The sequence below is a fragment of the Schistocerca cancellata genome, chromosome 10, assembly GCF_023864275.1.
Source record: "Schistocerca cancellata isolate TAMUIC-IGC-003103 chromosome 10, iqSchCanc2.1, whole genome shotgun sequence".
In the NCBI taxonomy this organism is placed as follows: domain Eukaryota; kingdom Metazoa; phylum Arthropoda; class Insecta; order Orthoptera; family Acrididae; genus Schistocerca; species Schistocerca cancellata.
The window spans coordinates 118,460,310-118,604,488 of record NC_064635.1 but is presented as its reverse complement, the minus strand read 5'-3'; positions in this window follow the sequence as shown (position 1 = coordinate 118,604,488).

Here is a 144,179-nt window from a genome sequence, read left to right as displayed (position 1 = left end):
TCCTCTGAGGCAGCACAGCACGTCTGCAGAGACTGAACACCGGCAAGACTGCAGCAAGGAAACCAAGTGTAACGAAACTCGCGTACTGGCCGGGCCCCCGGCTTTGACGGAACGCGAGATCAAGGAAGCCATCCAAATACTAAAACGCCCTACAGACATGAACAGAGCGAGATCAAAGAAGCCATCGAAACACTAAAACGCCCTAACGACATGAACACTTGGTTGGATAGAAGTGTGCATCACCCCTCAGAGCCCAACACGCCGACCAACAACAGGTGAGGCGAGCGCTACCAGCGACTGACCGCACGGCCTTTGTCCAGCAGGAGGGAAACACGAGCCCACGCCTCGTCCGCCAATAACCACCAATCATAGTAAACAGCTGACACCCACTTCCTTCAGCCCAGCAACCTATTACGAGGTGCATTCAAGTTCTAAGGCCTCCGATTTTTTTTCTCCGGGCTGGAAAGAGATAGAAACATGCGCATTGTTTTAAAATGAGGCCGCGTTCATTGTCAATACGTCCCAGAGATGGCAGGACCGAACGGCAGATGGAATTTTACCGCCAGCGGCGAGAATGAGAACTGTTTTAAATACTTAAAATGGCGACGTTTTCCTTACTTGAACAGCGTGCAATCATTCGTTTGCTGAATTTGCGTGGTGTGAAACCAATTGAAATTCATCGACAGTGGAAGGAGACATGTGGTGTTGGAGTTACGGATGTGTCGAAAGTGCGTTCGTGGGTGCGACAGTTTAATGAAGGCAGAACATCGTGTGACAACAAACCGAAACAACCTCAGGCTCGCACAAGCCGGTCTGACGACATGATCGAGAAAGTGGAGAGAATTGTTTTGGGGGATCGCCGAATGACTGTTGAACAGATCGCCTCCAGAGTTGGCATTTCTGTGGGTTCTGTGCACACAATCTTGCATGACGACCTGAAAATGCGAAAAGTGTCATCCAGGTGGGTGCCACGAATGCTGACGGACGACCACATGGCTGCCCGTGTGTCATGTTGCCGAGCAATGTTGACGCGCAACGACAGCATGAATGGGACTTTCTTTTCGTCGGTTGTGACAATGGATGAGACGTGGATGCCATTTTTCAATCCAGAAACAAAGCGCCAGTCAGCTCAATGGAAGCACACAGATTCACTGCCACCAAAAAAATTTCGGGTAACCGCCAGTGCTGAAAAAATGGTGGTGTCCATGTTTTGGGATAGCGAGGGCGTAATCCTTACCCATTGCGTTCCAAAGGGCACTACGGTAACAGGTGCATCCTACGAAAATGTTTTTAAGAACAAATTCCTTCCTGCGCTGCAACAAAAACGTCCGGGAAGGGCTGCGCGTGTGCTGTTTCACCGAGACAACGCACCCGCACATCGGGCTAACGTTACGCAACAGTTTCTTCGTAATAACAACTTTGAAGTGATTCCTCATGCTCCCTACTCACCTGACCTGGCTCCTAGTGACTTTTCGCTTTTTCCAACAATGAAAGACACTCTCCGTGGCCGCACATTCACCAGCCGTGCTGCTATTGCCTCAGCGATTTTCCAGAGGTCAAAACAGACTCCTAAAGAAGCCTTCGCCGCTGCCATGGAATCATGGCGTCAGCGTTGTGAAAAATGTGTACGTCTGCAGGGCGATTACGTCGAGAAGTAACGCCAGTTTCATCGATTTCGGGTGAGTAGTTAATTAGAAAAAAAATCGAAGGCCTTAGAACTTGAATGCACTTCGTACAATAAAGTTCCTGCTCTTCCCGCCTCACCTCCCCATTCATAACAACTAAAACAGGGACGTATCGTCATGCTCAATGAGCGGCAATGACAATACGTAAGCGACTCCACACAGCCACACATTCGACGGTTGGAATCCCTCTTCCTCTCTGGAATAAGAACTGCCTGGCGTGCTTTCAGGGTGTAATTCCGACAGGGAGTAGCTTCCCATCGTCGTTGCCATCTCCGCCAGCGCTCGCTACCAGAGGTCGCTTTCGCTGTCGGTCATCATCGACAGCTCGCCCTCGCCACTGATCTTCGTCAGCCCGCAACTTCACTGCCAGCCTTCGCCTCCATCAACGCCACCGCCGTTTCATCGCCTGTTTGCCATCGCCGCTGGCTCCATCTGTTGATCGGCGCCACCGCATTACGCCTGATAGCTTCACCCGGCGCCCACCACAGTTCATCACTCTCTGCCATCATGGACCACCCTACTACGTCCATCATCTACACTTCTACATCTCCTGCTCCCACTTTCTTCGCATGGAGAACGTCCTCCCCCTCCCCCACCTGCCGTATCCTGTCCTACTGCAGCATTTACACACGCACCTATTTCTGTCCCCAGCTCTCCATACCTTTTCTCTTGTAGCCACGACTTTGCAGCTACCTCCGCCACTGCCGCACGTGTCACTGCCCGCCGAGCAGAACTCCAATTCAGTGCGTGTGTGGGGCCACTAAAGCACACCAACGGACCCAGAACAGGGCCACTGTAACAGTGTGCGAAACATTCGTTTCTCTAGCACAGTTTTTTTTTTTTTTTTTTTTTTTTTTTTTTTTTTTTTTTTTTTTTTTTCATTATGATGCGGCAAGATACACGATGCTCAGGAAACACAAAATTGTTGAGGCTTTCGTGGCCACTTGTTGACAAACTGCCTGTTGGCTTCTGTCTCGGGTTCTTCGGCCGACGTTCATCTAATGATTTTTCTGACGTTTAGCCAGCACGAGTGGCTGGCATTGTCAAAGCTTCACTCTCCATTGCCGGTGGTGAACTGGAGCCGAGCTCGCGGGCGCAGGCTATATGTACCTGGCGCGCGAACGTCCGAGGGCTTCTCCGCGGTCATTTCCGGTGCGGTTCTCCTCTTGCTACCTGCGACGGTCGTTCGCTGGAGTACGGGAAGCCAGGATCCGTTTACCTTAAGGCTTTCCTCTTTCTTGTTCAAACTGTTAGCGTGTTTTTGTATTTCTACAGCTTCTCTGAACAAGCGCGTGTGATAGTCGTTCTCTACAGCCAGAACTTCCGTGTCGGCGAATCTAGTTACGTGGTCGGTCTCATTCAGTGCGTGCTCTGCCACGGCCGATTTCTCCACCTGCCCCAACCTGCAATGTCGCTTATGCTCTTTGATCCTGGTGTTAATGGATCGTCCAGTCATTCCGACATGCACATGCGGAAAAGTTTATGTCGGAATGACTGGACGATCCATTAACACCAGGATCAAAGAGCATAAGCGACACTGCAGGTTGGGGCAGGTGGAGAAATCGGCCGTGGCAGAGCACGCACTGAATGAGACCGACCACGTAATAAGATTCGCCGACACGGAAGTTCAGGCTGTAGAGAAGCACTATCACACGCGCCTGTTCAGAGAAGCTGTAGAAATACAAAAACACGCTAACAGTTTGAACAAGAAAGAGGAAAGCCTTGAGGTAAACGGATCCTGGCTTCCCGTACTGCAGCGAACGACCGTCGCAGGTAGCAAGAGGAGAACCGCACCGGAAATGACCGCGGAGTAGCCCTCGGACGTTGGGGCGCCAGGTACATATAGTCTGCGCCCGCGAGCTCGGCTCCAGTTCACCACCGGCAATGGAGGGTGAAGCTTTGACAATGCCAGCCACTCGTGCTGGCGAAACGTCAGAAAAATCATTAGATGAACGTCGGCCGAAGAACCCGAGACAGAAGCCAATAGCCAATTTGTCACTCAGGAAACATTTACGTCATCTGACCCTCGTCGCGGAAGCCTACGCAATTACACACACAGAAGCATTAAATGAGCCTTTTAGGAAATTACAAAATCAATCAGGGAACAAAATGCTAATAGTTCTGCTGACTGTTATCGTGTTTCCTGAAGAGTGTTGCTATCTTGGTAGGACTAACCTTCGTATTTGTGACAAGTCAGGCACAGCGAATACGAGAGTTATCGGAATCACCACGAGAGGTCAACACTAGCGCAACGAGTTGTTCGCGTGATATTCATTGGACTGTTGCCTTGTTGCCTGTAAACAAGTGCCACGTCGGTGCTCTTGGAAGAGAGCTGTGGCGGTGACGTGGTGTAGTGTTACCTTTGTCTTGGGAAGTTACGGATAAGGCGGACTTCGTATTATTGATTGAGATCGTGCTGTAATTTGACCGTGCATGGCAGACCGGGTCGGCAACACTACAAAAAGCGACTGTACGGAAATAGCATCAGAAAACTAATTGAAATTTACCTTATAATCTTGTTAGATACGCAGTATTAATTACAATATAGTCTTCATGGCTGTCCTAATTTCTCTTGTAGGACGACCCGTCTTTCACTTTTCTCCGTCTGTTGAAAGCTTCTTCAAGTTGTCACTGTCATGATCAATTTAAAATTTGGCGATAACCACCTCGAATCACTATTGAAACAACCTCGCTTTGTAATGTAATTTTAATTTCCACCCAAAAGCACATTCAACACATCGCCGAAAAATACACGTCTTTCGTATGAAGACAAGAGGGAGAGAGTGACATCAATTAGTTGTTAAAAACAAAAAACCTACGCAAAAGTAAAAAGACGAACAAAATTATTTATAAAAATCGGTCGCTGGCGCAGCGCTCTTCTGCGTGCGCGATCGTAAATTATATCTTTGTATTGGCGGAGGCGCGGAAGTCAAAGTACCATTACAGTGGCTCTGTTGTTCCCTCGTAGTGATTTGCGAAGATGGAAAAAATCGAGATTCGTAAGGAAAGGTATGAAAGCAAAGGACATTCATGCCAATTTCCTGAATACACTGGAGGACTGTGCTCCTTCATATTCAACTGTTGCCAAGTGGACGAATGAATCGAAATTTGGTCGGGAGAGCTTAGATGATGACCCGCGCACTGGTCGGCCAAGATCTGTTACTACTCCAGCAATCACTGCAAAAGTGTACAAAATGATCATGGAGGATCACCGGTTGAAAGTGCATGAATAGCTCACGGTTGCCAGATGTCATCTGAAAGGGTGATCACATTTTAACTGAAGAATTAGAAATGAAAAAATTATCTGAAAGATGGGTGCAGCGACTCTTGAAGCGCGCTCGTACATATGTGCCGTCATCATGGCAAATGACTCTGAGCACTATGGAACTTAACTGCTGAGGTCATCAGTCCTCTAGAACTTAGAACTACGTAAACCTAACTAACCTAAGGACATCACACACATCCATGCCCGACGCAGGATTCGAACCTGCGACCGAGCCGTCGCGCGGTTCCAGACTGCAGCGCCTAAAACCGCTCGGCCACCCCGGCTGGCACCATGGTAAAATTACACAAACTAAGGTATGAATTGTTGCCACACCCGCCTTATTGACCTGATGTGGCTCCGTCAGACTTCCATCTCTTCCCAAAACTGAAAATTTTCTTGGTGGACGAAGATTCACTTCAAACGAAGAATTGATAACCGGAGTTGACAACTATTTTGCAGGCTTCGAGAAAACTCATTTTCGAGATGGTATCAAGCCACTGGAACATCGTTGGACCACTTGCATTTAACTACAAGAAGACTACACTGAACAATAAAAAAGTTTCAGTGATTTAAGTACTTTTTTTCATTCAGTCCCGAGAACTTTTCAAACCACCCTCGTATTTCGTCAAAGTCTTAAATATGCTTCAGTGGCATCCGCATATAAAACTGAACATACCATCTCTCATTGCTGACCAATTTCAGACCTTCCAGTCGTTTCGAAAGCTTTTAAGAAACTTGGCTGTGATAGTACACGGACTCATTTTTCTGGAAACGAACCAGTGAAGTGTAATTCGGTTTAGCTTTCCTAAAGTATTTTGCACAGAGAGAGCCATATAATACCTCAGAAATGATGTCCTGCCAAAGCTAAAGAAAACAATTATCCCGTTGGCGTTTTCAGACACTTGTTAACAGGCGAAGGAATGGGAACAGATGGATCTTCGTTCCACCTAGCGGCAGCTGGAGAAGCTCGTAGGCGGTGGTGGGGGAAACGACTTCGTACAAGAAAGTTAATGGCCATTTAAGTTTCGTAACTTTCGCCTAAACTGGCATGACTGTGTGCAAGTAGGGTGTTTCCACATGAAAGCTGTCTTACGCGACTGGTAGTGGGGGCAAGGACGTGTATGTAATTCACGCCTGTGGAATCCCGGCTTAACGCTAGCCGGTGTTTCTCGTGAGTCACGACCGACTCGAGCCATCCGCGTCCGCGACTCTACAGTGAGTCGATACTCGGCGCCCCCATTCCTCGGTCTCATACAGCAGCTGCATAGTTTTACGTCAGCGCGCAATAGATTACCGAAAGATACATCCACAACTTGCCTTCCCAAATTACCTGCTCCTCGTCGGACTTGTTCGTGCATTAGACCAGTCACTCACCTTCCGTTCTACAGAATGAGTACACTACGCAACACAATTGAAGGCTATTATTTTATTTTATTCTTAAGGCTACCAGTTTCGCCATTTCATTATGCCATCTTCAGGAACCAAACGCTTCTATCCAAAAAACGAACCTCTGATATTACCTTTCTTTTTATACAAATAATACATACTGTGGTGTGCGTACTGTAAGACCTTCGGTACCCACACTATCAGATTATTTGACTTGTCGCGCTAACGAAGTAAGCGAGTGTCAGCGATATGTCTCGTGGTCTTTTCGTGGCGTGTTTATCTTCTGCCGTTAGGTCAGACGATAGAAATGCCACATGCACACTTAGAGTAGCAGATTGACGGTGCCCAACTTTAAACAGAACTTGATTAATTTTCACACACATTTATTAAAATAATAAAAATCATAAACCTTACTTAACTTGATTCTGGATGCTATTTACAATTGACAGTCTGAAGTTCCTTTGGTCTTGGTACATTGACAAAGTGTCTATACATTTCTCTTCATGGCTATGTACAGGAATATGATAATCTTATTATGCACAGTCTGAAACTTGACTATAGACTAATGCAGACTAATGCAGACTGATGCAGACTAATGCAGACTGACTAATCGGAGGTCTGTACACTCGTTATAATACCTCGCGCGTTCATGTATCACTGCGCGAGTGTGATCCGCGAGGAGAAAAGGTTCTACGTTAGCAGCAATCTCATTGTCTCCGTTACATATTAATACGCGGATCGGCGGAAGCAGAATTTAGTCCGTCTTTATGGCAGCGCCATCTCGTAAAGCGGAGACGGACGACCGCTGCGCCTGCGCTGTTGTGCTTAGCGGGGCTCGCTCTATTGGGAAAGTTGTGTACGCGCTGACTACGCGGAACACTGACATACTTAAAATTTATATTATTAATTTCACAATCTAACGCTAATTATTAAATTTATTTCTGGATTCATTTATAAAATCATATTACACTATGTGATCAAAAGTATCCGGACACCTCGAAAATCATACGCCGGCCGCGGTGGTCTAGTGGTTCAAGGCGCGCAGTCCGGAACCGCGGGACTGCTACGGTCGCAGGTTCGAATCCTGCCTCGGGCATGGATGTGTCTGATGTCCTTAGGTTTAAGTAGTTCTAAGTTATAGGGGACTGATGACCACAGAAGTTAAGTCCCATAGTGCTCAGAGCCATTTGAACCATTTTTGAAAATCATACTGTTTCATATTAGGTGCACTGTGCTGCCACCTAAAGCCAGGTACTCCATATCAACGACCTCAGTACTCGTTAGACATCGTGAGAGAGCAGAATGGGCCGCTCCGCGGAACTCACAGGCCTCGAACGTGGTCAGATGATTGGGTGTCACTTGTGTCATACGTCTGTACGCGAGATTTACACACTACTAAACATCCCTAGGTCCACTGTTTCCTATGTGCTAGTATAGTGGAAACGTGAAGGGACACGTACACACAAAAGCAGACAGGCAAACTTCGTCTGTTGACTGACAGAGACCGCCAACAGCTGACGAGGTACGTAATATGAATAGGCAGACATCTATCCAGACCATCACACAGGAACTCCAAGTAAGCAACTACAAGTACTATGACAGTTAGGCGGCAGCTGAGAAAACTTGGATTTCATGGTCGAGCAGCTGCTCATAAGCCACACATCACGCCGGTAAATGCCAAACGACGCCTCTCTTGGTGTAAGGAGCGTTAAACAGTGAACGATTGAACAGTGGAAAAACGTTGTGTGGAGTGACGAATCACGGTACACAATGTGGCTATCCGACGGCAGTGTGTGGGTATGGCGAACGCCCGGTGAACGTCATCTGCCAGCGTGTGTAGTGCCCTTGTTTTGCGTGGCACACAGGCCTACATTGATGTTTTAAGCACCTTCTTGCTTCCCACTGTTGAAGAGTAATTCGGGGATGGCGATTGCATCTTTCAACACGATCGAGCACCTGTTCATAATGCATGGCACGTGGCGGAGAGGTTACACGACAATAACATCCCTGTAGTGGACTGGGCTGCACAGAGTCCTGACCTGAATCCTGTAGAACACCTCTGGGATGTTTTGGAGCGCCGACTTCGTGCCAGGCCTCACCGATCGACATTGATACCTCTCCTCAGTGCAGCACTCGATGAAGAATGGGCTGCCATTCCCCAAGAAACCTTCCAGCACCTGATTGAACGTATGCCTGCGAGAGTGGGCTAAGGATGGGCCAACACCATAATGAATCCAGCATTACTGATGGAGACGGTCTTAGAGGGACCCCATTGCCGCTTTATTCACGTGTGTCTCAAGGTCGCACGTCACAGGAAGGTGCGAAAAGACATAAGCACCCTTCGCTGCTTCGGATCACATTCAAATATTGTCGAATAGTTTTGAAAGGTCCCCAGGAGTTCCACCGTCTGCACCAGAGGAAAAATTGCAGTCGCACTGCATTCCAAATGGGTGCGATCACGTTGAATGGGGATGCTGGCTTCCAATGTCTTTAGAGAAGGGCTGAATCGTCTGGAGGTTATCAGGAGTGCTGAAAGTTGTCAGAACGCCGTTCTGCTCCTCACTGCACTGCGAACTGTATCTTTCGACCGTGAAGTGTCAATCAATGCCCCGAGGGAAGGCGTTCTTTCGCTCTACCGTTCAAGGCGGTTTCGTATCGAGACTGAACGGCGGCGTGTTTGAAATATTTTCTGTGGCACCCACACGAGCGTGATGTCAACACAGGGCGTCGCGGGCTCTGACCTTCATCGAAGAAGCGTCAATAGAAGGGGCGAAAAATGGCTAAGAAGGGCTTACCAACTTACTCATCGTGTAACACGTCCACGGTGGTGCTGGGCGTAACTATGGTGAAATTTGGTGCCAGTGTGACAATATTAACCTACCTTACACCTAACATTAACTTCTGAGCTGTGACCATTCTTCGCATGTGTCGACGCCTTGCTTTTTGGAGCGTCGTCGAGCCCAAGCGTGACTCACTGATTGATTGAGGAGAGTTATGGGGCTAAACGGCGAAGTCATCAGTCCAGCGATTCAAAAATAACTTGCGTAAAACAGAGGCTAAAAGTGGGAGGATTCAGGCAGAGGGGTCAAACTACAAAGCGAGAAAGCTAAAAGCACACACAGTAGAAGGTATAAAAGTGTAGGCCAAATCTGAAAACTGGAAAAACGGGTAAGAGAGAGCCAGAGGGTAACGTCACCTTCAAGCCAAACTTCCAAGTCACAACGGGAAATTATTACGGGGTTACGAAAATGTGATACTTTAATTTAGTTGCGCAATTCATAACGAAACGCGCAGCTCCTGCTTGGATCTTCATTACTTCCGCCGTGAATTCTGCCCGGTACGGATTCCGTACAAACGAGTATCGGTCGAACAGGATTTTGTTGGCTGCCTCTACACTACATGGTTACTCTGCAATTCACGCTTAAGTGCCTGGCAGAGGGTTCATCGAACCATTTTCATACTACTTCCTACCATTCCACTCTCGAATGACACGAGGAGAAAAGGAACACCTAAATCTTTCCTTCGAGTTCTGATTTCTCGTGTTTTATTATGATGATCATTTCTCCCTGCGAAGCTAGGTGTCAACAAAATATTTTCGCATTCGGAAGAGAAAGTTGGTGATTGAAATTTCGTAAATAGATCTCGCCGCAAAGAAAACCGTCTTTGTTTCAGTGACTGCCACTCCAACGCTCGTATCATATCAGTGACACTCTCACCCCTATTGCGCGATGACAGGAAGCGAGCTGCCCTTCTTTGCAAATTTTCGATGTCCTCCGTCAATCCTACCTGGTAAGGATCCCACACCGCGCAGCAATATTCCAGCTGAGGACGGACAAGTGAGTTTGTAGCATGATCTAAATGTTCTGCCAAAAAAGCACAGTCTCTGTTTCGCCTTCCCCACAACATTATCTATGTGGTCTTTCCAATTTGAGTTGCTCGTAACTGTAATTCGTAAGTATTTAGTCGAATTGACAGCTCTTAGATTTATGCGATTTATCGTATACTCAAAATTTATCGGATTTCTTTTAATACCCATGTGGATGACCTCGGACATTTCTTTGTTTAGTGCCAATTGCCACATTTCGCACCATACAGAAATTCTCTCTAGATGATTTTGTAATTGGAATTGATCTTCTGACGATTTTACTAGACGGTAAATTACAGCGTCATCTGCAAACAATCTAAGGGGGCTGCTCAGATTATCACCTAGATCATTTATGTAAATCAGGAACAGCAGAGGGCCTATGACGCTACCTTGCGGAACGCCATCACTTCTGTTCTGCCCGATGATTTACCGTCTATCACTACGAACTGTGACTCTCTGAGAGGAAATCACGAATCCAGTCACACAACTGAGAGGATACTCCATATGCACGCAATTTGATTAATAGTCGCTTGTGAGGCACGGTATCAAAAGCCTTCAGAAAATCTAGAAATATGGAATCGATCTGAGATCCGTTATCGAAAGCATTCATTACTTCATGGGAATAAAGAGCACAAGAACGATATTTTCTTAATCCGTGTCGGTTTTGTATCAATAAGTCATTTTCTTCAAGGTGAGTCATAATGCTGGAGTACAGTATATGCTCCAAAATCGTACTGCCTCTTACCTGGATAAACCATAGTTAATTATGTTTCTTTCAATGAGCCTCAATCTTGCGTCTGGCTTTCCTACGATTACTTTTATATGGTCCTCCACTTTAAGTCGGTCCGTACGCATACTCCTAGATATGTGACTGCTTCCAGTGGCTGTTCAAGACTCGTTTAATTCTACAGTGACGGGTGTTAACGTCAGTTCATCCGCAATACACTGAGATGACAAAAGCCATGGGATAGCGATGTGCCCATATACAGATGGCGGTGGTACCGCTTACACAAGGTATAAAAAGGCACTGCATTGCTGGTGCTGTTGGATTGGGTTGGGTTGTTTGGGGGAAGAGACCAAACAGCGAGGTCATCGGTCTCATCGGATAAGGGAAGGATGGGGAAGGAAGTCGGCCGTGCCCTTTCAAAGGAACCATCCCAGCATTTGCCTGGAGCGATTTAGGGAAATCATGGAAAACCTAAATCACGATGGCCGGACGCGGGATTGAACCGTCGTCCTCCCGAATGCGAGTCCAGTGTGCTACCACTGCGCCACCTCGCTCGGTGCTGGTGCTGTCATTTGTACTCAGGTGAAATGGAAATGCCGTGTGGCTAGGGCCTCCCGTCGGGTGGACCGGTCGCCTGGTGCAGGTCTTTCGAGTTGACGCCACTGCGGCTACTTTCGTGTCGATGGGGATGAAATGATGATGGTAAGGACGACACAACACCCAGTCCCTGAGCGGAGAAAATTCTCCGACCCAGCCGGGAATCGAACCCGGGCCGTTAGGTATGACATTCCGTCGCGCTGACCACTCAGCTGCCAGGAGCGGACTGTACTCAGGTGATTGATGTGAAAGGTTCCGTCATGATTATGGCCACACAACGGGAGTTAACAGACTTTGAACGCGGAAGGGTAGTCGCAGCTAGGCGCATGGGTCACTTAGTTCCGAAAATTGTTAGGAAGTTCAGTATCCCGAGATCCATAGTGTCAACAATGGGCCGAGAACACAAAATTTCAAGCACTGCCTCTGACCACGGACACGCAGTTGCCGACGGCCTTCACTTAATGACCGAGAGCAGCGGCGTTTGCGTACAGTTGACAGTGCCAACAGGCAAGTAATTCTGCGTGAAACAACCGCAGAAACCAATGAGCGACATACGACGAACATATCCGTTAGGACTGTGCGGCAAAATTTGGCGTTAATGGGCTATGGCAGCAGACGACCGACGCGAGTGCCTTTGCTAACAGCAAAGAGATCGCCTGCACGGTCTCTTCTGGGGGTCGTCACCATACCGGTTGGACCATAGACGACTCGAAAACCGTGGCCTGGTTATATTGAAAGGTGGCTACACTGAGTCACAGCGCCAGAGATTGCGCCAAAGAGTATTATTCAGCCGCCTCCACTGGGCAGTTCTTGTTCAGAAGTAGTGGAGAGTTCTTGTCATCAAGTCGTGGTAGAGTTCTTGTCGAGAAGCGGTGGTAGAGAGTGCTTGTGGAGATGTTGCAGTAGCGTGTCGTTGTTGGGAAGTTCCCATGGAGAGTGCTTGTTCAGATGTTGTCATATTGTTTTGATGGGCTAGACACCAGATATTGTTGGATAGTGGATGGTGTAATTATCAGAGTGTACCTTTCGTCAATATATATGAAGGTAAAAAATTCCTTTTTTTCATTATTTCAATGTCTTAAACAATAATGCCTCTTGGTCACAGGTTCAGTCAACAAAGCATCTGGCTCGTGTTTTTGTATTAGACTGTATTTCTGGTTTCTATGTGCAATTGTAGTATTTCTGGTTTCTTTTAATTACTTCAGTATAAATGGTGTTTAAAATACCTTGTCTTATTGAGGAAGAACCGTGCCAGATGTGTACGTTGAATCACACTTCCACACACAGAACAGCTACACTTATGTTGTTTCGTAGGTTTTATAGTTGCTGGGACTTAATTAATTAATTGTGTTAACGAAAGTTTTGTTTCATTCTTTGTTGTTATTCAATGCAGTCAGATTGCGTACTAATACTGCTCAGGGCCAACCGGTTACGAGACAGCGTAACCGGACAGACAGTAAAATTATTTGCCTTTTATTTATTTAATTAAGCCCCCATGCAATATGAGTACCGATTTTAGCTTGTAACAGCTGATGGCGCAGGCCACAGGAAGCCATGGATCCAAGTTGTCAACAAGGCACTGTGCAAGCTGGTGGTAACTCCATAATACAGTGCGCTGTGTTTATATGGAATGGACTGGGTCCTCTAGTACAACTCCGCCGTTCACTGACGGAAACCGTTGTGTTCGCGTCAACATGGAGACCATTTGTTTGAACTTTCTACATATACATCTACATATATAGTCCGCTAGCCACCAAGTGGTGTGTGGCGGAGGGCACAATTCGCGCCAAAGTCATTCCCCCCCCCCCCTCCCCCCTCTGTTCCTCCAGCGGATCGCGCGAGGGAAAAGCGACAGTCTGAACGCCTCAGTACGATCTCTTATTTCCCTTATCTTTCAATGATGATCATAACGCGATCTGAAAGTTGGTGGTAATAATATATGCTCTACATCCTCGGTGAAGATCGGGTTTCGGAATTTAGTGAGCAATCCCTTCCGTTTAGCGCGCCGTCTATTTGCAAGTGTGTCCCACTTCAAACTTTCTGTGTGATTTGTAACGCTCTCGCGATGGCTGAATGTACCAGTCACGAATCTTTCCACTCTTCTTTGGACCTTCTGAATCTCTTGAATCAGACCCAAACGGTAAGGGTCCCATACAGAGGAACAATACGCTAGGACTGGTCGAACCAGCGTATTGTAAGCTATTTCCATTGTTGAAGGACTGCATCGCTTCAGGATTCTACCAATAAACCGCAGTCTAGAGTTAGCCTTATCGTTACTTGTGTAATGTGATCATTTCATTGATATCATTTCGAATAGTCACACACTGAGGTACTTGCCAGATGTTACCGCTTCCAAAGACTAGGCATTTATTTTGTACTCGTACATTAATGGGGATTTTCGCCTTGTTATACGCAGTAGGTTAAGCTTACTAATATTGAGAGATAACTGCCAGTCATTACACCACGCATTTATTTTCTGAAAATCCTCATTGATATGTTCACAACTTTCATGTGATACTACTTTCCTGTTGACTATAGCATATCGCTGTCAATGTCATCAAGCAGATCGTTTATTACCCGTACTGTCATTACCTAAACAATGATGCCGCTTGTCACCGGACCACAACTGGTGACTGGTTTCAAGAACATTCTGAACAATTCGAGCGAATGATCTGATGACACAAATCGCCAGATATGAATGCCATCGATGATTTATGGGCCATAATCGAGAAGGCAGTTCGTGCACAAAACCCTTCACCTGCAACAACTTCGGAATTAAGGACAGCTATAGAGATAGCATGGCCAAGTATTTCCGCAGGGGCTTCCAACGAGTTGTTAAGTCCATGCCACGTCGGGTTGTTGCAGTGCGCCGGGCAAAAAGAATTCCGACAAGATATTAGAATGTATCCTATGAGTTCTGTTACTTAATTGTAGAGCTCTGTATGTTATTTTTCTAGATTGTCAGTCCCTGCACCAAGAGCTGACCCGCTGCAGGCCTTCCTGCGCTTCGCTACAGCTTTCCGGCGTCGTGACCCCTACATGCAACACCATCGCGCCATCTGTGAACACTAGTGAAACTGACACCTGCACACGACTGCTCCAGCGTGTAGTGAGTGCCACACAACGTGGCACTACACAAAATTGGCGCTAATAGCTTAGACACATAGGGAACACACACGACACAGATCTGTAAGTCCACGGTATTGGTGATAAGTTGAGAAAACCGTCCTGAAACACATGTGCTACAAAACGCCACTGTTTCTTGCGCATGTACCCCGGCATCAATATGGGATATGATCACCATGCACACGTGCACAGGCCTCACAACGGGTTGGCATACTCCGGATCAGGTGGTAGAGCAGCTGCTGGGGTACAGCCTCCCATTCTTGCACCAGTGCCTGTCAGGGCTCCTGAAGTATCTTAGGGGTTTGAAGACGTGCAGCGATATGTAGAGCATCCCAGACTGCTCGATGGGGTTTACGTCTGGAGAACAGGCAGGTCACTCCATTCGCCTGATATCTTCTGTTTCAAGGTACTCCTTCACTATGGCAGCTCGGTGGGGCCGTGCGCTATCATGAGGAAGGTGGGGCCCATTGCGTCCCTGAAAAGGCGGACATACTGGTGCAAAATGACGTCCCGACACACCTGACGTGTCACAGTTCCACTGTCAAAGACATGCAGGGCTGTACGTGCACCAATCATAATCCCACACCACACCTTCAAACCACGATCTCCGTACAGGACCCTTTCAAGGACATTAAGGGGTTGGTATCTGGTTCCTGGTTCACGCCAGATGAAAACCCGGCGAAAATCACTGTACACACTATACCTGGACTCGTCCGTGAACATAACCTGGCACCATGTACTGTGTTCTTGACACCAGGCTTTATGGGCTCTCCTGTGACCAGGGTCAGTGGAAGGCACCTTGCAGCTCTCCGGGCGAATAAACTATGTCTGTTCAGTCGTCTGTAGACTGTGTGTCTGGAGACAACTGTTCCAGTGGCCGCGGTAAGGTCCCGAACAAGGCTACCTCCAGTACTCCGTGGCCGTCTGCGGTCACTGATGGTGAGATATCGGTCTTCTTGTGGTGTTGTACACTGTGGACGTCCCGTACTGTAGCCCCTGGACACGTTTCCTGTCTGCTGGAATCGTTGGCATAATCTTGAGATCACACTTTGTGGCACACGGAGGGCCCGTGCTACGACCTGCTGTGTTTGACCAGCCTCCAATCGCCCTAGTATTCTATCCCTCATAACGTCATCAATGTGTGTTCTTTGAGCCATTTTCAACAGTCACAATTAGCAGGTCTGAAAACGTCTGCACACTTACTCGCTGCATGGTACCCTGACATGCACCTATGCCTATGTGGACTGCTGCCAGCGCCACCGTGCGACGACCGCAGGTCAGATGCACCGCATGGTCATAGCCCGAGGAGGCAAACCGCCGACCAGAGCGTTGTTTCACCATGTATCAGCATTATCATTAATTTATGAGAATGAGTGTAGAAAGCGTCGGACGCTCTTTAAGATACTCGCAGATGACGCAATAGTGTATAAGCAAGTACCAACGCCAGAATGGAAGATCGATTTGCAAAATGACCCACAGAAGATTTATGAATCGTGCAGGCTTGGAAGTTCACCCTGAACGTAAATAAACATACTGTGCATACATAGGAAAACAGATGCAGTATTCCTTATTATGACAAATTTCTGTGAGCAGTATCTATCGCAAAATATCTAGGAGTAACTATCCACAGCGACCTTAAGGGGAAGGACCACATAAAACAAATACTAGGAAAAATGGATGCCAGGGTTAGATTCATAGGAAGAACCTTAAGAAAACGTAACTCACCCACGAAGGAGGTGGCATGCATCGCGCTTGTTCGACCGGCATTCAATATGGGACCCTTACCAGGTAGGACTGACAGAAGAGATAGGGAGGGAGGGAGGGAGGGTGGGAGAGAGAGAGAACTTCCAACGAAGAGCGTTGCCTTTCGTCACGGGATGGGTTAGTTGACGCGAGAGCTTTATCTGGGCGCTCAACAAACTCCATCAACGACTGACGTTACGAAAGCGGCTTTGTGCATCACTGTGAGGATTACTATTGAAGTTCCATGAGAGCACTTTTCGGGAATATTCGCACTTCCTCCCACATACATCTCGCGTAATGCCCAAGACGAGAAAAATCGAGAAATTAGAGTCAATACCGACAACCATTCTCCGCGCGCGCCATTCGCGACTGGTACAGACTACGTGCAGTCAGTTAGTGGTATCAGATGTGATGCAACCTGCTTCAAGTCATATTATATGACATTTTTAAGGAACAACTTCATCTGCGCAGTTAAACCTGGCAGGTTTCATATCCACGCAACCATAATGGGACCTCCACGACTGCCCTAACACAATCAGTTTGTTTCCGTTACTTTGCATGCAACATGCAGCATTTCATCGCTCCGAAAGCGAGATCGCAATCAGTGCAGGAGTCTGATAGCCCTAAACACTATGCTATATTTACGCAACACACGAGTCACGTGAGAGGCAAAGCGCGCCCTCATTCTAATCTCACTTCCCACATTACCTGAGTTTTCAGCGCCTCGGTCCCCTCTGTTATGGAAAACTGGCTGCGACAGTGAATACTCCCACTGTTCTCTTCACTCACCTGGAACGAACAGAAAGAGAAAACATTAGAAACAATGCAATATGAGTTTTTAGTAGGTATACGATGCTCACTTCCTATCCATAACATTACGACCATCCGTCTGCTTATGGTATGAAGAGGCGTGCTGAAGACGGTCTGACAGACCTTGTGAGGTTTATGGGAGTATGAGTATCGGTCTCTTTATTAGTTACCGCGTCACTACATGGATATAAATTAATTTTTTTCCTTTTCGTGTCGTGGGTCCAGTTTATTTTATTCTTAAAGTCTTGTTAACTGATTCATCCGTCGTTTCTTGATAGAACAACTAATAGTTATGAATGAAAAATACAAAATTGTGAATGTCCTGCAGTATTACTGTACGCTTATAACACCCACTGTTCTTTGCTTTTAATTATAACTCCTTTTGAAATAATGGTTGTACGAGTGATGCTTCTCTCTGTGTTCTCGTTACAAACAAACCAGGCGCAAGAAATGTATACTCAGAAACTTACCGATTTTAAAAGGAAAAGAAGCTTGAAGTATTTTGTTTTAACGAGAACGAATCATTTCGTTTAGAATACAAATTTCTGCTTGTGAAGACGTCGGCGGCAAAAACATACGCGACTTAAGTGACGTGGATATACAGGACAAAGTGTGTTCGGTATGGGAAGGGATCGAAGAGGGGAACCTGTCATCACCCATACAGAGCCACTGAAGCGCGTTGATGTTCCATTATGTATGCAAGATGAAATTCGTTCGAATAAACCGATGTTCTATGTAAAATGAGACTCGTCGTCAGGAAAAGTGCGAGTGTGAAACAGGAACACACAAAGCTGGAGGATTATTTGCCGAAAGCGTGTGATGCGAAGTGTAGTGCCTTTAAACCGTAAATTCCATTCTTCAGGAATTAAACAAAGTTATGGAAGAACGGAATTTTAAAAAATCTTAGAAGCTGCACCTAGGAAGGAACAAATATATTAACATTGTACTGTGTGCGGACGACCAAGTTCTCCTAGCACAAAGTGCTTAACAACAAAATGTGTTTATAAAATCATTAAATCGTTATATCTGTAGACAAAACGACAATGGTGGCATTGGAAGGGACATACATAAGAAGAGCAAAAGTAATGATAAAGAACAAATTGATACTACTGCTAAATTTTTTTGACATCTCGGGACAGAGATATCAATGAACAAAAGTTATCACATTTGGTTCAAAATATGCAGAAATATAATTCTATAAATGATTGTGTAAGGACATATGTTGGTGCACAATTCGAAATACTAAACTACACAATGCGGTGGCTAAGCTTGATCATATTTGTGCTAGTGGTAACTGGACTGGAAGAAAAGTTGGCGAAGAAGAGTCGAAGAATCTGAGGTTACTTCTTGGAGTAAACCTGTGAGAGTGTGCAATGAGGATCTAAGACAGCCGGCCGTTACGCCCGAGCGGTTCTAGGCGCTTCAATGCGGAACCGCGCTGCTGCTACGGTCGCAGGTTCGAATCCTGCCTCGGGCATGGATGTGTGTGATGTCCTTAGGTTAGTTAGGTTTAAGTAGTTCTAAGTCTAGGGGACTGATGACCTCAGATGTTAAATCCCATAGAGTCCCATAGTGCTTAGAGCCTTTTGAACCATTATTGATCTAAGACAACAACTACATATTAAAACAACGACGACGTATGAGATTACACACTGTCAAAAAAAAAAAAAAAAAAAAAATGTGGCACGCATCAAAAGGACGCCATCGAACGGCCCGCCGTGGCAAGCATTACATTTCAACCACACTGGAAGACGGGAATATGGGACAGCCTACAGCCTATGAGGAGATGAAGACAACAGTTTTGTTAAACTTCTGTGGTTTCGGAACGGGCCAACACCTACTCCTTGAAATGGAAGAAAAGGGAGACAGCAATATAAACGTAACTGTGTCAAAATAGTAAATACAAATCGGATGCAAGCAGTCGGTGCGATTCTGGCATTTAACGAGAGATTAAATGTCAAGGAGTGTAGAGCTCGAAAATCCGATACAGACGGGCGTACAGTTTCTAGCATTTCACAACTTTCATCTGCTGGACATAATGAAATGTCTCCATTATAATCCAGCAACACTCGGATACAGATTCCTCATTTCCTCTTCACTTTTTCACGTAAATGATGAAATACTGCTAGCTTGTTTCGCCTTGCTAAGTACGTTAACGCCTCGGAACTCTTTTGGCTATCGCTGCAATCTCCGCCCGTTACGTTACGGATTTTCGAGGTAAGCGCAGCTCACCGTCCAATGGCGGATCTGCCACTCCGCTTGCGTGACAGCTGATTGGCAGCTGGCCGTGCGTCGTGTGTTATCGGCTGCAGCAGGCGAGATTCGCCGATCAGCCGTACGTAAGCTACCAATTATTCGGAAAATGAGTTTCCACTGGACGCCCAACCTACGTCCCGTCCAGGGTACGCAACCCCGTGTATAAGGTACGCAGCACAGGAAAAAAACAACCCGATAATCAGGTCAGATCAGAGCACCGCACGTCGAATCGAGCAAAATTTTGCACACAAGCACAGGTCCCAAATGCGACGTTTGGAGCACAAGCTGCAAAACGACATCCAATCAGCGGCGGACGTGTGCAAGTCCGTGATTTGCATGAGTGTAAAAAGTTCACACAATCCCAGTTGGCTGTCTAACGTCTTCCAGGGGCAACGAAAGTCTGATTTCCAGTATTTCACAAAATTACCGACCGAATTTAAGATTTTACATTACTAGTCATTGAAATGCCTGGTCTAACAGGACAGAGCGGATTAGGTTGTGAAAAAGGGCGAAAATGAGTTCCCATCAGTTGAACATAACATGCAAACTTTATTTATCAACACACAATATTACAACTGTAAGTAGGCTGTTTAGGTTTTTTTATTGGTAACGCCACATAGCGCTCTGTATGAAAATCACTGTCTGTGCTGTGTGCAGTCTGTGGCTGGTTTGCATTGTTGTTGGCTATTGTAATGTTGGGCAGCTGGATGTTAACAGCGCGTAGCGTTGCGCAGTTGGAGGTGAGCCGCCAGCAGTGGTGGATGTGGGAAAGTGAGATGGCGGATTTTTGAGAATGGATAATCTGGAGGTGTGTCCATCAGAAACAGTACATTTGTAAGAATGGATGCCATGAACTGCTATATATATTATGCCTATTAAGGTAAATACATTGTTTGTTCTCTATAAAAATCTTTCATTTGCTAACTATGCCTATCTGTAGTTAGTGCCTTCTGTAGTGGCGCTCGCTGTATTGCAGTAGCTTGAGTAACGAAGATTTTTGTGAGGTAAGTGATTTGTGAAAGGTACAGGTTAATGTTAGTCAAGGCCATTCCTTTGTAGGGATTTCTGAAAGTCAGATTGCGTTGCGCTAAAAATATTGTGTGTCACTTTAGTGAATGTTTGAGTACGTTCAGTTTTGCTCAGCTGTTTGAAAAGCAAATAGTGTAAGAGGTTTATCAACACAGTAATTCAGAAATTGTTCTAAGGGGACGTTTCACAACAAGGACGTTTGATTAACTTTAGATCGCCTGAAGGCCACATCCAAAATCCAAGACAGAAGGATTAAGCAAAATTGAAATACAAAGTTCTTCTGGGGGTTTCACCCAAGAATATTTTCTGAATGTTCAATGTAATCGGCTGAAGGCCTTAGTAATTTAAATTTAATGGAACTAGGCTGCAGGTTGCATATTAAGTACTAAGAGGATTTTAAATCAAAAGGCAGAAGGCCGTATCTTAAAACATTTCATGCAATTTGGCTCAAGGCCCCATTCAAAAGCATAACAATCTTATGCCTTAACGGGACCACACTCTGCCTATCTAACCTATGTTAATTTAGGCAAGTATTTGACCCATTTCTGAAAAAAACTATTTGATGCAGGACCTTAATATTTTACTGTATGTTACGTGATGCTAATAGAGTCAACTGTACTAAAATCTACTTTATCCATTTTATAGTGATTAAGAAATACTTTTCTAAATTTATTAACAAAAAATATTAAGTTTTTTTGCAGAAAATATTTTTTGTGAACTTCCTAATGGGGGAATATTAATGAATGTAGTACCAGAGAATGCTTTTTATGTTATGCGGAGTCTGAAAATTTCATTCATTTATCTATGATAGTTTCTGATATAATGTGGCATATGTGCTGAAAATTTTACTTTGTGGGAAATTGACTTTAAACAAAAAACTTTTGAAATTTATTACTTGCAGTTAATTAAAAGTGTCCTGCTGCATATGATGGCCCTTCTTTGGTCTCTAGCAGGTCTTCCAGCTTCTTTTTCACCTTCCTGCATGTTTGTCTTGCTTTCTTGGTCATAGTAGATGCAGACCTGTCTGCATCGGCTATCCTCATTTTATCGCAATGTTGCAGCCCAGTGATCATATTTTCACCAGGATTAATTCCCAGCTTTTTCAGTACCCAAAGCCGGCCTTTGTGGCCGAGCGGTTCTCGGCGCTACAGTCTGGAACCGCGCGACCGCTACGGTCGTAGGTTCGAATCCTGCCTCGGGCATGGATGTGTGTGATGTCCTTAGGATAGTTAGGTTTTAAGTAGTTCTAAGTTCTAGGGTACTGATGACCACAGCAGTTAAGTCCCACAGTGCTCAGAGCCATTTGAACCATTCAGTACCCAACACTTTTCAATATTACCACAGTTGAATGTAATAACAGCATCATGAACTCCTAGTTTCATTGTATGCATGCCTACAAATACAGTTTTAAGAAGGCGGTTCCAAATTATGCTGTTGAAACATTCATTTGGATTCTGTATCTGCCCATGCAGACATTTCCTTAGAAGGTCAGGATGAGCCGAGTCTCTGGAAATAGGTTTAATTGCTGTAATAACAGCAGCAGGAAGAGAATGCTGGTGAGAATAAGATTCTCCAGTTGCCCAATTCTATTTGCACCACGAATTTTCTCCTGATGGCTTGTCATCAGTAGAGGACTTATGGAAGAATATGCCCCAAACATCGCTCTTAAGTGCCTCCAGATTTTCTTTTTTTCTCCTAATTGCCTGCCCATAGTATACCTGCAAGTTTTCTATTTCAGTTTTAGTTAACCGACTCTGTCTGGTCAACAATTTTCCATTCTCTAATTTTTTTCCTCTCATATCAACATTTAGTTTTCTCAGCCTTGTTCCCAAACGTTTTTAAACATGACCTACACATTCTATTTTTCTAATAATGGCATCTCCATATGGCTTAGAGTTCGCCACATTGTTGTATGCCTTACTGTCACCATCGCCCAAATATTTGGTGTACCGTACACCCCTTGTTTCTACGGAGCGATGAAATATTTGTTGTACTCTATGAACTTCCATACCACCACTTGTTCCTCTAAAATTAGCCACAAAGTTGTGTTCTTTATGTTCATTTACTTTGCAACATTTGCAATATTTAAACATTATCTAACACTTTACCCGTGTCTACACTCGTGGCAGTCACTACTCCATTGAGAGAAGTATGTCCTCTTTTTTGCCAACTTCCATCAAGTGCATCTGCAATATCCGAACATCCATCATTTTCTTCCACTGCTTCCCTAGCAGCCAGTTTCATGCTTTCCTCACTGAGCCCACATACAGCTTTCTCTAATATTGCAGTCTGTTTTTCAAATTTATTTGGTGGTTGATGTAAGTTCATCACTGAACAAAATGTTCTCCCTGCAGCCATGCCCTTGCCAATGGATCGTAACGCATAAACTGATCTAGTATTGATTTCATAAGGGCCACTTTCATCTGGTTTTGAAGAACTCATAAATGAAATCCCAGCTGAGCATTTAGTGCAAATTAAATCCAAATCAATTGCTAGGCCTTTTCTCCCACTGGCACTCTCACAAATTTTCACACTTTGTGACTCACCACACTGTCTACATAGTACAAATTTAGAAATTACGTCTGATAATATTGTCAGATTTATAATAGCGTTACTGCACCCCTTGTCACTTACAGTAAATTCGTTGTAACTCTCTTGAAATGGTGAGAGCTTCTTTGATGATGCACTTGTTGAAGAATTACAACTAGAGACATCGTTGCCAGGCGACATAACCTCTTGTACAGAAAGCTTTCTAAACTTGTTTCCTGTAAATCGTCGTTTCTCGAAAATACCTTTACGTTTCGTCATCTTCAATAAATACAACAAAATACATGTAAACAAGCACTGCAAACGTAAGTATAACAACTACTCGCAATCACACTTGAATAAAGCTAACCACGTGTTTGAAAGCGGGTTGTTTACAAACAGCAGAAACAAAAGAATACCGACCGTTGCATTCCAAGGGTAGCCAACACACTCGAGAGTAAAAAAAAATCCCTAACGTGTAATGTAGGGGATATAAAGATCTAAAATATATGCAGAAAAGTGGGCGTGGCACATAAACACATACGGTAGGAAAATCCTCTCTAAACGCTGGAAAAAATTTTTTTCAGCAAAATCCTTTTCAGAGTACTTAAATAAAACCTTAATCTATCGAAATATGATGAAAACCGAAACTCGATTTTTTTCGACCTGAACGACGGTCTGGTCCCCTTAAGGGCAAGAGAAGAAGATTAATTTAAGAGATATTAAATCTCGGCTGAAGGCCGCTCACCAACAAATAATTTAACGGCTTAAGCCCTAGAAGAAGAGTTTCAGTTTTAAAGGGCAGAAGGCCATATCTTAAAACATTTCATATAAAATAAAGAATAACAATCGCATGCCTTAAGGGCAAGACAAGAACATTAATTTAAGAGATAGTGATACTCATCTGAAAGCCACACATCAACCAAATAACTAAAATCCAAACAGGAAAATTACTACATAACTCACAAGGAATGGCGCTCAGAAGTTTCCAAGGGTTGGCCTGGGATTGTAATACTAACGCCCGTTTACGTGAGACTGGCAGCTTGTCCAATAACTTCTTAATCTGGAGGCAACCCAACCGACAGGCAGCCGACCGACCAATCAACCAAATCCGTTCCGCTCCACACAACCAGCAAAACGACCACAAGATTTCAATACATAACACACAGAATATTGCCGCCCACACCGACCAACAACACCTCAGCTGTCGAACTACTCGCCGTGCTGGACAGCAACAATACGACGATGAAAATACACTGCCTAGAATTACGTCAACGACCAGGGCAGGTAACCGGAACGTCAACAGACACAAGGCTGAAGATACCGCTGGTGAACTTCCATAATAGGGAATAAATTAAGTTTAATTTCACAGGAAGATGGCTTGAATCTTAGCCGATTTAAATACACACACGTAGTTACTGGCGGGAATGTCCCAAAAGCGACAACCAGGATCAAACGAAAAAATGTAAACAGTTGAGGCTCGATAGTAAGTTAAGTGAGAACTCAACTTTCATGTTGAAGATCGGTGGGCGACAAACTTCGTAGGACTACGCAAGCAGCACCTCACACTCCTGCCGCCCGTGCACGCCACCAGCGGCTCCAGCCCGACTCCGCGCGACGGGGCCTTGCTTGCTGCTCCACACCAACCGACCGACTGGACTGTTGGTTCCTTCGCGACTGCTGGTGTCACTCCCACTCACTGACTGCCCGACGCACGACGACCCGGAAATACTATCGGTTGCTCCATTGATGGTACGACAGTGCATTTATCGATACACGCTGCTGCTGCCACTCACGGGCAAGTAAGGCAGGACGTTAGTGACGTCAGTAAATGGAATATAAAAAAAAAAAAACGAGGCGGCACTACAGTAATAGAAGATGAAAAACAATAAATGGGATTAACATGAGCCGTGCACAGCTCAGTCATAATCTTCTCATTAAAAGGTATAATGCTGCACAAGACAAGTATTAGTAAAGTTAGAATCCATGTATATGTTTTGTGGCAGTGCGATTAACCAGATAATATTCATCTACTAGTTGAGAATGAGGACACTTAGTGATTTCCGACAGACTTTACACATACATGAGTGCACTGACACGTAGCGCTTCCGAGTTTTTTTATGCATAATATCTTAAACGTTTTCAAATAAGACAGTCTACATATTTATGTTTCGTGTATACATATTTATTCTTTAACAGTCACTCCGGCGACGATCACATTTGCCGGCCAATGTGGCCGAGCGGTTCGAGGCGCTTCAGTCTGGAATCGCGCGACCGCTACGGTCGCAGGTTCGAATCCTGCCTCGGGCATGGATGTGTGTGATGTCCTTAGGTTCCAAGTTCTAGGGGACTGATGACCTCAGATGTTAAGTCCCATAGTGCTCAGAGCCATTTGAACCATTTTTGACGATCACATTTCTCCCGACGAGAGATCAGTTTGTTGATAGCGTGAACGTAGACTGTTTGACTTCGTTGACGGAGCCACGACCTCACCTCTGCTGGCACCGCTTCTTCACTACCAGCGTGAAGTGCTGGTGGATGAATGATGGCAATGAGCCTCAGGCTACGCATTGTTGCACATGTCGCAGCGCTCGTGTGTTGTCTGGTATTGTGTTGCTAAAGGAGAGGGTGGTCCATGTGTGGATGAACTCTTCGAATACGAAACTCGATTATAGCATGTTTCTCATAATGCGACATAGCTACGTTACGCACCGCCATGTTACACGCTACAATTCAGAGCCCTCCAGCGGCAGAGCGCTGCAATTACGTAGATATCAAGAATAAAGATGTAGAATGTTGTGACTTGGCAAGACAGCCAAGCCACTATGATTGGTAGCCGAAAGGCACGCGTTAAGCTCACGCAGGCTGGCGTGAGGTCTGGAACACTTAAGGAAGTTAGACTTTAGCAAAAAAGGTCGTAGCTGTTGGAATACTTAACTTTAATCCATAAATGGTGAACATCGGTCTGACGGTACATGCATCACAAGATAAATAGCAAATGATAATGGCGCCTTGCTAGGTCGTAGCAAATGACGTAGCTGAAGGCTATGCTAACTATCGTCTCGGCAAATGAGAGCGTAATTTGTCAGTGAACCATCTCTAGCAAAGTCGGCTGTACAACTGGGGTGAGTGCTAGGACGCCTCTCTAGACCTGCCGTGTGGCGCCGCTCGGTCTGCAATCACTGACAGTGGCGACACGCGGGTCCGACGTATACTAGCGGACCGCGGCCGATTTAAAACTTTTGTTTTATTTAAAAAGGTTTAAGCATTTTCACGTAAAAATTTCGGAGGCATAACTTTTCAGCGGGTCTTTGAAATTTAAAACGTTTTCGAGAAACTTTTTCTCGTTGACACCGCCCCCCCTCCCACAACACACACACACACAAGATAATGAAACGAAAAAAGTCTATCGATTACTACATTTTGCAGACAGTATCCACACACGCCACTGAATGTACCTGCGAAGCTATTTCACTGTACGAACATAGTTCAGCAGGTATGACATCTAAATGTTGAGATGTGTGAAAAACGAGTTTTTAATTAAAATGGAGCACAAATACTCATTCAGTATTCGATAATAATTGGAACACTTAGCGACTTCCAGAAATCTTTACACACAGTTTCAAGCCGTATGTAAAGTCTTTTTCGTTTTAAAGATTTTACGCGCTAAGCGTCAAATACTGGACGCATTAACCAGTGTGTAAGGTAATCAAATGTTTCAAGCTATTTTATTCGTGGCATTTCGATCCTTTAAAGAATCTGACTTGAAGCAGTAGGGTTACTGGTTTCAGTTAACTTCCCCTGCTGACACCTCTTATGCTAAAGTGAGCAGTCCTCAATTATGTGAGCTGAACATGTTGTTTTCAGCTATACAACCAGACATGAGCAAATTCCTATCCATGGCTAGTTACCCCAAAAGCGAATTTTCTGTGACATTTACTGGGTAAAGTTTGATTGTTAGATCAACTACGGCAAAAGTAAGGCAAAGACGTAAATTCGTACCGTAGTGCAGTAACAGTACGGCACTAATGCCCTCCTCAGCTGGTGCTATTACGAGGTGTAATGGTACTAATAGTGAAATCTAAATTCCACACGACCATGAACTAACTTTCAGCCAACAAGTACAGTAGATCAGTGATCGTGAACTAAGACAATAGTGAAAAAAAAGATTAATTTTTTACCCACACTTTCTTTTCTCAAATCGAGTTTTTTGCAACTGCTCGAAAGAACTGCCTCCAACATCTCTTGAAAATTGACATTGTTGAATATACCACCGACGCATTCTTTCAGACAAAACCACACGGCTGGTCACGTCCAAACACGTTCGCACCGAACTGGAGAGGAAAGAAATTTCTGACACAACTTGACTAAAGGGAAGAATAATCCGTATCTAGGACACATCCCGAAATCCCGAATCATCAAGGAATCGTCCATTTGGTAATGGAAGTATGTCCGTGTGTGTATGGGGGGGGGGGGGGAGGTTGAGGTTGACAATTGTAGGGGGGAGACCAAACCTTGATCTACAGTAAGCATATGCACATTAGGGATGATGGTTACCGCTGCAACAACCAGCTTTTTATGTCTCCAGATTAACTTGACAAAAACGCTCAAAATAGCCGGTTTCTGAAAAAATAGGCGTTCGGTTTTTTATTGCTATTATTTCCGGTAACACACGTAGACTTTCAACAAAGAATGAAAAATCCTGATGAAAGTGAACGAGTAGGAGATCTCGACCGATACGGGGTTGAGTCTGCCCAGAAATCGGTCTTATTGTGCCAAAGATGTCGACCGAGGAGGAGATGGCAGAGACAACGGCCAAATGTCACAAGTTGATGACTTCCCTGCATCGTCACTTTTTCATGGCATCAATTTTCCACTCTGAATCAACCACAAAATTAAGGCTTCAATTATTATCCAGAGTTGATAGGATGTCAGTATAGTTATAGATATATCAGTCAAATTTATCTTCTCTTTCAGGTAACGTTGTGGATGTTTTCTCTTTATATAATGTCGCAAGTTCATTGTGCATCCTCCCAGGGGAGGGAGTGGAAACTGAGCATCGTACGAGGTGCATTCAAGTTCTAAGGCCTCCGATTTTTTTTCTCCGAACTGGAAAGAGATAGAAACATGTGCATTGTTTTAAAATGAGGCTGCATTCATTGTCAATACGTCCCAGACATGGCAGCACTGTACGGCAGATGGAATTTTACCGCCAGCGGCGAGAATGAGAAATGTTTTAAATACTTAATATGGCGACGTTTTCCTTACTTGAACAGCGTGCAATCTTTCGTTTTCTGAATTTGCGTGGTGTGAAACCAATTGAAATTCATCGACAGTTGAAGGAGATATGGGGTGATGGAGTTATGGATGTGTCGAAAGTGCGTTCGTGGGTGCGACAGTTTAATGAAGGCAGAACATCGTGTGACAACAAACCGAAATAACCTCAGGCTCGCACAAGCCGGTCTGACGATATGATCGAGAAAGTGGAGAGAATGGTTTTGGGGGATCGCCGAATGACTATTGGACAGATCGCCTCCAGAGTTGGCATTTCTGTGGGTTCTGTGCACACAATCCTGCATGACGACCTGAAAATGCGAAAAGTGTCATCCAGGTGGGTGCCACGAATACTGACGGACGACCATATGGCTGCCCGTGTGGCATGTTGCCGAGCAATGTTGACGCGCGACGACAGCTTGAATGGGACTTTCTTTCCGTCGGTTGTGACAATGGATGTGACGTGGATGCCATTTTTCAATCCAGAAACAAAGCGCCAGTCAGCTCAATGGAAGCACACCAAAAAAATTTCGGGTAACCGCCAGTGCTGAAAAAATGATGGTGTCCATGTTCTGGGACAGCGAGGGCGTAATCCTTACCCATTGCGTTCCAAAGGGCACTACGGTAACAGGTGCATCCTACGAAAATGTTTTTGAAGAACAAATTCCTTCCTGCACTGAAACAAAAACGTCCGGGAAGGGCTGCGCGTGTGCTGTTTCACCAAGACAACGCACCCGCACGTCGAGCTAACGTTCCGCAACAGTTTCTTCGTGATAACAACTTTGACGTGATTCCTCATGCTCCCTACTCACCTGACCTGGCTCCTAGTGACTTTTGGCTTTTTCCAACAATGAAAGACACTCTCCGTGGCCGCACATTCACCAGCCGCGCTGCTATTGCCTCAGCGATTTTCCAGTGGTCAAAACAGACTCCTAAAGAAGCCTTCGCCGCTGCCATGGAATCATGGCGTCAGCGTTGTGAAAAATGTGTACGTCTGCATGGCGATTACGTCGAGAAGTAACGCCAGTTTCATCGATTTCGGGTGAGTAGTTAATTAGAAAAAAAAATCGGAGGCCTTAGAACTTGAATGCACCTCGTACTTCACTGCTATCGCACGCGCTATCGGGCTATAGGGACAGCGCCACTCTACCGAACGGATATCCGACGACGAAAGCGACGGTTTCTAATTGTCGGCGTTGTTATTAAAATGAGGATGACTGCTTTTCACTATAATAACCCGGTATTTCAAAGGAATGGAAATTTACCGAATAAGCATTACACGTATTTAACAAAAGTTTATTTAAAAACCTAGAAAACTGGCACTGCTGTTGTAGCAGATTGATGTACCGTTTTTACCCAGTTATTAGTAAAAAGTGAAAAAAAACCTGTTATAACTGAGCCCGAGCAAATACCGAAACATACATGTTACTCAGAACTACACTGAAGCTCCAACGAAACTGCTATAGGCGTGTGTATTCAAATACAGAGATATGTAAACAGGCAGAATACGGCGCTGCGGTTGGCAACACGTATACAAACAAGTTGGTTGGTTTGTGGGGGTTGAAAGGATCGGTTACTGCTGCTACAATGGCAGGTTATCAAGATTTAAGTGAGTTTGAATGTGGTGTTATAGTCGGCGCACGGGCAATGGGACACAGCATCTCCGAGGTAGCGATGAAGTGGGGACTTTTCCCTTTCGACCATTTCACGAGTGTACCGTCAATATCAGAAATGCGGTAAAACATCAGATCTCCGTCATCGCTGCGACCAGGACCAAGGACTACTGGAGAGAATGGTTCATCGTGATAGAAGTCCAACCCTTCCGCAAACTGCTGCAGATTTCAATGCTGTGTCATCAAAAAGTGTCAACGTGCGAACCATTCAACGAAACAACATCGACATGGGCCCACTCGTGTACCATGCCATGACTACACGACTCATAGTTTTACACCTCGTCTGGGCCCGTCAACAACGACATTGGACTGTTGATGACTGAAAACATGTTGCCTGTTTGGACGAGTCTTGTTTCAAATTGTATCGAGCTGATGGACGTGTACGGGTAAGGAGACAACCTCATGAATCCATGGACCCTGCATGTCAGCAGCGGCCTGTTCAAGCTGGTGGAGGCTCTGTAATGGTGTGGGGCGCGTGCAGTTGGAGTGATATGGGACACCTAATACGTCTAGACACGACTCTCACAGGTGACATGTACGTAAGCATCCTGTCTGATCACCTACATCCATTCATATCCATTGTGCATTCCGAGTGATTTCGGTAATTCCAGCACGACAATACAACACCCCACATATCCAGAATTGCTACAGAGTGGCTCCAGGTGCGCTCTTCTGAGTTTAAACACCCGCTGGCCTCCAAACTCCCCAGACATGAACGTTGTTAAGCATATCTCGTACGCCTTGTAACGTGCTGTTCAGAAGAGATCTTCACCCACTCGTTCCCTTACGCATTTATGGACAGCCCTGCAGGATTGATGGTGCCATTTCCCTCCAGTATTACTTCAGACATTAGTCGAGTCCATGACGCGTCGTGTTGCGGCAGTTCTGCGTGTTCGCCGAGGGGCCTACATAATATTAGGCTGCTGTTTCTTTGGCTTCTCAGTGTAAAATACCGGTATCGTTTTTAACTGCTCGGTTTTTCCCCTCACTAGGTCAAATGGACGCATGTTGCCGCAATTATGCAGAGACGAAGAGGCTTCCACAGGACAGAGTAGCATGGAGAGCTGCGAGAAACTATTCTTTGCTCTCAAGGCCACAACAAGAAGTATTCCATACCATTAATAATGCTATTTGTTGAAAATGAACTTGTTGGGGCACTGTCTCAGAAACTATCGGTTGTCGGCTAGAAATTAAGACTCTACACGTGCTACCGTATCTAAGGCGTCAGCAATATCACACCCAGTTACCGCTCAACACTTGGCTAATATTACGAGTGTTCCGTTACGGTACTGCTAAAGCCAAACTGTACGCTACGGACGGCGTAACCGACGAGGAGTATTTGTGCAATTGAGAAGCAACGGCGCGCATGCAGCACACATTAGCGGAACTGCCACTACAGGAATGCTTGCACAGCCATCGTTATCTCGCGTGTTGGCTCGAATACCAACGCTGAGGGAACGTAATTGCGTGGGATATGACCACGGAATATTCTGCCCGTACATCGTTAATTACGCGTGTTAGCTTTAATATTCTCGTTGGCGAAGCATGAGCACTGAATTCGTCCCTTTTACCGCAGCGTGTCCGATATGGCACAACTCATTGTACGGCAGCTTAGTACCACGCGAGTATATTCCGCCGGCACCGTGATAAACACCCGGCACACTGTTACGAGGGGATTCCCGTCAACAGGTGCCGTCTGTGTGTGCTAAGGCAAGCCACACACGCATTCTGTTTAAACGAATTGTGTTTTCGTACGCGCAGCGGGCTCTGTATCTACTATTATAGTTCACAACACAATTAATTTCAGACTGTTCACATTAGCAGGAAATCGACTCATTAGGCAGTTTTCCCTGCATTTATGACCGTCTTTACGTTAATACATTTTTATAGCTCATAGTGCTCTGAGCCTATTAACGAATTCTATCGTAATTGAAACACACAGACAGGAGGTACTATTGCTCATAAATAAGGGTGTTGATAAAATATCGATATATATCGATACATTTTATAAAATATCAATAATACCGGCTATATTGTTTCCACCTACATATTGATATACCGATTCCAAAAAAGGCAATATCGAGTGCCGATATTTTTATTTTAAATTACGTTTTTCGGTAAATACACTCCTGGAAATGGAAAAAAGAACACATTGACACCGGTGTGTCAGACCCACCATACTTGCTCCGGACACTGCGAGAGGGCTGTACAAGCAATGATCACACGCACGGCACAGCGGACACACCAGGAACCGCGGTGTTGGCCGTCGAATGGCGCTAGCTGCACAGCATTTGTGCACCACCGCCGTCAGTGTCAGCCAGTTTGCCGTGGCATACGGAGCTCCATCGCAGTCTTTAACACTGGTGGCATGCCGCGACAGCGTGGACCTGAACCGTATGTGCAGTTGACGGACTTTGAGCGAGGGCGTGTAGTGGGCATGCGGGAGGCCGGGTGGACGTACCGCCGAATTGCTCAACACGTGGGGCGTGAGGTCTCCACAGTACATCGATGTTGTCGCCAGTGGTCGGCGGAAGGTGCACGTGCCCGTCGACCTGGGACCGGACCGCAGCGACGCACGGATGCAAGCCAAGACCGTAGGATCCTACACAGTGCCGTAGGGGACCGCACCGCCACTTCCCAGCAAATTAGGGACACTGTTGCTCCTGGGGTATCGGCGAGGACCATTCGCAACCGTCTCCATGAAGCTGGGCTACGGTCCCGCACACCGTTAGGCCGTCTTCCGCTCACGCTCCAACATCGTGCAGCCCGCCTCCAGTGGTGTCGCGACAGGCGTGAATGGAGGGACGAATGGAGACGTGTCGTCTTCGGCGATGAGAGTCGCTTCTGCCTTGGTGCCAATGATGGTCGTATGCGTGTTTGGCGCCGTGCAGGTGAGCGCCACAATCAGGACTGCATACGACCGAGGCACACAGGGCCAACACCCGGCATCATGGTGTGGGGAGCGATCTCCTACACTGGCCGTACACCACTGGTGATCGTCGAGGGGACACTGAATAGTGCACGGTACATCCAAACCGTCATCGAACCCATCGTTCTACCATTCCTAGACCGGCAAGGGAACTTGCTGTTCCAACAGGACAATGCACGTCCGCATGTATCCCGTACCACCCAACGTGCTCTAGAAGGTGTAAGTCAACTACCCTGGCCAGCAAGATCTCCGGATCTGTCCCCCATTGAGCATGTTTGGGACTGGATGAAGCGTCGTCTCACGCGGTCTGCACGTCCAGCACGAACGCTGGTCCAACTGAGGCGCCAGGTGGAAATGGCATGGCAAGCCGTTCCACAGGACTACATCCAGCATCTCTACGATCGTCTCCATGGGGGAATAGCAGCCTGCATTGCTGCGAAAGGTGGATATACACTGCACTAGTGCCGACATTGTGCATGTTCTGTTGCCTGTGTCTATGTGCCTGTGGTTCTGTCAGTGTGATCATGTGATGTATCTGACCCCAGGAATGTGTCAATAAAGTTTCCACTTCCTGGGACAATGAATTCACGGTGTTCTTATTTCAATTTCCAGGAGTGTATTTGAAGTTGTTCTTCTGTGTGAAGGAGTCTTACTTCTTTTTGAGATTTCATCTCGTTCAATCTTTCTCTTTGACTTAAGTAATAAAATTTTCTCGGGCTTCCAGCCGTGTCAGGTGGTTAAAATCCCACGAGCTTTCGACGGAGCTCTTGTCAAGTGGTAAGACTGACTGCTGTGTCGACGTGGCCGCGTTGTTATATAGCCGCACTGCTGGCTGTGACGTCACTGGTGCTCTCTGCCTCGCCATATAGGGTAATGTTTCCATCCCGCGTCCGTCGCGCCCGTTTCAACCTCGCGATGCAAACCGCCGTCCTTGGTGTTTTCAGAGGTTTTTATTTCAATAGCTTCTTTTATGACGATATCCCAAAATCCCTTCCTCATAACGACAGATATTTCGTCGAATAGAATTCGGCGTCCATTTTCTAAGGCGTGTTCTGCCACGGCTGATTTCTCAGGATAGCGTAGGCGTAAGCACCTCTCGTGTTCCGCCGGCCGCGATTGCCGAGCGGTTCTAGGCGCTACAGTCTGGAACCGCGCGACCGCTACGGTCGCAGGTTCGAATCCTGCCTCGGGCATGAATGTGTGATGTGTCCTTAGGTTAGTTAGATTTAAGTAGTTCTAAGTTCTAGGGGACTGATGACCTCAGAAGTTAAGTCGAATAGTGCTCAGAACCATTTGAACCTCTCGTGTTCCGTCCGGCGTTGCTCCACAGTGCGCACTGTTTGGCCGACGTAGTGAAACGTCCCCTTAGAACAATTATACATGACTGTGCTTAAACTGACACACAATATTTTTAGCGCAACGCAATCTGACTTTCAAAAATCCCTACAAAAGAATGGCCCTGACTAACATTAACCTATACCTTTCACAAATCACTCACCTCACCAAAAATCTTCGTTACTCGAACTACTGCAATACAGCGAGCGCCACTACTGGCAGCTAAATAAAAGATTCAAACTACTGAAGTCACTAACTACTGATAGGCATAGTTAGCAGATGAAAGATTTTGATAGAGAACAAACAATGTATTTACCTTAATAGTGTTCAAAAGTCATAAATATATAGCAGTTCATGACACAAATTTCAAAACTCCGCCATTTCTCTCCCCACATCCATCACTGCTGGCGGCTCACCTCCAACTGCGCAACGCTACGCGCTGTTAACATCCAGCTGCCCAACACTACAATAGCCAACAACAATGCAAACCAGCCACAGACGGCACACAGCACAGCCAGTGATTTTCATACAGAGCGCTACGTGGCGTTACCAATATAAAAACCTAAACAGCCTACTTACAGTAGTAACAGCCACACTGACATGGTATCTTGTACACTTCAGGCGTTCTAAGCCCTAGATCGTCCTTCACAGGCCTCATGAGCTGACGAATTTTTGCTGGGGGGCCTGAACAACGATGAAATGTTGTATCTCTTCAGGAGCCGGCTAATCTTTCCCGACACTGTACCACAGAAAGGCAAAAACACAAGTTTAGCGCCTTCTTCTTCGGTGGTGTTCTCCTCTGTTGGTGTGTTTCTTGCGTGTCACGCCAGATATAGCCTGTGACACCTGTCCGTGGCTGTACCCGTTTTCCCGGAAGACTTTTCGAAGGTGGCTCAGTTCTAGTGGCAGACATTCAGCGTCTGAGACGACTTTAGCACGATGGACGAGGGCATTCAGAACGCCACTTTTTGTGCCGGATGGTGGTGGCTGAGAGCGTGCAGATACCGATCTGTGTGTGTCGGTTTCCTGTAGACACTGTGGCTGAGGTGCCCACTGGTTTTCCGTCGAACGAGGACGTAAAGGAAGGGCAATGCACCATCTGTATCGACTTCCATCGTAAACTTGGTGTGGCCGTGAATGCTGTCCAGATGTTCTAAGAAATCTCCCAGTTTTTCACGACCGTGGGGCCAGATGATAAAAGTGTCAGCGACGTAACGATAAGAGCAACCTGGCTCAGCTGGAGCCGTTTCCAAGGCGATGTCTTCAAATTTTTCCATAAAGAGCCCGAGAAAATTTTATTAATTCATATCGCCGCAAAACCATGCATTCATACTTTCTCTTTAGTGCAAATTAAATCCAAAGCAATTGCAAGGCCTTTTCTCCCACTGGCACTCTCACAAATTTTCACACTTTGTGACTCACCACACTGTCTACATAGTACAAATTTAGAAATTACGTCTGATAATATTGTCAGATTTATAATAGTGTTACTACACCCCTTGTCACTTACAGTAAATTCGTTGTAACTCTCTTGAAATGGTGAGAGCTTCTTTGATGATGCACTTGTTGAAGAATTACAACTAGAGACATCGTTGCCAGGCGACATAACCTCTTGTACAGAAAGCTTTCTAAACTTGTTTCCTGTAAATCGTCGTTTCTCGAAAATGCCTTTACGTTTCGTCATCTTCAATAAACACAACAAAATACACGTAAACAAGCACTGCAAACGTAAGTATAACAACTACTCGCAATCACACTTGAATAAAACTAACCACGTGTTTGAAAGCGGGTTGTTTACAAACAGCAGAAACAAAAGAATACCTACCGTTGCATTCCGAGGATAGCCAACACACTCGAGAGTAAAAAAAAATCCCTAACGTGTAATGTAGGGGATATAAAGATCTAAAATATATGCAGAAAAGTGGGCGTGGGACATAAACACATACGGCAGGAAAATCCTCTCTAAACGCTGGAAAAAATTTTTTTCAGCAAAATCCTTTTCAGAGTACTTTGATTGTGTGAAACAAGTATATGTGTCACAAAACAGCAAGTGCGATTGCACTGGGAGGTGGTGGTTTGAATGGAATAACAAGAATAAATGGTTCAAATGGCTCTGAGCACTATGGGACTTAACATCTGAGGTCATCAGTCCCCTAGAACTTGGAACTACTTAAACCTAACTAACCTAAGGACATCACAGACATCCATGCCCGAGGCAGGATTTGAACCTGCGACCGTAGCAGTCGCACGGTTCCGGACTGAAGCGCCTAGAACCGCTCGGCCACTACGGCCGGATAACAAGAATACCGATGTGAAGAAACAGCAAAGCAGTCACGTTAAAAAAGAAATTTTAATGCGACTATTGTGCTATTTCTTCACATCGGCATTCTTCAGAAGCAATTGCTGAAAATGATTAACAATACTTTAAATGACGAGACTGGTCTTTACAGGGGACGGACATGTGTGAGAGGAAATGCTGACGTAATTGGCACTCGGCGTTACTTCCAGAAACTGCAACGTTTAGCTCCACCACGCAACTGCTAGGTCTTTGGCATTGACGGAACTGAAAAAACCCGGGAAGTCGACACGAAGTATTCCGGGCAGATCTGATATGTGACGACACCGAACTACGGACCCATCCGATACCTTTTATTGTGCCACTTACTATTATTAGCAAAGTGGTTATCGCCAAGCGTGAACTTGCATCGTTTTCCTTTCAGTTCTTGCTCTAAGGGGGATAGCCATGCTGCTAACCCTTTGATGTACAGAATATCTAATAATAAATCAATATTTAAATATACAGCTCTAGAACCGGCAGTATATTTACAATGTGCAGCCGATATTATTTTAGGCATGTACAGTCGTGGACAAAACGAGCGAGACCCCTCGCCTCTTCGTTATGCTGATCCGCACAGCTTTAAAGTCTGCTACACAGCATAAAAGGCAAGGCGACGAAGTGCTACCAACATACTATGCAAGTTCGCTCAGCTGACGTGCTGAGATAGCTAGCACTGGAGAAACTCGCGCTTCGAAGACGCCACAGCTTCGTCTGCCACCACTTCATGTTAAACGAAATACCTCAAGAATAAGCCAATGTGTTGTACTCGCATATCTGTGACTATGACTTGGATCTAAAGTGTGGTTATGGATAGTACATATGCTCAGATTACGAATGTAACAACATGAATAAAGACAAGGGGAAATTAATAAGGAGTCCTTCCTCCTCCGTAACATCAAATATATTTTAGTTACTTTTGTTTATATGAACTGCGCAGAAAATCATTCACCAGAAGTGAATAACGTTTTAGCAACACCAGATGATACTAATAGCTTGCCGGCGCGGGATAGCCGTGCGCTCAACGGCCTCATATCGCAGACCGCGCGGCTGCTTGCGCCGTCAGCTCGAATCCTTCCTCGGGCATGGATGTGTGTTAGGTTCGGTAGGTTGAAGTAGTTCTAGATCTAGGGGACTGATGACCTAAGTAGTAAGGTGGCATAGTTCTTAGAGCCATTTTTTGACCTTTCGCGTAAATTTTCTTTACATAAACGGCCGTATCTTTAGATTGCGTTGACATAGCTCACTTTTTTACACCACCAAGGGACCGTATACCGCAGGAAGTACGGTACGTTTCCGCTTATTATGTCCACCCGTAGTCGAGGTAAACGGGTTTTAAGGGTTGGGTGGACAGATAGACGGTCAAGAAAGTGAGACTAGTTCCATTTTTACCAATTTACGTGACGAGATCCTAACAACGAAAATAGTTACCACAGTTACTGAAGATAAGGGCCGCATAATAATTTCCCCTACTCTTTATGCGAAATGTTCCAGTTGCAGTCGATACATCAGCATACTGATCATAGTTGCGCTCTCGATCCAAATCACGTTTAAAGGAATGCAAATAAAATCCATTTGCCTATACACGTGGTAATTCAGATCCCACTATTAATGCCTCCGTGTCTTAAATGTGCGAGCATTCCCATTACTAGCTACCTTAAGGAATACTTCGGCGAATGAACGTTTTCTGGCTGTGGCACGTCTAATGGAGAATTCGAAACATTGTAGAATACTTTGACAGCTACGTCGCCGTTTATTTCCTGGGGTGGTGCAGAACTATCTTATTAATTTACTCGCTAGTAACATTTTGTTATTTCGATAAACATCCCGAAACATTGTCACATAAGCGGTGACATAAAGATAGACAATTCATGTTTTTGAGTCCAGAAAACTCTATGCAACAGAAAATGTAGATCATTTTGCCAATTTCATTGCGAAATTGCCGGCTTATTCATGTCTGGGGTAATAATAGAGGTCTGTTTGCCTGGGTTGTCTGCTAGCCTAGTGAAAGGTGCTTGGTACTGCAAGGGAGGTCTGGTTTGTTTTCGATTCTAATCTCGATGGAGGCCGATAGACTATCAGCAAAGGAATTTTAAGAAATTCTCGCGTCCCCAGTACCTTATTTTGCTACCTTTATTCTGTACCGGCACCCTGTGGATGTCGACATGAAACTCGTAGAATTTCATACTTGTTACTGCCTACTTTTTCCGCTTCTGTCAATAATTGAATTGACTTAAGTGTGGCACTGAATAATTTTTAACTGAGTTTCGTAATGAATCTTTACGAATTGCTAAATTTGCACACTTTCATGTAGGTTAGCAACGGTAATCCAGTATGACTGCTCTGAACGTTGATACAGACCATTTCGGGGACGAATGCGCATAATATTTTGCTAATTCGTAACGATCTGGGGTACTTTGTCTTACTAAAACAGTTATGTTATCTCGATAAGCTGAAATTAATTTTTATTAGTACAGTTCATACTAATTAGCGTTTCTTCTTTCATTTACATCTTGTATTTAGGTGTTGTGGTTAACACACTAATCAGTATTAATATAGTCTTACACACGATTGAAAACAGTCTGACAAATTTCGCATAGTTTTTCAATTTCACGCCTGTGCATAGTATGTTGGTAGCACTTCGTCACCTTGCCTGTTATGCTGTGTAGCAGACTTTAAAGCTGTGCGGATCAGCATAACGAAAAGGGAAGGGGTCTCGCTCGTTTTGTCCAAGACTGTACGTCGATATTTTTCCGTCGGCACATCGATACTTTTCTACGATATATCAAGCCGATGATGACGATTTTTTAAATATCGATATACTGCATTCCCTATATTTTTTGAAAATACCAACAATCCTACTCAAAAGTAGAAGAGAAGTTCCTAGAACGATATGTCCTGGAAACGGTACCTAAACTACAGCAGTTTCTTTATGCAGGAGTGCTGGCAATTCATTGCGCAGAATTTGGTGATACACAGTACCTGTTAATCTGTTTAGTGACGTTTATGGCCCTAAGAGTATGTCACCGACAATTCGTGCCCATGTATTGTTACTGAAGCAACCTGCCCACATGTGCCTACCGTGGTAAAATTACATATTATCACATCTCTTGTGAATCCTGTATCATCCGTACATAAAATGCAGGATGTGAAATTCGGGTTTTCAGCGGCCCATATCTCAACATGTATTGGTTTTCGGGATATGTCATTACAGAAATTTTCTTCTAGTTTTTGGCAGTACTACATTCACACGCAGTAACAAGTGCTATCGAAAGGAGGTCTCAAATTATTCCATATCTGTAGATTTCGCAGTTTCTAATCAAACTGTATGCCTACCGAGAGTATCGTCCCACTTCAGCAACTCGATCCGTGACTTCCTGTCAGAAATTCCACAGTTTGTAGTAATTGGCGAAAAGTTATCGACTAAAACAGAAGAGACATTTGGAGTTCACCAAAGGCCCTTTGTTATTGCTAACATTTATAAACGATTTAGGGAACAATCTGAGTAGCCCAGATTTTTTTCAGCTGATGCTATCATTTACAATGTCATAAAGTCAGAGGATCAAAACCATCTACAAAATTATTCAGATGAGATATGTACATTGTGCGAAATTGATAGGTGACCCCAAATAATGAAAAATGTGAAGGCATGCACACCAGTACCAAAGGAAATCCGTTAAATTTTGGTTACGCAAGAAAATCATACAAATCTAAAGACTCTGAACTCAAACAATTACGGATTAGAATTACGAATAACTTAAGGGGCTCCGGAACGCCCTATACTTGCAATGTTAAAATAACGCTTATAAATTATATCTTTCCTCACAAAGTATTTGAGGTAGGAAGTTGAACTTTTTACAGATTATTTATTGAATATGGGCTACAACTTAACACAGGGATTTTACAAAATTTTAGTTCAGTTATTAAAGATGATTTTTTTTCAATTGTAATGAAAATTCACAACATTTTTTTGCAATTTTTTATTTATATATTCAAAAATATACAGTTTTTTGGAAAAAGGCTGTGTTAAATTATGCAGAAGGTACTGTGTAACATTTACTGAAAGTTTGAAACAAATATGTTTGGAAGATCCTTAGAAAACATGTAATTAGTATGAGAAAATAAAAGTTTTGGGAATCGAGCGACAAAGATTGGATTAACTTTTTAGTGCATTCCAGGTCCATAGGATGGATTATGTTCATCCTCTGCAAACTCCTCCTCCAGCTTCCTCTTGTTCCTCCTCCTGTTTACTCTTGCTTGTATTTGTAGACTCTTTACAGCCCTGTCTGCAGCCCGAAGGCGTTCCTTGTCTAAAGCAAGCATCGCTCGTACCATGTTAGAACCTATCTTCATTCCCATATTTCTAAATACCTTGCACCTTACAATGTTGCCATCATTAAAAGTCGCAACAGCAACTTTGCTTTTGTCCGCAGCTCGTGGTCGTGCGGTAGCGTTCTCGCTTCCCGCGCCCGGGTTCCCGGGTTCGATTCCCGGCGGTGTCAGGGATTTTCTCTGCCTCGTGATGACTGGGTGTTGTGTGCTGTCCTTAGGTTAGTTAGGTTTAAGTAGTTCTAAGTTCTAGGGGACTGATGACCATAGCTGTTAAGTCCCATAGTGCTCAGAGCCATTTTGCACCAACTTTACTTTTACTCATTATTATACTTCAACAAAACAGAGACTCAAGAAACAGAATTAATTACGAATATTTTCGAGATAACGACAGAGTAAATAAACATGAAACAATCGACAATCACACCAGCGATATATATTGAACCATCACAGGTTAGCCACAACACATACTTTATCTCACATCACTAAAATGTACTTGATGAACACGGACGTTAATAATAACACCATTTGACAGCAGTTTAACAGCGCCACAGTGGGTCACGCCCATGTAGAACACATTTCAAAAAAAATTTAAAAATAGTTGTAGTCTTCGGAATTGAATAAATTACATATCTATTAAAAGGTAATAGTCTGCAGATTCAGAAAACGCAAAAAAGTAAAAATTGAACTTTTCATGATTTTGAGCATTTCCGGAGCCCCTTAAGTTGGAACGATTACGTAGATAATGTTGGGGGAAAGTGAACCAAAGACTGCGTTTTCTTGGCAGAACACTTACATAGTGCTACAAATCTACCAAAGAGACAGCAGACACTTCCCTTGACCGTCCTCTTGCGGAGTACTGCTGTACGGTGTGGGATCCGCATCAGACAGGATCGACGAAGGACATCGAAAAAATTCAGACAAGGGCAGCTTGTTTTGTACTCTCGTGAAATAGGGGAGAGCGCGCCACGGATATGATACACGATCTGGGGCAGCAATCATTAACACAAAGGCGTTTTTCGTTGCAGCAGGGTGTTCCCATGACGTTTCAATCACCAACTTCTTCCTCCGAATACGAAAATATTTTATTCACACGCACCCACATAGGGAGGAATGATCATCGCCATAAAATAAGAGAAATCAAAGCTCGCAAGGAAAAATTTAAGCATTCCTTTTTCTCCGCGCTCTTTTCGAGGCGGAAACGATAGAGAAATAGAGAATAGAAGATGGTTCGATGAACCCTCTGTCAGGCACTTAAGTGTGGATTGCAAATTAGTGATGTAGATGTATAGTGTGTTCGGAAATTCCCGTTACAAGCTTCTAGGACTTTTAGACGGGAGTGAGCACATAATATTGTGAACAGGAAGCCGTGTCCGGAAACTACTGTTTCCGTTCTATGACAGTTTCAATTCAGATGTTTAACTGATATTTTAGAACTGACACTGTCAACTGAACGTAAGTAAGATATATAAAACTGCAGACAGTCACTTTTTTGAATAATAATGTTTTATTCCATGAACCGCTTTTCGAACCTTTTCAGGTTCGTCTTCAGATGGTTTCTGGAAGTTACACTGTAAGAGGTCCATGACTAAGGAATTTATTGCCAGCGCACTCGAGTAGATGTAACTTCGATGGATTGCTCATGTGCTGCGTGTGATGTGTAAGCTACGAGGTGCATTCAAGTTCTAAGGCCTCCGATTTTTTTTCTAATTAACTACTCACCCGAAATCGATGAAACTGGCGTTACTTCTCGACGTAATCGCCCTGCAGACGTACACATTTTTCACAACGCTGACGCCATGATTCCATGGCAGCGGCGAAGGCTTCTTTAGGAGTCTGTTTTGACCACTGGAAAATCGCTGAGGCAATAGCAGCATGGCTGGTGAATGTGCGGCCACGGAGAATGTCTTTCATTGCTGGAAAAAGCCAAAAGTCACTAGGAGCCAGGTCAGGTGAATAGGGAGCATGAGGAATCACTTCAAAGTTGTTATCACGAAGAAACTGTTGCGTGACGTTAGCTCGAAGTGCGGGTGCGTGTCGTGGTGAAACAGCACACGCGCAGCCCTTCCCGGACGTTTTTGTTGCAGTGCAGGAAGGAATTTGTTCTTCAAAACATTTTCGTAGGATGCACCTGTTACCGCAGTGCCCTTTGGAATGCAATGGGTAAGGATTACGCCCTCGCTGTCCCAGAACATGGACACCACAATTTTTTCAGCACTGGCAGTTACCCGAATTTTTTTGGTGGCAGTGAATCTGTGTGCTTCCATTGAGCTGACTGGCGCTTTGTTTCTGGATTGAAAAATGGCATCCACGTCTCATCCATTGTCACAACCGACAAAAAGATAGTCCCATTCGTGCTGTCGTTGCGCGTCAACATTGCTTGGCAACATGCCACACGGGCAGCCGTGTGGTCGTCCGTCAGCATTCGTGACACCCACCTGGATGACACTTTTCACATTTTCAGGTCGTCATGCAGGATTGTGTGCACAGAACCCACAGAAATGCCAACTCTGGAGGCGATCTGTTCAACAGTCATTCGGCGATCCCCCAAAACAATTCTCTCCACTTTCTCGATCGTGTCGTCAGACTGGCTTGTGCGAGCCTGAGGTTGTTTCGGTTTGTTGTCACACGATGTTCTGCCTTCATTAAACTGTCGCACCCATGAACGCACTTTCGACACATCCATAACTCCATCACCACATGTCTCCTTCAACTGTCGATGAATTTCAATTCGTTTCACACCACGCAAATTCAGAAAACGAATGATTGCACGCTGTTCAAGTAAGGAAATCGACGCCATTTTAAGTATTTAAAACAGTTCTCATTCTCGCCGCTGGCGGTAAAATTCCATCTGCCATACGGTGCTGCCATCTCTGGGACGTATTGACAATGAACGCGGCCTCATTTCAAAACAATCCGCATGTTTCTATCTCTTTCCAGTCCGGAGAAAAAAAAATCGGAGGCCTTAGGACTTGAATGCACCTCGTACAATAGAATCGCAGACCAGAGAGCAATGTCGGCAGTAGCAGTAGCAGTAGTAGTAGCTCGCAGACGGGCGGTTGGGTCAGGTCGCTCGTAGAGAGCAGTTATCGAGTTGTATAGCTCACAGAGAGCACTTGTGTGCTGGAGTTCAGGCAATGCAGTCCAGTAGTGGTGTTTTGGTAGCTCGAGAAGAGCAGTAGAGTTATGGAATTAACAAGGCCGGTCGTGGAGAACGAAGGCGGCGCCTGAGCGATGTAGTATAAGGTAAAAGCAAAATATTATTGTTCTTCATTGCCGCGCGCATATCTTACTTGCTACAACTGATTTTTGTACTATTGTTATATCGAAGTCCCATGTAAATGTTTTCAAAAATCTTTCAGTAATAATCTTTCTTATAAAGATAACTTTTGACAGTCATTCATGTGAATTTAAAGCTTTTGCTAATTTCTCCTATCCACAGTGATGCCGATTATCGTAAAGAAAATCAGTTGTTTTTCCTACATAACAAAATCTAGTGGCCAGCATTGCACTGGGCTGTGCCAGAAAAATTTCTTATAGTAGCGGATATATACGCGTTATCCGGCGACATAACTGAGGTAAGAATTTTCAGTTTATTCAGAATGAATTTTCAGGGCCATGACGCAGCACTGCTGACGTCCACATTTACCAGTTTAGATTCAGTCAGTTAATTATTGAAAGTTTACATTACCAGATTTCTTTTGAAAGGTTATATATGAGTCACTTTTTTATTGGGAGGTTATGGAATTTATCTGTTGGGAGGTTACAACATCATTATTTCTAGCATAATGCTGGGTGCTGGCTCTGCGACAAAGGCTTTAATGTATCGCCATGACTATTGCTTATCTGTCGATATGTATGTAATTTTTTTTTTTTTTACTGCGATAGTATGGACGGATTTTTTCGTTAGTTCTAATGGTTCTAATGACTCTGAGCGCTATGGGACTTAACATCTGCGGTCATCAGTTCTAGAACTTAGAACTACTTAAACCTAACTAACCTAAGGACATCACACACATCCATGCCCGAGGCAGGATTCGAACCTGCGACCGTAGCGGTCGCGCGGTTCCAGACTGTAGCGCCTAGAACCGCTCGGCCACTTCGGCCGGCTTTTCGTTAGTGTCCATCTGTCTGCCTCCATTTTGATATCCAGTTGTTATATCACTACACACACTTTCACATAAACTATATTAATATACACTCTGACAGCGAGATTTTGCCAGCATCCAGCATGCGCTTTACAACTGTTGCTTGTCACAAAGATCTTGACAGAAAGATATGGCATAGGCCTACTTTGCACAGAGATGTAATTTGTTCTTTTTTACATGTATTAAACATAAGGGCAAATATTTTAATCAGGCCGGCAATAACATGAGAGCACAAAATATTTTGTGCAAAGTAGGCCTATGCCGTATCTTTCTATCAAGATCTTTGTTACAAGGAACAGTTGTAAAGTGCATGCTGGAGCTGGCAAAGTTTCACTGTCAGAATGTAAATTAATATAGTTTGTGTGGAAGTGTGTGTAGAGCACCAGTTAGAGCACCAGTTTCTTTGGGATTTGAGTATAAATGCTCTGAAGATGGCCACATTCTGACCAAAACCGGTAACCATTGCAAATAAAGACGTGTGCTATCATGAAAGAGGGGAGAGAATGCCACGGATATGAAGTCGGGGTGGCAATCATTAAAACAATGGCGTTTTTCGTTGCCATAGGATCTTATAAGAAATTTTAATCACCAACTTGCTCCTCGGATTACGAAAATATTTTGTTGACATCCGCATAGGTAGGTAGGGATCATCATCGTAATAACAGAAATTAGAGTTCACAGGGAAAAATATGACTGTTCGAGTTTCCCGTGCGTTTTTCGAACGTGGAATGGTAGCGAAATATCTTGAAGGTGGTTCGATGTACGAGGGTGAGTCAACTGAAAACCTTAAATTTGTAATAATCAATCGAAATTTCGCGCCGTTATCCTGTTAGTTGGTAAGCGTGCTACAAACAGCGTGCAGAATGGCAGCATAGTGCAGATGCACACATGCCGTCGCAGTATCAGTATAAAGATGGCCGCTCCACTTGCGACTTGGACCAGGGAAGAACAGCGTTCTCTTATTATGTTTGTGCGTAGTGAAGGTGTGAAACCTATTGAAATTCATCGACGAATGAAGGTTCAGTACGGTGATGCATGTTCGTCACAGCAGCAAGTCTACGAATAGAGTAGGAAGCTCGGAAATGGTGTGGCTTCAGTGGAAGATGCTCCTCGTCCAGGTCAGGGACAACGAGTTGTGACTCCACAGAGCATTGCAGCAGTTGAAGCCATAGTGAAGGAAAACCGCCGAGTGACACTGAATGACACTGGAGCACGTTTAAAGATTAGTCATGGGTCAGCACACAACATAGTGCATTACAAGCAGTCGTTCTTCCCACGCACAATTCGTGAATGGAACAGGGAAGGGGGGATCAGATAGTGGTACAATAAGTACCCTCCGCCACACACCGTAAGGTGGCTCGCGGAGTATAGATGTAGATGTAGATGTAGATGTGCTCCAGTTTCACAAAGCGTCTGCAAGATGGGTGCCACGGCAGCTGATTCCTGAAATGAGAGAACGACATGTTGACGCTAGTGAAAAATTTCTTCGGCGCTTTGAACGAGAAGGTGATGGCTTCCTTGCAAGAAACCTGGGTTTACTTCCACCAACCGGAAACGAAGAGAGTGAGCAAGGAATGGCACCATTCCTCATCACCAAAACCAAAGAAGTTTCGAACAGAACCATCAGCAGAGAAGGTTATGCTGACTCTCTTTTGGGACGAAAAAGACGTCATTTTGGAGCATTACATGCCTAGAGCGTCCATTGTCACCAGTGCATCATACACAGATCTAAAAAAATCATCTGCGGCCTGCAATCAAATCAAAGCGACGTGGATTGCTGTCATTGGGTGTCCTTTCTCAACATGACAATGCAAGGCCCCACACTGCCCGTACAAAAGTTGCAATACTCACAGACCTGCATTTTGAGTGTCTTCCTCGTCCACCATACTCACCAGACCTTGCCCCGCAAGTGATTTACATATGTCTGGAGCACTCAAAGACGCAATGGGAGGAAAGCAGTTCTGATGAAGAGGTACGCCACACGGAGCATGAGTGGTTGCGCGGACTACCAAAAGAATTTTTTTCTAAACCAATTTATGCACTTTATAAGCGCTGGAGGACTTGCATTGAGCGTGGTAGAGATTATGTTGAAAAGTGATACAGCTTTGTACCACTTCTGCACAATAAATAATATTTAAGGTTTCCACTTGACTCACTCTCGTAGATGTAGAATACTAGCTGCTACAGAAATGTGTGACATCCCTTTTTGAAACAGCCTGTACAGCTCGTTCGCCATCGGTTTTGCGCCGACGATAGCGCCGGTTCCCCTCAGATCACGAAGTTAAGCGCTGTCGAGTTTGGCTAGCAGTTGGATGGGTGACCGTCAAGGTCTGTCGAGCGCTGTTGGCAAGTGGGGAACACTCACTCAGTCTTTGTGAGGCCAATTGAGGAGCTGTCTGACAGAAGTAGCGACTCCGTTCACGAAAACACAACGGCCGGGAGTGCGGTGTGCTGACCACATGTCCCTCCATATTCGCATCTAGTGACGCCTATGGGCTGAAGATGACACGGCGGTCGGTCGGTACCCTTGGGACTTCCGAGGTCGGTTCGGACGTTGATCAGGGCTTCACAACATACGTGCTCGCGGAGCGAGCTGTGAGCAGCAAGGCGCGAGCACGGAGCAGCGCGAGCACGCTACCCCCACTACTGGACCAGAGCGAAGAGTGGGGAGAGTCACGTGGGGCACACAACAGCTGCCGCCAGTCAATGTAAATCCGCGGCCACCTGCAGGGATATCACTCACGAATTATTACTGCGACAAATGAAACAAATAAAGGAGAATGTACACATGCCACATAATTTTATTAGCTTAGTGTATGCCTCTACATTCGCATTAATTTGTGAACTGTTACACAATAAAAGGTGTCACTGAAGTGTGGGATTATCTGTTATCTTGTACTTTTTGCCCTTTACAATTGCGTCTATGTTCGGAGTAATTGTTCCTGTGCATTTTAGGCGCAGCGTGCAGTTTAAATTTCGATCAGACAATGCGTTTCTCAGGCGCGTCTTGTTACATTTCATTGCAGAGAACAGTTGTTCACAAACATACGTGGAACCGAACATTGATATTATTGTAGCCGCCAGTTTGTGCAAACGAGGAAATCTATCCTGAGGGAAGTGTCTGTAGAATTCCAAAATGTTTTTCTTGTTCTGAAATTTGTCTCTGTATTCTCTGTCACACTGCAGGTTAATAATTTCTTGCTGCAGTTCAGGTCGAATCTCTTAAATATTCGCTGAATATGGAGAGAACAGATCAAAATCACTGTCTAGTGCTGTCAGATCTTGAAAGCGCTGATCAGCTAAACTATGTGAATAACGTTCACAGTCGTTGTGAACATCTTGCATGGATGACAATTTAGGAAAATGAGCTAGGCTTCCTGTTTCCAGCTGACTCACCCAAAGTGTCAATTTCATTTTAAAAGCTCGTATTCGATCTATGAAATGAGTAATTAGCAGATCTTTACCTTGTAGTGAAATGTTCAAAGCATTCAGATGGCTAGTTAAATCTGCTAAGAACGCGAGATCACATTCAAACGTGCGCGCGCATTTCCTCTCCCTCCCCTCCCTCCCTACTCCACGACCTTGCACCTGCCCGCGGGCACGTGCCTGAGCAGACGCGAGTACTCGCGCTCAAAACCGGCCAGTTCAAATGGTTCAAATGGCTCTGAGCACTATGGGACTTAACATCTGTGGTCATCAGTCGCCTAGAACTTAGAACTACTTAAACCTAACTAACCTAAGGACATCACTCACATCCATGCCCGAGGCAGGATTCGAACCTGCGACCGGAGCGGTCACGCGGTTCCAGACTGAAGCGCCTTTAACCGCACGGCCACATCGGCCGGCAAACCGGCCAGTTGTTAAGCCATGTTCTACATAGTAAAGAAAGGATTACAACTTTAAACGTAGCTGTGTGCAGCAACCGTGAAAATATCTTTTATAGTAAAGACAGCCCACTGGTTGCAATGGATTTTATAGTCGAATTGGCCATGGCACCGACGCCACCTGTTTCAGCATACACAAGCAGTCCTTAGCGGCAATCTTAAATTTTTAACTAGAAATGACAATAAAACTTTTACGTAGGATGGTTTATTATGTGACGTGGCCTTTTTGGTGTTAAAATTGTATGACAAGAGCTGTTATGCTCAACTCTTTACGTCATCTTCATCTTCATCTTCATCATCATTTAAGACTGATTATGCCTTTCAGCGTTCAGTCTGGAGCATAGCCCCCCTTATACAGTTCCTCCATGATCCCCTATTCAGTGCTAACATTGGTGCCTCTTCTGATGTTAAACCTATTACTTCAAAATCATTCTTAACCGAATCCAGGTACCTTCTCCTCGGTCTGCCCCGACTCCTCCTACCCTCTACTGCTGAGTCCATGAGTCTCTTGGGTAACCTTCCTTCTCCCATGCGTGTAACATGACCCCACCATCTAAGCCTGTTCGCCCTGACTGCTACATCTATAGAGTTCATTCCCAGTTTTTCTTTGATTTCCTCATTGTGGACACCCTCCTGCCATTGTTCCCATCTACTAGAAACTGCAATCATCCTAGCTACTTTCATATCCGTAACCTCAACCTTGTTGATAAGATAACCTGAATCCACTCAGCTTTCACTCCCATACAACAAAGTTGGTCGAAAGATTGAACGGTGCACAGATAACTTAGTCTTGGTACTGACTTCCTTCTTGCAGAAGAGAGTAGATCGTAGCTGAGCGCTCACTGCATTAGCTTTGCTACACCTCGCTTCCAGTTCTTTCACTATGTTGCCATCCTGTGAGAACATGCATCCTAAGTACTTGAAACCGTCCACCTAACTTTGTTCCTCCTATTTGGCACTCAATCCGTTTATATTTCTTTCCCACTGACATTACTTTCGTTTTGGAGATGCTAATCTTATACCATAGTCCTTACATTTCTGACCTAGCTCTGAAATATTACTTTGCAAACTTTCAAACGAATCTGCCATCACAACTAGGTCATCCGCATATGCAAGACTGCTTATTTTGTGTTCACATATCTTAATCTCACCCAGCCAGTCTATTGTTTTCAACATATGGTCCATAAATAATATGAACAACAGTGGAGAGAGGTTGCAGCCTTGTCTTACCCCTGAAACTACTCTGAACCATGAACTCAATTTACCGTCAACTCTAACTGCTGCCAGACTATCCATGTAAAGACCTTTAATTGCTTGCAAAAGTTTGCCTCCTATTCCATAATCTTGTAGAACAGACAATAACTTCCTACTAGGAACCCGGTCATATGCCTTTTCTAGATCTATAAAGCATAGATACAATTCCCTGTTCCACTCATAACAATTCTCCATTATTTGCCGTAAGCTAAAGATCTGGTCCTGACAACCTCTAAGAGGCCTAAACCCACACTGATTTTCATCCAGTTGGTCCTCAATTAATACTCGCACTTTCCTTTCAACAATACCTGAGAAGATTTTACCCACAACGCTGATTAAAGAGATACCTCTGTAGTTGTTACAATCTTTTCTGTTTCCATGTTTAAAGATTGGTGTGATTACTGCTTTTGTCCAGTCTGATGGAACCTGTCCCGACTCCCAGGCCATTTCAATTATCCTGTGTAGCCATTTAAGACCTGACATTTCACTGTATTTGATGAGTTCCGACTTAATTTCATCCACCCCAGCCGCTTTATTGCACTGCAATCTATTGACCATTTTTTCCACTTCCTCAAATGTGATCCTATTTCCATCATCATTCTTATCCCATTCTACCTCGAAATCTGAAACATTACTGATCGCATTTTCACCTACATTGAGCAACTCTTCAAAATATTTCCTCCATCTGCCCAAGGCATCCACAGGGTTCACCAGCAGCTTTCCTGACCTGTCCAAAATACTTGTCATTTCCTTCTTACCTCCCTTTCGAAGACTGCTAATTACACTCCAGAATGGTTTTCCAGCAGCTTGACCCATAGTCTCCAACCTGTTTCCAAAGTCTTCCCAAGATTTCTTCTTGGATGCTGCAATTATCTGTTGGCTTTGTTTCTTTCTTCAACATAACTTTCTCTGTCTACCTGGGTTCTGGTATGTAGCCATTTTTGATACGCCTTCATTTTCCTTTTACAGGCTGCCTTGACTCTATCATTCCACCAAGCTGTTTGCTTCATCCTACTTTTACACACTACTGTTCCAAGACATTCTTTAGCCACTTCTAGTACTGTGTCCCTGTACCTTGTCCATTCCTTTTCCAATGACTGTAATTGACTACATTCAACTAACTGGTACATCTACATCTACATCTACATTTATACTCCGCAAGCCACCCAACGGTGTGTGGCGGAGGGCACTTTACGTGCCACTGTCATTATCTCCCTTTCCTGTTCCAGTCGCGTATGGTTCGCGGGAAGAACGACTGTCTGAAAGCCTCTGTGCGCGCTCTAATCTCTCTAATTTTACATTCGTGATCTCCTCGGGAGGTATAAGTAGGGGGAGCAATATATTCGATACCTCATCCAGAAACGCACCCTCTCGAAACCTGGCGAGCAAGCTACACCGCGATGCAGAGCGCCTCTCTTGCAGAGTCTGCCACTTGAGTTTGTTAAACATCTCCGTAACGCTATCACGGTTACCAAATAACCCTGTGACGAAACGCGCCGCTCTTCTTTGGATCTTCTCTATCTCCTCCGTCAACCCGATCTGGTACGGATCCCACACTGATGAGCAATACTCAAGTATAGGTCGAACGAGTGTTTTGTAAGCCACCTCCTTTGTTGATGGACTACATTTTCTAAGGACTCTCCCAATGAATCTCAACCTGGTACCCGCCTTACCAACAATTAATTTTATATGATCATTCCACTTCAAATCGTTCCGCACGCATACTCCCAGATATTTTACAGAAGTAACTGCTACCAGTGTTTGTTCCGCTATCATATAATCATACAATAAAGGATCCTTCTTTCTATGTATTCGCAATACATTACATTTGTCTATATTAAGGGTCAGTTGCCACTCCCTGCACCAAGTGCCTATCCGCTGCAGATCTTCCTGCATTTCGCTACAATTTTCTAATGCTGCAACTTCTCTGTATACTACAGCATCATCCGCGAAAAGCCGCATGGAACTTCCGACACTATCTACTAGGTCATTTATATATATTGTGAAAAGCAATGGTCCCATAACACTCCCCTGTGGCACGCCAGAGGTTACTTTAATGTCTGTAGACGTCTCTCCGTTGATAACAACATGCTGTGTTCTGTTTGCTAAAAACTCTTCAATCCAGCCACACAGCTGGTCTGATATTCCGTAGGCTCTTACTTTGTTTATCAGGCGACAGTGCGGAACTGTATCGAACGCCTTCCGGAAGTCAAGAAGAATAGCATCTAACTGGGAGCCTGTATCTAATATTTTCTGGGTCTCATGAACAAATAAAGCGAGTTGGGTTTCACACGATCGCTGTTTCCGGAATCCATGTTGATTCCTACATAGTAGATTCTGAGTTTCCAAAAACGACATGATACTCGAGCAAAAGACATGTTCTAAAATTCTACAACAGATCGACGTCAGAGATATAGGTCTATAGTTTTGCGCATCTGCTCGACGACCCTTCTTGAAGACTGGGACTACCTGTGCTCTTTTCCAATGATTTGGAACCTTCTGTTCCTCTAGAGACTTGCGGTACACGGCTGTTAGAAGGGGGGCAAGTTCTTTCGCATGCTCTGTGTAGAATCGAATTGGTATCCCGTCAGGTCCAGTGGACTTTCCTCTGTTGAGTGATTCCAGTTGCTTTTCTATTCCTTGGACACTTATTTCGATGTCAGCCATTTTTTCGTTGGTGCGAGGATTTAGAGAAGGAACTGCAGTGCGGTCTTCCTCTGTGAAACAGCTTTGGAAAAAGGTGTTTAGTATTTCAGCTTTACGCTTGTCATCCTCTGTTTCAATGCCATCATCATCCCGGAGTGTCTGGACATGATGTTTCGAGCCACTTACTGATTTAACGTAAGACCAGAACTTCCTAGGATTTTCTGTCAAGTCGGTACCTAGTATTTTACTTTCGAATTCACTGAACGCTTCACGCATAGCCCTCCTTACGCTAACTTTGACATCGTTTAGCTTCTGTTTGTCTGAGAGGTTTTGGCTGCGTTTAAACTTGGAGTGAAGCTCTCTTTGCTTTCGCAGTAGTTTCCTAACTTTGTTGTTGTACCACGGTGGGTTTTTCCCGTCCCTCACAGTTTTACTCGGCACGTACCTGTCTAAAACGCATTTTACGATTGCCTTGAACTTTTTCCATAAACACTCAACATTGTCAGTGTCGGAACAGAAATTTTCGTTTTGATCTGTTAGGTAGTCTGAAATCTGAGATCGCTGTTATGTACTTATGCCTGATTTCCTTATCCTGAAGTTTCTCCACTCTTATCCTCCTACATATGGACCTCACCTCCTGCACTTTCGGCCTCACAATCCCAATTTCACTGCAGATTAAATAATGATCAGTGTCATCAAAGAATCCCCTGAATACACGTGTGTCCCTCACAGCCTTCCTGAATTTTTCCTCTTTACGTATGTAATATAAATTCTGATGAAGACTCCCTTAGTATAGGAGTCGAAATCATGGTCAATTCGACTATAAAATCCATTGCAACCAGTGGGCTGTCTTTACCATAAAAAATAAAGAAAGAAAAAAATACGGAAGAACGAAGCAGCGGCGAAAGACTTCCCTAAGAAAAATTTTTTTGAGGTGGCTCAGCAGTGTTCTCTGGCAGGTAATAATGAGGCAGAGAAGCGGGAATCGCGCCCGCCTCCCCGCGAGGAGAATCTCTGGCCGCCGGCGCGCGGGCGGAATGCTGAAGAGGCGGCGCCCGCGTGTCGAAGCTGCGGCGCCGCGTCGGAAATATTCATCCGCACGCGCGCCGCTCCGCCCGCAGATAAAGAAGCCGGAGCCCGCTCGCCCGCCGCATACATTTTCTGCGCGGAGACTAATTTGCAGGGTGGCAGTCCACCCCTCCAGAGCCACCCCCTCACCTCTCCGCCCCGCTCGCAGGCTTTCCCCCGGCAGCCCTCGCCGCAGGCGCGCCTCTTCGGATACGAATAATGCTCGAGTTATTCCCCGTTGATTGGGGACGCGACGGGACGGAGGGAGTGAGGTGGAGATCGGTCCTAAGACAGCCCTGCGAGCGGGGACGTTCCCTCCGGTCCGCGCAGCAGCTTCTGTTGAGGCCGGGAGGCCGGAATGTATATACGCACAGTGCGGGGTGCGCGCCGGTTCGAAATTCATTTCGCATTTTGCCGCCGGGCTGAGAGGAACTAGGGTGGGCACGCAGAAACTTCTGAGAACGGAAGAGCCGAAACTTTGCCATTAGTCTTTTACGCCGACCTCGACCGCTAAAACATTACGGCCCGCAGTTGTACGTACACGATTTGCAGCAGACTCGATTCGCGGCACTGTGGGGCGTGGCGAAGCGGCGGCGCAAATAGCTCTAAATGTACCGCGCGAAGAAAACCAGAAAATAATTAAAGGTATTAGCAGTAACGCAGGATAGTTTTCACTGAAAGACTTCTTTTTCATCGCCGGAGACCCTACATTTGTTGATGGTGTTAGGACAGCAGCCAGCCACAAATTTATTTTCAGTTCCTTTATTCAAAAGAAACCGTTACCAGTTTCGAATCGTTGTGATTCATCCTCGGACGGTTTACACGCTTTCTTTATGACATTTGGTGTGTTTTTACAGATTAATTGTCCTAAAATATAAATAAAACATAATTATAAACACGCCACACACAGATGGTTGCGTTACACATTTTCGTTGCATGTGGCTTACGTGAATCGTCGGTTTCGAGTGTTTGTTTTCATAACATTCGTCCAACAGATGTAAATGCATTCCCACTGCATCCTCGTTGTTGCACACGTAAATAGTTCTCATTGTACACTTTAGATTTGTCGCTGAGATCATTTCAACCACGCACCACATGTTCCTACGTGATGGAGCCCCATTTCATTTTGGACTGACATTCCCGGAAAAGTGGACAGGTGGATGACATCCTGTTTGGCGGCCGGAGTGGCCGAGCGGTTAAAGGCGCTACAGTCTGGAACCGCACTACCGCTACGGTCGAAGGTTCGAATCCTGCCTCGGGCATGGATGTGTGTGATGTCCTTAGGTTAGTTAGGTTTAAGTAGTTCTAAGTTCTAGGGGACTTATGACCACAGCAGTTGAGTCCCATAGTGCTCAGAGCTATTTGAACCATTTTTTGAGATCCTGTTTCGGGGCCAGCGTGTTCCCCTGATTTCAATCCACACGAGCTCAACTTGTCGGGCAAGCCATGTAGAAAGTCTTGTGTACGACACGCCTGTCGAGAGTGAACACTATCTCCTAACAAGAATTCTCACTGCCTGCGAAAGTTATCAAACGACACCAAAGATATTAGAACTTTGTGCAACATCATGCCTGCGCTGGGGTACGCCATTTTCAGCATCTGTTGTAAATGTTGCAGGTTTTGGAACTTGTACAGGTAAATGGAATTCATTCATCCATAAGGGAAATTATCTGAGGGTGTTGGGCAGTATTCAGTGGGAATTCAGTACGTCATGATAAAGATTCGGAAGTTGTGGCTCTTAGTTTGAGGTCTACCCGAGGCTAAGAGGAACTTGATTGGATTTTCGCTTATAGTCTTCGACTCGGTCGTTTCTGGACCAGAGTCCCTTGCCTCAGACAGATATATTTACCCTTCTCCAGAATCCCTGAAAGTTTGTACATCCTCAGAGAAACATCTTGCACAAATATTACACATAACAGGAGATGAAGAAACAAGGCTTAGATATGGACATCGCACGTACAGAAAGAATATGAAACTAACATCATAGTGGCCCGCCCGGTTAGCCGAGGGGTCCAACGCACGGCTTTCCGGAGCGGGAAGGAGCACCTGGTCCCCAGCACTAATCCGCCCGGAGTACTCGAGGACTTGTGTCGAGGTCCGGTGAGCCGGCCAGTCTGTGCATGGCTTTTAGGCGGTTTTCCATCTGCCTCGGCGAATGCAGGCTGGTTCCCCTTATTCCGCCTCAGCTACACTATGTCGGCGATTGCTGCGCAAACAACTTCTCCACGTAAGCGTACACCACCATTACTCTCTACCATGCAAACATAGGAGTTACACTCGTCAGGTGTGAGACGTTCCCAAGGGAGCGGGGGGGGGGGGGGGGGTTGTCCACTGGGGGCCGAACCGCGCACAATAACCCTGGGTTCGGTACGTGGCGGCGGAGGGGTGGAGTTAACATAACATCGTAGTGTACAGAAGCAACGTCAAATAATAAAAAAAGTAAAAGTCCGGTCGCCTTTAAAAAGTTGTGTGTCCATTGACATCGCGAGAAAAATGGGCGTGTCATGATTATAAAAAGCGTGCAGTTCGATGCGTTAAAAGTATTTGTTTGGTTTTGCTTTCAGAAAAGGCATATTACGATGTGCTTAAAATTCTAAATTGCATACTTTAGCAATAAAAGGGTAAAAGATTTTTTTAAAGATTTAATGAAAGTGTGGGATAATTGCGATGGTCATCGCTGGTTATCGGGGCTCAAATCGAAGCGGCACCCACCACTGGAGACAATTCTACTTCAGTCAGCGCCTAGAACCGCTCGGCCACACCGGTCGGCTACATGGAACTGATTTTGGAATTTCCCTCTATTGGATTTATCTTATGGTACAGTAAATTGTGCATCAAACCACACAAAGACTGATCCTAAGCTAATTTTCTAGATAATGCACTCTCATTCTGAATGTCATGCAACAAATCGTCTCAGACTAGAATATTGGTTTGTATGTGTTGAAACGCGTACGTTCCATATGTATTCATTACCAGCGATGGCGAGGCACGACAGAATCTCTGACCAGAGAGTTATTTATCGTTGCTAGTCCCCGCTTGACCGCGCGAGACGACAGTAGTAGCGTGTTGCGTGTCTGCAGTAGCACGTAGCGAGTGGACAGTTGTACCGAGCAGACGTCGGCATGCGTCGGCGGCGCGATCTTCCCGCGACTCTGGTCACGATTCAGGACGATTGTAAAAGGTAATGAAGCAGCATTGCGCTCAGCTAATAACGTGTGTTAATTGTAATTAATTTGTTCAAAATGATGCCCCAATAATAACTTTTTATAAAGTAACTCATTTAAAGAAAAAGATTCATTTCAAGCTAAATAATATTTCCTATGCATTCCCTCCAAGAATCAAAATTAAATATACGCCAGCATTGCACGAAGCTGTGCCAAAACAATAAGAGCAGATATAGATGCAGTTTTACTGAGGTAAGAATTTATCAGGTTTAATTATTTCACAGGGGCCGTAGGTCAGCGCTGCTGTGCCTATAAAATTTGTCAGATTTAATTATTGCTGTTGAGATGTAACATCCAGTTCATGGTCCAATATTTAATCAATGTTATTGAGGATTTAATGTTCAATCTACATCCCTTAACGATAATTTGTGGGGAGTTTACATTTGGGCCATTATTATTCTTTAATTTTGCAAGGAGGTTACGCTTGGCTCATTTTCATAATCATTGACTTTCTAACATTATTGCGGGGAGGACTTTCTAATTTCATGCGGGGAGGTTACAGTGTTACAGTCACTGCTGAAAGACGATGTATATCAGGTGTTCGTCCGTCATAATCAGGAGCAATTTCGCTATTGGCTGTATCTGCTGAAGATTAACAGTCGTATGTTATTTCCCAGTTGCTTGACACACTATCTACCACTATACATGTTGTTATCTTTGTTTTTGGGCCTCTTTTTTTTCGCAGTTGCAGATATACAAGTTGTATAGACCAGTTACCATCTTTTGCAACCGTAATGAAAGCCTTATTAAGACCAGACGCGTTTTGCTTTATTCTAAAGAAACTGCAGTGGTCACTGTAACGATATGTTTTTTTTTTTTTTTTTTTTTTTCTTACAGATTTGTTTGCTAGAGTCGTGAACGCTTCGCATGCTTCGTTTGCTACTGTAAACAGTTTCAGTTCTTATCGTTACTCATGAATCGTGGTCGTTTACTTTATTCCTCCTGTTCTTGATCGTGTATGTGTTGGGTCTGCACCAACAGAGCACTTTCATTGTACTAAGTATATACACATTGTCTTTGTTTTGGTAGTGGTGGGAGCGTCTGATGTCACTCTGTGGGTCTTTATATTTTCCGACGAGAGAGAGAGAGAGAGAGAGAGAGAGAGAGAGAGAGAGAGTAGGCAATATCCCACCCTAGATCATCCTCCACCGAACTACAGTAAAGCAATAATTTACACACATTGTAATTAAGACATCATAGCTCCCCTCACGCACGCACACACACACACACACACACACACACACACACACACACACACACACACACACGCAGAAACTGTCTGTCCCTCCCCCCCTCCCCCCCCCCCCCTCTCTCTCTCTCTCTCTCTCTCTCTCTCTCTCTCTCTCTCTCTATAGTCGGCAAATACAAATACTCACAGATAGACAGCAGACGCTCTCACCACTACGAAAACAAACAAAAGTCAAAAGCCCCGCGCAAAAGCGGAAAAAAACACATGAAATGGCGACGAGACAGTGGCACTTGGTAACACAAAAAAGTGAATATATTTACTGCAGTGAAATTACTATGTGCTGAAAACCCAACACATACATGCGGTAGAACAGAACGAATGAAGTAAACAACAACAACAAACCGTGAGTAACGAAAAGTATAAAACCTGTTTATAGCAGGATATACGATGAACATCAACAAAAGCAAAACGAGGATAATGGAATGTAGTCAACATTAAATCAGGAATTACATTAGGAAATGAGACACTTCAAGTAGTAGATGAGTTTTGCTATTTGCGGAGTAAAATAACTAATGATGGTCGAAGTAGAGAGCATATAAAATGTAGACTGGCTACGGCACGGAAAGTGATTCTGAAGAAGAGAAATTGATTTACATCGTGTGTAGATTTAAGCGTTAGGAAGTCTTTTCTGTAAGTATTTTTATGGAGTGTAACCATGTATGGAAATGAAACATAGACGATGAATAGTTTAGACAAGAGGACAATAGAAGCTTTTGAGATGTGGTGCTAGAGAAGAATGCTGAAGATTTAACTAATGAGGAGCTGCTGAATAGAATTAGGGAGAAGAGGAATTTGTGGCACAACCTGACTAAAAGAAGGGATCAATTGGTAGGACAAGTTCTGAGGCATCGAGGGATCAGCAATTTAGTACTGGAGGGAAGCATGGAAGGTAAATGGTTCAAATGGCTCTATGGGACTTAACATCTGAGATCATCAGTCCCCTATACTTAGAACTACTTAAACGTAACTAACCTATGGACATTACATACATCCAAGCCTGAAGCAGGATTCGAACCTGCGACCGTAGCAGGAGCGCGGTTCCGGACTGAAGCGCCTAGACCCGCTCGGCCACAGCTGCCGGCGTGGAGGGTAAAAATCGTAGAGGGAGACCAAGAGATGAATACACTAAGCAGATTCAGAAGGATGTAGGTTGCAGTAGTTACTCGGAGATGATGAAGCTTGCACAGGATAGAGTAGCATGGAGAGCTGCATCAAACCTGCCTCTGGACTGAAGACCACAACAACAACAACAACAGTAAGAAAATCATGCGAACTGCTCGTGATCAAAGCGTGCGAAATGCTCATGATCGTATCAGACAAAATGGCAAGAAAAAAGAACCATATTTTTACAGCGACCACTGAAGATGCCGCAGAATCAAGGGAAACGCGCCTGGTCTTGATAAGACTTGTCAGAGGTGCAAAAGACCGTATTTAACCTGTACAAACTGCATCTACCACTACCCTGTATCAGGCTCATTTGTTTTGACAACATAAAACATGGCGGCGCGTCGCCCAATTTGCCTCCCTGTCGCCGCGGTGTGCCTCCTTTATGGTATTCCATCTCTCTGGTGTGATGAGCCGCAGCAGACCCCCCCGCCCCCACACCGTGCTGCAGGATGAGCTACCGCCGCAGCGTATTTGCCTTGGCGGTCGACGGAACGCGCCAGCGTTGCGGACTTGCTGCTTCGTGAACGCACTGTCTGTGTTTGTATTTGCCTTGCCTGCTCCCTGGGGCGCCGTTACCACCCGCTGTGTGTGTGTGTGTGTGTGTGTGTGTGTGTGAGAGAGAGAGAGAGAGAGAGAGAGAGAGAGAGAGTTAGCTAGCCAGCGTGTACAGTGTTAGCTAATGTTGTCCTTGGTTTCTTCCGTACTTCGTAGAGCTAGTGGTAAGGCCGGTATTACACTATCATATTTCTTTGCCAAAGGTGATATGTCAAATATTCATGTCATAGAAATTGGTGGAGTGATAGAGAATTTTATCGTCAAGTAAATATGATCAAATCTAAGACCACGCCGTAGACTTGATCATAAAAGCCTTTCGTCTTCTGTTGACTGCAGCGCTGGCGTCGCTACAGCTATTTGACATCTCTGTAGTATGTTTGTAAACATGGCTTCAAAGTTTGTGTGTTCCCTCGACTCTTTTTTTTTTTTAATAAATTTGTTTCGACCGGGGAGGGGGGGGGATGAGGAAGGGGCGCAGTACATGCTAATAATTGTGTGTTGATGGGCAGGTGAAATACGCTGCAGGCAACTTTCTACAATCACAGATTCATCTCTGCATATGGCAACATCTAGGCAGCTTTCCAGCAAGCTGGAATAGAGGATGTGTTCACATTGTAAAATAAAAAGAATTCTGTCTTAGCTTTTCATTCTACTTTGTCTATTTTTGAACTCTGGGTGCCACATGTTAAAAAGCGTTTCATCTTCTTCGTACTTTTTATTAACTTTGTAAATGTTGGAACACTAATCCAGTAATTAAATTATTCAAAAATAAAAGTAGTTCTTATTGCTCATATAGGTGCTAAACATTTATTTACCTTTACATATTCCATCTTCAGCGCTTTATACATCGCTTCACACGTTTCTGTAACTGTTTTGGTTAATGTGCAATGTGATACTCCAGTGTGTGTTGTACACTAGAGTAGCTCTCTCCCGTATCAAGAAATCGCAGTGTCACAGATTGCCTGTCTTCTGCAGGTATAGCATTCTCAAGAGAGTATTGTGTTTTGCAATATGAGAAGCCACTGAATACTGAAATAGATTATCATCATTTCGTAAGTAATTTATATATAAGACGACTTGATGTCCTCCACTTTCAGCTCTCGTAACAAACTTTGCTGAATGTTTTTACTATTTCGACGCAATAGCTATGGCTTCATCCAAGTATGTTTCGTTTTTTTCAGTCACTTTTTTTTCCAAATACACACACACAATGCAATTGTAGTATTAGCAACTGCAGCGCATAAAAACAAGTTGTTGTCAGCCATCTTGAAATTTGACGAAAAATATGACGACAGTGTAATACCCCTCTTTAGCGCCACGTCAAAGATGTCAAAGAAATGACAAAGAATTTCTTTTTCAAAAGAATATGATAGTCTAATATCGACCTAAGCTCTTGGCATATGGTGCACAATTCCACTGACAGGTTCTATCTAACGGTTTCCAGGGGCATCGAGACTTTGATTTTCAGTATTGGTTAAAAACAGTCTTGGTTGCAATTTTAGTTCTTTATTTTTCAACTACGCGTTTTGCCTTATTTAGGCATATTCAGGTTATCTTAATTTGGTATTTCTTATAAGGATCCTTTAGTCAGTGTAGCCAAAGGGCATCGTCGAATATATCAGGTCAACAGCGCCTTCGTTAAACTCAGTAAAACCTTTTCTAGATGGACGCGCGTGACATCAAGACCTACATAACACGTTCCCGTTCACAGGAGCGAGTAACAGAATAAGAAGTTTTTACTGAGTTTAACGAAAGCGATGTTGGCCTGATATATTCGACAATGCCCTTTGGCTACACTGAATAGAGGATCCTTCTAAGAAATACCAAATTAAGATAACTTGAAGATGCCTAATAAGGCGAAACGCATAGTTGAAAAATAAAGAACTAAAATTGCAACCAAGACTGTTTTTAACCATTACTGTTAAGCATTGGTTTGCTGTATGCCACATATGGACTGGAAGAATTTCTTTTATTTTCAGTATTTCATTTGACTGCCGGTCGAGTTTTAGAAAATTTAAACGCTCTGATAGAGCCGCGCAGCGGCTCGCTTTGGGGCTTGTAGGTTTACGTCCTCTGTTGGAGCTCAGATGGTATCGTTTAGTTGACATGGTTGCGGTTGTTTGTATTCTTCCTGTGTTGACTGGCGCCACTTTGTTTTGTAAACGTTGCCTGTCCACTAGTGACAGCAGCGGCGTTATCGATATGTAGTAACTGTTACCTATTTTTGGGGTGACGTCGTTGTTCTTCCGTGTCGTGTGAGATTTTAAATAAATTGTGTGTGATTAAAAGAAAAGCCAACGAATAGTAACTGATTACGGCCCCGTCCACAATCGTAACCGAATCCTGTCTTCACCTGACCACCAGGTCTCAGTGATAACCTACTCAAAGTCAAACATCAGTACGTATTAGAAACCCATATATGTTGAGACAGCGTAACTTAAGGCACACAAATTACCCACAATCCATTCATACAGAGTTTTAAAATAAGAACATGTAATTTCAAACTTTGTCTTCGTGACATCCGCTATAAAATACTAAACGGGAGTAAAACTATGGCTCACTATATTTTCGCTGTTCATGTACTCAAACTTCAGCATGAGGCACGACGCTTTTAATTAATTAATTTATTTATTTTTGGCTTTGGACTAAAGCTCACAAAGCCAACAGTAGTTATAAAAGTGCCATATTAACGTAATTGCAATGTCCACAGTAGAACAATAAATGTAAGTTTGACGTACAAACATAAGTTCTGGACGTAAAATAAAAACACTACGAGGTGCATTCAAGTTCTAAAGCCTCCGATTTTTTTTCTTCGGACTGGAAAGAGATAGAAACATGCGCATTGTTTTAAAATGAAACCGCGTTCATTGTCAATACGTCCCAGAGATGGCAGCACCGTACGGCAGATGGAATTTTACCGCCAGCGGCGAGAATGAGAACTGTTTTCAGTACTTAAAATGGCGACGTTTTCCTTACTTGAACAGCGTGCAATCATTCGTTTTCTGAATTTGCGTGGTGTGAAGCCAATTGAAATTCATCGACAGTTGAAGGAGACATGTGGTGATGGAGTTATGGATGTGTCGAAAGTGCGTTCGTGGGTGCGACAGTTTAATGAAGGCAGAACATCGTGTGACAACAAACCGAAACAACCTCGAGCTCGCACAAGCCCATCTGACGACATGATCGAGAAAGTGGAGAGAATTGTTTTGGGGGATCGCTGAATGACTATTGAACAGATCGCCTCCAGAGTTGGCATTTCTGTGGGTTCTGTGCACACAATCCTGCATGACGACCTGAAAATGCGAAAAGTGTCATCCAGGTGGGTGCCACGAATGCTGACGGACGACCACACGGCTGCCCGTGTGGCATGTTGCCGAGCAATGTTGACACGCAACGGCAGCATGAATGGGACTTTCTTTTCGTCGGTTGTGACAATGGATGAGACGTGGATGCCATTTTTCAATCCAGAAACAAAGCGCCAGTCAGCTCAATGGAAGCACACAGATTCACCGCCACCAAAAAAATTTCGGGTAACCGCCAGTGCTGAAAAAATGATGGTGTCCATGTTCTGGGACAGCGAGGGTGTAATCCTTACCCATTGCGTTCCAAAGGGCACTACGGTAACAGGTGCATCCTACGAAAATGTTTTAAAGAACAAATTCCTTCGTGGACTGCAACAAAAACGTCCGGGAAGGGCTGCGCGTGTGCTGTTTCACCAAGACAACGCACATTGAGCTAACGTTACGCAACAGTTTCTTCGTGATAACAACTTTGAAGTGATTCCTCATGCTCCCTACTCACCTGACCTGGCTCCTAGTGACTTTTGGCTTTTTCCAACAATGAAAGACACTCTCCGTGGCCGCACATTCACCAGCCGTGCTGCTATGCCTCGGCGATTTTACAGTGGTCAAAACAGACTCCTAAAGAAGCTTTCGCCGCTGCCATGGAATCATGGCGTCAGCGTTGTGAAAAATGTGTACGTCTGCAGGGCGATTACGTCGAGAAGTAACGCCAGTTTCATCGATTTTGGGTGAGTTGTTAATTAGAAAAAAAATCGGAGGCCTTAGAACTTGAATGCACCTCGTAAAAGTCGAACACCAATCAACCAGCAGAAGTTACAACAGTGACAAATTAACATCAGTACATTTTCACAATAGTAGAATTACAAAAGCGTTAAGCACAAAGATAAGTTTGTCATATAAATTTAAAAATAAGATGACCCAGGGGTCGAACTGGGCCGGTTCCAGAGGGGAGTGACATTCACGGCAAATTTTAATTGAAACCTGGACAACGGCGTCGTTTACAAAGATAAGTTCTTAATGCAAAATAAAAACACAAACAGACGTCGCAGCTTTCGAGCCGCACTGGTCCCACGGGAGGACTGCATCCCCAAAACATCTAGGTCAAAGTTGGATACTGGCGCCTTTAATTTATCGCCATCATCAATTAGCACAAAATTTCGATGAACTTGGAGAATAAAGTAATATGCGTTTCGTAATTGTTTCTTCTTCGTTAATGTTAACCAATCAGCTACAGAGTCAAGGTGATCCAGTTTTAGAACAGGCCTTCTGCGAGGCCACTTGTGATGAAACAAAACAATACCGGCCGACTCTGCGAGCAGACACGATTAACGGTGAGCCACGGACGATACGGTCAGGTGAACAAGCAAGTTATGTTTCAAAACAAAATAAAAAAAAAATTGAATAAGCCGATTAAGCACTGCAAACATAGTGACAGTGCAAACCCACTTTTGAAAATATGGTGTAATCAACGTTCACAAATGTTATGACAGCATTGAGAGTATGTTTGTTCTTCCGATAACAAACGTTGCTGATGGACTAATTCCGTTTTTGGGTGTTTAAACAATTAACGCGTGGTCAGTGGTCACTAATAGGGCAAACACGACTGATGCCAGCTGGCGTTACAGGCCTTCATCACGCCTATGAAAAAGACATTTACGAGAGAGTGGGATTACTAAAAAATAAGAAAGTTGAAAAACTGATGGGTACTTCCGAGGCACTTCTTGGCACTAGGGATGGCGGTTATCGCCGAAACAACCGGTTTTCGGTTACATCGATTTTTTTCACGCCAGTTTAACGCGACTGTTAAAACCGCTTAAAATAAGCGAGGTGGTTTCTAAGAAAACCGATTTCCAGTTTTTTATTCCTATTATTTCCTGTACTTAACGTAGAAATCGAACAAAGACTGAAAAATTTTGACTCAGTTAGTGCCAAGCTACATAGAATTTGTCTACGTAGACAAATAAAAGAAAATTTGGTCTGTCCACCGTCCGCTGCTTTTCTCGGAAAATGATAAGTTGTTGAATACTATAAAAAACCGGTATTTTCCTACTGATTCTAATTTTTTGAAACTCTCCTCAGAAATCATGTTGTGACGGAGGATCATGCCACTAATTGGGCATTACGAATAGTCAGTGCTACAGGGTGAAAACTGAGGTTAAATAACACTGTTTTTGCCCGCATCTCGTGGTCGTGCGGTAGCGTTCTCGCTTCCCACGCCCGGGTTCCCGGGTTCGATTCCCGGCGGGGTCAGGGATTTTCTCTGCCTCGTGATGGCTGGGTGTTGTGTGATGTCCTTAGGTTGATTAGGTTCAAGTAGTTCTGAGTTCTAGGGGACTGATGACCTAAGATGTTAAGTCCCATAGTGCTCAGAGCCATTTGAACCATTTTTAACACTGTTTTTCCTGTTCATTTGTCTGTTTTCAAGGGCGAAAAGCAGACAAAGGCACATTATGCAGACACAGACAGCAGATCATCTACTTCGTATTTTAATTTTATACAATGAATAAATTTTTATTCAGTGTTTAGTTTATTACTGTTAGTAAGATTTACTTCATAGAAATGGCAGGCAAATCTTTAACCTTTTAAAGCGAATAAAGCATTGTACTTCCTTGCTATGTCACTTCGTAAATATATTTCCAGGCTAACGTTGGTGCCATTCTGCACTGCAAGAGATGTCCGGCGACGGCAGCGACAAACAACCGTATAGACCAGTCACTTACGAACTGCACTTACCCGAGTACCTTAAGCCACGACACACGGCAGTATGTACACAACTGTCTTAGCATTGCTATACTAATTGATATGCCATGTGTTTGTTAAAAAATGGCACTATTCCAAACCAATGCAATTTTTAACAGAGACCTGACAAATACCGAAAAATACCGGTTATTCAATGCTAAAATACCGGTGTGGCTTTAACTGGTCGGTTCTTTCCTTCCTTACTTGTCACATACACTGAAGCGCCAAAGAAACTGGTATAGGCATGCGTATTCAAATACAGAGAGATGTAAACAGACAGAATACAACGCCACGGTCGGCAACGCCTATATACGACAAGTGTCTGGCGCAGTTGTTAGATCGGTTACTGCTGCTACAATGGCGGGTTATCGAGATTTAAGTGAGTTTGAACGTGGTGTTCTCGTCGGCGCACGGGCAATGGGACACAGCATCTCCGCGGTATCGATGAAGTGGGGACTTTTCCCCTACGACGATTTCACGAGTATACCGCGAATATTAGGAATCCGGTGAAACATCAAATCTCAGACATCGCTGCGGCAGGACAAAGAACCTCCAAGAACGGGACCAACGACGACCGAAGAGAATCGTTCAACGTGACAGAAGTGCAACTCTTCCGCAACTTGCTCAGATCTGAATGCAGGGCCATCAACAAGTATCAGCATGCAAGAGAGTAAACGAAACATCATCGATATGGGCTTCGGAGCAGAAGGCCCATTCGTGCACCCCTGATGACTGCACAAGACAAAGCTTTTCGCCTCGCCTGATTCCGTCGACATTGACATTGGACTGTTGATGCCTGGAAACATGTTGCCTCGTCAGATGAGTCTCGTTTCTATCGGGCGGATCGACGTGGAGACAGTCTCATGAATCTATGGATAATGTACGAGGTGCATTCAAGTTCTAAGGTCTCCGATTTTTTTTTCTAATTAACTACTCACCCGAAATCGATGAAACTGGCGTTACTTCTCGACGTAATCGCCATGCAGACGTACACATTTTTCACAACGCTGACGCCATGATTCCATGGCAGCGGGAAGGCTTCTTTAGGAGTCTGTTTTGACCACTGGAAAATCGCTGAGGCAATAGCAGCGCGGCTGGTGAATGTGCGGCCACGGAGAGTGTCTTTCATTGTTGGAAAAAGCCAAAAGTCACTAGGAGCCAGGTCAGGTGAGTAGGGAGCATGAGGAATCACGTCAAAGTTGTTATCACGAAGAAACTGTTGCGGAACGTTAGCTCGACGTGCGGGTGCGTTGTCTTTGTGAAACAGCCCTTCCCGGACTTTTTGTTGCAGTGCAAGAAGGAATTTGTTCTTCAAAACATTTTCGTAGGATGCACCTGTCACCGTAGTGCCCTTTGGAACGCAATGGGTAAGGATTACGCCCTCGCTGTCCCAGAACATGGACACCATCATTTTTTCAGCACTGGCGGTTACCCGAAATTTTTTTGGTGGCGGTGAATCTGTGTGCTTCCATTGAGTGACTGGCGCTTTGTTTCTGGATTGAAAAATGGCATCCACGTCTCATCCATTGTCACAACCGACGAAAAGAAAGTTCCATTCGTGCTGTCGTTGCGCGTCAATATTGCTTGGCAACATGCCACACGGGCAGCCATGTGGTCGTCCATCAGCATTCGTGGCACCCACCTGGATGACACTTTTCGCATTTTCAGGTCGTCATGCTAGATTGTGTGCACAGAACCCACAGAAATGCCAACTCTGGAGGCGATCTGTTCAACAGTCATTTGGCGATCCCCCAAAACAATTCTCTCCACTTTCTCGATCATGTCGTCAGACCAGCTTGTGCGAGCCTGAGGTTGTTTCGGTTTGTTGTCACACGATGTTCTGCCTTCATTAAACTGTCGCACCCACGAACGCACTTTCGACACATCCATAACTCCATCACCACATGTCTCCTTCAACTGTCGATGAATTTCAATTGGTTTCACACCACGCAAATTGAGAAAACGAATGATTGCACGCTGTTCAAGTAAGGAAAACGTCGCCATTTTAAGTATTTAAAACAGTTCTCATTCTCGCCGCTGGCGGTAAAATTCCATCTGCCGTACGGTGATGCCATCTCTGGGACGTATTGACAATGAACGCGGCCTCATTTTAAAACAATGCGCATGTTTCTATCTCTTTCCAGTCCGGAGAAAAAAAATCGGAGGCCTTAGAACTTGAATGCACCTCGTATGTCAGCAGGGGACTGTTCAAGCTGGTGGAGGCTCTGTAATAGTGTGGTGCGTGTGCAGTTGGAGTGATATGGGACCCCTGATACCTGTAGATACGACTCTGACAGGTGACACGTACGTAAGCATACTGTCCGATCACCTGCATCCATTCATGTCCATTCCGACGGAGTTTGGCAATTCTAGCAGGACAATACGACATCCCTACACTATATTAGGCAGGTGTACTAGTTTCTTTGGCTTCTGTACAACACAGTCTGAGAACTCAAAACTTTAGTTTGCCCACGTCATAAGTTCGTCTCGAAGTGTAGAAAGAATGTACTGAGTCAAGTTAGCAACAAGGAACGCTGTTGCAGTGTTCTCTGCTGGTTAACATAATTATACCAGACAGGGTTAATTGGCGATAGCTTTGTAAGTTGTTGGGAGAGAGTGGTATACGGTACAAGCACAGAAGGGTAATGCAGGGACAGTATAGAGAAGAGGTTGCTGCGATAAGGTGTGGACAGTACCAGGACGAACCTACTATTGAGCAGAGTTTATGACTGCTGTCTTGTTCAACGGATACATTCAGGCGGCAATGTATGAAATCAGGGAGAAACTAGGAGCTTGAGGAGGATTAAACTTTATGGTGAGGAAACACACGTGCTGAGATTTGCCGATGACATAGTAGTGTTAAGGGGTGATGCAGAATAATTTGTAGGGATGCTGCCTCAAACAGAAACCACCCTCACCTCTTCATACAATAAGAAAATTAATCAAGTAGCTAAAATAAAAATCTTAGTGGTGAGCAGACAATACACAGCTGCCCAGTGCACACCTAACAGTGAGCGACTGGAGATCGTCGAATCCTTTGCCTGCCTGGGGAGTAGAATTACATCAGACGGAAGATAGGTGGCGCACTGGACGCGCATTTTGGAGGACATCGGTTCAAACTCGCGTCCGGCCATCCTGATCTAGGTTTTGCGTGATTTCCCACAACCGCTTCAGGCAAATGGTTCGTTTGAAAGGGCGCGGCCGATTTCCTGCCCATCCTTCCCTAATCCCCCTCGAATCAAGCAACGGAAAATCAACTAATGACATTCAAGCCGACTTCTTCAAGAAAAACTTGCTTACAACAATAGAAGAAACCTTTTCACATCCAGCAGCACAGAGAAATATCTCAAGAAAGACGTTATAAAGAAGTTTGTTCGGTGTTTACTCCTATACGCAATGAAACGTGGACACTTAGAGAGACAGACACGAAGTAGCTCTCTTCGAAACGTAGTGCTACCGAAAAGTTCTCACGTTTTCCTGTGTAGACAAAATATCAAACAAAGACGTGTCGCACAGGGCTTACGAAGAGGAGCCAAGTCTCCAGCGCCTTATCACACACAGAACGGACTCCTGGGTCGGCCATCTACTGTGATATGGCGGTATCATTTGAAGTATCATTGGAGCAGAGGGGAAGAGCACAAGAGGCAGACCGAGACTAGAATACATCAACTGCATCATGGAGGAAACCAGCTGCACAACCTACACCGCTTTCAAGAGGAAGGCCGAAGACAGAACTGCATGGCGAGCTGCTGCTAGCAAACCTGATAGCTGAAGATCTGAGAAAAAGAAGATTGCGTATTGTGTGTACACAGGGTGTTACAAAAAGATACGGCCAAACTTTCAGGACACATTCCTCACAGACACAGAAAGAAAATATGTTATGTGGACATGTGTCCGGAAACGCTTACTTTCCATGTTATAGCTCATTTTATTACTTCTCTTCAAATCACATTAAGCATGGAACCGAAACACACAGCAACAGAACGTACCAGCGTGACGTCACTTTGTTACAGGAAATGTTCAAAATGTCCTCCGTTAGCGAGGATACATGCATTCACCCTCCGTCGCATGGAATCCCTGATGCGCTGATGCAGCCCTGGAGAATGGCGTATTGTATCACAGCCGTCCACAATACGAGCATGAAGAGTCTCTACATTTGGTACCGGGGTTGCGTAGAGTAGACAAGAGCTTTCAAATGCCCCCATAAATGAAAGTCAAGAGGGTTGAGGTCAGGAGAGCGTGGAGGCCATGGAATTGGTCCGCCTCTACCAATCCATAGGTAACCGAATCTGTTGTTGAGAAGCGTACGAACACTTCGACTGAAATGTGCAGGAGCTCCATCGCGCATGAACCACATGTTGTGTCGAACTTGTAAAGGCACATGTTCTAGCAGCACAGGTAGAGTATCCCGTATGGAATCATGATAACGTGCTCCATTGACCATGGGGCCCAATCAAGACATCACCAACAATGCGTGCCCAAACGTTCACAGAAAATCTGTGTTGATGACGTGATTGCAAAATTGCGTGCGGATTATCGTCAGCCCACACATGTTGATTGTGAAAATTTACAATTTGATCACGTTGGAATGAAGCCTCATCCGAAAAGAGAACATTTGCACTGAAATGAGGATGGATGAACCATTCGCAGAAGATTACCCGTGGAGGCCAATGAGCTGCTGATAGTGCCTGCACACGCTGTACACGGTACGAAAACAACTGGTTCTCCCGTAGCATTCTCCATACAGTGACGTGGTCAACGTTACCTTGTACAGCAGCAACTTCTCTGACGCTGAAATTAGGGTTATCGTCAACTGCACGAAGAATTGCCTCGTCCATTGCAGGTGTCCTCGTATGAAATCATGATAACGTGCTCCATTGAGCGTAGGTGGAAGAACATACTGATGAAACTAAAATGAGCTGTAACATGGAAATTAAGCGTTTCCGGACACATGTCCACATAACATCTTTTCTTTATTTATGTGTGAGGAATGTTTCCTGAAAGTTTGGCCGTACCTTTTTGTAACACCCTGTATACTGATGTGACGCAATTCATAGGATAGCGATATGCACATATACAGATGGCGGAGCTGTCATTTGCACTCAGGTGATTCATGTCAACAGGTTTCCGACGTCATTATCGCCGCGAGACGGTTGTTAACAGACTTTGAAAGCAGAATGATACTTGGAGCTAGACGCCTGGGACATTCTATTTCGAAAATTGTTAGGGAATTCAATGTTCCAAGATCCTCCGTGTCAAGAGCGTGCGGACAATACCAAATTACAGGCATTACTTCTCATGAAACTTCCTGGCAGGAAGTTTCATATCAGCGCACACTCCGCTGCAGAGCGAAAATCTCATTCTGGAAACATCCCCCAGGCTGTGGCTAAGCCATGTCTCCGCGATATCCTTTCTTTCAGGAGTGCTAGTTCTGCAAGGTTCGCAGGAGAGCTTCTGTAAAGTTTGGAAGGTAGGAGACGAGATACTGGCAGAAGTAAAGCTGTGAGTACCGGGCGTGAGTCGTGCTTCGGTAGCTCAGATGGTAGAGCACTTGCCCGCGAAAGGCAAAGGTCCCGAGCTCGAGTCTCGGTCGGGCACACAGTGTTAATCTGCCAGGAAGTTTCATATCAGCGCACACTCCGCTGCAGAGCGAAAATCTCATTCTGGAAACATCCCCCAGGCTGTGGCTAAGCCATGTCTCCGCGATATCCTTTCTTTCAGGAGTGCTAGTTCTGCAAGGTTCGCAGGAGAGCTTCTGTAAAGTTTGGAAGGTAGGAGACGAGATACTGGCAGAAGTAAAGCTGTGAGTACCGGGCGTGAGTCGTGCTTCGGTAGCTCAGATGGTAGAGCACTTGCCCGCGAAAGGCAAAGGTCCCGAGCTCGAGTCTCGGTCGGGCACACAGTGTTAATCTGCCAGGAAGTTTCATATCAGCGCACACTCCGCTGCAGAGCGAAAATCTCATTCTGGAAACATCCCCCAGGCTGTGGCTAAGCCATGTCTCCGCAATATCCTTTCTTTCAGGAGTGCTAGTTCTGCAAGGTTCGCAGGAGAGCTTCTGTAAAGTTTGGAAGGTAGGAGACGAGATACTGGCAGAAGTAAAGCTGTGAGTACCGGGCGTGAGTCGTGCTTCGGTAGCTCAGATGGTAGAGCACTTGCCCGCGAAAGGCAAAGGTCCCGAGCTCGAGTCTCGGTCGGGCACACAGTGTTAATCTGCCAGGAAGTTTCATATCAGCGCACACTCCGCTGCAGAGCGAAAATCTCATTCTGGAAACATCCCCCAGGCTGTGGCTAAGCCATGTCTCCGCAATATCCTTTCTTTCAGGAGTGCTAGTTCTGCAAGGTTCGCAGGAGAGCTTCTGTAAAGTTTGGAAGGTAGGAGACGAGATACTGGCAGAAGTAAAGCTGTGAGTACCGGGCGTGAGTCGTGCTTCGGTAGCTCAGATGGTAGAGCACTTGCCCGCGAAAGGCAAAGGTCCCGAGCTCGAGTCTCGGTCGGGCACACAGTGTTAATCTGCCAGGAAGTTTCATATCAGCGCACACTCCGCTGCAGAGCGAAAATCTCATTCTGGAAACATCCCCCAGGCTGTGGCTAAGCCATGTCTCCGCAATATCCTTTCTTTCAGGAGTGCTAGTTCTGCAAGGTTCGCAGGAGAGCTTCTGTAAAGTTTGGAAGGTAGGAGACGAGATACTGGCAGAAGTAAAGCTGTGAGTACCGGGCGTGAGTCGTGCTTCGGTAGCTCAGATGGTAGAGCACTTGCCCGCGAAAGGCAAAGGTCCCGAGCTCGAGTCTCGGTCGGGCACACAGTGTTAATCTGCCAGGAAGTTTCATATCAGCGCACACTCCGCTGCAGAGCGAAAATCTCATTCTGGAAACATCCCCCAGGCTGTGGCTAAGCCATGTCTCCGCGATATCCTTTCTTTCAGGAGTGCTAGTTCTGCAAGGTTCGCAGGAGAGCTTCTGTAAAGTTTGGAAGGTAGGAGACGAGATACTGGCAGAAGTAAAGCTGTGAGTACCGGGCGTGAGTCGTGCTTCGGTAGCTCAGATGGTAGAGCACTTGCCCGCGAAAGGCAAAGGTCCCGAGCTCGAGTCTCGGTCGGGCACACAGTGTTAATCTGCCAGGAAGTTTCATATCAGCGCACACTCCGCTGCAGAGCGAAAATCTCATTCTGGAAACATCCCCCAGGCTGTGGCTAAGCCATGTCTCCGCAATATCCTTTCTTTCAGGAGTGCTAGTTCTGCAAGGTTCGCAGGAGAGCTTCTGTAAAGTTTGGAAGGTAGGAGACGAGATACTGGCAGAAGTAAAGCTGTGAGTACCGGGCGTGAGTCGTGCTTCGGTAGCTCAGATGGTAGAGCACTTGCCCGCGAAAGGCAAAGGTCCCGAGCTCGAGTCTCGGTCGGGCACACAGTGTTAATCTGCCAGGAAGTTTCATATCAGCGCACACTCCGCTGCAGAGCGAAAATCTCATTCTGGAAACATCCCCCAGGCTGTGGCTAAGCCATGTCTCCGCAATATCCTTTCTTTCAGGAGTGCTAGTTCTGCAAGGTTCGCAGGAGAGCTTCTGTAAAGTTTGGAAGGTAGGAGACGAGATACTGGCAGAAGTAAAGCTGTGAGTACCGGGCGTGAGTCGTGCTTCGGTAGCTCAGATGGTAGAGCACTTGCCCGCGAAAGGCAAAGGTCCCGAGCTCGAGTCTCGGTCGGGCACACAGTGTTAATCTGCCAGGAAGTTTCATATCAGCGCACACTCCGCTGCAGAGCGAAAATCTCATTCTGGAAACATCCCCCAGGCTGTGGCTAAGCCATGTCTCCGCGATATCCTTTCTTTCAGGAGTGCTAGTTCTGCAAGGTTCGCAGGAGAGCTTCTGTAAAGTTTGGAAGGTAGGAGACGAGATACTGGCAGAAGTAAAGCTGTGAGTACCGGGCGTGAGTCGTGCTTCGGTAGCTCAGATGGTAGAGCACTTGCCCGCGAAAGGCAAAGGTCCCGAGCTCGAGTCTCGGTCGGGCACACAGTGTTAATCTGCCAGGAAGTTTCATATCAGCGCACACTCCGCTGCAGAGCGAAAATCTCATTCTGGAAACATCCCCCAGGCTGTGGCTAAGCCATGTCTCCGCAATATCCTTTCTTTCAGGAGTGCTAGTTCTGCAAGGTTCGCAGGAGAGCTTCTGTAAAGTTTGGAAGGTAGGAGACGAGATACTGGCAGAAGTAAAGCTGTGAGTACCGGGCGTGAGTCGTGCTTCGGTAGCTCAGATGGTAGAGCACTTGCCCGCGAAAGGCAAAGGTCCCGAGCTCGAGTCTCGGTCGGGCACACAGTGTTAATCTGCCAGGAAGTTTCATATCAGCGCACACTCCGCTGCAGAGCGAAAATCTCATTCTGGAAACATCCCCCAGGCTGTGGCTAAGCCATGTCTCCGCAATATCCTTTCTTTCAGGAGTGCTAGTTCTGCAAGGTTCGCAGGAGAGCTTCTGTAAAGTTTGGAAGGTAGGAGACGAGATACTGGCAGAAGTAAAGCTGTGAGTACCGGGCGTGAGTCGTGCTTCGGTAGCTCAGATGGTAGAGCACTTGCCCGCGAAAGGCAAAGGTCCCGAGCTCGAGTCTCGGTCGGGCACACAGTGTTAATCTGCCAGGAAGTTTCATATCAGCGCACACTCCGCTGCAGAGCGAAAATCTCATTCTGGAAACATCCCCCAGGCTGTGGCTAAGCCATGTCTCCGCGATATCCTTTCTTTCAGGAGTGCTAGTTCTGCAAGGTTCGCAGGAGAGCTTCTGTAAAGTTTGGAAGGTAGGAGACGAGATACTGGCAGAAGTAAAGCTGTGAGTACCGGGCGTGAGTCGTGCTTCGGTAGCTCAGATGGTAGAGCACTTGCCCGCGAAAGGCAAAGGTCCCGAGCTCGAGTCTCGGTCGGGCACACAGTGTTAATCTGCCAGGAAGTTTCATATCAGCGCACACTCCGCTGCAGAGCGAAAATCTCATTCTGGAAACATCCCCCAGGCTGTGGCTAAGCCATGTCTCCGCGATATCCTTTCTTTCAGGAGTGCTAGTTCTGCAAGGTTCGCAGGAGAGCTTCTGTAAAGTTTGGAAGGTAGGAGACGAGATACTGGCAGAAGTAAAGCTGTGAGTACCGGGCGTGAGTCGTGCTTCGGTAGCTCAGATGGTAGAGCACTTGCCCGCGAAAGGCAAAGGTCCCGAGCTCGAGTCTCGGTCGGACACACAGTGTTAATCTGCCAGGAAGTTTCATATCAGCGCACACTCCGCTGCAGAGCGAAAATCTCATTCTGGAAACATCCCCCAGGCTGTGGCTAAGCCATGTCTCCGCGATATCCTTTCTTTCAGGAGTGCTAGTTCTGCAAGGTTCGCAGGAGAGCTTCTGTAAAGTTTGGAAGGTAGGAGACGAGATACTGGCAGAAGTAAAGCTGTGAGTACCGGGCGTGAGTCGTGCTTCGGTAGCTCAGATGGTAGAGCACTTGCCCGCGAAAGGCAAAGGTCCCGAGCTCGAGTCTCGGTCGGACACACAGTGTTAATCTGCCAGGAAGTTTCATATCAGCGCACACTCCGCTGCAGAGCGAAAATCTCATTCTGGAAACATCCCCCAGGCTGTGGCTAAGCCATGTCTCCGCGATATCCTTTCTTTCAGGAGTGCTAGTTCTGCAAGGTTCGCAGGAGAGCTTCTGTAAAGTTTGGAAGGTAGGAGACGAGATACTGGCAGAAGTAAAGCTGTGAGTACCGGGCGTGAGTCGTGCTTCGGTAGCTCAGATGGTAGAGCACTTGCCCGCGAAAGGCAAAGGTCCCGAGCTCGAGTCTCGGTCGGGCACACAGTGTTAATCTGCCAGGAAGTTTCATATCAGCGCACACTCCGCTGCAGAGCGAAAATCTCATTCTGGAAACATCCCCCAGGCTGTGGCTAAGCCATGTCTCCGCGATATCCTTTCTTTCAGGAGTGCTAGTTCTGCAAGGTTCGCAGGAGAGCTTCTGTAAAGTTTGGAAGGTAGGAGACGAGATACTGGCAGAAGTAAAGCTGTGAGTACCGGGCGTGAGTCGTGCTTCGGTAGCTCAGATGGTAGAGCACTTGCCCGCGAAAGGCAAAGGTCCCGAGCTCGAGTCTCGGTCGGACACACAGTGTTAATCTGCCAGGAAGTTTCATATCAGCGCACACTCCGCTGCAGAGCGAAAATCTCATTCTGGAAACATCCCCCAGGCTGTGGCTAAGCCATGTCTCCGCGATATCCTTTCTTTCAGGAGTGCTAGTTCTGCAAGGTTCGCAGGAGAGCTTCTGTAAAGTTTGGAAGGTAGGAGACGAGATACTGGCAGAAGTAAAGCTGTGAGTACCGGGCGTGAGTCGTGCTTCGGTAGCTCAGATGGTAGAGCACTTGCCCGCGAAAGGCAAAGGTCCCGAGCTCGAGTCTCGGTCGGGCACACAGTGTTAATCTGCCAGGAAGTTTCATATCAGCGCACACTCCGCTGCAGAGCGAAAATCTCATTCTGGAAACATCCCCCAGGCTGTGGCTAAGCCATGTCTCCGCGATATCCTTTCTTTCAGGAGTGCTAGTTCTGCAAGGTTCGCAGGAGAGCTTCTGTAAAGTTTGGAAGGTAGGAGACGAGATACTGGCAGAAGTAAAGCTGTGAGTACCGGGCGTGAGTCGTGCTTCGGTAGCTCAGATGGTAGAGCACTTGCCCGCGAAAGGCAAAGGTCCCGAGCTCGAGTCTCGGTCGGACACACAGTTTTAATCTGCCAGGAAGTTTCATATCAGCGCATACTCCGCTGCAGAGTGAAAATCTCATTCTGGATTACTTCTCATTACGGATAACGCAGTGGGCAACAGCTTTCACTTAATGACCGAGAGCGGCGGCTTCTGCGTAGAGTGGTGAGTGCTAACAGACAAGCAACACTGTGTCAAGTAATCGCAGAAATCAATGTTGGAGGTACGACGAGCGTATCTCTTAGGACAGTACGGCGAAATCGAATGTTACTAGGCTGCGGCAGCAGAGGACGTCGCTAGTGTCTCTGCTAACAGCACGACATCGCAACTTTCGCGAAGAACGATATAGACGGCAAAAGAATAACAGCTTTGAAAACGTGGCGCTGGGGAAGGAAGATTAACATCAGACGGGTACATTGCGCAGATAACGAAGAGGCTCGGAGTTGAATTTTAGAGGAAAGAAACGTATCACACAACTTGACTAAAAAAAGGGATCCGTTGATAGGACACATATCCTGACGCATCAAGGAATCGACTGTTTGGTAATACAGGTATAAATTCTGGAGGCTTTGATACAGAACGCAGGTTTGACTGGATCTGCGTTGCAGTAGTTAGGGAGAGATGAAGAGGCTTGCAAAAGATAGTCAGGCGTGCAGAGCTGCGTAAAACCAATCTACAGACTGCAGGCTACAGCAACAAGAAATCTTCATCATAAATGTATTTAACCCAAATTAGTAAAACCTCGTAAAATTTACGGTTACAGTAGGGCATAAAACAGGAAATTTTTTTTTACTTAACTTGGTGTTTAAGCTATCACTGGAGATCTCATAATTGTAATTAACTAATGCATAACCCATAAATTATCACTTCCTTTGTATGAAACATTCAGTAGTAAACGATGGTTTGGTTGGAATCTAACATTTCCCCCCTCCCCGCCCCTTTAGTGGTTCAAATGGCTCTGAGCACTATGGGACTCAACTTCTGAGGTCATTAGTCCCCTAGAACTTAGAACTAGTTAAACCTAAGTAACCTAAGGACATCACACACATCCATGCCCGAGGCAGTATTCGAACCTGCGACCGTAGCGGTCTCGCGGTTGCAGACCGCACGGCCACTTCGGCCGGCCCCCTTTAGTGTTCGAGGTAAGTGTTGAGGGAAAAAGTCAAGCTAACGCACGAGAGAATGTACGTTCACGACATTAAAAATATAAAAAAGGAAAAATTCTGGAAGAATGGAAAAATTAGGAAACTGTACAGCATAATATCTGTTATGAGACCACACACACACACACACACACACACACACACACACACACACACACACACACACACAGTTCCCTTCTTGTACAGAAGGGAACTGCATAAAGCGTTAACGCTACTTGTAAAAAAAAAAAAAAAAAACAAAAAAAAACAAATTATGGTTAAAGTTTTAATTTTCTTTACCCATAAGAAGTTTGGCTGCATTTTGGGAATGATAGACATTGCGTTTGGTGACTTAAATCTTAGAATAGTAAGTTATTAAGCTAAATACTAGTGACTGTACAATTCATACATACTGAAAATAAAAACAAAAATTTTTAAGAAGTCCAACAGAAATATTCGGCAAATACATCGCTCAGGAAAATACGTCATATATGTTTCTGACAAACTGTGTCTTATCCTAGTGTATGATTTTTGATATTACAGTACTTTCTCACATATTTAGCAAATTTTAAATGAAACATGTTTGTTCTTAGAGCAACAAAAACGAAACGAGCACAAAGCGATGTCCCAAGATGGAACCTTAAAAGCGGCACCTAACGATGGATTTCTAAAAATCTGAAATCGGTAACGGTTGAATGTGTTTAAGCGTTTTATACCTTGCTTGTGGCTGGCCGGTGTATTTAAGTTATAATACTTATGAAGACAGACTATTTTACCTAAGTTGGGAAACGGTGCACCTAAAAGTGGGCAGTAGCTGCGAGACTTCCGAGTAACCAGTGCTGGGCGTTTGGAGGTCGTTAGTGACGCTAGGGGACGCTCTGCTTGCCAGACAGCTCCGCAGTTGTTGTTGTTGTTGTTGTTGTTGTTGCTGCAGCTACTGTTGTTTCTGCTGCGTTCAGAAGAGACTCTGCACCACCGGAACGGCGCTCAGGGCAGTGTGATGGCCCAATTTCCTGCCCAGGCTTGTACTTTCTGCACTGATAAACTCGTTCGTTGTAGTGCACCCCAAATACACACACACACACACACACACACACACATATCGCAGTATCATATCTCCCATTTCATCTTCATCTACCTCCTCTTCCATTTCCATAATATTGTCCTGAAGAACATCGCCCCTGTATAGACCCTCTATATACTCCTTCCACCTTTGTGCTTTCCCTTCTTTGCTTAGAACAGGGTTTCCATCTGAGCTCTTGATATTCATGCAAGTGATTCTCTTTTCTCCAAAGGTCTCTTTAATTTTCCTGTAGGCAGTATCTATCTTACCCCTCGTGAGATAAGCCTCTACATCCTTACATTTATCCTCTATCCGTCCCTGCTTAGCCATTTTGCACTTCCTGTCGATCTCATTATTGAGACGTTTGTATTCCTTTTTGCCTGCTTCACTTACTGCATTTCTGTATTTTCTCCTTTCATCAGTTAAGGATTTCTACTAGCCCTCGTCTTTTTACCTACTTGATCCTCTGCTGCCTTCTCTATTTCATTCCTCAAAGCTACCCATTCTTCATCAACTGTATTTCTTTCCCCCATTCCTGTCAATTGTTCCCTTATGCTCTCCCTTCAACTCTGTACAACCTCTAGTTCTTTCAGTTTATCCAGGTCCCATCTCCTTAAATTCCCACCTTTTTGCAGTTTCTTCAGTTTTAATCTACAGTTCATAACCAATAGATTGTGGTTAGAGTCCAGAACTGCTCCTGGAAATGTCTTACAATTTAAAATCTGGTTCCTAAATCTCTGTCTTACCATTATATAATCTATCTGAAACCTTCTAGTATCTCCAGGGTTCTTCCATGTATACAATCTTCTTTCATGATTCTTGAACCAAGTGTTAGCTATGACTAAGTTATGCTCTGTGCAAAATTCTACGAGGCGGCTTCCTCTTTCATTTCTTAGCCCCAATCCATATTCACCTACTACGTTTCCTTCTCTTCCTTTTCCTACTGTCGAATTCCAGTCACCCATGACCATTAAATTTTCGTCTCCCTTCACTACCTGAACAAACTAATAGTGCCATCAACAAGATAGTGTTTAAAGCGTACTCGTGCACAACTTACTGCGAAAGAGCAGCATTATCGCTGACGCTCTCTCTATTCCTTGAACTAAGAGAGCTTTGTTTCGATGTTATCCATTGTCAAAAGATATGTCTAGCTTCCGATCTTCATTAGTATGGATGAATGTATTACGGCTTAAGAGAGAAGCGTTGTTGCGAGACGGCCATCTTTAATTGAAGGGCACTTTCTGATTTTGTGCGCGAATAATAAGCCAATAATCCAATGTCTCGGCAGCATAAACAAGGTGTGTATTGCGTAAATTATTCTCCATCTTATGGTTTCACATATTCCAATATTTTTGTATGCCTATGAGAGATTTCTTTGGACTGTGGAAGCTCGAACCTGCAAACTCTATAGGGTCACTGATTTGAAGACTTAAACAAATTCACTTCGACAGACAGGCTTCCATAGAAAGGAAAACTGGACCGTAGTTAACGTAGGCTAAGATTCCTACAGATTCAGTACGCAATTCGACGTCCGACAGAGACATCGAGTACAGCTTACAGTCACCGTGCAGTAGCAGATCTCTAGTCTACCATGAACAATCCCCTGGACATAGGCGTCCTCTATTGGGATCAGTTTGGTTATTTATGGATTTCAAAGACCTGAACTTTTTTCTTAGAGAGACTGAATACTAAAGAACTAATTCCTCAGATCAGTAATAATAATAAAATTAAAGCAGTAATTAAATGAATAATAATAGCTGTAGTGTTGGCAGAAGAGCCAACACGGTGTTACTAGAGGAGGCCGAAATGCACGCGTTTTAGCTCACGCAGGCTGGCGTGAGGAGGGAAGGACTATACTGACGTGAGGTCTGGAACATTACAAAGAATTAGAATTCAGAAAGCGGACGTAATTAGTTTGATACTTAACTTTAATCCATTAATGATGAACGTCGCTCTTGACGGTACATGATTCACAATATTATCTGTTAAGAATACATTCATAGTAACTGAATATGGCGCCTTGTTAGGTCGTAGCAAATGACGTAGCTGAAGGCTATGCTAAACTGTCGTCTCTGCAAATGAGAGCGTCTGTAGTCAGTGAAACATCGCTAGGAAAGTCGCTGTACAACAGGGGCGAGTGCTAGGGAGTCTAGACTAGACATGCCGTGTGGCGGCGCTCGGTCTGCAATCACTGATAGTGGCGACACGCGGGTTCGATGTATACTGACGGACCGCGGCCGATTTAAAGGCTACCACCTAGCAAGTGTGGTGTCTGGCGGTGACACCACAATAGCAACAATAATAAAAGCAGTTCCTCGAGCTTCCTTTCGTCTCTGAAAGGAAATTTTCAATACAGATCTCCATACAATAACTGCGTTCAGACTACTGTCATGAATCATTACATCTGAGTAAAATTACAACAATTTACCTTTCACGTGATAAGAAGTTACAACTGACACCTAACAGTTGGGTAGGAAAGTCTTCCCGCATCCACCTTACTCCCCTGGTCTTGCGCCCTCAGATTTTCACCTTTTCCGCTCTCTATCGAACAAGCTACAAGGAACCTCCTTTCCGGATAAAAATGCGCTCCGAACATAGCTCGACAAGTTCTTCGCCTGAAAACCACGTGATGTCTACTGTCGCGGAATCGAAAAGCTACACCAGCGATGGCAAATTGCTGTACAAAGTGACGGAGTATACAGGGTGTCCCAGCTATCTTGTCCACCCAAAATATCTCTGGAACAATAACAGCTATTGGAAAACGACTTTCACCGGTATCAGTGTAAGGCTGGGTCCCATGAATGTACATATTTGGAAACATTCTAAAATGAAAGCATATGTGTTTTTCAACACAAACTTATGTTTTTTTAAATGGACCTCCTATATTTTTTCTTCAGCAATCCATAGCATGACAAAGCACATACACAATGGCGTTGATTGCATCGCGATATTCCCATTACATCCCGAGATATTGAGACGCGAAGTTGACGCTTGAAACACCCGACGTGCGCTGCTAGCGCACGTCCTGAGGCTCAGGCGTGAACCCCATGCTGCCCGTAATCGCGATGTGATTGACATGCGTAATCACACTTCCATACTTATCAAGAGGTCCGAAACGAATAATACGGTGTGCCGCCATCCTGCATTAACGTCGTACATTACAGCAGGTATTTATCCCATAGGCTAGGGGTGATGCGGTTCTGAAACATATCTGTGTACCGCAACGTTAGTCACAAAGTTAACTTCGCTTATCGTTAATCCGTTACTAAAAAGGTAATGCCGTTCAACGTTAAAACTTCACTTTACTGTAGATCTAGCGCAAGTGACAGTTAATCATTCATTCGTAATAGTGAAATTCATGTTGATGGTTTTAGTGAAACGAGCAAGTGGACTAAAAGTGCAAGAGGGAAACCATTATGTGCTTATGGGAGTTGATGGCAGCAGACCGTATTATTCGTTTCGGACCTCTTGATAAGTATGGAAGTGTGATTACGCATGTCAATCACATCGCGATTACGGGCAGCATGGGGTTCACGCCTGAGCCTCAGGACGTGCGCTAGCAGCGCATGTCGGGTGTTTCAAGCGTCAACTTCGCGTCTCAATGTCTCGGGATGTAATGGGAATATTGCGACGCAATCAACGCCATTGTGTATGTGCTTTGTCATGCTATGGATTGCTGCAGAAAAAATATAGGAGGTCCATTTAAAAAAAATAAGTTTGTGTTAAAAACATATGCTTTCGTTTTAGAATGTTTCCAAATATGTACATTCATGGGCCCCAGCCCTACATTGATAACGGTGAAAGTCGTTTTCCAATAGCTGTTATTGTTCCAAAGATATTTTGGGTGGACAAGATAGCTGGGACACCCTGTATATCATTGATGCCTAAAGTTTCTGTTATGTGTATCTGTTGTTTTTGATGTGTTGGCAGAAGAGCCAACACCGTGTAGCTAGAGGAGGCCGAAATGCATGCGTTTAAGCTCACGCAGACTGGCGTGAGGTCTGGAACAATTAAAGGAGTTGAGTCTAATAAATAAAGTACGTAGTTGACATCTTCAACTTTTATAGTCCTGTCCTCCTCAGTTGCGTGCAATATTACGGTATATTAATAATTTTTACTTATGGACCGTCTGACAGCCACTGAATAAATGACGTAATACTTAACTTTAAGCCATAATTGGAGAACATAGCTCTTGAGGATACATAAGTACAATCTCAATATAAACTGGTAATGGCGCCTTGCTAAGTCGTAGCAAATGACGTAGCTAAAGGCTATGCTAACTATCGTCTCGGCAAATGAGAGCGTATTGGTCAGTGTAGCTTCGCTAGCCAAGTCGGCTGTACAACTGGGCCGAGTGCTAGGACGTCTCTCTAGACCTGCCGTGTGGCGGCGCTCGGTCTGCAATCACTGACAGTGGCGACACGCGGGTCCGACGTATTCTAACGGACCGCGGCCGATTTAAAGGCTACCACCTAGCAAGTGTGGTGTCTGGCGGTGACACCACAGTTTTTATTATTGAAATCGCTGCGAACGTATGCACCAACCCAAATATTCACACCATCGCCAGACGGTTCACGGTCACAGCTTGACTTATACGAGATGATAATTAAGACTTGGTGACTATCCCTCGTATGAGGGAGGTGACGGGCCCGTCACAGCGAGCTCTCGGCGACCTTCCCAGGCTGGGTGGCTGGCGTGATAAGCGCCCCCCGGCTGCGCCATCTGCTGCCGACAGCCCATAACTCTGCGGGATGGGTCGACCGCTCCCACCGTGATGGTGATGGCTCGCTGTCTCAGTGTGAGGGATGGCAGCGATCCGCAGCCGCGACGGAGACACTTCCATTACGCATGCAGCGCCACCCAGAAATAAACCTCCAGGCTGGAAGCTCCCTTCTCCAGGAGCGCCCTTAGCGTCTGCATCAGATACGGCCAACCAGCGGTAACTGGTACAGAGCCTCACATCCGTTAACTGTATTCGAACCTAACAATATCCGGTGTGCTGTAGACATGTAGGAGTACGGTTCAAATTCCAAAACAAGGTAGTGTATTAAGCCACTGGAAAATTTGAAATGGCCGGCCGGGGTGACCGAGCGGTTCTAGGCGCTATAGTGTGGAACCGCGCGACCGCTACGGTCGCAGGTTCGAATCCTGCCTCGGGCATGGATGTGTGTGATGTCCTTAGGTTAGTTTGGTTTAAGTAGTTCTAAGTTCTAGAGGACTGATGACCTCAGCAGTTAAGTCCCATAGTGCTCAGAGCCATTTATGAGCCATTTCATGAAAATTTGACATGAGGGTAGTTAGTACAGTGTGCACAAAATAATTTGCAGCCTACCTTTGCAGACAGCACGGTAGGGGAGGGGGCAGCAGCGAAGGTCACCGCGCGGTACGGGGGGGGGAGGGGGAGGGTGTTCCATTACGACAGCTGAAGCGTATGCACCGCAGAACTTGGAACACACAGCTAGAAAGTCTGCGAATGATCGTACTAATCCTCACAATGTTGGGGGAAAAGCCCGAGGGGGTGTACTAGGTGCTCACCTTTTGAAAATATTGTAATCTATCAGTAAATTTACATTTTATAATTTTGAAAAAAATTGTTTTTTAACGAATTCTTCTACCAGATTCCGTAAATGTTTTAAATTTTTCAGTTAAACAGAACCCAAAAATTTAAATCATCGCAGTAGCTGTCACTTTCCCAATGAATACCACAATCCAATATTTCCAAGTTTAGAGCCTTACCCGTACATCAACATCTCTTTAAAAAGTATGTTGAGAGTAAAAGTCAACAACAACCAAACAAACTTGAATTTTAAAATTTTTGTGTTAGTCATAAGGTTGGCAGAACGCGTTATTGAAATTGTGGTGATATTGCTAAGAATGTGCTGATACGTATTTTCAAATACTGGACCCTACTTACACATCAGTACCTATTTAAAATGTAGGTTGGTAAACATAATTAATGAATTTTGATTTTTTAAAATGTTTCTAGGGCGACCGTGAAGTATTTCTCCCCTTCCCCCTTCGTAATACGTGCATTACTGAAAATGATTTGGCATTGCTAGGGTTAATGGGTAAGTCAGTACGACGAATAATTTGATAAATACAGAACGTTCAAAGCCAATAGTTTCTCACTAGAGAGGTTGTAGCTGTAGGATAATGTACCTAGTAACACACTAGTATTCTAATCCAGTGATCGATTTTAGAATGACATGAAGAAAAGCGAGGTGTAGCAAAGCTAATGCAGTGAGCGCTCAGCTACGATCTACTCTCTTCTGCAAGAAGGAAGTCAGTACCAAGACTAAGTTATCTGTGCACCGTTCAATCTTTCGACCAACTTTGTTGTATGGGAGTGAAAGCTGAGTGGATTCAGGTTATCTTATCAACAAGGTTGAGATTACGGATATGAAAGTAGCTAGGATGATTGCAGGTACTAGTAGATGGGAACAATGGCAGGAGGGTGTCCACAATGAGGAAATCAAAGAAAAACTGGGAATGAACTCTATAGATGTAGCAGTCAGGGCGAACAGGCTTAGATGGTGGGGTCATGTTACACGCATGGGAGAAGCAAGGTTACCCAAGAGACTCATAGATTCAGCAGTAGAGGGTAGGAGGAGTCGGGGCAGACCGAGGAGAAGGTACCTGGATTCGGTTAAGAATGATTTTAAAGTAATAGGTTTAACATCAGAAGAGGCACCAATGTTAGCACTGAATAGGGGATCATGGAGGAACCGTATAAGGGGGGCTATGCTCCAGACTGAACGCTGAAAGGCATAATCAGTCTTAAATGATGATGATGATGATGATGATGAAGAAATGCGCACTGCAGACCACTACGAGTAGTTTCTGGCGTTTTCCACAGCTTTTGTTGTTATATGAGGTTGTGTTTTGTGCAGCATTTGTAAATATTTTGACTTCTGCTAACAGCCATATAATATATTAAAGCTATGCAGAGTGACACTGAGCAGTGCTGCGGCTCGCGTTGGTCCCATTGCTAGGTTGGCATCGTTTAGTTGTTATAGTCACGGTTGTCGTCGTCTTCTTCTTGTGTTCATTGGCGCCACTCCGTTTGCAAGCGTTGTCTGTCCGCTAGTGGCAGTAGTGGCGGTTATCGATTTCTAGTAACGGTGGTAATATCTTCGGGACGACGTCGTGGTGTTTTTCCGTGTCGTGTGAGTCGGCGGTTCTGTTGTGAAGACGTAGTGCTTGTAAAAAAAATGGTTCTGAGCACTATGGGACTTAACTACTGAGGTTATCAGTCCCCTAGAACTTAGAACTACTTAAACCTAACTAACCTAAGGACATCACACACATCCATGCCCAAGGCAGGATTCGAACCTGCGACCGTAGCGGTCACGCGGTTCCAAACTGACGCGCTTAGAACCGCACGGCCACAGAGGCCGGCCGCAGTGCTTGTAAGTAGGCTGTTTAGGTTTTTATATTGGTAACGCCACGTAGCGCTCTGTATGAAAATCACTGGCTGTGCTGTGTGCAGTCTGTGGCTGGGTGCAATGTTGTAATATTCGCTATTGTAGTGTGGGGCAGTTGGCTGTTAACAGTGCATAGCGTTGCGCAGTTGAAGGTGAGCCGCCAGCAGTGGTGGATGTGGGGAGAGAAATGGCGGAGTTTTGAAAGCGGATGATCTGGACGTGTGTCCATCAGAGACAGTAAATATGTAACACTGGATGTCATGAACTGCTATATATATTATGCCTTTTGAACACTATTAAGGTAAATACATTGTTTCTTCTCTATCAAAATCTCTGATTTGCTAACTATTGAAATGTGGCTACACTGAGCGCCAGAGATCGCGCCAGAGAGTATTGTTCCGCCGCCTCCACTGGCAGTGATTATTGAGACGTAGCGGCAAACAGTTCTTGCCGAGAAGTTGTGGTGGACACTGCTTGTCGTGAAGTTGGAGTGAGATGTGGTAGTGGAGAGTGTTGTTCCATGTTTATGCAGTTATTTGATGGGAGAGATAGCAGATGTTATTCCAATGGAGATATTGTAATGATCTGAGTGCTTTTCGTCAATATATATGAAGGTAATACAACCCTATGTTCTTTTATTCTTTCAGTGTCCTGAATAATGTGTCATTACAGGTGGAGTCAAGAAAGCATCTGGCTTGTGTTCTTGTATTAGAGTGTAATTTTGGTTTTCTTGCACAATTATAGTATTTCTAATTTTCTTTTATCACGTCAGTATAATTGGTATTTAAAAATTCTTGTCTTGTTGAAGAAGAACCGTGCCAGATGTGCGTTGAGTCATACTACCACATACAGAACAGCTACACTTGTGCTTTGTTGGTTTCGTAGGTTTTATAGTTGCTGGGGACTTAATTAATTAATTGTATTAACTGAAATTTTCATTTCATTCTTTGTTGTTGTTTCATGCAGTCAGATTGCGTAATAATACTAGTCAGGGCCAGCCGTTTACGAGACTTGCGTAATCGGGCCTACAGCCACTAAAAATATTTGCATTCATTTTTATAATCAAGCCCCCATGCACTATGCCTATCAGTAGTTAGTGCCTTCAGTAGTTTGAATCTTTTATTTAGCTGGCAGTAGTGGCGCTCGCTGTATTCCAGTAGTTCGAGTAACGAAGATTTTTGTGAGTAAGTGATTTGTGAAAGGTTTAGGTTAATGTTAGTCAGGGCCATTCTTTTGTAGGGATTTTTGAAGTCAGACTGCGTTGCGCTAAAAAATATTGTGTCATTGTAGTGGTCTGAGTACGTTCAGTTCTGCTCAGCTGTTTGAAAAGCAAATAATGTACGAGTTTTATCAGCACAATCATTCATAATTTTTTCTAAGGGGACGTTTCATGCTGACCGCTAGTTCCGGCTTGGGTGTGTTATTCTGTTGTTCCACTGGTCATCGGACGTTAGGTTGATTACGGCCCCATCCACAATCGAAACCCAATCCTGCCTTGCTTGGTACCAGGTCTCAGACACATTTACATACTTGTATGATGAAAATATTCTGTACATTTGCAAAACTAGTTAAGTACTGTGCTGATGGTTACACATACTTTGTCGGTCGCACACCATCTTTTACCTTGAAATGGAAGGAGATCTACGATGGTACACATGAGATTTGCAAATGAGCTCAGTTTTTTAAATGTCATAACAATTTTACTTTTCTTGAAAGTGGAAATTTGTGAGAATACCGAACAGCGTTTATTTCAAAACGTTTTCAATTTCTTCTTCATTTGATTTCAGTTACTGATTACCATGTGTAGCAGACTATTGAAAACAGTACTGACAAGGTATTTTAGATTGCAGTACTTTTAAATTTGAATAGAATATTTGTTCCTAGATACATCTTGTATCTACGAAAAATTTTTCACATATGAGAAAACTTAACTTTTCCAGAGTGATTTTGCAATTTCAGAAAAAAGACTGCAGCATGCAAAAAATGAATGCTATCATTTCAAAATGGAATACGAAAGTGTCTGTCACAGGTCCGGCTGGAGGCGAAAGTGTGAAAGTGTTCCACAGTACAAAACCTTCCCTATCATGAAACAAAGACTCACATAAACAAAGGATCAACCGAAGCAAAACAAGTCCAACCGTGAACTACCAGAAGGAGATTTCATAAAACAAAAAACGGGCAAAAGATGTAACAAAACGGACAATGCCATTCACTATTATACCGCCAATGTTAAACATCTGTCACGTGGAGATTACGCGTCAGTCTGATTCGGCAATATTACCCAAAAATAAAAACTTCTCTCCTTTCACCGAATGTTTCCTGACTTAGTGAACCCCTGAGGACTACCATCTTCCCCCCCCCCCTTTTTTTTTTAACTGTGTGACTAGAATGGCTAGCAGTTCACGCAAACCTTTTATCCACAGATTTTAATGAGATTTTTGCTCCTTCATTCCCTACTTTCCACAGAAATTTGATGGCATTGCCCAGAATGTGCGCACGTCAACACGCTGCTTCCAGGCTTGAAGGCTCTGAATCGGACCTATGAGGCGAATTAACGACTGGGTCCGGTTTGCTAACCAGTATACAAAATGGCTCTGAGCACTATGGGACTTAACTTCTAAGGTCATCAGTCCCCTAGAACTTAGAACTACTTAAACCTAATTAACCTAAGGACATCACACACATCCATCCCCGAGGCAGGATTCGAACCTACATCTACATCTACATTTATACTCCGCAAGCCACCCAACGGTGTGTGGCGGAGGGCACTTTACGTGCCACTGTCATTATCTCCCTTTCCTGTTCCAGTCGCGTATGGTTCGCGGGAAGAACGACTGTCTGAAAGCCTCTGTGCGCGCTCTAATCTCTCTAATTTTACATTCGTGATCTCCTCGGGAGGTATAAGTAGGGGGAAGCAATATATTCGATACCTCATCCAGAAACGCACCCTCTCGAAACCTGGCGAGCAAGCTACACCGCGATGCAGAGCGCCTCTCTTGCAGAGTCTGCCACTTGAGTTTGTTAAACATCTCCGTAACGCTATCACGGTTACCAAATAACCCTGTGACGAAACGCGCCGCTCTTCTTTGGATCTTCTCTATCTCCTCCGTCAACCCGATCTGGTACGGATCCCACACTGATGAGCAATACTCAAGTATAGGTCGAACGAGTGTTTTGTAAGCCACCTCCTTTGTTGATGGACTACATTTTCTAAGGACTCTCCCAATGAATCTCAACCTGGTACCCGCCTTACCAACAATTAATTTTATATGATCATTCCACTTCAAATCGTTCCGCACGCATACTCCCAGATATTTTACAGAAGTAACTGCTACCAGTGTTTGTTCCGCTATCATATAATCATACAATAAAGGATCCTTCTTTCTATGTATTCGCAATACATTACATTTGTCTATGTTAAGGGTCAGTTGCCACTCCCTGCACCAAGTGCCTATCCGCTGCAGATCTTCCTGCATTTCGCTACAATTTTCTAATGCTGCAACTTCTCTGTATACTACAGCATCATCCGCGAAAAGCCGCATGGAACTTCCGACACTATCTACTAGGTCATTTATATATATTGTGAAAAGCAATGGTCCCATAACACTCCCCTGTGGCACGCCAGAGGTTACTTTAACGTCTGTAGATGTCTCTCCATTGAGAACAACATGCTGTGTTCTGTTTGCTAAAAACTCTTCAATCCAGCCACACAGCTGGTCTGATATTCCGTAGGCTCTTACTTTGTTTATCAGACGACAGTGCGGAACTGTATCGAACGCCTTCCGGAAGTCAAGGAAAATGGCATCTACCTGGGAGCCTGTATCTAATATTTTCTGGGTTTCATGAACAAATAATGCGAGTTGGGTTTCACACGATCGCTGTTTCCGGAATCCATGTTGATTCCTACATAGTAGATTCTGAGTTTCCAAAAACGACATGATACTCGAGCAAAAGACATGTTCTAAAATTCTACAACAGATCGACGTCAGAGAGATAGGTCTATAGTTTTGCGCATCTGCTCGACGACCCTTCTTGAAGACTGGGACTACCTGTGCTCTTTTCCAATCATTTGGAACCTTCTGTTCCTCTAGAGACTTGCGGTACACGGCTGTTAGAAGGGGGGCAAGTTCTTTCGCGTACTCTGTGTAGAATCGAATTGGTATCCCGTCAGGTCCAGTGGACTTTCCTCTGTTGAGTGATTCCAGTTGCTTTTCTATTCCTTGGACACTTATTTCAATGTCAGCCATTTTTTCGTTGGTGCGAGGATTTAGAGAAGGAACCTACGACCGTAGCGGTCGCGCGGTTCCAGACTGTAGCGCCTAGAAACGCTCGGCCACTCCGGCCGGCTGCTGTGTGGTAAACAGACAGAAACGAGAATGCTTAGAGTCCACAGGACTACAGGTGACAGTCAGCTGATGTGGTCCCCCCTTGGAACAACAGGATGGACTCTTCCAGCGCTCAGGACGAAGACGCGTTTCTGTGCAAGGGTCCCACGTTATTGTGCGCGAGGACTGCACAGCCTAATGTTTATTAGCACCAGACAGTGTCCTGTTTCCCTTAAACAAATACAATTACACTCGAATTTCCCGAACAAGATATTGTATTAAATCATAAGGAAACTGGGAATGGCTAACTATTGTACTGTAAATTTCGCTATGGAAAAAATTACATAACGTCTTGGAGATTAAGCGACTGACTGATTGTAGCCTTTTACTTTTTAAATGACACAAACACAGTGCCGTTAACTGGTTTCAACCAGCTAGTGACTATCTTCAGACTAAAGCCACCTCTGGCAAACGATTTCCATCGACTGTTGTATAAGGTACACAATGTGTAAAGAGCGAAACCTAAATACTTACTACTTGCTTGTAAATCCTTAATTAGTAATCTTTTTATTGCTTTCTCATTCGTTGTTTAATAAAAGTCGACCCGTGAAAAATTTGCATGAATATCCGTGGCTGTGTCGCAGTTTAGACGTTTCTTGTTGGGATCTTCCGTTCATTATCCGTGGGATCTCCTGAAAATGCAGGAGCTCCTTACCAACTACGTACTGTTAACTCTCCGAGAGAGAGAAAAGTTTTACGCTGCACTATCATCCAAGGGCGTACTCAAAGTTTTAGCAAGAACTGTCGACATAAAGCTCCAACTGCCAAAGCTGAAGCTTTTGCTCAAGTGATGTTCTTCTTATCTGCAAGTTGCCGTAACTACACGCTGACTTCTGCGTCATAAAACGGATTCATTCGGGTCCACAGTCGACATAGCTAGGATCTTTCTTTACGATTCGTCTTTCCGGTACGAGTATAAAATATATTTGTACAAACAGGGAATGTATCGTGCAAAGTTTATATTTTTATTGCAATATCCTTTTTTGTGGCGGTTGTAAGAATTCGATGATTTCCATCGTCATTTAATCCTACGTAAGTCTGTCTATCTGGATGCCTATTCAGCAACAACCCGTGAACTAAAGAATTTATGTTTTTAATGAATTGATTTACAGATCTACATCACACTGTAAAGCGCATGGCGCAGGATACTTCGTACTAATATTAGCAAATTTCTGCTCAGTTGCATTCTTGGCGTTGTGGTCTTTCGTCCGAAGACGGTTTGATGCAGGTCTCCATGCTAGTCTATCTCCATCTCTGTATAACCATTTGCAACCTATATCCACTTCCACCTGCTTACCGTATTCAAGCCTTTGCCTCCCTCGACAGTTTTCACCCCCCCCCCCCCCCCCTCTCTTCCACACTTCCCTCCATTAACAATTGACGATTACTTGATGTCTCAGGATCTTTCCTATCATTTGATCACATCTTTTACTCAATGAGTGCCCCCACAATTCCATTAACAACAACCTCATTTAATTATCTTCTCATCTAATCTTCAACATTCTTCTGTAGCACCACATTTCAAAACTATCTATTCTCTTCTTGTCTGAACTCATTAGTCCGCGTTTACAAAACTGGACTCCATACGAAACCTCCAGAAAACTTTCAAACATTTAAAATTTATAAATGATGATAAGAAGCTCCTCTATTTCAGAAATGCTTCTTTCGCCATTGCCAATCTTCTTTTCATATCCTCTGCAATCCGGCATCATCATTTATTCGCTGCCCAAATAGCAATACTCATCCATTACTGCTAATATTTCATCGCCTGCTTTCTCAATACACAGATTGAATAACATCGAGATAGGCTACAACCCTGTCTCACTTCCTTCTCAATCACTACTTCCCTTTCACATGCTACGATTCTTATAACTGCAGTATGGTATCGGTACGAGTTTCAATTTACTTTTCACTGCCTGTATTTTACCTCTGCTACCTTAAGCATATCAAAGCGTGTAAATAATTCAAGATTGTCGAACGCTTTCTCTAAATCTACAAATTTGTCAAATCTTCTGAGATAAGTGATAGGGTCATAATTGCCTTGCATGTTCCTACATTTCTCCAAAACCCAAACTTACCGTCCCAGACGTAAGCCTCCAACAGTTTTTCGTATTCTTCTGGAAATAATCCGTATCTGTGTTTTGTGAAAGTGACTTATTAAAATGGTGAGTCGGTACTATTCACACCTGTCAGTACCTGTCTTCTCTGGAACTGGAATTATTACGTTCTCCTTGAGGTGTTCGGGTGTTTTGTCTGTCCGAAACATCTTGCACGCCAGCTGGATTCGTTATGTCGTGGTTCTCACAACGGTCTCAATAATTCTGAGGAAACACCGTCTGTTTCGGGGGCCTTCTCTCCACTTAGCTCCTTCAGTGCTATTTCCAATGCCTATCGCACTATGTAGAGAGTGAAAACAGATTTAATGAAGGGGTAGCTGCCATAATCTCTCTCGTGTCAGTCATGGTTCGTACGTGGAATACACGATACACGCTGGAGAATTGTGGCGAACCTCTCTGGAAGGTCGTTTCTCTACATTTATCCATCAGTATTTCGCAACAACAACAGTGCCTTTTTTTCCAGATTCCTTAGGTGACTCACACCTTTATGTGTGTTCTCCCAGCACGATGCATCCAAGCACATAAATCTTCGATACCTAAAACAGTTTTTGTATGCATCATGAACAAAATTGAGAGTTACCAGTTTTACTCATTCCCTGTGAATGAGAAGACTAAAAATAATTTAAATGTGCCCAAGAAGGATACTGAAATTAACATAAATATTGGTGATGGATGGCTTCAGCCTAATAATGCCCAATTATACATGAATTTCAGTATTATTGGAAATGATGGCACACATTAACCAACTTATAATGGAAAAATTATAATTATGTGGCAAAAGTTTTTGATTTTATAACCATAAAGAAGGAAAATAATGGTCTAGAATAGAGCATCCTTTTATTTTCTCATCAGTTTTACTGCACTTGACTTCAGCTCTTGCTGATAAAATAGATATGGAAGGGCATATTCTTGATGACGGAAAAATAAGAGCAAAAAAAATCAACTGCATAGTGGATGTTTTAAAGATTGTAAGGAAATTATGTGGGAGGGAGATTTAACAGTAAGTTTGACATGGTCATCAACTGCTTAGGATTCTATTCTTCGATGGTCTGATTATAATGACGATGGAATTTGAAATAAAAGACACTCTTCTAAAACAAGGAATAATTGGCGTAGAAGCCATGGAAATTCGTGTACCAAATGTTAAACTGAACAATGGGAAAATATATTGAAAAATTCAAAACTTCGCATATCTTTTTATGAAGTACAAACTGTAGGAGTTGCAGGACTGAGTGGTAAGAATAATTTTGAACTAGATACCACGAATTATTATAAGTCAGTACAATCTCATATGCCGTATTTTGTATTTGTTACATTTCAGAAGGGGCAGCAGCCTTTTTAGTAGTTGCAGGGGCAACAGTCTGGATGATTGACTGATCTGGCCTTGTAAAACTAACCAAACCGGCCTTGCTGTGCTGGTACTGCAAGGGGAAACTACAGCAGTAATTTTTCCCGAGGGCATGCAGCTTTACTATGTGGTTAAATGATGATGGCGTCCTCTTGGGTAAAATATTCCGGAGGTAAAATAGTCCCCCATTCGGATCTCCGGGTGGGGATTACTCAAAAGGACGTCGTTATCAGGAGAAAGAAAACTGGCGTTCTGCGGATCGGAGCGTGGAATGTCAGATCCCTTAATCGGGCAGGTAGGTTAGAAAATTTAAAAAGGGATATGGATAGGTTAAAGTTAGATATAGTGGGAATTAGTGAAGTTCGGTGGCAGGAGGAACAAGACTTTTTGTCAGGTGAATACAGGGTTATAAATACAAAATCAAATAGGGGTAATGCAGGAGTACGTTTAATAATGAATAGGAAAATAGGAATGCGGGTAAGCTACTACAAACAGCACAGCGAACGCATTATTGTGGCCAAGATAGACACGAAGCCGACGCCTACGACAGTAGTACAAGTCTATATGCCAACTACCTCTGCAGCTGACGAAGAAACTGAAGAAATGTATGATGAGATAAAAGAAATTATTCAGGTAGTGAAGGGAGACGAAAATTTAATAGTCATGGGTGACTGGAATTCGACAGTAGGAAAAGGAAGAGAAGGAAACGTAGTAGGTAAATATGGATTGGGGGTAAGAAATGAAAGAGGAATCCGCCTGGTGGAATTTTGCACAGAGCATAACTTAATCATAGCTAACACTTGGTTCAAGAATCATAAAAGAAGGTTGTATACATGGAAGAAGCCTGGAGATATTAACAGGTTTCAGATAGATTATATAATGGTAAGAAAGAGATTTAGGAACCAGGTTTTAAATTGTAAGACATTTCCAGGGGCAGATGTGGGCTCTGACCACAATCTATTGGTTATGAACTGTAGATTAAAACTGAAAAAACTGCAAAAAGGTGGGAATTTAAGGAGATGGGACCTAGATAAACTGAAAGAACCAGCCGTTGTACAGAGTTTCAGGGAGAGCATAAGGGAACAATTGACAGGAATAGGGGAAAGAAATACAGTAGAAGAAGAATGTGTAGCTTTGAGGAAAGAAATAGTGAAGGCAGCAGAGGATCAAGTAGGTAAAAACACAAAGGCTAGTAGAAATCCTTGGGTAACAGAAGAGATACTGAATTTAACTCAAGAAAGGAGAAAATACAAAAATGTAGTAAGAGAAGCAGGCAAAAAGGAATACAAACGTCTCAAAAATGAGAGTGACAGGAAATGCTAAATGGCTAAGCAGGGATGGCTAGAGGACAAATGAAAGGATGTAAAGGCTTATCTCACGAGGGGTAAGATAGATACTGCCTACAGGAAAATTAGAGAGACCTTTGCAGAAAAGAAAACCACTTGCATGAATATCAAGAGCTCAGATGGAAACCCTGTTCTAAGCAACGAAGGGAAAGCAGAAAGGTGGAAGCAGTATATAGAGGGTCTATACAAGGTCGATGTTCTTGAGGACAGTATTATGGAAATGGAAGAGGATGTAGATGAGGATAAGGGAAATATGATACTGCGTGAAGAGTTTGACAGAGCACTGAAAGACGTAAGTCGAAACAAGGCCCCGGGAGTAGACAACATTCCATTAGAACTACTGACAGCCTTGGGAGAACCAGTCCTGACAAAACTACCATCTGGTGAGCAAGATGTATGAGACAGGCGAAATTCCCTCAGACTTCAAGAAGAATATAACAATTCCAGTCGCAAAGAAAACATGTTTTTACAGATGTGAAAATTACCAAACTGTCAGTTTAATAAGTCACAGCTGAAAAATACTAACGCGAATACTTTACAGACAAATGGAAAAACTGGTAGAAGCCGACCTCGGGGAAGATCAGTTTGGATTCCGTAGAAATGTTGGAACACGTGAGGCAATACTGACCCTACGACTTATCTTAGAAGAAAGATTAAGGAAAAGCAAACCTACGTTTCTAGCATTTGTAGACTTAGAGAGAGCTTTTGACAATATTGACTGGAATACTCTCTTTCAAATTCTGAAGGTGGCAGGGGTAAAATACAGGGAGCGAAAGGCTATTTACAATTTGTACAGAAACCAGATGACCGAAGTAGAGAGGATATAAAATGTAGACTGGCAATGAGAAGGAAAGGGTTTCTGAAGAGAATTTTATTAACATCTACTATAGATTTAAGTGTCAGGAAGTCGTTTCTGAAAGTATTTGTATGGAGTGTAGTCATGTATGGAAGTGAAACATGTACGATAAATAGTTTGGACAAGAAGAGAATAGAAGCTTTGGAAATGTGGTTTTACAGAAGAATGCTGAAGTGTAGTTGGGTAGATCACATAAATAATGAGGAGGTATTGAATGGAATTGGGGAGAAGAGGAGTTTGTGGCACAACTTGACTATAAGAAGGGATCGGTTGGTAGGACATGTTCTGAGGCATCAGGGGATCACCAATGTAGTATTGGAGGGCAACGTAGAGAGTAAAAATCGTAGAGAGAGACCAAGAGATGAATACACTAAACAGATTCAGAAGGATGTAGGTTGCAGTAGGTACTGGGAGATGAAGAGGCTTGCACAGGATAGAGTAGCATGGAGAGCTGCATCAAACCAGTCGCCGGACCATAAGAACAACAACATTTGAGACAAATAGTAAAAAGAATCAGTTAGTCGACTCTTCACTATTCGAACACGTTAACCTACAGAATATATACTTGAAAAATGGAAGAAACGTAACTTTTCCACAGGAGATGTGGAATATTAATCCTCCAAATAATTTTCTTCCAAGAGTGCCAGTTCTGAAAAGTTCGCATAAGTTTGGAAGGTAGAAGAAAAGGTACTGGCAGAATTCAAGCTGCGAGGACAGTTCATGATTCGTGCTTGGGTAGCTCAGATGGTAGAGCACTTGCCCGCAAAAGGCAAAGGTCCCGAGTTCGAGTGTCCATCCGACACACAGTTTTAATCTGCCAGGAAGTTTCATATCAGCACACACTCCGCTGCAGAGTGGAAATTTCATTCTAGATCTGAAGATAGTCATTATAAACCGAAACCAGTAGTCTGATGACAAAGGTTGGTGACCACAGACGTGAAGTAAAAAGGTTCAAATGGCTCTGAGCACTATGGGACTTAACATCTAAGGTCATCAGTCCCCTAGAACTTAGAACTACTTAAACCTAACTAACCTAAGGACATCACACACATCCATGCCCGAGGCAGGATTCGAACCTGCGACCGTAGCGGTCGCGCAGCTCCAGACTGTAGCGCCTAGAACCGCTCAGCCACCACGGCCAGCGACGTGAAGTAAAGGAAATGTTTTCTATTTTCGGGTCACTGTTGAATTCACGACCAAGTCACAGCTTGTGAGACTCACCTGTCTCGACTAGTCGAGTGAGACAAGACAGGCGTCGTGTAAAATCTGCATCTACATATATACTCCGCTAGTCACCAAGCGGTGTGTGGGAGGAGGGCACAATTCGCGCCAAAGTCATATCCCTCCCCCCCCCCCCGTTCCACTCCCGGATCGCGCGAGGGAAAAACGACTGTCTGAACGCCCCAGTATGGGCTCTTATTTCCGTTATCTTTGAATAGTGATCATTACGCGATTTGAAAGTTGGTGGTAATAATATATGCTCTACATCCTCGGCGAAGATTGGATTTCGGAATTTAGTGAGCAGCCCCTTCTGTTTAGCGCGTCGTCTATCTACAAGTGTGTCCCACTTCAAACTTTCTATGAGATTTGTAACGCTCTCGCGATGGCTAAATGTACCAGTCACGAACCTTGCCGCTCTTCTTTGGACCTTCTCAATCTCTTGAATCAGACCCAACTGGTAAGGGTCCCATACAGACGAACAGTACTCTAAGACTGGACGAACTAATGTATTGTAAGCTATTTCCTCTGTTGAAGGACTGCATCGCTTCAGGATTCTACCAATAAACCGCAATCTAGAGTTCGCCTTACTCGTTACTTGTGTAATCTGATCATTCCATTTGAGATCATTTCGAATAATCACCCTCAGGTACTTGACGGATGTTACCGCTTCCAAAGACTGATCATTTATTTTGTACTCGTACATTAATGGGGATCTTCGCCTTGTTATACGCAGTAGGTTACACTTACTAATATTGAGAGATAACTGCCAGTCATTACACCACACATTTATTTTCTGCAAATCCTCATTAATTTGTTCTGAACTTTCGTGTGATATTACTTTCCTGTAGACACAGCATCATCGGCAAACAGTCTAATGCCGCTGTCAATACCATCATCCATATCGTTTATGTATATCGTAAAAAGCAGGGGACCTATTACGCTGCCCTGGGGCACACCTGATATTACGCTTGTTTCTGTTGAAGTTACCCCGTTCAGGACGACATACTGCTCCCTGTCTGTTAGAAAACTTTCTATCCAACCGCATATGTCATTGGATAGACCGTAAGTGCGCACTTTTTGGAGCAAGCGACAGTGCGGAACTGAGTCGAACGCCTTTCGAAAGTCGAGAAATACGGCATCACCCTGGGAGCCGGTATCTAGAGCCTGTTGTATATCATGCACAAAGAGGGCCAGCTGTGTCTCGCATGACCGCTGTTTCCTAAAACCGTGCTGGCTTCTGCAGATGAGCTTCTTAGAGTCTAGAAAGGTCATTATGTCTGAACACAAAATATGTTCCATGATTTACCAAAAAATCGATGTCTTTAAAATTGTCCGGTAATTATGTTCATCCGATTTTCTACCCTTTGCATAGATTGCTATGACCTGGGCCTTCTTCTAGTCCCGTGGAACTTTCCGCCGCTCCCATGATCTCTGATAGATGACAGATGAGAATTGTGGTGTGCATACTGTAAGATCTTCGGTACACACACCATCAGATTATTTGACTTGTCGCTCTAACGAAGCAGGCGAGTGTCAGCAATATGTCTCGTGGTCTTATCGTGGCGTGTTTATCTTCTGCCGTTAGGTCAGACGATAGAAATGCCACTTGCACGCTTGGAGTAGCAGATTGACGGTGACCGTCTTTAAACAGAACTTGATTAACTTTCACGCACATTTATTAAAATAATAACAAGCATAGACATTACGTAACTTGATTCTGGATGCTGTTTACAATTGACAATCTGAAGTTCCTTTGGTCTTGGTACGTTAATCTTGTTCTCACATATATCTCTGGTACTTGACTAAGTGTCTATTCATTTATCTTCATGGCTACGTACAGGAATATGGTAATCTTATTAGGCGCAAACTGAAACTTGACTATAGACTGGTACAGACTAATGCAGACTCGTACAGACTGGTGCAGACAAATGCAGACTGACTAATCGGAGGTCTCCACACTCGTTATAATACCTCGCGGGTTCATGTATCACTGCGCGAGTGTGATCCATGAGGAGAAAAGGTTCTACATTAGCAGCAATCTCATTGGCTGAGTTACATATTAATACGCGGATCGGCGGAAGCAGAATTTGGTCCGTCTCTAAGGCAGCGCCATCTCGTAGTGCGGAGACGGACGAGCGCTGCGCCTGCGCTGTTGTGCTTAGCGGGGCGCGCTCTAGTGGGAAAGTTGTGTACGCGCTGACTACGCGGAACTATGCACACAACAAGAATGGTGCTATATTTGTCGCATAGTCAACATAAAATCTTACGGGGATAAATGAGCTAAAGTTACGCGGCAGCTGGCTGTGTCGGCGTGGTTGCCGTCAGAGTGTGTTTGGCGAGGTCGTTGGCCTGTGCGGTGGCAGCCGCGTCGATGAGAGACGAGCAGCAGCAGCAGCAGCAGAGGCAGAGGCAGAGGGCCGATGAGATGCGCTGTCGAGTTCCAGGAACTGGCTGGCTCAGCGGGAACTCTTGAGAGGCCCCCTCGCTTCTCTACCAGGCCGCCTGCAAACGTCGCGCCAGCCGCTGACTCAGCGGCACACGTGGGGAAGCCCCGCCGGCTCACCAGACGCTGCAACCAGCTCTCACGTCTCCAGCGGTTACTCGCCTTTCCGTCATATCTGACTCCTTGCATACGAAAAGCACAGCGAAAAATATCGGTACTGTTAACGCTCTTCCTTTGAAAAATAAAATAAAACAAAAAAACTTAAGGACAAAATTATTCGACGATGTGTCACTGCCAACTAGCTTAGCTCGGTGAGACTTGGACCACACGTGGAGGGTGTCCGGCAAGTAAGGGAGAATTTTAATTTTTCCCTACTTTGTCATATGGCAGTTGGCAGCCGCGGCTTTTTCATGTTTGTTGTCTGCAATCCTTACCATTAGTAGATTTTTGGACAACATGGTTGTGGAGATGAAGCTGCGATTAGTATGATTAACCAATTATTCAAAAACAGTCTTAATCGCATTTATTACTATTATACCGCCAACCGGTTTCAACCCGACGTAGGGCTCATCTTCTGGACGTTTACACTGCGAAATTATAGATATCCGTCAGAAAGACTCCATTATACAGCAGCTAAAATTGCGTAAATTTAAAATATGTTACCCGTTGGTCGACTGCTGGTGGTATCACTCCTGTCAACATAACGGCAGGAAACTATGCGAGACTAACTCTTCGTATGGGCTTAAACAGCGTGCTGAGATCACGTGAATAGACGGCAACACCCCCAGCGGCCATCAACGGCATTAAATACAGTTTATTACATGTAATTAGTAGTCACCTTGGAACAGTTGTTATTATTTTATGATTAACACTATAATTGTAACTCTTTATAAATGGAATGGTTTCGTTTTCCGTTATTTACTGTCACTTAAATTTATGTTAAACCAAGGTGACTACTAATTACATATAAGACGTTCTTCTGCCACGGTGCTCCACTCTTTCACCAGCGCGACTGATAGGTGCTGGATGGTTGTCGGTGCACGTGGAAGTGTTCCCCAAAGCATCTCACACGAGCTCTGTGGAACTTAAATCGTGAGAACGGGCAGGGCTGCCCATCCCCCAAATACCCTCTCTTTCCAGGAGCTCTTCCACGTGTGCTGCTCGATCAACATCAACATCTCTTGTCCATGTCCTATTTATCTATGTAATTTCCATCACGTCCTATGGCCATACGCCAACGTTGTGGAGGAGCATGTATTCCCTGCTGGTAAAAGCTCTTGTCCTGTAGGCGTAGCCATGTTTTCATTGCGTGACTGACACTGTCGTCATATTCAAAGTGTGTTCCCCGTAGAGAATCTTTAAGCGGCCCAAAGAGATGGAAGTCCGAAGGTGCCACGTCTGGACTGTAGGAAGGATGATGCAACGATGTCCAACCCAATTTGGTGATGCGTTCCCGGATTCTCAGACATTTCTGCATATCCTGAGGCTGTAACTTCCTTCACTCATCACCCAACTGTAATTCTATCAACTGCAGCATCGCCATACACAAAGTTTATGGATGTTCACCGCGGTTTCTTTCTGCGCACACAAGAATTCAATAACAGCACGCTGCTTGTAACGTGAATCGCAGGTGACGCCATTTTGACGCTGTATTAGGGCTCTGCCATCTGCCAGAACGTTTCGCAACTTCACCGGCGCACAGAACAAATTTCAAACGTGAAGCACGAACAAGGATGCTTGTCTACGTTTATTAATGGCTTTAAAAAAAAGTGGGACATTTCTTACCTCATGAGCCTCGTACAATACAGCATCAAATGGTTCAAATGGCTCTGAGCACTATGGGACTCAACTATTGAGGTCATCAGTCCCCTAGAACTTAGAACTACTTAAACCTAACTAACCTAAGGACATCACACACATCCATGCCCGAGGCAGGATTCGAACCTGCGACCGTAGCGGTCACTCGGTTCCAAACTGACGCGCTTAGAACCGCACGGCCACACCGGCCGGCACAATACTGCATCACTTCCGAAACATTCATACGAGAATTGTTCGACACATCTGGTAAATTTTCGTAAAAGGATGCAACATTTTTGTCCCGCCTTCGTGGTTGGTAACCTTGAGTATTCCAAGAATCGTATGAAGAATTTCAAGAACGTACGGCGTACAGTTCGAGTAACGAAGATTTTTGTGAGATAAGTGATTCGTGAAAGGTATAGGTTAATGTTAGTCAGGGCCATTCTTTAATAGGGATTATTGAAAGTCAGATTGCGTTGCGCTAAAAATATTGTGTGTCAGTTTAGTGTTGATCAGAATAAGTAAACAGAGGAATTTCTGAGTACGTTCAGTTCTGCTCAGCTGTTTGAAAATCAAATAACGTAAGAGGTTTATCAGCACTACGGGACAAAATCTGAGGTCATCAGTCCCCTAGAACTTAGAACTACTTAAACCTAACTAACCTAAGGACATCACACACATCCATGCCCGAGGCAGGATTCGAACCTGAGACCGTAGCGGTCGCGCGGTTCCAGACTGAAGTGCCTAGAACCGCTTGGCCACTCCGGCCGGCTTACAGTTTATTGTTGACAGCCGTCTGAACTGGTCAGTGTGTCGAATGCGACCGAAAGTGGAGAAAACCGAGTTTCGTCCTATTATTCAACATTTTCATTTGAAACACTGGCCTGCCGCACAAATAAAACAGCACTAGATGAAGTTCATGCGGATTCTACTCCATCATTGAAGACTATTTAGTTCTCGATTAATATATGTAAACGTGGTCGGACAAGGATCAAAAACGAAGCGCACGCCTGGAAACCATTGGCCAAATGGTAACGCGAGACCCCCCGAACAAAAATCGGTCAGATTGCTGAAACTGTAGGCATCTGAACTGAGTGAGAGCATAACGTCCTGCACGGAAAATTGGCTAGAAGAAGCTTTGCGAGAGAGGCGGGTGCCGCCATTGCTCACAGTCGAACAGAAATACACCCGACACCATATTCTAACAGAATTTCTGGCAATCCACAAGAGTTTTTGCACCGACACGTTTCTGTTGCTGAAACCTGGATCCATAATTAGAAGCAGAGACAAAACGGCAGTCTAATCAATAGACAAAGGGTGGTGAAAGTGCACCAAAGGATGCAAAGACTATTTTGTCGGCTGGTAAGGTTGAAACGTCCCCTTAGAAAAATTAGTGAATTACTGTGCTGATAAACCTCTTACGTTATTTGATTTTCAAACAGCTGAGCAGAACTGAACGTACTCAGAAATTCCTCTGTTTACTTATTCTGATCAACACTAAACTGACACACAATATTTTTAGCGCAACGCAATCTGACTTTCAATAATCCCTACAAAAGAATGGCTCTGACTAAGATTAACCTATACCTTTCACGAATCACTTACCTCACAAAAATCTTCGTTACTTGAACTACTGCAATACAGCGAGTGCCAATACTGCTAGCTAAATAAAAGATTCTAACAACTGAAGGCACTAACTACTGATAGGGATAGTTAGCAAATGAGAGATTTTGATAGTATTTACCTTAATAGTGTTCAAAAGTCATTCATGACATCCAGTCTTACACACGTCCAGATCATCCGCTCTCCAAAATCCGCCATATCACTCCCCACATCCACCACTGCTGGCGGCTCACCTCCAACTGCGCAACGCTACGCGCTGTTCACATCCAACTGCCCAACACTACAATGGCGAATATTCCAACAATGCCAACCAGCCACAGATTGCACACAGCACAGCCAGTGATTTTCATACAGAGCGCTACGTGGCGTTACCAACATAAAAAACAAAACAGCCTACTTACAAGGTGATGGCTACTACTACACTTCAGTGCTGGATCGTTTGACATGCAAAAAAAGTGGTCTTTACCAGGAAAATACACCATCCAACACATCAGCGATAACAACGGCGAAAGTGCATAAATTGGGCTTTCCATGTTTCCTCATGCACCCCGTTCACCAGACGTAGCCCCAATCATTTGGCTTGCTGCGAAGTAATTTTCAACGAAATGAGGAAATGATAGTTGCAGTCCATGAGTATTCTGCAGAGTTGGCAGAACCTATTTTTCCGATGGGATGAAAAAGCTGGAGGTTCCCTGGACGAAATGCACACCACTCAAAGGAGACCATGTCAAGAAGTGAGGTGAGCTGTTTACGAAACAAACATTTTTTCTTGCGTTTTTATCAAACTTATCAAACCACCGTCGTATTATCGTTAAAATAACGGCTGCCTCAACAGCTATTTCCGTGTAGAGTCTAGTAGGGATTCTGTGAATTTTTAGTGATTTCAGCTGTACTATTATTGGGACAGTGTAGCGGCCTGCAGAAGGAAGTTGGTGGCGCCTGTGGACGAGATGCAGCAGCGACAGAGAGACAAAGCCGGCGCCCTGTGAGAGAGGCAGACAATGCAGAGTCGGAGCCCCGCAGGGCTTGGTCGACCTGGAGCCGCGGGCGCAGAGAGAGAGAGAGAGAGAGAGAGAGAGAGAGAGAGAGAGAGAGAGAGAGCCCCGTTTACCAAACAGCGAGTGCGCGGTGCGTACAGCAGCGGACCGGTACGGCGCACGGGCAATTGAAGAAGACGCGCGGGCAACAATCAGGTCTCGGAATGCGCACCGCAAACAAACACCATCTTACTGTCTACGGACAGAACTAGGTGGCTCAGTGGTGTCCACCCCTGTCCCAAGGGCCCGGGTTCGATTCCGGGCTGGGTCGGAGATTTTCTCCGCTCAGGGACTGAGTGTTGTGTTATGCCGGCACGATAGCTCAGCCTGTTCGGTCAGAGGGTTTAGCTACCCTCTGTAATAAAAAAAACTGAGTGAACGGATCAACGAACAACCTGAATGGGTGTCATCGGACGTCTGCCACGAACAAATTCAACGAACAATATAGAACAAAATGATATTAAAAAAAAGTGCTTAGCACACTGGACTCGCATTGGGAGGGACGACGGTTCAAACCCGTGTCCGACCATCCTGATTTGTGTTTTTCGTGATTTCTCTAAATCGCTCCAGCCAAATGCCGGGATGGTTCCTTCGAAAGGCCACGGCTCATTTCCTTCCCCATTCATTGCTAATCCGAAGGGACCAATGACTTCGCTGTTTGGTCCACTTGTGTGGAACAAGATAGCGTTATGTTCTGGATCATAAAGTGGCAACGTGCGAAAGTTTTGTTTTTCTGTGTATAGAACCAGCTACATCCGTCCAACGAACTAGCTGATGACACGGCAACAGAAAAAGCACAGACAATATACCGCAAACACCGACAACAATTCTTAAAAACATGCCATACTATACAATAAATAAGATTTAAAGAAACTTCCTGGCAGAATAAAACTGTGTGCCCGACCGAGACTCGAACTCGGGACCTTTGCCTTTCGCGGGCAAGTGCTCTACCATTTTTTTGTTTTTGGAAGTTAGGAGACGAGATACTGGCAGAAGTAAAGCTGTGAGACCGGGCGTGAGTCGTGCGTCGGTAGCTCAGATGGTAGAGCACTTGCCCGCGAAAGGCAAGGTCCCGAGTTCGAGTCTCGGTCGGGCACACAGTTTTAATCCGACAGGAAGTTTCATATCAGCGCACACTCCGCTGCAGAGTGAAAATCTCATTCTGAAGATTTAAAGAACCCACTGATGATGGCGTTATTTTATCGCCGAAACTAGTTTGGGGGCCGCTGTGGCCGAGCGATTCTAGGCGCTTCAGTCCGGAACCGCGCGACCGCTACGGTCGCAGGTTGGAATCCTGCCTCGGGCATGGATGTGTATGATGTCCTTAGGTTAGTTAAGTTTAAGTAGTTCTAAGTTCTAGTGGACTGATGACCTCAGATGTTGTCCCATAGTGCTCAGAGCCATTTGATTCATTTTTGAAACTAGTTTGGGGAATAAATAATAAACAAACAACGAAGTGTTTTGCATCAATTCACATATTGATGTATTTCTATGCAAACACGGACCAAATAAAAAGAGTTTCGAGATAGAGTTATTGAACATACAGAAAAATTTAAACAGATTTTCGACGAGCGCCACCCGCTGCATGGTTCTTCATGTGGACGTAGCAGAAATAAATCCCGCAAGAGATTTCTCACTAGTGAATTGAGCGAGCCTCCGAAGGACTACCCTGCCTCACGAGAAATACCCAGCGGCAGTACGTCAAGCTGGAAGATTTGGAGAACACTGAACCGCATCAGAACAGGCGTAGCATCAGTTAAAGCAAACCTAGTCAAATGGGGCTTCAAGGGCGAAGGAGACAACAAATGCGACTGTGGTGAAGTTCAGGATATGGAACACCTTCTACAGTGTTCCATCTGCTCCACAAGGTGTACCCTTGACGAACTATGGCTTGAGAAGAGAGAAACATTGGACTTGGCCCGACATTGGGCTGAAAGGCTTTGAAACAAGTCTCCGGACACGAAAAAGTAAGTAAAGTAAGTATTGATTTTAAACCAGCTACTAGATGACCTAGAGACTTGAAACTTCCAAAATAGCTCAGAACTGGATGACAATGCAATTTGAAGTCGCTTTTCTGTCTGGTGTGTGGCGGAGGGTACCACTTTCATTTCTCCCCTTCCCTGTTCCTGTAGTAAAGAACAATTGCCGGTAACCCTCCGTGCTAGCTTTAAGCTCTCTAATTTTTACCTTCACATCTCTTTGTGAGATATGCGAAGGAAGAAGCAATATACAGGGTGTTTTTTTTTCTTTATTGTAATTTCATGCCCCTGCTCCATATGGACACGAGAGGGCTGGCAGTGACAGTTAGCTGCTCTTCAGCGGAGTGACTTTACAAAAATATATAAAAAGAGGAACTCCTACAAAAAAAAGGGGAAAAAAGAAGGACATAACAACACAGAGATAATGGAAATTCAAATTAACACTAATATGGAGTCATGCACTGCCAGACAGTTAAAAAGTCGACTGGAAATTCTTGGGGCACTTAAAATAAAGAACGAGAAAGAAGAGGAAGTAGGAGAATACAAGGTCTACCTGTCAGGAGTCAAAACAGGAATAGCACAATGGGGTGTAGCGCTTTACATCAGGAAAGAAATGGAACCCAGCGTAGTTGCAATAAGGTATGTAAACGAACGACTGATGTGGATAGATTTGACAGTGTCTAGCAAGAAAATTAGGATTGTGTCAGTATATTCGCATTGTGAAGGGACAGATCAAGATAAGATGGATAGTTTTTATGAGGCACTCAGTGATGTAGTTGTTAGAGTAAAGGACAAGGACAGTGTTCTGCTCATGGGTGATTTTAACGTCAGGATTGGAAATCGAACAGAAGGGTATGAAAAGGTTATGGGTAAATTTGGAGAGGATATGGAGGCCAACAGGAACCGGAAACAACTCTTGGATTTCTGTGCCAGTATGGGCTTAGTAATCACAAACTCCTTTTTTAAACATAAGAACATTCACCGGTATACTTGGGAAGGCAGGGAAACCAGATCTGTCATCGACTATATAATAATAGATCAGGAATTCAGGAAGGCTGTGAGGGACACACGTGTATTCAGGGGATTCTTTGATGACACTGATCATTATTTAATCTGCAGTGAAATTGGGATTGTGAGGCCGAAAGAGCAGGAGGTCGGGTCCATATGTAGGAGGATAAGAGTGGAGAAACTTCACGATAAGGAAATCAGGCACAAGTACATAACAGCGATCTCAGAAAGGTACCAGTTAGTTGAATGTAGTCAATTACAGTCATTGGAAAAGGAATGGACAAGGTACAGGGACACAGTACTAGAAGTGGCTAAAGAATGTCTTGGAACAGTAGTGTGTAAAAGTAGGATGAAGCAAACAGCTTGGTGGAATGATACAGTCAAGGCAGCCTGTAAAAGGAAAAAGAAGGCGTATCAAAAATGGTTACATACCAGAACCCATGTAGACAGAGAAAGCTATGTTGAAGAAAGAAACAAAGCCAAACAGATAATTGCCGCATCCAAGAAGAAATCGTGGGAAGACTTTGGAAACAGGTTGGAGACTATGGGTCAAGCTGCTGGAAAACCATTCTGGAGTGTAATTAGCAGTCTTCGAAAGGGAGGTAAGAAGGAAATGACAAGTATTTTGGACAGGTCAGGAAAACTGCTGGTGAATCCTGTGGATGCCTTGGGCAGATGGAGGGAATATTTTGAAGAGTTGCTCAATGTAGGTGAAAATGCGATCAGTAATGTTTCAGATTTCGAGGTAGAATGGGATAGGAATGATGATGGAAATAGGATCACATTTGAGGAAGTGGAAAAAATGGTCAATAGATTGCAGTGCAATAAAGCAACTGGGGTGGATGAAATTAAGTCGGAACTCATCAAATACAGTGGAATGTCAGGTCTTAAATGGCTACACAGGATAATTGAAATGGCCATGGATAGTCAGGCAGCAGTTAGAGTTGACGGTAAATTGAGTTCATGGTTCAGAGTAGTTTCAGGGGTAAGACAAGGCTGCATCCTGTCTCCACTGTTGTTCATATTATTTATGGATCATATGTTGAAAACAATAGACTGGCTGGGTGAGATTAAGATATGTAAACACAAAATAAGCAGTCTCACATATGCGGATGACTTAGTTGTGACGGAAGGTTCGATTGAAAGCTTGCAAAGTAATATTTCAGAGCTAGATCAGAAATGTAAGGACTATGGTATGAAGATTAGCATCTCCAAAACGAAAGTAATGTCAGTGGGAAAGAAATACAAACGGATTGAGTGCCAAATAGGAGGAACAAAGTTAGAACAGGTGGGCGGTTTCAAGTACTTAGAATGCATATTCTCACAGGATGGTAACATAGGGAAAGAACTGGAAGCGAGGTGTAGCAAAGCTAATGCAGTGAGCCAGAAGGAAGTCAGTACCAAGACTAAGTTATCTGTGCACCTTTCAATCTTTCGACCAACTTTGTTGTATGGGAGCGAAAGCTGGGTGGATTCAGGTTACGGATATGAAAGTAGCTAGGATGATTGCAGGTACTAGTAGATGGGAACAATGGCAGGAGGGTGTCCACAAAGAGGAAATCAAAGAAAAACTGGGAATGAACTCTATAGATGTAGCAGTCAGGGTGAACAGGCTTAGATGGTGGGGTCATGTTACACGCATGGGAGAAGCAAGGTTACCCAGGAGACTCTTGGCTTCAGCAGTAGAGGGTAGGAGGAGTCGGGGCAGACCGAGGAGAAGGTACCTGGATTCGGTTAAGAACGATTTTGAAGTAATAGGTTTAACATCAGAGGAGGCACCAATGTTAGCACTGAATAGGGGATCATGGAGGAATTTTATAAGGGGGCTATGCTCCAGACTGAACGCTGAAAGGCATAATCAGTCTTAAATGATGATGATGATGATGATGATGATGATGACTTAAAATAAACTGGAGTCAGACGCAAGTTAAAAGTCTGCCATATGCCGTGGCGGCGGTATTCCCGATCGATTCTCGATCGTTGGGCCTCCGAGTGGTGTTTCTTTCTCCGTTGCTGGGCGCCTCCTGGCGGCGGGTGGCGCCGTCTCTGCCCAGTGGCGTGTGCGGGGGCAGTCAAGTTTGGACGCGAGCATTGCCTTTGGCGTCGGGCGGTGGGTCCCTCCGCGCTGTCGCTGGCCGGGGCTGGTGTTACTTGCTGCTCCCCGGGTCGGTGGTTGGAGTCGTCGCCTGATTACCAGCTTTCCTGCCCTGTCTGACTGCGCCTTGCTGAGGTCTACTCGTGCTGGATCATCGTTCTCGCGGCCATTTCCCTGGACCGCGCCTTGCCAGGAACTTGTGGGCAGGAACTACTGGCCATTAAAATTGCTACACCACGCAGATGACGTGCTAAGGACGCGAAATTTAACCGACAAGAAGATGATGCTGTGATATGCAAATGATTAGCTTTTCAGAGCATTCACACAAGGTTGGCGCCGGTGGCGACACCTACAACGTGCTGACATGAGGAAAGTTTCCAACCGATTTCTCATCCACAAAAAGCAGTTGACCGGCGTTCCCTGGTGAAACGTTGTTGTCATGCCTCGTGTATGGAGGAGAAATGCGTACCATCACGTTTCCAACTTTGATAAAGGTCGGATTCTAGCCTATCGCGATTGCGGTTTATCGTATCGCGACATTGCTGCTCGCGTTGGTCGAGATGCAATGACTGTTAGCAGAATATGGAATCGGTGGGTTCAGGAGGGTAATACGGAACGCCGTGCTCGATCCCAACGGCCTCGTATCACTAACAATCGAGATGACAGGCATCTTATCCGCATGGCTGTAACGGATCGTGCAACCACGTCTCGATCCCTGAGTCAACAGATGGGGACGTTTGCAAGACAATAACCATCTGCACGAACAGTTCGACGACATTTGCAGCAGCATGGACTATCAGCTCGGAGACCGTGGCTGCGGTTACCCTTGACGCTGCATCACAGACAGGAACGCCTGCGATGGTGTACTCAACGATGAACCTGTGTGCACGAATAGCAAAACGTCATTTTTTCGGATGAATCCAGGTTCTGTTTACAGCATCATGATGGTCGCATCCGTGTTTGGCGACATCGCGGTGAACGCACATTGGAAGCGTGTATCGTCATCGCAATACTGGCGTATTACCCGGCGTGATAGTATGGGTTGCCATTGGTTACACGTCTCTGTCACCTCTTGTTCGCACTGACGGTACTTTGAACAGTGGACGTTATATTTCAGATGTGTTACGACCCGTGGCTCTACCCTTTTTTCGATCCCTGCGACACCCTACATTTCAGCAGGATAATGCACGACCGCATGTTGCAGGTTGTGTACGGGCCTTTCTGGATACAGAAAATGTTCGACTGCTGCCCTGGCCACCACATTCTCCAGATCTCTCACCAATTGAAAACGTCTGGTAAATGGTGGCCGAGCAACTGGCTCGTCACAATTGTAGCTGTATGGGCAGCTGTACCTGTACACACCATCCAAGCTCTGTTTGACTCAATGCCCAAGGTATCAAAGCCGTTATTACGGCCAGAGGTGGTTGTTCTGGGTACCGATTTCTCAGAATCTATGCACCCAAATTGCGTGAAAATTTAATCACATGTCAGTTCTAGTGTAATATATTTGTCCAATGAATACCCGTTTATCATCTGCATTTCTTCTTTGTGTAGCAATTTTAATGACCAGTTCTGTAGTTCACAGGGGAGTACTTTTCCGTCCTCGGAAGTTTGGTGCTGTTTGTGTGTTTCAGCGTGCTATGTCCGGATGAAGAAGATTATCTTCGTTGTTATGATTGTTTCGGAAACGTGGGAAAACCCCAGTGTTGGTGTTTTTCGGCTTTCTGTGGGGGATGTACCTTACTTAGTGCGTTTTTCTTGGCGTTCTATTGTGCCGTTGCAGAACTTTGTTTAACCTTTTCCCTCCTTACTCTTCTGCAGAGTGCCTTTGGATCCTGTGGCCTGTAATTTCGCTTGTGCCAAGATCCGGGGTTTTTGGGGGATAATTGATTAAATTATGTTTTGGAATTTATGGGATTCTGTGTGTTTGTCTGGGGTTTTTGCTGGCCTGTGCCCGTACGATTTTCCGTTTCCTCGACCGGGGGTCGTACGTAAAGTTTAAGGTGAGTGAATTTTGGTAGTTTTCGTCCAGTGGTTCGGTGTGCCCCGTGACGATTTTTTTTTTATTTGCACCCTGCCTGTCCTATGTCCCTGGCTTAAGGTTGGCTCCTCTGCGCCCGTGCGCGAGTGTGTATGTGGGCGACGGTGATCGTTTCCTGACTTGTTTACCGTTTCTTGCCGACTTCTCTGCACAGACTGCCGAATCTGTAATTTGGTCTATGCCATGTTATATTTGCTTCGCACACTCCCCTCGGTAATGACATCTGCGCACCTATGAGATTGAATAATGTTTTGAACTATTGTAAGCTGGCGGTTGTCGCCATGTGTGTTAAATTTTAACTTGTATTTGAGTTTTGGTGTAATTGTATTTCGTTAACTGAGCTAATCTATGTTGCATACTGCTGCGATGTCAGAAAAAAAATTAACAATAGTAAATTCAATCTTACCTGTGAAGCCATATTTGTGGAGACTTGTTATTTAAATTTCATTGTCTTCCCAGCTTTCCCTTTGCTACTGTATTAAAAGTGTTTGTTGTTTGACTAATCGCAGCTGCTTGCCCTAAAGAACTAAAGCTGGTTTGAAAGATTGAGAATTAGTGTAACTGTTCACTCCAATAAAGCCACCCTGTTAAAAGAAAAATGTTGGTGCTACTATTCGTTCCCCCCTTGTTCCCCTTCCATAGCTCATGCCACAGTAGAAAAAACACACAGAGTGAGACACTTAAAAAAACACTGGAAACGATGGAGCACTCATGAAGAATAAAAACCACTGGTAGGGACCTGCCAAGGAACAGGAGGTCAGAGAGGAGGAAAGAGGGAGCGGAGGAAGGTGCAGTGGGGGAGGAAGAGGAAAAAAGGGGGCAGGGGGTGCACCAAGAGGCAGGAGACGGACAAAGTGGAAGATGAAGAGGGAATACAAGGCAGGAGGGACCGCAGAGACACAGAAAGGGGGTATGGGAAAGGGAGGTGGATGTAGGAGTGAGGAAAACCACTCAGGGGAAGGGAAGGCGATGGGAGAGGGAGACTTGAGGACGGGGGGGGGGGAGGGAGGAAGGTGGGATTAGAGCTGGTAGGAGGGGTAGATGTCAGGACAAAGCTCATCATCTTGGAGGGGTAGGTGCTGGAAGTTGCAGTGGGAAAAGAGGTGGACGGTGAGGAGATAGAGAGAGGAAGGAACACAAAGACGCAGTAACCGGCTGGTGGTGGAGAGGAAGGGGGACACCAGGGGGCGGAGGGGATCGAGTTGGGGCAAGATGTACAGGTTGCGATGTGTTCGAGAAAAAGAAGAAGTTGGTGGAAGGGGATGTCATAGAGGAGGGGCATGAGGGACAGAAGGCGGTTCTGGAAGGTAAGGTGGACTGCATGGCGTTCCAGTATTTGGAGGGACTTATAGAATCTGGGAGGAGCCGAAATCCAGGCGACACAGGCATAACAAAGGATGGGGTGGATCAAGGATTTGTAGGTGTGAAGGATGGTAGCAGGATGCAGACCCCATGTCTTGCTGGACAGGAGTTTCAGGAGGCGATTACTGTGGACATTGTGTTGGATTGTAAGAAGATGGGGAGTCCAGGTGATATGGCGGTCGAGTGTGAGGCCAAGGTATTTTAGGGTAGGTGTGAGGCGGATAGGATGACCATAAGTGGTGAGGTAAGCATCGTGGAGCCGGAAGGAGGAGGTAGTTCGACCTATGATGATTGCCTGGGTCTTGGAGGAGTTGATACGAAGGAACCACTGGTAGGGCGGAAACGGCACGTTTACGCACAAGGGTTCCTATTCGAAATACCATGTACTCACTCCACTCTACAAGTCCTAGAAGTTTGTAACAGAAATTTCCCCACACCCTGGAATCGGTTGACTCAGTTGAAAAGAAACTGAAATAAACCTGATATTTATCACATGTCTCTTCCTAATCTCATCAAAATATCTGAAATAGTTTGGAAAATGTCACAGAGAAAACCGAAAAGCACAAAATATTTATTTAAATAAAAGTTTCTCCTAGCCCCATACAGGTAGTCATGAAAGATGTACGTGTGACTTTTTAATAAGTATGTAAATACTGTGAGACTTAAAGGAAAAAACCTGGGGCGTAGGCAATAGATGGCGCACTATTGAGCCATCTATTACGTATTGCACACACGCCGCGTTTTTCGTTTTAAATCCTACGAATACTGTTACATCTATAAAAAAAAAAAACCCTGAAGCACAAATGTTCAGGACTATCTACGAGTCTTTATGGCTAGGAGAAATCATTTTATACTTTTTAGTCCGATTTAAAAACGTATATTAAAATTGATTTTCTATTTAAATAATTCTTTAGTTTTAGGCCTCTTTCCCGCAGCTGCAGTTATACAAGTAATATAAGTTATATATACATACCGTCTTTTGCGATGTTAAAATTTCTATTTAGACCAAGCACGTTTCGTTTTATTTTGAAGTAACTTCAGTGGACACCGAAACAATATGGCTTTTGACATGTGGAATAATCGGGTCTAGTGCCGGATGTTTGTGTCGCTCTGGCACAATATTTCGGCCACATTGCAAGCAGCGCCAGACGGGCGCGGACGGCAGAGAGAGCACCCAGCGCCCTCTGGGCATAAATACTGGACAAAATCCTCCAACACGGCAGTCTCAGGTAGCACCTGAAGAAGGCAACGAGTTACGTGGGCGAAATATTGTGCCAGAGCGACACAAACATCCGGCAGTAGACCCGATGATTCCACACGTCAAGATCTCGCTGGGAAAGCCTGAAGAGTTACAATATGGCTTTTGTTACAAATCTGTGTGTCAAGATCGTAAACAGTTGCCATGTTTAATTACTACTATGAAACAAACTACACTGCAATTATTACGTATGTTGTTGTGTTTTCTATTTCATTCCTACGTTATTCTACACATAGGTGTTCGATTTTAGTACACTGAACTTCATGGAACACGGAGTTATTTTAATTTTCATATTCTTACTTCACTCCTAACTTTCTTCGGTACATACCTTTGCCATTTTGAAATACTAAACGTCACTGAACACATTTTGACTTTCACATTTCTACTTCATTCGTTAAGTCCGGAATGAAATGCGAGACATAAAATCGTGAGTAATAATAACAATTTAATATTGTTTTGACATTAGCAGTTTAAAATAAGAGAACTGTTTATGAATTTGGCAAACAGATTAATAAGAAAAAAACAGATTGTTATAGTGGTCACTGAAGATGCTCTAAAATAAAGCGAAACCCGTACAGTCTAAATACGACTTTTGTTACAGTTAGAAAAGAAGGTATGTAACCTATAGGTCTTGTCCACATACCTAAGTTAGAAATTAAAGTCAACATTCGGTTCTGTACATTCGGCGTCAACTGGTGTATTGTAAGACATGTAGTCGTAAAAAAAATACGTAATTTTTCTTTTTTGCTGCCAGGTAGAAGTCTGCAGTCCTGGTATACAATGCAGTCGCCGCGCTGCAGTATTGTAGCACGCCTCTAGAGGCACACAAGGTCTGGGTTTGCTTATCGTGGAAGTCAGAGTTTGGTACTGCCCCCCCCCCCTTCCCTTTCCCGCTCAAACAGTCGAAATATCACTTGCAGTCACCCTTACTTTTATAAGCGCCTCAGATGTCTAAGATTTTAATAAATAATAACAGTATATTTTTTGCCTGAAACCAAATAAAATATGTGCTCAACAATAATATTTATTTTATATTTCGTTGTGAATAAGCATTATTGTGGAACATATATGAGTGTGTTTCAGTCTTTAATACATACAGTACATGTTCCTGCGAGCGCCGACGGAATATTAAATAAATAAAAATAATATATTTTTCTTATTATTGTACTTTAACAACCTTTATATTTGTTCAGATCAGTGCAGAGTACAACGCTTCTGGATATCTTCCAAAAAATTGCAGTTCTGATATACAGGGTGAGTCACCTAACATTACCGCTGGATATATTTCGTAAACCACATCAAATACTGACGAATCGATTCCACAGACCGAACGTGAGGAGAGGGGCTAGTGTAATTGGTTAATACAAACCATAAAAAAATGCACGGAAGTATGTTTTTTAACACAAACCTACTTTTTTTAATGGAACCCCGTTAGTTTTGTTAGCACATCTGAACATATAAACAAATACGTAATCAGTGCCGTTTGTTGCATTGTAAAATGTTAATTACATCCGGAAATATTGTAACCTAAAGATGACGCTTGAGTACCACTCCTCCGCTGTTCGATCGTGTGTATCGGAGAGCACCGAATTACGTACGGATACAAAGGGAAGGGTGATGGACCTTAGGTACAGAAGAGACTGGAACAGCACATTACGTCCACATGCTAACACCTTTTTATTGGTATTTTTCACTGACGCACATGTACATTACCATGAGGGGTGAGGTGCACGTTCGACGGGCGTTTCATAGGACGTGGAGGACGCATAAATTGGCCAGCCCGTTCTCCTGATCTTACACCTCTGGACTTCTTTCTGTGGGGTACGTTAAAGGAGAATGTGTACCGTGATGTGCCTACAACCCCAGAGGATATGAAACAACGTATTGTGGCAGCCTGCGGCGACGTTACACCAGATGTACTGCGGCGTGTACGACATTCATTACGCCAGAGATCGCAATTGTGTGCAGCAAATGATGGCCACCACATTGAACATCTATTGGCCTGACATGTCGGGACACACTCTATTCCACTCCGTAATTGAAAAAGAAACCACGTGTGTACGTGTACCTCACCCCTCATGGTAATGTACATGTGCGTCAGTGAAGAAGACCAATAAAAAGGTGTTAGCATGGGGACGTAATGTGCTGTTCTAGTCTCTTCTGTACCTAAGGTCCATCACCGTTCCCTTTGGATCCCTACGTAATTCGGTGCTCTCCCATACACACGATCGAACAGCGGAGGAGTGGTACTCAAGCGTCAACTTTAGGTTACAATATTTCCGGATGTAATTAACATTTTACAATGCAACAAACGGCACTGATTACGTATTTGTTTATATGTTCAGATGTGCTAACAAAACTAACGGGGTTCCATTAAAAAAACGTAGGTTTGTGTTAAAAACATATTTCCGTGCATTTTTTTATGGTTTATATTAACCAATTACACTAGCCCCTCTCCTCACGTTCGGTCTGTGGAATCGATTCGTCAGTATTTGATGTGGTTTACGAAATATATCCAGCGGTAACGTTAGGTGACTCACCCTGTATATCAATATTTTTCTGATTACAAAAATTTATTTCTAAGATATGCTAGATATAGCAATGCGGTTTGTTGCAAGTGATAGCTAACTCATACGTTTCCAGATCTGAATGTACCTTTTGCGAGCTAACATCCCATATACGTTCGGGCTCACATGCGGTCCCTCTTCGACGAAATGTCTTGGCTCAAGCTCGTCTAGGGCTTGAACCACACGTGTCACATTACACGCTCTAAATTAGACACTTGTGACCCTTTGATTAAAGTTCTGGCTGATGACAAGTTTGCGAAATGCAAAGTTAACACAAAGTACAATAACAGTAATAATAATATCGGGAACTAAATTAACGACCCATAAATGATGTATGCCACAGAGTTGCGATTTGGTTAGATTAATGTTTATTCATAAAGCAAACTAATAGCGAAAGTGGTCGTATTCAGAGTTACTGTTACACTCGAGCGCATATCCATTTGACAGTTCGATCATTCACAATCTCATCGCGAATTACAAGTTTGCAGTATTCTCCAACAGTTTATTGAACGTAGCTTCTTCTGGCTATACAACAGATGTAGACGTCCGTCGATCTAGCCGGAGATGTGGTTCCTCTCGGTCAGCTGGTACTTCGATCGGCGGTGCAGTACAGCGGCTTCGGTGATATCTTCTCGGAGACTCTGCTGTAGCGGTTGCCATTAGCAGCGGACGAAGGCTGGCCTGCGTTCGACCGGCCGGTCCTATAAAGTGAGCTGGAGCCAATAGAAACCCGGCGTAGGAATCCGTGGCCGGATATGTCGCGGCGACCTCTGCAAGGAAAGGTTCCTATTAATCGTCTGAAATCTGCGGCGTGTTTACCTGATGTCTTCGCCTGTTTCGCTGTTGGTTTGTTTCCCTCATAGCCTGGCTGTTATGCGGCGCTGCCTGCCATTTAGGGGAACCCGATGGCAGACAGTACAAAGTTCGATACGCCACCTCGTTAACTATGCGAAAAGTTAAGAGTTCACACCAGGCGCGCGGATGCTCACCGCTCAGAGGCTTAAGTCCTGCAATACTACACAACGCGAAATTTTCTAAGTCGTTTCACTTCCTAGCTATCTAAAGACCGACCGTCAGCTTTCACGTCTCCACAAGCACTGTCCCCTTTGGTGTCTAGACAAGAATTATCCTTCTCTGCCCGTCTCCGGCCGCGTTTTTCCGCGCCGAACATGGTCGCTCAACTGACTAGAGCAGTTCCCTTTTCTGTAGCCATACATCTGATTGGTTACAGCTTATTCTACACTATTTTACATTTTAACATATTTAAATAATCAAAGCTTGACAACTTTCACGTTCTAAATAAGGTAACAATAATATCCATTACATAATAAACATTAAATTCTTTAACATAAGACCACTGTAAGTTCCTTCCTAACTTTGAATGTCACGTCCAGTAGCCTTGTACCAATATACTTTCTGATAAATAAAGAAAAAAATAACAATTATGGACTGAACTTTACAACAAATATCCTATTACCTAATGATTCAATATGGTGTCATGCTGTTATCGTTCAATGTGTTTTGTGTGGAGGAAATGATGATCTGATGCTTAACTGAAAATACTGATAATTTAAATTTACTATATATTATAAACAAATAAAGTTACAGAGTTGATATTTACAACGTTTGTCATTTTAAAGATGCGCTTCTATATGAAATGTCGGTCGTTAAGTTCGATCAAAGCATTCAGATTTTAGCATTCAGGTCTTTGTTACAAAACTTGTTAATTTCACTTTAGCAGTAAATCCTGTACTGTTATATGTAGATGTGATCAGTATTCAAGTTTTATTGGGATCACCATAAAAATTTATGGAGGATGGCAGATTAAAATTACTGTGGATTGATTTCCTGATTACTACAGAATTAAATAGTTTTCATAAATGTTTCCCTTTATGGCCGATCTTAGGTCCGCCATTTTTAACACTGCTATGTCTCCTCGGCAACACAAGCCTTCTACTGAGTATCCCTATGGCGTAGGCTCTCGCCTGTCTCACTTTCACACTACAGCGCTTAGGGCTCAACAGACAGTAGACGCCTGTGAGTTTCTCCGTCTCGTGGTGAATCTGCGCCCTTTGTGGCACGCGGTCCTGGACGACAGGGTTCGTTTCACGATTCCTGTAGGCTGACTCTTTCGGCAGAAAGCACAATGTCTTTTTCGATTTCCCGAAAACATGGTCGCATGTTACACCAATTTCACTTGACCTTCTGTGACTACCTTCCCCTCCCCCTACACCACTCTCACCCTCCAACCGCTTTCGCCACCATTATCAATTTTAATACCTAACTAAACTTCAGAACGAGAAAGAATTTTCTTTGAAACCCTTTGTTTCCAAAATGAAGAGAAATAAATGATATTTAGTGTGTGTGTGTGTGTGTGTGTGTGTGTGTGTGTGTGTGTGTGTGTCTATACGCACGCGCGCTATAAAGAATGATGAAGCAATTACCGGCGAATAGCGAGTGCTACCGACAACTCAGTCACGAAAGCTAGCTATCCACACTGAGGGCAGACACTAGCTACAAAACGTGCTTTCTCTGCACTACTCCTCTCCATAGCGGCAACTGCTTCACCCACGCCATGCATCCCCATTTAAAACCCACTTAGTTTAAACGTGTGCAGTACATTTACTGTTTTTAAATCATTTGACTACTGGACTCCTTACTTATGAAGTGGCAGACATTGCGAGGTTTCAGGGTGTTAACGCTTTGTATCTGACCACAACAACAACGATAACAATTCTGTGTACAGCACGATAGTGTTGTGATGCCAATTAGTTCGTATCTCTGTTTCAAAGTAAGTAATGAAACAATTTCTGGTCTGTTGCAGGAACTACCTACAACTTGCAAAAGACATTTTCATGATATATGTAGCGTTTATTACGTATGTCCTCTCTTCCCCCCCCCCCCCCCCCCCATGAACCATGAACCATGGACCTTGCCGTTAGTGGGGAGGCTTGCGTGCCTCAGCGATACAGATGGCCGTACAGCATGGGCAACTACAACGGAGGGTATCTGTTGAGAGGCCAGACAAACGTGTGGTTCCTGAAGAGGGGCAGCAGCCTTTTCTGTAGTTGCAGGGGCATCAATCTGAATGGTTGACTGATCTGGCCTTGTAAAATTAACCAAAATGGCCTTACTGTCTGGTACTGCGAACGGCTGAAAGCAGGGCAAAACTGCAGCCGTAATTTTTCCCGAGGGCATGCAGTTTTACTGTACGGTTAAATGATGATGGCTTTCTCTTGGATAAAATATTTCGGAGATAAAATAGTCCCCCATTCGGATCTCCGGGCGTGGACTACTCAGAAAGACGTCGTTATCAGGAGAAACTGGAGTTCCATGGATCGGAGCGTGGAATGTCAGATCTCTTAATCGGGTAGGTAGGTTAGAAAATTTAAAAATGGAAATAGATAGGTTAAAGTTAGATATACTGGGAATTAGTGATGTTCGGTGGCAGGAGGAACAAGACTTCTGGTCAGGTGAATACAAGGTTATAAATACTTCACTGCGTGAAGAATTTGACAGATCACCGAAAGACCTAAGTTGAAACAAGGCCCCAGGAGTAGACAACATTCCATTAGAACTACTGGTAGCCTTGGGAGTGCCAGCCCTGACAAAATTCTACCATCTGGTGAGCAAGATGTATGAGACAGGTGAAATACCCTCAGACTTCAAAAAGAATATAATAATTCCAATCTCAAAGGAAGTAGGTGTTGACAGGTGCAACAATTACCGAACTATCAGTTTAATAAGTCACGGCTGCAAAATACAAATACGAATTCTTTACAGACGAATGGAGAAACTGGTAGAAGCCGACCTCAGGGAACATCAGTTTGGTTTCCGTAGAAATGTTGGAACACGTGAGGCAATACTGGCTCTACGAATTATTTTAGATCTACGAATTATTTTAGAAGATGCATTAAGGAAACGTTTCTAGCATTTGTGACATAGAGAAAGCTTTTGACAATGTTGACTGGAATACTCTCTTTCAAATTCTGAAGGTGGCACAGGTCAAATACAGGGAGCGAAAGGCTATTTACAATTTGGCAGTTATAAGAGTCGAGGGGCATGAAAGAGAAGCAGTGGTTGGGAATGGGGTGAGACAGGGTTGTAGCCTATCCCCAATGTTATTCAATCTGTATATTGAGCAAGCAGTAAAGGAAACAAAAGAAAAATTCGCAGTAGGAATTAAAATTAAAAAAAATGGTTCAAATGGCTCGGAGCACTATGGGACTTAACATCCATGGTCATCAGTCCCCTAGAACTTAGAAGTATGTAAACCTAACTAACCTAAGGACAGCACACAACACCCAGTCATCATGAGGCAGGGTAAAATCCATGGAGAAGAAATAAAAACTTACAGGTTTGCCGATGACATTGTAATTCCGTCAGTGACAGCAAAGGACCTGGAAGAGCAGCAGAAAGGAATGGACATATGTTGAAAGGAGGATATAAGATAAACATCAAAAAAAGCAAAACGAGGGTAATAGAATGTAGTCAAATTAAATCAAGTGATGCTGAGGGAATTAGCTTATGAAATGAGACACTTAAAATAGTTGATGAGTTTTGCTATTTGGGCAGCAAAAGAACTAAGGATGGCCGGAGAGGATGTAAAATGTAGACTGGCAGTGGCAAGAAAAGTGTTTCTGAGGAAGAGCAATTTGTTAACATCGAGTATAGATTTAAGAGTCAGCATGTCTTTTCTGAAAATATTGTATGGAGTGTAGGCATGTATGAAAGTGAAACATGCATGATAAATAGTTTAGAAGAGAAGAGAAGCTTTAGAAATGTGGTGCTACAGAAGAATGCTGAAGATTAGGTGAATAGATCGCGTAACTACTGAGGAGTTACTAAACTGAATTGGGGAGAAGAGGAATTTGTGGCGCAACTTGACTAGGAGAAGGGATCGGTTGGGAAGACACGTTCTGAGGCATCAAGGGATAACCTATTGGAGGGAAGCGTGGAGGGTAAGAATCGTAGAGGGAGACCAAGAGATGTATACAGATTCAGAAGGTTATAGGTTGCAGTAGTTACTTGAAGATGAAGAAGCTTGCACAGGTAGAGTAGCATGTAGAGCTGCATCAAACCAGTCTCTGGGCTGAAGTCCACGACAACAACCACATTACATATGTCTTACAGAAAAAAAATACGTGTGTAACCGGTAGTCTATGTGACGTGCCTGTCACCTCCACCACATGGCGTTGCCCGCATCTCGTGGTCGTGCGGTAGCGTTCTCGCTTCCCACGCCCGGGTTCCCGGGTTCGATTCCCGGCGGGGTCAGGGATTTTCTCTGCCTCGTGATGGCTGGGTGTTGTGTGCTGTCCTTAGGTTAGTTAGGTTTAACTAGTTCTAAGTTCTAGGGGACTTATGACCACAGCAGTTGAGTCCCATAGTGCTCAGAGCCATTTGAACCATTTGAACCACATGGCGTTATGCGTAAATGCTAGTAACTGAGGTAAAAGTAATTGCTGATAACTTACATAATCGTATTAATGTCTTGCAAAATTGCGGTAATATTAATATGTTTTAAAAGCAACTTAGATTCATGACTGAAATACAGTCGCACACTTTTGGTGTTTTACCCCTCAGAAAATCTCATTTTGCCCCTCAGTGGGTAATTACCGCCAGGTTGTGAACCACTGACCTAGACAGTGCTGCGAGTAATCGTGTGGCTGTTCTTTGACTCTTCTGTCATTGCCATTGATCTAGCGAGGGTGATTTTTCAGACACGGGCAACAGTTTCATACGGGTCAGAAGAGAGTTTTGTGCGTGGCGTCCGTCATGCTTGCAACGAATTCTCGTTTTGTATCTGCTTTCCTCACTACAGCAATCATTGGCCCGTTCCAGTTTATTACGGTTCTCATGTACGTCACACACTACTGCTGCACAACGTAAAAGTATATGATGGCATAATGCATAAATGTACATTAAATATTCTTGTGATCGTTGATGATGGCAGGAGAATCATTTGCTAAGATTATATTGCAGCAGGTGAAATTGTCAAACAAATCATGAATTTCCTGGAAAGAGAGACAAAAACCTTCCTCCTTACAGTAAGCGGAAAGTCACGCGCGCTCTTTTTAACTGACTCCTCCTTGCGTCTCATAAGTCAGCCTGATGTGTAGAATGTTGAACTAACAACGCAGCATCGTAACATGAAAGTTATACAAGCACATGGTGCGTTAAGCTACATGTACTGTTACGCTCCTACTTAATCTGTATTCCTACCTTTGATGGTTGCTTAACGATAGTCTGTATCCCACTTCGACTTTACCTGCAACAGAACAAAATGTTTCAATTTCAGTCACTTATGTAGATGCATCACTGAGACAATACAATATGAAATCCTGCGAGATAAGCATTGTGCAATGTCACAGGTTTTACAACAAGAGATCAAAAAAGACTTACTAACACAGGGACATTACCGCAATGAACATTTTTTAAAACTGTTAATGTACATGACGTGTCGAACAGCCAGGGGAAAAATGGTGCAAAATGGCTCCGTTTAAAAGCACGATAACAAGAAAGACAGTCACGCAGTTTAACTGTTGATGTTCTGGTCTTCAGTCCAGTTGGTTCAAATGGCTCTGAGCACTGTGGGACTTAGCTTCGGAGGTTATCAGTCCCCTAGAACTTAGAAACCTAACTAACCTAAGGACATCACACACATCCATGCCCGAGGCAGGATTCGAACCTGCGACCGTAAAGGCCGCGCGGTTCCAGACTGTAGCGCTTAGAACCGCTCGGCCACTCCGGCCGGCTTCAGTCCAGAGACTGGTTTGATGCAGCTCTCCATGCTACTCTATCCTGTGCAACCCTCTTCATCTCCGAATAGCTACTGCAACCTCCATCTTCTGAGTCTGCTTACTGTATTCATCTCTTGGTCTCCCTCTACGATTTTTACCCTCCGCACTTCCCTGGAATATAAAATAGGTGATCCCTTGATGCCTCAGAACGTGTGCTACCAACCGATTCCTTCTTCTAGACAAGTTGTGCCTCAAATTCCTCTTCTCCTCAGTTCTATTCAGTACTTCCTCATTAGTTACGTGATCTACACATCTACTCGTAATCTTCAGCATTTTTCTGTAGCACCACATTTCTAAAGCTTCTATTCTCTTCTTGTCTCAACTGTTTATCGTCCAAGTTTCGCTTCCATACATGGCTACACTCCATACAAATACCTTCATAAAAGACTTCCTGACACTTAAATCTATACTCGATGCTAACAAATTTCTCTTCTTCAGAAACTCTTTCCTTCCTATAACCATTCTACATTTTGTATCCTACTTCGACCAACATCAGTTATTTTGCTCCCCACATAGCAAAGCTCATCTACTACTTTAAGCTCATCTACTACCACTGATTTAATTCAACTACATTCCATTATCCTCGTTTTGCTTTTGTCAGTGTTAATCTTATATTCTCCTTTCAATACACTGTCCATTCCGTTCAACTGCTCTTGCAGGTCCTTTCCTGTCTTTGACGGAATTACAATGTCGTCGACAAACCTCTCCACGTATTTTAATTCCTACTCCAATTTTTTCTTTTGTTTCCTTTACTGCTTGCTCAAGATACAGATTGAATAAAATCGGGGAGAGGCTACAACGCTGTCTCACGCCATTCTCAACCACTGCTTCCCTTTCATACCCCTCGACTCTTATAACTGCCATCTGGTTTCTGTACAAATTGTAAATAGCCTTTCGCTCCCTGTATTTTAATCCTGCCACCTTCAGAATTTGAGAGTATTCCAGTCAACATTGTCAAAAGCTTTTTCTAAGTCTACACTAGATACGTAGGTTTGCCTTTCCTTAACCTATCTTCTAAGCTAAATCGTCGGTTCAGTATTTCCTCGCCTGTTGCAACATTTCTACGGAATCCAGACTGAGCAGCTTAACTACCATTGCATAAAAATAAAACAACGTAATTAAATGTTTTGAATATTTACAGATTCATGCCTGCAGTCTTGGTAGCACGACGCTACGAGATTCAAAACAAGGTCACGAAGGCCCTTTAGAAAATGGAGTGTCGTGCTGCGAATCGTTGGCTGTATTGGAAGGGCAACAATGGTGTAGGGCATGTCAACAACACTCCGTCATACGGCACTGTGGTGCAGACTCTTCTAGTGTGATCAAACAAGTCTGAATGACGAAGAATATCGGGGCAGACTACCCCCCTGGGGAGAGCCAGGGAATGCGAGACAAGAGGAAGCTGTGGTGTTCTAAGGCTGGAGCATCACAATGGAGACGACAGAAGGAAAAGTGAAGATCAGTCATGGGTTAGTTTTCAGCGTCTTACACGATGTATTTAACCTGACGATGGTCGTCGCCCGTTGGGTCCCACGACTATTCACAAGTGAGCCTCACGTTAGTTCTGAAAAGCTAGTTATAAAAGCAAAGTAAATTCTCCCCCCCCCCCTTAAATTACAGCTATTCCTGCGAATTTTCAGTGTCTTTCAAATTATCATTCAGTATCGAAACTGGCTGGTACGATAAAAATGCTGTTATTCCATGGTCGTCAGTCGGAAGACAGATTAGATTAGATTAGATTAATACTAGTTCCATGGATCACGAATACGATATTTCGTAATGATGTGGAACGAGTCAAATGTTCCAATACATGACATAATTAAGTTAACTTAACAACATAATTAAGTTAATATAACAACTTTTTATTTTTTTGTTTTTTTTAAATTTTTGTATAATTTTTTTGTTTGTCTTTTTTTCCTTTTTTCTTAATTTATATCTAAAAATTCCTCTATGCAGTAGAAGGAGTTGTCATTCCAAAATTCTTTTAATTTCTTCTTAAATACTTGTTGGTTATCTGTCAGACTTTTGATACTATTTGGTAAGTGACCAAAGACTTTAGTGGCAGTATAATTCACCCCTTACTGTGCCAAAGTTAGATTTAATCTTGAATAGTGAAGATCATCCTTTCTCCTAGTATTGTAGTTATGCACACTGCTATTACTTTTTAATTGAGAGTATATATACTGAGAAGCTACTGTGAATATCCCTAGATCCTTAAATAAATGTCTGCAGGATGATCTTGGGTGGACTCCAGCTATTATTCTGATTACACGCTTTTGTGCAATAAATACTTTATTCCTCAGTGATGAATTACCCCAAAATATGATGCCATATGCAAGCAATGAGTGAAAACAGGCGTAGTAATCTAATTTACTAAGATGTTTATCACCAAAATTTGCAATGCCCTTATTGCATAAGTAGCAGATCATCAATGTGTTTCTTCCAATTTAATCTCTCATCAATGGTCACACATAAAAATTTTGAATATTCTACCTTAGCTATATGCTTCTGATTAAGGTCTATATTTATTAATGGCATCATACCATTTACTGTACGGAACTGTATGTACTGTGTCTTATCAAAATTCAGTGACAGTCCGTTTACAAGGAACCACTTAGTAATTTTCTGAAAGACATTATTGACAATTTCATCAGTTAACTCTCGTTTGTCTGGTGTGATTACTGTACTTGTATCATCAGCAAAGAGAACTAACTTTGCCTCTTCATGAATATAGAATGGCAAGTCATTAATATATATTAAGAACAACAAAGGACCCAAGACCGACCCTTGTGGAACCCCATTCTTGATAGTTCCCCAGTTTGAGGAATGTGCTGATCTTTGCATATTATGAGAACTGCTTATTTCAACTTTCTGCACTGTTCCAGTTAGGTACAAATGAAACCATTTGTGCACTGTCCCACTTATGCCACAATACTTGACCTTGTCTAGCAGAATTTCATGATTTACACAATCAAAAGCCTTTGAGAGATCACAAAAAATCTTAATGGGTGGTGTTCGATTATTCAGATCATTCAAAATTTGACTGGTGAAAGCATATATGGCATTTTCTGTTGAAAAACCTTTCTGGAAACCAAACTGACATTTTGTTAGTACTTCATTTTTACAGATATGTGAAGCTAGTCTTGAATACAGCTGCAGCTCTCCAAGCTGTTCCATCCTGTACAAGCCACATCATCTCTGCATAACTACTGGATCTATATCCATTTCAACGCATTGACTGTAGTGAGAACTTGCGTCTTCCTTGCAGTTTATGTCCCACACTTCCTTCCACTAGTAAAATGGCGATTCATTTATGTGTACTACTAACCAATTCCTCCTTTCAGTCAATTATAAGTAAATAGTATGAGTGTCGGATAAACTGTCAGCGACACAGCACCTTGTGTTCCTGCTGCTTATGAGGCGAGTATACCATTCGTTTGTTATATATTTTTACGAACTTCAAACAGGAGCGACTGCAGTAATGGATAGGAACTGTGATTGCTGTGTACAGATGCGATCTGAGTTGGCGACTCTTTGCTCACCGCTCCAGGCTGCATTGGCTTCTGTCACACAGCTTGAGGCTGCTACCAAGGGGCAGCAGTGTGGGGTGTCGGACGCAGGGATGCGAGGGACCTCGAGCACCTCCCACGATGGGTCCACTGCCGCTCAGTGCCTGCATTGAGATTTACCCCTCACCCATGGTCGAAAAACTTCCTTAGGGGCCGATTGTAGGGCCTTCCCAGTTCGTTTGATGGTCAGGTTTTGGGAATTATCTGTGGCTGACGATGTCTCTGAGCCGGATGCAGTCCTCCACCCTGTTCCAGAGGAAGCTTCTCGGCCCACAAGGTCTGGGCATTCACACAAGGTGGGTTTGCTGGTAGTTGGGAGCTCCAACGTTAGATGCGTAATGGGGCCCTTTAGGAACATGGCTGCCAAGTAGGGGAGGGAAGCCATACTGAGGGGAGTCATTCCAGATCTGGAAAGGGTGCTTCCGGATGCCATGAAGATTACAGGGTGCAGCCAACTGCAGGTGGTGACTCATGTCGGAACCGATGTCGATTTGGATCGGAGGAGATTCTCTCTGTTTCGGGCGGCTAGTGGAAACGTACAGACTGCCAGTCTTGCTTCCGAGGTTAAGTCGGAGCTCACCATCTGCAGCATCGTCGATAGAACCGACTGTAGTACTTTGGTGAAGGGTCTGAATCAGTGGCTCAGGCAGTTGTGTGACTGTGTAGGCTGGAGGTTACTTGACTTGCGCCATCAGGTGGTGGGTTTCCGGGTTCCGCTTAATAGGTCAGGAGTCCACTACACACAGGAGGCAGCTACACGGGTAGCAGGGGCTGTGTGGAAGGGACTGGGAGGTTTTTTAGGTTAGAGGGTCTCTGGTAACCAAAGAAAGGGTGTCCGACTAAAAGGGGACAGGTAAAATACAGTAAGATAGTTGTAGAAACTAGTAGCCAAATAAGTATAAAATCATAAGTACAGCTGGAGGGGTTTCATTTTTAATAAAAAAGGCTGACTATATTTTTCTGGCGAACTCCGCAGATTTAAGAGGATTTCCCTAGCAGATCCTCCTACGGAATTAATCAAACATTGCCACGATATATCAAGATTCCATTCTTTTTCTATAATTGAGAGCTATCTACAAATCGTCATTTCTTTCCAAGTATATGTTAAAGGTAATTAAATGGTCTGTCAATTGAGATGGCCAGCCGGGATATCTTCTATGATAAAATCCCCATTTAAATTCACATGTTAATGTACTAGGCTATGTAAAGAATAGTTTTTCATCAACCAACGTAACTACACTACTGGCATTTGAAATTGCTACACCAAGAAGAAATGCAGATGATAAACGGGTATTCATTGGACAAATATATTATACCAGAACTGACATGTGATTACATTTTCACGCAATTTGGGTGCAGAGATGCTGAGAAATCAGTATCCAGAACAACGACCTCTGGCCGTAGTAACGGCCTTCATACGCCTGGGCATTGAGTCAAACAGAGCTTAGATGGCGTGTACAGGTGGTACAGCTGCCCATGCAGCTTTAACACGATACCACAGTTCATCAAGAGTAGTGATTGGCGTATTGTGACGAGCCAGTTGCTCGGCCATTACTGACCAGACGTTTTCAGTTCGTGAGGGATCTGGAGAATGTGCTGGCCAGGGCAGCAGTCGAAGATTTCCTGTATCCAGAAAGGCCCGTACAGGACCTGCATCACGCGGTCGTGCATTATCCTGCTGAAATGCAGTGTTTCGCAGGGATCGAATGAAGGGTAGAGCCACGGGTCGTAACACCTCTGAAATGTAACGTCCACTGTTCAAAGTTCCGTCAGTGCGAACAAGAGGTAACAGAGAAGTGTAACCAATGGCACCCCATACCATCATGCCGGGTGATACGCCAGTATGGCGATGACGAATACACGTTTCCAACGTGCGTTCACCACGATATTGCCAAACACGGATGCGACCATCATGATGCTGTAAACAGAACCTGGATTCCTCCTGAAAAAATGGCGTTTTGCCATTCGTGCACCCAGGTTCGTCGTTGAGTGCACCATCCCAGGCGCTCCTGTCTGTGATGCAGCGTCAAGGATAACCGCAGCCACGGTCTCCGACCTGATAGTCCATGCTGCTGCAAATGTCGTCGAACTGTTGGTACAGATGGCTGTTGTCTTGCAAACGTCCCCATCTGTTGACTCAGGGATCGAGACGTGGCTGCAAGATCCGTTACAGCCATGCGGATAAGATGCCTGTCATCTCGACTGCTAGTGATACGAGGCCGTTGTGCTCCAGCACGGCGTTCCGTATTGCCCTCCCGAACCCACTGATTCCATATTCTGCTAACAGTCATTGGATCTCGACCAACGCGAGCAGCAGTGTCGCGATACGATAAACCGCAATCGCATTAGGCTACAATCCGACCTTTATCAAAGTCGGAAACGTGGTGGTACGCATTTCTCCTCCTTACACGAGGCATCACAACAACGTTTCACCAGGCAACGCCGGTCAACTGCTGTTTGTGTATGTGAAATCGGTTGGAAACTTTTCTCATGTGAGCACGTTGTAGGTGTCGCCACCGGCGCCAACCTTGTTGAATGCTCGGAAAAGCTAATCATTTGCATATCGCAGCATCTTCTACCTGGTGGTCAAACTTCTCGTCTGTACACGTCATTTCGTGTGGGCGCACAGCAGAGGTCGGGCGGTCGGCAGCCGCTGCCCGCTGCGGACGCTGCCTGGGGCACGGAGACCGCGGCGCGGCGGTAATTGGCGCAATCAGACGGGCGGCGCTGGTCCGCGGGGCCGGCCTAATCGAATCTCCCGGCTCGCGAGCGACGATCCGTCGGCCGCGGCATCACCGGCGGGCGGGTATTACTGCGCGTTTAACGCTCGCCGCAAATCGCCCGCGTCACGGTCGCGGCCGCCACCGGCGCCGGGAGCCGATCCCAGCGTTAGCAAAACTCGAGTGCCCACTTCACCGCAAAACGACACCCAGCTCTCGTCTGAAACTGGCACAGGCGTACACTATCTGGACGCAATGTCAGTAGGCATTAATTGACACTCATGCTCATAAACTAAGAATAATTGCAGAAGGTGGTACCACACAACGTGGCACTACACAAAACTGGCGCTAATAGCATAGACACATAGGGAACACAAATGGTTCAAATGGGTCTGAGCACTATGGGACTTAACATCTGTGGTCATCACTCCCCTAGAACTTAGAACTACTCAAACCCAACTAACCTAAGGACATCACACAACACCCAGTCATCTTGGGAACACACACGACACAGATCTGTAAGTCCACGGTATTGGTGATAAGTTGGTTGTTTGGTTGGTTGGTTTGGGGAAGGAGACCAGACAGTGAGGTCATCGGTCTCATCGGATTAGGGAAGGACGGGGAAGGAAGTCGGCCGTGCCCTTTGAAAGGAACCATCCCGGCATTTGCCTGGAGCGATTTAGGGATATCACGGAAAACCTAAATCAGGATGGCCGGACGCGGGATTGAACCGTCGTCCTTCCGAATCCGAGTCCAGTGTCTAACCACTGCGCCACCTCGCTCGGTGGTGATAGTTGAGAAAACCGTCCCGAAACACATGTGCTACAAAACGCCGCTGCTTCATGCGCATGTACCCCGACATCAATATGGGACATGATCACCATGCACACTGAACCGTGATTTATTTTCAAAGAATATTCTTACGAATTAATTTTATTTACTAGCGTTTCATGAAGAACATTAACACATTTAATCACACTAAGTAAGCATGGAAGTAGTTCCCAGGGAGTAACTGATGAAATCATAACTAAATTCCATTTAACAAATCGGAATTTTATTCACTTTAATAGTCCCTAAAAGCATTTTTTAAAAAAAGAAACAGATTTAAAATTATAATCAGGAAGCATCCTCTAAATACCAAGTTACAATTTATTCAGAGGCAGAAAGAAACAAGTTTTGACTGTATGAGCTTTCGGGCAGAGAACCTTCCCGCTCCCTTTTAACACGGCTGTAGTTACCACCGCTCACAACAGCCTCTGAAAGACTACACTGGTGCAAATCTCCAACACACCAGATTACTTTAAACTAAGAGCTTTAACAATTTACACAAGCACATAAACTATGCACCCCCCCCCCCCTTTAGGAGGGATGGATATGGTAAAAAACACTAAAATTTAAAATATTAACTTTGCCACCGAAGGTGCAACCTCATTTTAACTTCTAAGAAAAGTCTTACGGTGAAAGGGTGGAAACTTTATATAACTAAAACGATCATTTAAATAAAAGCCCATGAAATGCAATCTTATATAAAATTCTACAAGGTTGGCCAAACATGTTAAGATGCTCTACAGTACACAGATACCGTCTCTCAAGATGATAGGCAGGATCAAAACATATTTCAGGAATTGGGCCGTTACACTCCAAGCAATAAATTCGTTAACACACCGAATCCGACAAACATGACAGAAGCAGCTCCGAACGACAGACAGACACTAACTGCCTAACAAATGCGGACGAGAGACAGACTAGCAAGCTGTGGACGAGAGACTAACCCCAGACCGACCGACTGGCGAGATCATAGCGTCCCTTAAATGCACGTGAACAGGCAACCTTTCCCCTTTCCCACCAGAGGCAGACACCAAAGCTGCGATTGCCACAGCGGCGCCACCGCCAGAAACGGAGGGCGACTGCTTCACACTACGCGCCGCGGCGCGCTCTTCAAAACAGCAATTTTTACCACGGCTCACACATGTACACATGGCCGCGCTATTGATTGGCATACTCTGGATCAGGTGGTCGAGCAGCTGCAGGGGTATAGCCTCCCATTCTTGCACCAGTGCCTGTCGGAGCTCCTGATGTGTCGTAGGAGTTTGAAGACGTGCAGCGATACATCGACCGAGGGCATCCCAGACGAGCTCAATGGGGTTTAGGTCTGGAGAACAGGCAGGCCACTCCATTCGCCTGATATCTTCTGTTTCAACGTACTCCTCTACGATGGCAGCTCGGTGGGGCCGTGCTTTATCATCTATCAGGTTGGACCCACTACACTCCTGAAAAAGCGGACATACTGGTGAAAAATGACGTCCCGATACACCTGACCTGTTACAGTTCCTCTGTCAAAGACATGTAGGGATGTACGTGCACGAATCATAATCCCACCCCACACCGTCAAACCACGACCTCCATACAGGCCCCTTTCTAGGACATTAAGGGGTTGGTATCTGATTCCTGGTTCACGCCAGATGAAAACCCGGCGAGAATCACTGTTCAGACTATACCTGGACTCGTCCGTGAACATAAGCTGGGACCACTGTTCAAATGACCATGTACTGTGTTCTTGACACCAGGCTTTACGGGCTCTCCTGTGACCAGGGGTCAGTGGACTGCACCTTTCAGGTATCCGAGCGAATGAACCATGTCTGTTCAGTCGTCTGTAGACTGTGTGTCTGGAGACAACTGTTTCAGTGGCTGCGATAGGGTCCCGAGAAAGGTTACCTGCAGTACTCCGTGGCCGTCTGCGGGAACTGATTGTGAGATATCGGACTTCTTGTGGTGTTGTACACTGTGGACGTCCCGTACTGTAGCGCCTGGACACGTTTCCTGCCTGCTCGAATTGTTGCCATAATCTTGAGATCACACTTTGTGGCACACGGAGGGCCCGTGCTACGACCTGCTGTGTTTGACCAGCCTCCAGTCGCCCTAGTATTTTGACCCTCATAACGTCATCAGTATGTGTTGTTTGAGCCGTTTTCAACACACTGTCACCATTAGCACGTCTGAAAATGTCTGCACGCTTACTCGCTGCACCGTACTCTGACGTGCACCAACACACCTCTGCCTATGTGGACTGCTGTGAGCGTCACCGTGCGACGACCACAAGTCAAATGCAACGCGTGGTCATACCCTGAGGTGATTTAAACCCGCAAACGGCCCACCAGAGCGTTGTTTCACCATGTATCAGCATTATCCTTAATTTTATGAGCATGAGTGTATATCAATGGGGCAAGTTAAAAATTTGCTCTGGAATGGGATTCGAACCCGGGTGTCTTGCTTAGTAGACAGATCAATGACCAGCACGTCGTATGGACACAGTGGTCGCCGAAACCCACACGGACTACCGTAGCACTTCTACGTCTACACAGATGCCCCGCTAGCCACCGTAAAGTGCGTGGCAGAGGGTACCCCGTACCAATACTAGGCATTCGCTTCCCTGTTCCACTTGCAAATAGAGCGAGCGAATACTTGTTTTGTAAATAAAACCGCCTTTTCCTGCTGCCAGTTAATTTATTTATCCCAGACGCGTTCCGCCTTTTTCTTGTTCTAAAGCATCAACAGTGGGATCTATAACATTACAGTTTTGTTAGTTTTAGATTATTAAACAGTTCAAGTTGCGATTTTTTATGTAAAAATAATTACTTACGATTTCCTGATCTTCGTTTCCTCTCATCTGGTCTGGAGGTCGCACTACCACTTTATTACTGACATAAAACCACAACTTTGCGTTCTGACCTTCTTCACACTGTTCACCATGTTTTTCCTTTTTGTGGTGTACTATTGTTCTTTTGCCACTTGATATAACTATCTCCCCGCACACTGCTTTTCACAACGTAAATACTGCAACTCCATTACGTGGCCGCGCGGTATGTCTCAGGCGCTGCAGTTATGGACTGTGCAGCTAGTCCCGGCGGAGGTTCGAGTCCTCCCTCGTGCATGGGTGTGTGTGTTTGTCCTTAGGATAATTTAGGTTAAGTATTGTGTAAGCTTAGGGACTGATGACATTAGCAGTTAAGTCCCATAATATTTCACACACATTTTTTTTTCCATTACGTGTTACCTCCTCTTTGGCATGTTTGCCAACTTGTTGCCAACCTAACGAAGTACATGTTCAAGACTAAATTCTATTAATAGTGTTCATACCTTGTGTTTGTAAGAGAGAGAGAGAGAGAGAGAGAGCGCTGAAGAGTGTTACTTTTTTTTGGCCGGCCGCTGTGGCCGAGCGGCTCTATCGCGTCAGTCCGGAACCGCGCTGTTACTACGGTCGCATGTTCGAATCCTGCCTCGGGCAAGGATATGTGTAATGTCCTTAGGTTAGTTGTAAGTCTATGGGACTGATGACCTCAGATGTTAAGTCCCATAGTGCTTAGATTCATTTGAACCATTTTTTTGGGGGGGGGGGGGGGTTGGTGGTTTGAATTGTGTGGTGTTGGACTAGCTGTTAGCTAGTAGTTGAAACCTTTGATGACAGCTCATTTGACATTTCGTTTTAATATTCTGTGGAGGGGTTCATGAATAAGTGAGTGTGAAGATCTCGGGTAGTATTATTATTATATTGGATAGCGTGGAGGGTAAAAATCGTAGGGGGAGACCAAGAGATGAATACACTAAGCAGATTCAGAAGGATGTAGGTTGTAGTAGGTACTGGGAGATGAAGAAGCTTGCACAGGATAGAGTAGCATGGAGAGCTGCATCAAACCAGTCTCAGGACTGAAGACCACAACAACAACAACAACAGTATTATTATATTAATCCTACACCTTTGCACTCACTTATCCACGAATCCCTCCAAGGAATATTGAAACGAACGGTCAAAGCAGCTGTCACCAAAACTTTCAACCACTCGCTAACAGCTAGTATAACATCATACAATACAAACCACCAACCTCCCCCAACAAACAAACAAAACCACCCTTCAGTATTTCTAGGACTGCCTACACTATATGATCGAAAGTATCCGGACACCCCCAAAAATATACGTTTTTCGTTTTAGGTGCCTTGTGTCACCTACTGCCAGGTACTCCATATCAGCGACCTCAGTAGTCATTAGACATCATGAGAGAGCAGAATGGAGCGCTCCGCGGAACTCACGGACTTCGAACCTGGTCAGGTGAGTAGGTGTCACTTGTGTCATACGTCTGTACGCGAGATATCCACACTCCTAAACATACCTAGGTCCACTTTTTCCGATGTGATAGTGAAATGGAAACGTGAAGGGACACGTACACCACAAATGCGTACAGGCCGTCCTCGTCTGTTGACTGACAGAGACCGCCGACAGTTGAAGAGGGTCGTAATGTGTAATAGGTAGGCATCTATCCAGACCGTCACACAGGAATTCCGAACTGCATCAGCAAGCACTGAAGGTGGTATGACAGTTAGGCGGGAAGCGAGCAAACTTGGATTTCATGGTCGAGCGGCTGCTCATAAGCCACACATCACGCCAGTAAATGCCAAACGACGCCTCGCTTGGTGTAAGGAGCGCAAACATTGGACGATTGAACAGTGCAAAAACGTTGTGCTGAGTGACGAATCACGGAACACAATGTGGCGATCCGATGACTGGGTGTGGGTGTGGCGAATGCTCGGTGACCGTCATCTGGCAGCGTGAGTAGTGCCAACAGTAATATTCGGAAACGGTGATGTTATGGTGCGGTCGTGTTTTTCAAAAAATGGTTCAAATGGCTCTGAGCACTATGGGACTTGACATCTCAGGTCATCAGTCCCCTAGAACTTAGAACTAATTAAACCTAACTAACCTAAGGACATCACACACATCCATGCCCGAGGCAGGATTCGAACCTGCGACCATAGCGGTCGCGCGGTTCCAGACTGAAGCGCCTATAACCGCTCGGCCACCAGGGTCCGGCGTGTGTTTCATGGTGGGGGCTTGCACTATCACAGCACAGGCCTACACTAATGTTTTAAGCACCTTCTTGCTTCCCACTGTTGCAGAGAATTCGGGGATGGCGTTTGCATCATTCAACAAGATCGAGGACCTATTCATAATGCACGGCCTGTGGCGGTGTGGTTATACGTCAGTAACATCCCTGTAATGGACAGGTCTGCACACAGTCCTGACCTGAATCCTATAGAACACCTTTGGGTTGTTTTGGAACGCCGACTTCGTTGTAGGGCTCACCGACTGACACCGATACCTCTCCTCAGTGCATTCTCCAAGAAACCTTCCAGCACCTGACTGAACGTACGCCTGCGAGAGTGGAAGCTGACATCCAGGCTAAGGGTGACCAACACCTTATTGAATTACAGCATCACTGATGGAGGGCGCCACGAACTTGAAAGTCATTTTCAGCCAGGTGTCCGGATACTTTTGATCACATAGTGTACACTACCGGGTGGCTATAGTTGAACTTTCCCTATTTAACGACGGAAACTAATTACCTTACGTGGACCAAAATTCGTAGCATTAATGTCAAGGACATGTGGAAGAGAAATATCACAGAATCAATTTAGTTGAAACGCTTTTACTGTACTGCTATAGTACGACATACCATTATATATCAGTACCATTACTGATACAAAAGCGGCTCAGTATGGCACCCATCAGTGTCCAGAAGAGTCCGAAACCGCAGGATTGCAATCTGCACAGCAGAAGGAAGCATGTCCGTAGGTATGCTGGTTACAACTCTTGATATCCTGCGCTTCAGATCAGCACATGTGTGAATGTTCCCCTGGTAAACCCTGTCCTTCAGGTAGCCCCACAACCAGAAATCACAGGCAGTGAGATCAGGTGATCGTGCCGGCCAAGCATTGGGAAACGTTTCCAAATTTGTTTCGGAGAAGCAGGTGAACTTCACGAGAGATGCGCGGTGGGGCCCCATCTTGCACGTAAACTGTTAAGTTTCTGTAGGCCGGGTACGACACGCTGGCGAAGCATATCGCAGTAACGCTGGTCAGTCACACAACACGTCTTTGCTCCTCTGATTATAACCACCCGGTATTACTGCTTCTTTCGTGCTAGCGGTCTCTGAGACCGCACCTGGGACTCTAAGTTACGAATTCAGCAGCCAGGAATTTGTCTGTTGCCTTTGAGGATACTATTTTAAAATGGTTTGAGTGCAGTTTAGGAAGTGATGTTACATTAGATAGTAACGACGACATTGAAAGTGAATATAATTTGGAATAGGAACAGTGCAAAATTGAAAACGAATTTGTTTTGCCATCTGTGAATTCATTGAAAGGCACAGGTGATCAAAGTGATATAGACCTGGGTATAGGGTCTGAATCTTTACCTTTACCTTTAGTTAAAGTTTCTGGAACAAATAAATTTAGTCGAAACAAATGTCGCTGGTCGTCGAAGTCTCTTCCAACGATGGCGAGTGGCATTATTTTTCCGTATGTTGCACGTTAAGTGGGACGAAGTCGTTTCTCCTTCACAGTTCCTGTAAAGACGATACTCAGGTCAGCTATTTTAATTTTCTGAAGAAGCTTGTAAACTCTGGCTACACAACGGATAAAAAGCGAGTCAACAAGTATCACATACCATGTGAACTTAATCCTACTGTTCACCGTATTTTGGGTGTAGCAGAACCAAGAGTAAAAGTCGTTGCAGAAAGATTGGAAAAATGCAAAACTTGCTACCCCTGTGACACACAAAAGAAAGACGCCTTATATTTGTCACTATTGCAAGAAGTCATTCTAAACTGATTTATCTACAAAAATTTCCAGCGAGTGCAAAGAAAAATCTCTGAGAACGAAATTAGAAACCTCTTAGAAGGAAACTACTGTAACTTCAATTTTTTTAGTGTTTTATGGGTGGCTTTTTATGTTTTTGTTCTTACACGTATAGTAAACAACAAAAATACATCAAAAAGTAAAATTTAGAGTGCAGGGTATTTGAGTTTTCATAGCATTAACATTATCATGTAACATTATGTTCATTTCGTGCAATTTTTTGTTTAAATGCATTTTCTCGTAAAAATTAACTTAAAGATTTATTTGGATGTATTTTTTGTGCGGTATTAATGTTACCATTCACATAAGATACTGAATTGTTTCGCTGAAATTAAACTGCTGAATGCAATTTTATGGTTATTTAAATATAGCGGTCTTCTAGACCGCGCCTGGGACAGAATCTGACAAAAAAAAATGACCTGGGAGGCTAAGGGTTAACTTGTGCACCCAGACCCGTTTCGAGTCAGTTACATGGCATCTTTTGTGGATGTCCTGAAATATTGCACGTTTTTTAATATTACACATTTTTTCGTTTGCACATATAGATTATCGTTTGCTCATATAGGTTACAGATTTAAAAACAGTTCATTGAAGAACATGACACATACACGGCAAAAACAACAGCACAACAAAACACCACACTAAGAAGTATACACAGCAACGGAACAACAACGACACAAAAAAAAAAAGAAAACAAGAAAGAAGAGTCAGGATGGAACACGGTGACGTACAAGCACACACACAAGATAACAAATATTTTCAAATGACAAGGAATAAACATAGCACTGAAAAGAGACATTTCAATTAAAAAAATTCAAACATAACAAAATACCAGAATGCGGGAATATACCAACTACAATGAAACACATGTGATGAAAGATATGTGGAACAAACCAGCATAACATTCGACACCCGATACAAAGAAAATATCAGATCATGGATATACGGGACAAGCCAATCAACTCATAAAATTTAAGAGAAAATAATCACAAACCTAGCACAAGAAAAAAAAAAGATATGAAAACAGTTACAATATACAACGAAAGACACGTCTTAACCTTACCAGGAAACTACCACACACACACACACACACACACACACACACACACACACACACACACACAGGGAACTTACATCAACACATATATAGGCACAGAACAACAAAATGAAGAAAAAGAGGAAACCCTGAGAAAGCTGGTAACACTTACGGAAACTAATGACACTCTAGACAGAGAAAATAGCAGTTGCAGTGCTGTATTTCTAAATATAGATCACAAGGAAAACTGCAAAACTTTCAACCAGGTTGCCACATGAGAAAATGTAGTTTGTCTCAAAAATAATGAATCAGACGCTGATCTGTAAGTGCTTATCCATTTTAATATAAAAACTACAATCAACTCTTTTAAATCTATAACCCATTTGTGCAAACGATAGCTTACATGTGCAAGCGAAATTATCGTGTAGTATTTCAGGGTACCCACTGAAGATACCTTATAACTATAAAAGCGAAACGCATCTCGTTGCAAAAGTTAAATAAAAAAAACTTTATGTGCAGTATGAAAATGACATTTTTCTTTTGAATCATTGCGTTTATGTACAGCTGCTGCGAAAATGGCCATCACAAGAAACCTGAGAATAAGAAATGTTTAAGGAGGTGCTAGTATACGCAAATGCGAATAATACATTCCATATGCGTCGAGTTTTTGTTGGTTACCATGGAAAATCTGGTTACACAGGTAAGATTTGATTTCTCGTATTGATGCTCCAGTTACTATGGGTGTATTTATCGGATGTTCTTTTTTGTTTCGAAGTCCAGTTTGTGAAATGGTGGTTAACTTTATGTAACTGAATTTTTGAACTGTTCTATTAGTAATATACATATCCGAGGCTGGGATCGCCATAAATCGAACAGTGACGTCAGAAATGAAATTCCTCAGATGAGTTAAAGGATAAAAACTAGATGACAAATGGCAAGAAATTAGAAATAGGCTTAATATATTTGGAATAACAGAAGAATTCGATACATACATGCAGAAATGGACGGAAGGTGTAAACAGAATGCAACAAGATGGTCGCCCCACTTCCGACTTGCACCAGGGAAGAACAGCGTTCTGTTATTCGGTTTTTGCGTAGTGGAGGTGTGAAACCTACCGAAATTCATCGACGGATGAAGGTTCAGTGCGGTGATGCATGTTTGTCACAGCAGCAAGTCTACGAATGGAGTAAGAAGTTCGCAAATGGTGTGCCTTCAGTGGAAGATGCTCCTCGTCCAGGTCAGGCACAACGAGTTGTGACTCCACACAGCATTGCAGCAGTTGAAGTCACAGTGAAGGAAAACCACCAATTGACACTGAATGACACTGCAGCATGTTTACAGATTAGTCGTGGGTCAGCATACCACATTGTGCATGATGTGCTCCAGTTTCACAAAGTGTCCGCAAGATGGGTGCCACGGCAGCTGACTCCTGAAATGAGAGAACGACGTGTTGATGCTTGTGAAGAACTTCTTCGGCGCTTTGAACGAGAAGGTGATGGCTTCCTTGCAAGAATCGTTACTGGGGACGAAACCTGGGTTCACTTCCACCAACCGGAAATGAAGAGAGAGAGAGCAAGGAATGGCAGCACAATGCACATCATATGAAAAATGTATCTTTTTGGGGGTGTCCGGATACTTTTGAGCACACAGTGCAGGTCCACGTCACATTCAAGTGACGACTGACAAACAGAACTACGGCAGCTTCGAGGGAGAACAACTAGACAAGGGTGTAATCTCTTATCCCACTCCTACGCATTAGCAACGGAGTTGGTCTGTGAGATCGCACCTGGAACGTTAAAGATTAAGTATAGGAAGCTTAATCTGCACCATGAGCCGTGGCGCGTCTGGCGCCAGTGTTCTCGCACTTAGAATGGCATCGCTGCCATCGATTATAGGGTCACCATCTTTGCCTTCCGCGATTCAGGCCGGTGGTCGGGTGGTTAACGGGGAGAGAAAAAGCACAGCGGAGTGGATATTCGCAGGGTCGGAGGTGGATTGTTGACGTTTACCGTGAGGCCTGTGATACGACGCCTGTACGCTATGAGCACGGTCAGCGAGAGATTCCAGCAGTGGCGTGATGGGCTCTCGGGTTTGGTATCGCGGTGGTGCACTGTTGTGTTTTGGGGCTTTCTACTGCGAGGACATGTATAGGTTCTTGCTGCTGGCCATTGAAATTGAGATGTGTCTATGGCGTGACGGAGGAAATGTGTGATGTTCGCCGCTGTTGAATGTGAAAACGCTTCGTCTGCCTTGTGTCTGTGCTGGAAATTATGTGAAGTAAATAGCTGATACCACGGCGACGTCTTGCTCTCACGCGTTGTTGCATATATTTCGGAATTACTGAATGGTGAAGATATCCCACGTCTGAAGCAAATGAAGCCATTAGCGCCATACTAAGGTACTGTTTTATTCTGCTTAAATCTTTGTCAGTTACATCTGCATTTATATGCCCTTCTTTAGTTGCAGAAGTTATAGAAGTGTGTAAACACAGAGCTATGTGGAAAGGGATGTAAAGTTGAAACCCTTCCAATAAGTGAATACACTCGAACTCTGTATTACTAAAGGTGCCTTTCCATACCAGCAGCTACCTTGGGTAATAAGTGTTATTCGGAGGTTGTCATGGTACTGTAAGTAATTATTATACACAAAATTGTTTATTCTGATTATACTAAATTGGAGATGTAAGGTCGGTTGTGTGCCGCTGTGAATTACTATTGTCTCCTCTGTGTGGCAGCCAAGCATTGTCAGTGGCTTCAATGATTATTATATTTCGAGTTTTGTATTCGGGGGTTTGCTTAAGCTGACACTGTTGAGTTGTAAGACCTATAAACAGGCAAGTCAGACTGAGTATTCTATGAGCTCAAGACGATATTCTATTACGTGCTACCTTGGTTTGTTATAGGTTAGAAGTATTTTACGTGTTATTAATATTCTCCTAGTCGTTTATATTTTATTAGGGTGTTACGCGTTGTGCCTTTTCATGTTAATTGTTGTTCAAATATGTGTGAAATCTTATGGGACTTAACTGCTAAGATCATGAGTCCCTAAGCTTACACACTACTTAACCTAAATTATCCTAAGGACAAACACACACACACACACACACACACACACACACACACACACACACACACACACACACACGCATGCCCGAGGGAGGACTCTAACCTCCGCCGGGATGAGCCGCACAGTCCATGACTGCAGCGCCTTACATCGCTCGGCTTTCATGTTGATTGTTTTTAAGAAGCTACAAATGACTCTGTATGTTGCAGGTAGCTGAAACTGACGTGTTCACGGGCGTCGCGTCCTGACGGGATTGATAGTGGCCCTTTTTACTACGGCACATTCGGATATCCTCCTTCAGTACATTTGTCTCGCTCATATCGTTACTACGTGTGTCGAGTGGAATTAGAACTTATGTGTTGAAGTTAAGTATCTCCCTTGCCATGGCGCAAACCCTCGTGGATATAGTCGTATTCTCATCTGTAAAGATTGATAGTGTTATTCATTTGTTCTCGTCACATGAATGATTATTTATCTTGTTATATTTAATGTCGGTAAAATGTAAGTGTTGTCGAGGGCCGGCCGGGGTGGCCGAGCGGTTCTAGGCGTTACAGTCTGGAACCGCGCGACCGCTACGGTCGCACGTTCGAATCCTGCCTCGGGCATGGATGCGTGTGATGTCCTTAGGTTAGTTAGGTTCTAAGTAGTTGTAAGTTCTAGGGGACTGATGACCTCAGAAGTTAAGTCCCATAGTGCTCAGAGCCATTTGAACCATTTGTTAAAAAATGTTCAAATGTGTGTGAAATCTTATGGGACTTTGAAGAAGATGTTGTGCCTACCGTATGCAGTGCTTCGTTCTGCTGCCGCTGGGATGTAATGGTACAACTGCTAAGGCCATCAGTCCCTAAGCTTACACACTACTTAACTTAAATTAGCCTAAGGACAAACACACACACCCATGCCCGAGGGAGGACTCGAACCTCCGCCGGGATCAGCCGCACAGTCGATGGAATCATTTGTTAGCGAGGTCCGAATTGGGACGTTGTATTCTCCTCTTGTGGAAACAAATTTGAGTGATTTAATTCCATTTTTAAGTAGCTTTTAGATGCGTACATTTTGCCTCCATGTTTGGTGTTTTTATGGCTTCCACGTTTATTAAAATTACAATAAAGGTAAATTTGGCAACGGAGGGTTTCGTGTATTTATTAGTTGTTAAGTGGATCCTAAGTTAAGAGCAGGAAACCTACCAATTGATAGCGCAAAAGGCGTTTTTCTTTTTAAGTACTGTAATTCGCATTTTTTTTACTCTTCATGTGTAGCAGAATACGTAGTGCAAAATGTAGCCGTAGATATGCTGTTGGTGGGGGAGCAACGCGCCAATAAGGCACCGCACCTCTGGTGACCGGGGTTAACGGCGAGCGATAGAACGCACGCGGGAGCTAATTGGATGGAGATGTCATTATGGCAGGGAGGCGACGCCGGCCGCCAATGGGAGACTGCTGATGTGATGGGTAGGTGTGTGTGTGGGAAGAGGGGGCGGGGAGAGAGAGGGGGGGTTGTTCAGATGACGGCAGCGGCTGGTGCAATCAAACGGGGTGCGTGGGCGCTGGCAATCAGGCCGCCATTAGGAGCTCCTGTGCGCCTCTGGGGACGCGGTCCATCACACGGCGTGGGCACACACCGCGGCCGGCGTCAGCAGGGCCACGTGTGCACCGTGTAGCGGCGAGCCCAGGCTGCGTCACAGCCGAGGACTCTCAGCAGTAACACTGACCGGCCTAAAGTCGAGGGAAGGCTTTGGTTCAAAATGGTTCAAATGGCTCTGAGCACTATGTGACTTCTGAGGTCATCAGTCGCCTAGAACTTACAACTACTTAAACTAACCTAAGGGCATCACACACATCCATGCCCGAGGCAGGATTCGAGCGGGGAAGGCTTTGGGATCTACCTTAGCTTCGTTGCTCCAACGTATTCTCAAACCCAAAATTCACGACGATAGTGGTTTCTGGAAGTCCTGTTCCTGCAGGTAAGTGGCACCCAATGTCTACGCAAAGGTCATGCATTTCCCGTACAGGTGGTTCGTGGAGAAGACGCCCAATAGCGTCCCAGACAGTGGTGTAGCAATGCGGTTGCAGTCCACTTCGGGTACGAGCTTCAAGGGGATGACGAAACTTGCTATGTTCCGTGGTACGGTAAGTAAAAAAAAAATCCTTTCACTCTTGTCACTTATGGGAGAGGGTTTCTGGGCTGGGCCTGACCCTTTTGAATGCGAGCACTTTATCGCAGAAATGGCGCATAAACAAAAAAGCGCTTTCATTTTATTGTCTTTGTGTCTGTTAGTACTATTGTTTCACATTTTCAGCCATTACTGAGCGTTTCACTCCATTCTTGTATTACCGTGTGTGACCGGACCCGAGTGAGAGGTTTCTT